General features: G+C 42.3%; 4 protein-coding genes, 1 long non-coding RNA gene and 1 other non-coding gene across 9 annotated transcripts; 3 read left to right on the top strand and 3 right to left on the bottom strand.

Moving 5' to 3' along the window:
• Nucleotides 1-33496: 33496 nt before the first annotated feature.
• Pop5 (POP5 homolog, ribonuclease P/MRP subunit) lies at nucleotides 33497-38971 on the top strand. The gene is made up of 5 exons (XM_003478466.5): nucleotides 33497-33609; nucleotides 33688-33830; nucleotides 35136-35285; nucleotides 35415-35498; nucleotides 35579-38971. Exons 1-5 carry the CDS (start codon nucleotides 33590-33592, stop codon nucleotides 35686-35688), a joined length of 507 nt encoding a protein of 168 aa, XP_003478514.1. The 5' UTR covers nucleotides 33497-33589; the 3' UTR covers nucleotides 35689-38971.
• On the bottom strand, nucleotides 37808-78884 carry Rnf10 (ring finger protein 10). Of its 3 annotated transcripts, none has more exons than XR_010039678.1 (17): nucleotides 78534-78884; nucleotides 62918-63114; nucleotides 56097-56296; nucleotides 55291-55381; nucleotides 53879-54063; nucleotides 53666-53802; nucleotides 49855-50015; nucleotides 48893-49018; nucleotides 48377-48650; nucleotides 48093-48226; nucleotides 46847-46964; nucleotides 46510-46611; nucleotides 45752-45907; nucleotides 43290-43390; nucleotides 39883-39964; nucleotides 39497-39811; nucleotides 37808-39080 (listed from the first exon to the last, which is right to left on the bottom strand). XR_010039678.1 is itself a non-coding variant. In XM_063225768.1 (17 exons), exons 1-17 carry the CDS (start codon nucleotides 78688-78690, stop codon nucleotides 39004-39006), a joined length of 2457 nt encoding a protein of 818 aa, XP_063081838.1. In that variant the 5' UTR covers nucleotides 78691-78884; the 3' UTR covers nucleotides 37808-39003. The 3 variants fall into 3 exon arrangements, 2 of the variants coding, with proteins under 2 accessions (XP_063081838.1, XP_003478507.2); XM_063225768.1 differs by having other exon boundaries at nucleotides 39653-39811; XM_003478459.5 differs by having other exon boundaries at nucleotides 39653-39811; nucleotides 39907-39964.
• A 3758-nt stretch (nucleotides 78885-82642) lies between these two features.
• Coq5 (coenzyme Q5, methyltransferase) lies at nucleotides 82643-105675 on the top strand. Of its 2 annotated transcripts, XM_003478444.5 has the most exons (7): nucleotides 82645-82879; nucleotides 89505-89654; nucleotides 93221-93442; nucleotides 99502-99608; nucleotides 101160-101248; nucleotides 102759-102870; nucleotides 102951-105675. In XM_003478444.5, the coding sequence occupies exons 1-7, from the start codon at nucleotides 82678-82680 to the stop codon at nucleotides 103050-103052; spliced, it is 984 nt and encodes a 327-aa protein (XP_003478492.2). In that variant the 5' UTR covers nucleotides 82645-82677; the 3' UTR covers nucleotides 103053-105675. The 2 variants fall into 2 exon arrangements, 1 of the variants encoding a protein (XP_003478492.2); XR_010039679.1 differs by lacking the exon at nucleotides 102951-105675 and having other exon boundaries at nucleotides 82643-82879; nucleotides 101160-101342; nucleotides 102759-102876.
• On the bottom strand, nucleotides 94768-94904 carry LOC111754027 (small nucleolar RNA SNORA2/SNORA34 family). The gene has a single exon (XR_002788762.2). It is a non-coding gene; the product is annotated as a small nucleolar RNA SNORA2/SNORA34 family (small nucleolar RNA).
• Nucleotides 105676-107277: 1602 nt separating the features above from the next.
• Dynll1 (dynein light chain LC8-type 1) lies at nucleotides 107278-110118 on the bottom strand. The gene is made up of 3 exons (XM_003478437.5): nucleotides 109934-110118; nucleotides 109590-109727; nucleotides 107278-107702 (listed from the first exon to the last, which is right to left on the bottom strand). Exons 2-3 carry the CDS (start codon nucleotides 109719-109721, stop codon nucleotides 107565-107567), a joined length of 270 nt encoding a protein of 89 aa, XP_003478485.1. The 5' UTR covers nucleotides 109722-109727; nucleotides 109934-110118; the 3' UTR covers nucleotides 107278-107564.
• A 4015-nt stretch (nucleotides 110119-114133) lies between these two features.
• On the top strand, nucleotides 114134-122162 carry LOC134470654 (uncharacterized). Its single transcript, XR_010039683.1, has 3 exons — nucleotides 114134-116413; nucleotides 118723-118993; nucleotides 121650-122162. It is a non-coding gene; the product is annotated as an uncharacterized LOC134470654 (long non-coding RNA).
• The last annotated feature ends 2783 nt before the right edge of the window (nucleotides 122163-124945 follow it).

The raw sequence follows: 124945 nt of genomic DNA, 5'->3' as shown, positions 1-124945 counted from the left end.
CTGAAAATAAACACATATTCATCATTCTCTTATTTTCTACTTCTGAAAATAAATTTTAAAAAAATAAGAAAAATTAGTATTGGCAGGTATGGAGTCCAAAATCCATTTTTGCAAATGAGAAAGCAAAGCAAAAATATTATTCAGTGTAGGACTATGAAGATTACACGATTCCCTAGCTTCAGTGGCTTCCCACTGCTCTTGGGATCAAATCCAAAATTCTCCACATGGGCCTGTTCCCTCCACCATCAGTTCTCCCGACCATGCAGGCGGCTTCTCACTTAAGGCCTTCACGCTCCCAAGGTTCTCCGGTTGGTCTGCAGCCTCTTCCTCGCCTCTCCAGATTAACTCAGCCGCATCCCGGCTTCCGTTCAGTTTACACTTCCCAGGGAATGTCTGTCTCTCCAGCTGGGCCCATGTCACTGTATCCTTAGTGCTGAGCATGAGAGAAGGGCTGGACCATCATGCGTTGCCTGACTAAAGAACCTGACTAAAGAGGGGTTTGCTGCCTGATGGTGGCCACCTCCGCTGTTTCCTTCGACCTGGGCAGGGAGGGGGACGAGGGGGCGCTGCACAACATGGGTTCAATCCGGTGAAGGTCAAAGGAACTCTCATTTGAAGCTCCAGAATGTCTTCACCACCTCTGGATCCCTGTCAAGTACACATGAGAGGCTCCAGGACTGCCAACTGCAACTCAGGTGTGAGCATAATCATAAGAGAGCGTACCTCGGCCTGACACCTGCAAACGTGGGCTGCACCAGGCCACTTGACTAGTAGCAGTTGCACATGCGCGGAATGATTACTTGTGGCAGCTGCGCAGTTCACCTGGGCCGGCTTGAGTGAAGGCAGCGATGACGTTATGGTAGCAGGGTGACAGCTGAGGTGGTCAGGATGGCGTGAGAGTGTGTTGAACACTGCCCAGTGCAGGCACTGTCCTGTATTATCCCACTAAATACAGTACTAAAAATTATATATATATATGTTTTATATATTTTTATATATGACTAGTAATGTATGTATTTATATAATAGTATATATACAAAAAGATTTATACAGTAGGGGCTAGTGTATCCATTTTATAGACAGGGAAACTGAGGCCCTGGAGTTTTAGAACTTATCCAAAAAAATAGGTAAGGATAGGTGCTGAAAGATGAATTCAAACTTCTGTGACTCTGAAATGCCCAAACATCTCATAAGCACTCCCTCATTCTTAAGAAGTAACCTTCCCTAAGTGTGGTAGCCAGTGGGAGGGAGTTCAGCGGGTCATCCTAGGACAGCCACCTGCTTAGGTTCATGGCGCGTCCATCTCACCTGGGGCCTCCATTTTGCCATCTATAAAATGCAGACAATGTTGTCTGCCTCCCGTTACTTATGGGGGAACTCTTCCAACATGCAGTGATGCCTACTAGATACCAGGGTCTGCATACAGTTCTGCACTGGGCCTAGCGTGCACCAAAACAGAAGAGATCGTGCAATGAACAGAAGTATAAGCATGCTAGGAAACTCCAAAGCCCTGTGAGGACTGTCCTACAACCCTGCATGGGGTTGGACCCATTTCCCATTCAGGACAGATGAGATCTAAAAATGAGCCTGGCACCCCACTGCAGCCTGCAGTTCTGCAGGCTTCCTCTGTTGGAAGGTGGGCAGCTCTGCCTGGGTTTCTCACAGCTGGCTCTGAGGGACATGCAGACAACCTGTTACAGGTATGAGGCTTCACCAGCAGGCTCTTCTTCTCCTGCACCTTCAGAACAGTGGGTGTTTCCATTAGGTAATCACGGAAAGGTCTGCCATGCCTTTGGAAATCTCTACAATTTGCTCTACTGAAAACAAAAAAAAGCAGAAAGACAGACCTGTGCTGACATTTTGCTGGAATGTCCCATCTCTGACGGGTTCCCTAACGCATATAGCGGCCCATTCACACAGATGCATCTGCTCAGAGCTCTAAGCAGTAGCAAGAGCGCTGCTGGCACATGCCTGCTTACGGGCTTGAAAACTTTGCCCAGAAAAGCCTAATCTAAGACACAAGTATCAAGCCAGGCTGTGGCCAGCTCTCCTTTCAGGCAGATTTTGCAGAAAGGAAATCTCAAGAGCCTGGATGAAGGGACAGGGCTTGGGACTGTCCAAACTGCAAAGTCACTGAGTTCCAACAACGTGAGGCCCAAAGAGATAAAGTTAGCTGTTCAAGGTCACACAGCAAGCCTATAAAAATCACCATGAATTCATGTAGCCAACAAGTATTTCCTGAATGCCTGGCACTATCCTAGACCTTAGGGATACAGCAGTGTTACACAGACAAACATTCCCATTCTCCTGGAGCTGGCATTCTAGTAGAATAAAGAGACAAATTAGTAGCGTACATAGTATGCTAGATGGAGATAAGTGCTTTGGAGAAAATAGAATATAAGGAGTATATCGCCTACGTGTGATTTTGTTAGACTGGTCAGAGACAGCGTCGCCGAGGAGCTGGTGTTTAAGCAATGACCTATGCTGGTGAGGGAAGAAAACACGACAGTATCTGGGGAGAGTGTGTCCGGGGGAGGAAGCAGTCACAACAAAGGCTGGAGGCAGCCAGGTACTTAGCAGTTCCAGGAGTAGGAAGGAGGCCCCTGAGTGAAGGAGGGCAGAGAAGGGGCAGAGGTCAGTGCCAGCCTGTAAATCCAGTATGTGGGGTGACTGGGGCAGGAGGATCACGAGTTCAAACCCCACCTTGGCAATTTAGAGACCTACCAAGGCCCTCAATTAAAAAATGGCCAGGTGTTGTGGTACACGCCTCTAATTCCAGCACTCGTGGGGCCGAGGCAGGAGGACCACTTCAAATTCAAAGCCAGCCTAGGCTACATTATTGAGTTCAAGACCAGTCTGAACTACATGGTAAAACCCTGTGTCAGAATAAATAAATAAATAAATATTTTTTTTCTGAGACAGGGTCTCACTATGTAGTTCGAGTTGGCCTTAAAGTCACTTTGTAGCCCAGGCTGATCTCGAACACACAAGGATCCTCCTGCATCCGCCTCCCGAATGCTGGCATTACAGGTGTGCGCCACCACACCTGGCTATAATAATAATAAAATTCAACAAGGCTGGGAGTGTAATTCAATGCAGAGGTCCAGAGTGCCATCAAGCCCTCATACTATCAAAGAAAAAAGGAAATTTGCTTCCTTTCATTCATTCACGAAGCCCTGTTAGGAGCCACGTATTCTGCTGATGACACGCTAGACACTCTTAGAGTAACCAGGGGACACTTTGGCATTTATTTTGTGCTCAATAGACAGCCCAGAGCCAAGAAAAAGCCACAATCGATCTTCCCCTCACCTGCTCCTACTCCTCTCCCAGCCCTGCAGCCCAGGGAGAACAGGCCCAGGTAGCTGCAGGGCTCTGTACTCAGAAGGCTGCTGAAACCTGCAGGTTATAAATAGCACCTTCTGTGGCAGGGAACCGAGCTGCTCTGTCCGAATGAGTCAGAGGCGCAGAGCCATGGCCCCCCAAACTGCACTGGTGCTCCTCCGCCCCACCAGCCCACCTGGGGCACCCTTTCTGACCTCTTAACCCAACCAAGCCAGACTGCTGCTTCTCACCACAGTCCTTTCTGGTCCCATCGCTCCCTCTTTCTAGATTCTACCTCTACCAGGAACCCCAGTAGTTCTAAGGGAGAGGATTCTCTCATATTTTAAAGCCCAAGATTGACAGTTGTGATTTTCGGCCCACCTGGATTTTAGGTCCAACTGTGCTACTTCTTGGGACCTTGCACAAGTCACTTTACTGATAGGAGCCCTATTTTCCTCATTCATAAAATAGAGGTGATAACAACAGCAGCACCTACTATGTGGAACTAAAATAAGCTGCTTAAGTTATGTATCCCAGGGCTCAGCATACAGTAAGTAGCTGCTCAGTTAACAGGAGGGATAGTCTCTGTCTTCAGGTACATCACAATCCAGAGAGAGGTGAGAATAAATAAGAAAACAGGTTTCATCTACTCCACTGTGATTTTATATTATCGTATTTTTATTTTATTTTGAGACAAGGTCTTGCTATGTCGCCCAGGCTGGCATTGAACTCACTATGTAGCCCAGGCTGGCCTCAAACTTGCGGGTCCTCCTGCCTCTCAGCGATCCTCCTGCTCTACTTTGTACCCTGCAGTTCCAGCTCTGGACATATAACACGGTAATTCCTAACTTCCAAACCAAGCAGGTTTCACACACAGCCCCCACCCCACATAGGAAGAAAGGGAGACTCGTTGAGGACCCTGTGCCGTGTCCAAGGCCATACTGTGCTAGAGGTTCACCAGAGGCTCGGGGCACCCCCAGCTCTGTGCCCACCCTGCACCTGATAGGCCACTGCGTGTGGGAGCCAAACATTAAAGAGGGGAGGGAGGCTGCTTCCCTCAGCGTTCTGTCCAGCTCTGTGCCACCTCATCCAAGTCTAGATTAGTTCTCCTTTGGGTGACACTGGGTAAAATTCTTACCACATAATAGACCTCCCAGAGGGCTGTCTGTTTTAACATGTGCATATGTTACACACATTATTTAAGGATGAAGGGGACAGAAACACTTCGGCTTTGTTGATCACCCTCCTTTGATATTATACTGCAGGGTGTGCCTGCTATGGTCTCTAATCCCCAGGTTCCCAACAGATCCCCTTAAAGTCCCTTCTTCTCTGACACTGGAAACCTTGTGAAACAGTAGAAAAGACAGACAGTTGGGGTCAGCTGAACTTGGGTGCCCTCCTGGCTCTATCATTTCCTAGCTGCTGTGTGACCTTGGGAAGTCACTTTACTTCTCTGAGCCTCCTTCACATGGCAAGTTAAGCAGTGCCTATCACGTACGAGACTCGGCTCTGGGTCCTGGTGCTACTGTGGTAGATGAGACAAAGTCTCTTGTCTTTATGTGGCTTTTGTTTTGGTGGGGAGAGCGGACAGACACAATAAACAAGGGAGCTAATAACTTCAGAAGTGATATGTCAGTGAAGAAAATGAAACAACAGAGTGTGACCATGACTATGGTTTGACAGGCTCTGTTTGCAATAAAGTCATCAGGGAGAAAGTGACATTTATCCTAAAGCCCCAGTGATGACAAAGGACTGGCTGTGAGGGGTGTGTGTGTGTGTGTGTGTGCAACGACCCAGAGCAGAGTAGGACTGGGTGTGTAGTAGGGGCAGCAGGGGGTTGGGGTCAGGGCCAGGAGATGAGGTCAGGGAGGCAGGCAGGGGCCAGGCGGATCACGGAGCAACAAACGATGAGCGTCCCCAGCACAGCTGTGAGAAGACGCGGACTTGGCAGGCAGTGGACACCCGATGTGCAGCAACCATGATGACTGTGTGCCTTCCCTGTCCTCCTCCTCCTCCCCGCAGGAACCTGCAGGCCTCCTCCTCTGCCCTCCACCGCCTGCATCCCTGGGCCCTTCCTGGATGGAGGGAAAGGACTCGGACCCCAGCAGAAAGCAGGAAGCACCCCAGTTCCGTCTCCTCCCCTCCCCTTCCTCCTCCAAGCCTCCCACCACGGCCCAGTGATTTTCCTGCCTCTCTCACAAGATGATTTTATTAAACATCTCGAAAAAATATTCTCTCACTCCCTCTCTCTTTATTTATAAAAATCAACTTAACACCCTGCTCCTTTGTTCTATTTGGAAACTGGAACAGCCTGATTTATATTTAGCCGAAATCCTGCTCCTTTCTCCACAGATTCCGGCGCAGCCCGATGAGCTGGAGGGGCTGTGAAGGAGGGGGAGACAGGGGCTAAAGAGTGGGGGCTCCCAAGACTGTGCCCCGACTTCCAGGTCACATCCGAGTCGGAGGAACCTGGAGGGATGGGAGCGAGGAGTCTGCACAACCGTCAGGCATCCCAGTCCGGGCTCTGCAGCTCACTCCCTGTCTGTCATCCTGCCACGCTCTGTCCCATACAGATGTCCCCAGAAGAGGAGTGGCAGACAGTCAAGCCCTCATCTGTGCCTTTCTTTTCCCCAGTACTAGGGATCGAACTCAGGGCCTTCACCCTGAGCTACAACCCCAGACCCCCTTTCTGGACACAGAGTCTCACCGAGTTACCCAGGTTGGGTTTGAATTTGTGATGCTCCGTCTCAGCCTTCTAGAGTGCTGAGATTTACACGTGGCTTTCAACCCTAGTCTGGAACCAGGCCCAGAGAGACAGCACAAGGGAAGCGTGAGGCACTGGTGTGGGGCTGGATGCAAATCCAGCCTTTCCTCTGCGCCTCACTAGCTGGATGCTTGAAGCGGGTATTTAACAAGCCCCCTGTATGTGCCCGACATCTGCATGCACTTGGTAAACGTGGCTGTTGTTATTCATCACTGTGCGCTGAAGGAAACCGGCAGACTTCTATAATTCAAGGTACCACGCAAAACTGCTTCCTTCCAGAAGGCCTCCCAGATTAAAACTCACCGGCTGACCTAACAGCCCTGGGCTACGCGAGGTGCCCTGAAGAACTCACAGGAACTCACAGTGATCGGAGATGGGCATATGGCCCTGAACACACTATGTAGCCCGGGCTGGCCATGAACTCAAAGTGATTCTCCTGCCTCAGCCTAGGATTATAGGTATGCTAGGATTACAGACATGTGCCATCACACCCAGTGTCTCTGTACTTTTCAGTCACACAGTGTAACTGTCACAGAGAATACTAAATTCCAGAGGAGACTTAAGTGCCTTTTGTTTATACCTGGAATCTAGGGGGAACAGCATAGGCTAGAATAGGGGAAACTAGAGATGTAGCTCAGTGGAACACCATGTGCACAAAGTACCCCCCCAAGAAATGTCTCTGGGTAAATAAATAATGGTATAATATATAGTGATGAATAGTATTCAGCCATGAAAATGAAGGAAGTTCTGACACATGCATGTTAAATATACCTGAACCTCAAAAGTGAAAGAGGCCATGAGGCATCCATAATAGGCAAATCCATAGAGACAGAGTGCAGATTAGAGGTGGCTAGGGGCTGGGAGGAGAGAGAAATGTGAGTAACTGCATCGTGAATGTAATTTCCTTTTGCAGTGATGAAGGTATTTCAGGAGTAGACAGCAGTGATGGCTGTAGGGTGGCACTGATCTGCTCACTTTTAAATGGCTAAAATGTATGTTATACGAGTCTTACCTCAAGTTTTTAAAGAGTGTGGGATTACTTCATGGTCCCATCAACTGATGTGAAAAGCAGTATTTGCTAAAATTAACATACAGTCAGAATTTCAAAATAAACCCAACAGTGTAAGAATGGAAGGGAATTTCTTCAGCCTGTTAAAGGCAGCTTCAAAATACCTACAGCTAACGTCTTTAACGCTGAAAGTCTAAACATTTAAACATTTTTCTCCCTAGGACTGAGAATAAGGGGAAAACATCTGCTGTCACCACTTCTAGGCAGCGCTGTCCTGAGGTCCTAGCCAGGAAGCCAGCAAGAAAGGAGAAGGAAAACAAGATAAATACAGAAAACACTAAGGAATTTATAATAGACAAAAATTATTAGAACTGATACTTTTAGTTAGCAGAAAAGATCCAAAGACAATGTATCATATTTACGCAGGCAATTAGTAGTTGGGGAATCAAATGTATGAACACTGATAGTATAAAAAACACAAAATACTTAGGCATACAGTTAGCAAAATGTGCAGGATATATGAACTGAAAACAACTGCAAAATCTTGCTGAGAGATATTTAAAACAGACCTAAACAGAGGAAGACATATGCCAGCTTTATATCTTAAATGTCAGTTCTGTAGATCAATAGCTTTAACATGGTCCTGATGAAAATTCTAGCAGGGTTTTTGGTGGAAATTGTCAAATAGAATCTAAATTGTATACAGAAATGCAAATAAATTAGGCAAGCCAAAACAGTTTTGAAAAGCAGAACATTAGAACATTTATGCTACTTGATTTTGAGGCTCATTCTAAATTTCCAGTAATCAAAACAACGCGGCATTAGCCTAAGGACAGACATGCAGATCAATGAAACAGAATAGAGTCCAAAAATAGATCTACATACATACAATCAGCTGATTTTGCCAAAGATGCCAAGGCGATTCAGTGAGAACAGGAAGCTGATAATGAAATATCTGAATGGACAAAAAACAATAAAGCATGATCCCTATTCATATCAGACGCAAAAAGTTAATTTCAGCTGGGTGTGCAGGTACATGCCTATAATCCCAGCACTTGGGAGGCTGAGGCTGGAAGGTCCTTATAAATTCAAGGGCACAAAAGATCCAAAAGTCAATATATCATAATTTATTTACACTAGCCATTAATAATTGGGGAATTAAATTATTAATAATTGGGCTATACAGTGAGTTCAAGACCCGCATGAATTACGTAAGTCAGGCCCTGTCTCAAAACAACAACAATGAAAGTTAACTTGACATGGACCAGAGATCTGAATGTAAAAACTTAACCCATAAAATTTCCAGGAAAAAACCTAAGAGAATGGATAGGTAAAATCTTCTTAGGATACCAAAAATAAACAAATAAAAAAAACCTGATAGGACTTCATTAAAATTTTAAAAGATTTATATCTAAAATATATAAAGAATTTCTGTGACTATGATAAGATTAATCCATAGGACACAGGTAAAATAACTGAATAAATATGTCACAGAAGAAGACATGCAAGTGGTCAAGTTATCAGGAAATACAAATTAAAACCACAATAAGACACTACTAAACCCAGGGCTAGTGATATAGCCTGAGATGGAGCACTGACCTAGGGTGTGTGAGGCCTGGCTTCAACCCCCAGCCCCAGTGCAAAACAAAAGATGCCACTACACCCAATCTAAATGATTAAAATTAACAAGAGCAACAATACAAAGTGTCGGTGAAGATATGGAGCAAACAGAGCTCTCACACACTGCTGGCAGGAGTGCAAAATGGCACAGTTACATCAGAAAAGTATGTTAATCTTTATAAAATTAAATATGCTTGGGTGGGTTGGGGATTTAGCTCAGTGGTACAAGTGCCTGCCTGGAAAAACATGAGGTTGTGAGTTTAATCCCTGGTACCAATAAATAAATAAATACATCTGTAATCCCAGCAGGAGGATTGTCCTCAAATTTGAGGCCACCCTAGCTAGATTACACAGTGAATTCAAGAGCAGCCTGAATTACATAGATCCTGTCTCAAAAAAACAAAATACTTAAATATACAATTACATAGGATCTTAGTGTTCTACCCGTAGCTATCTACCTGAAATATGTGAAAATCTATGCCCATATAAAAGGCTTAGACGTTAATTTCATAGCAGCTTTATTCATAGCAACATCAAAATGGAAATAACCCCTAAGTTACTCAACCAGAGCACTGGATAAATGGCTTGTGCTATATCAATGCAGAGGAATTTATTCAGCAATAACAGAGGATTGCCAGCATCCTAATTTTGTACTGCTGAAGAAGCTACTCACAAAAATGAACTATATGATTTATTTTATATGAAATTCTAGGACAGTCTAAACAATCTCAGTGATAGAAAGACCACCAGTAATTCCCTGGAATAAAGACAGGAAGATGCAGACAGTCATGGGGAGAAGACTGAGGAGGATCAAAATATTCTGTATCTAAAAAAAAAAAATTCTTGCAGCTGGGGATTTAGCTCAGCAGCATAAGTATCTGCCTTGCAAGCAGGCAGTCGTGAGTTTGATCCCTGGTACCGATAAAAAGGAAAAAGACAAAAAAAAATTCTGGACTTTTTTTTAATGGAACCCAGGACTTTGCACCTGCTAGGCAAGCATTCTACCAGCAGTTATACCCCTGGCCATATTTACTGGGTTTTTGTCATTTGTAAATTATATCCCAACAGTCTAAGTGGCTTCCTCCCCCTGCCCCTCTTTGGCACCCGGGAGCGAACTCACAACTGCTCACTTGCAAGGCAGATGCTTATGCCACAGAACTAAATACCCAGCTTCCCCCCACCCCCACCCCACGCCTTTTTTGTTTTTTGTCTTTTTGAGGCAGGGTCTCACTTTGCAGTTCAGACTGCCCTTGAGCTCACTTTGTAACCCAGACTGGTCTCAAACTTGCAATGATCCTCCTGCCTCAGCCTCCCAAGTGCTGGGATCCATTTTTTTAAAATATATAAAAATAAAGAAAAAATGATATCTCAACAAAATTGATATAAACAAGGCTTCATCTGGATTCAGTTTTTTACTTTGCCACTTACTAGCTGTGTAATCTTAGGTAAGATATTTTACTTTTTTCTGTCTGCTTCCTCATCTAGAAAGTGAGAAGAAGAGTAATACCTCCCTCAAAGGGCTTCGGGATTTTTAAATCTGTTTCCTCGTATTGGGTGCTCCTGTGTCGCCTCCTCCACAGTGAGCAGAGCTTGCCTGTGTAATTAGATGGATGGTGCGAGTGACAGTCCTTGGATTTTGAGACAAGGCCATCAAACGCACGGAGGCTTCTCTCTTGAGTCGCTCTCTCTGAGGGTGCAGGGGGTAAGTCAGCTACCTGGTCCCGAGCACACTGCAGCAGCCCTGGAGAGTGCTCTGCATGGCAAGGAACCGAGGCCTGCAACCAGCGGCCAACACCAGTGTGCGAGCCGGGGAGCTCGTTACAGCCGTGAGTGTCATCTGGCTTTTACATGACAGTCTGACTTCTGGACAGTTAGCAGCCACATAAGCCAGAACCAGCCAGCTAAGTTGCTGCCAATCCTGACCCACAGAAACCGACTAAGGTAGTGAGTTTTACTGCTTAAATCCACCACAGTGGTGAACACATGTAGTCCCAAGCACTCGGGAGGCTGGGGCAGGAGTATCACTTGAGCCCAGGAGTTCTAGGCCAGCCTGGGCAACTTAGGCAGACCCTGCCTCAAATAAAAATAAATAACTAAATAAATAGGGCTATATTGTAGGTGTGAACATGGTACATGTGAACAGCACCTGATAGAAATGAGCCTCCAGACTCAGTTTTTTGGTGCATATAATAAAACACTCAGATATCAAGAAATGTCAAAAAAAATCTCAACAAGGCTTTTTACTTTTGCAAGAGGGTACAGGCTTGCAGTAGCGGGTGCACAGGACAAAGGAGGGTTGTCCCTTTTATCCCTAACACAGGGAGAGCTGGCCTCTTTCCCATTGGCTAGGTGGAAGGTTCACAATTGATCCCAGTGGCTAACTCAGAGGTGCAAGGGGAATCTGAGGGGCTGCTGAGGGGAAAGGAGAGCAAAGCAGAGGAGGATGTGGAGAACAGAAAACCCTTGGCCCATGACATTGTCTTGGGTTTTTAGCTGTGTTTCCAGGATTGGAGCTGAGCGGGCATTTTCACTTGGTGTGTTCAGGAAGCACTTTCTAGGATGGGCTGCAGTCCAAGACAGTCCCACCTGTTTGATAGAAAAGACCGAACATACTGTTTCCCACACACCTGTGTAGCATGCATAGACTGCAAGTTTCCATCCCCAGTACTGCCCCTGCAAAAGAACCCTTATTACTTTACAAAAGAAAGCAGAAACTCAAGAGGAATGGGAAGATGATAACTCGGAAGCAAATGGGTGAGACTTCCAGGAAGATGAAGTGGTGAACAGCACAGAAGCAGCCTCTCTGGGATTTGGTGTCCAGATATGACCAACGCAACCCCACAATGAGACAGGAGAAGCTTCAGGTGGTAACAGGAACTGCCGCTTTACTTATGCGGGCTCTGGTTTATATATTCGGCCGTGACCAATCACAGGCTGCCACGAGGAAGCAGGGCGGGAATGGGACGCAGGCTCTGGCTACTATATCCAGCTGTGGCCAATCAGAGGTTGCCACAGAGTCCGCTCGGGGCGAATACGGAGTGAGCACGAGGTGCGCAGGGGGTGAGGGACGTGAGGCATTGCGGAAGCTGACGTGGTCTTATCGTCCAGGGCGGGGTGTGTTGAGCGCCTGCGCCGGACACAGATACTAGGCTACAGCAACAGGAAAAAGATAAGAAGGGGGAAAGTTGGGGGTGGAGGTTTAGCTCAGCGGCATAAGCGCCTGCCTTGCAAGCAGGCAGTCATGAGTTCAATCCCTGGTACAGATAAAAAGGAAAAAGATAAAAAATAAAAAATAAAAAAAAGAAGGGGGAAAGTGCGTCTCAGGAACCCAGCAAGATCTGAAGAGACCTCAATGCAGACAAAGAGACCTCAGTGCAGAAGAAAGAGGTGGCAAGCGGCGCTTTCTTCTCGAGTCCGGACACACTGCATGGGAGGGGCAGTTCAAACTTGCAGAGACACAGCAATGACTGGGGACCTCAGGGGCTTCCATGGAGAAACACATCGTGGAACACAGCACTGGCGCAGCAGACTGCAATGGCTGGTGAGTTATTTTGGTTCAGACCTCCCCCCAAAAAAAGAGGCGACTGGCCAAAAGCCATTCTGAACAGGGGCAGACTGAGCTTGGAACTGGCAGCAGCTGTGGGCTGGCGCTAACAGCTTCCAGTGACAGGCGAGTTCAAATCAGGAGATGGCCAAGGAGCTGAGTTCAGACAGGCAGGAGGCACTTGGAATACTGCATGCTGAACAAATCAGATTCCAGTCTCACAGCTAGAAATCAGCCTGAACTTCAGTGGAATTAAAGGTCCGGGTTCTGAGATATCTCACCACTCCACCATAAATCGAAAACTGCTTTGCTAGGATTAATCAATATGGAGGGGCTGGGGATTTAGCTCAGTGGCATAAGCGCCTGCCTTGCAAGCAGGCAGTTGTGAGTTCGATCCCTGGTACCGATAAAAAGGAAAAAGACAAAAAAAAAAAAATTAGTAAACAAATCAATATGGATCTGGGCTCTGCCTGTCCAACCTGTCTACCAGTGACAGCAAAGACGCATCCTAAAGTGAACTTTTTTTTTTGTTTTTTTCTCTTCCTGTCTTTGTTTTCTTTTGTTTTGTTTTTTCTTGATTATTTGTTCTTGTTTTTATATGAGTATGAACATTGTTTTTAAGGCTTTTGTTGTCATTCTGGTTTTTTTTTAATTTTATTTTGAAAGTGGTAAAATACAACAGAACAAGACAGAATAAAGCCAACTAAGATCATACAGTGAAATTGGTACAGAACTTCACAGCAGGTTACCGGGATAACAGTAATAGGTATCACAGTATATTTCGTTATTTTTATAATAGTTGTTCTTTCAATCACGCATATCAAAATAAAATGAAATACAGAACATTATAGAACTTATCAAAACAGAATATTGAATAGAGTAGTACCATTAATCAGAATAGAAAAACAGTAATAAAAATATTTGCCTTCAAAGAGATGGTAGAAGAAAATCCCCCTTATTTGCTATGGTCAACCTCCTGGGAGATGCTCAGATTTCTGGTTCCCATTTGCTAATGGGGGGACGGGAATGGGGGTAGGGGTAGTGGGATGTTTGACTCTAGGCCGTGCACCAGTAGGTTCACTATTGCTTAGGAGGGAGGCAGGCTGTTTGCTTGGTTTCCCAGGTCCGTAAGTTCCAACATGGCGTGGATCTCAGGAGCTGCTGCTGGTTCTCCCCCTGGAAGGGCCGCAGTCTGTCGTTCTGTTCTTATTTCTCTCCCCCACCGCTGCCAACCCCTTTTAAATTTTCTCTCCTGAGGGTAAAACTGCCATATCGAGGGCATATTTTCTGTATACAATTTTCTGGTCTGTTTTAGATTTTGTTACATAACCACAAATCTAGTTCATCTGATTAAAGGTACACGGTTTGCCATTTTCTATGCTATGCTTGATGCTACTGTTACTGCTGGTTGTACTGCTTTCGCCAAGATGATATAACTGTTCCAATCAGTTGTTCTTCCTGATAAACCAAGACTGAGACTGCGTAAGGGTCATGAACAATAAAAGAACCAGCGGGTAGGTCCAACATGCGGCGACTTCTCATTTCCAACAAACTGAAGAGGTAGGATCACACAGCAGACTGAAAGCTAAAAGCCAGCCACACCTGAAGACACTGCTGAGAAGCAGTCATTTCCTGAGGGTTCTAAATACTAGAGAAGAACCTACCTGCCACAAGCAATTTATAAGCATCAACCCAAGAATTAAACTTTTAAAAAAATAACATGAAAGAACGCCGTGATTCAAAATTTTGTTGTAGTTTTTCTTTCTTTTTAATCTATGAATAAAATGAATTTGAAAAAAGAAAAAAAAAAAAAGATACAACCCCAGACTTCCAGCTTACCAAAGGCAAACACAAGCACAACGAGGGGGAATAATCCACCTGGTCTTTCTGAAGAGGTGACAGCAGAAGTGACAAAGCACATGAATTCGTTTCTAGACAAAAAAGAAAATCAGATAACCGTAGAAATGGTGGCCATAATGAAAGCCATGCTTAGTGATTCTAGAGTAGATACAGACTAAAAAAACTAGAGGACCTTAGGAAAATGAAGGAAAACATGAGGACCCAACATAGGAAAGAAATGGAATCCACAAAATAGATTCAAACAGAGAACTAGGAGATTAAAAATTCCATTGAAAGTACACACAGCAGAATGAGCCAATGTGCTGCATACAAGACACATACTTAGTTCACAAACAAATTTGTAGGTGGAAAGTCAAAGATAGAAAACAATACTCCATGTGACAGGAACCCGGAAAAAAGGAGGGGTAGCTATTCTATTTGCAGACAAAGTACATTTCAAGCCAAGACTCATTAAGAGAGACAAAGAAGAGCACTATATCCTTGGAAAGGGAACAATCCAGGGGGAAAAGATAATGATCATAAGTATATATGCATCCTATACCCACCCAACTATATGAAATAAATATTAACAGACATGATAAATCAAATCAACACTAATACTATTGTAATTAGGGGGGGGGCTCAATAGCCCACTGTCACAAATAGATCAACTAGACCAAAAGAAGATCAACAAAGAAGAGCTGGAGATATTAGCTCAGCAGCACAGTGCCTGCCTGGCAAGGGCAAGGTCTTGAGTTTGATTCTCAATACAAAAAAAATAAATAAAATAAAAAAGGAAATATCAGAACTGAACCAAACTTTTGGACAAATGGACTTAGTAGATGTCTACAGAGTGTTCCACACAACACCAAAATATACATTCTTCTCAGCTGCACAAGGAAATTCTTCAAAATAGACCACATATTAGCTCATAGGACATGTTTAAGTAAATACAAAGGAACTGAAATTATCCCATGCATATTATCAGGCCACAGTGCAATGAAATTGGAAACCAATGGCAAAAGGAGCCACAAAAACATGGAAATTAAATAATAACTTTCTGAACAACAAATGGGTCATAGATGAAATTAAAGAAGAAATTAGGCAGTTTCTATAACTAAACAATAATGCTAATACAATGTACCAGAACTTAGGGAACAATGAAAACAGTCCTATGAGGGAAGTTTACATCAGTGAATTATTATGTTAAAAAAAAAAAAGAGTATACTCAAACAACCCCAGGTTGAACCTCAAGCTTCTGGAAAATCAAGCCCAAAATTTGTATGAGGCGGAACTTATAAAGATCAGAGCAGAAATTAATGCAATGGAGACTAAGAAAACAATACCAAGAATCAATGAATTGAAGAGTTGGTTCTTTGAAAGATTCAATAAAATACACAAATCCTTAGCCAAAAACATCAAAAAAAGGAAAGAAAAGACTCAAATCCATACAATTAGGAATGAAAGGATGAAATCACAACAGATCCTACCGATATCCAGAAGGTAAACAATATCTGTTTCCAGAATCTGTACTGTAGTACAAGCAAGCACAAGAGAAACTGTATTCTAATAAGATGGAAAAAGAAGAAATGGATAGATACGGAGATACATGTGAACTACCAAAGCTGAGTCAGGAGGATATAAAAATTCTAAATCAACCAATATCAGGAATGCAAATGAAGATGTAACTAAATACCTACCAAAAAGGAAAAGCCCAGGCCCTGATGGATTCAGTACTGAATTCTACAAGAAACTTAGACAAGACCTAAGGCTGCTACTTCCTCAAACTCTTTAATGAAACTGAAAGGGAAGCAATACTCCCAGATTCATTCCTAGAAGCAAACATTGCCACACTCTAACCCAAAAAGCAAGTGTATCACAATCTAACCCAAAAAGGGAACTACAGGCCAATCTCTTTAATAGATGCAAAAATCCTCAGTAAGTTATTGGCAAATGGAATGCAGCAAATTAGAAAAAGATTATACACTATGATGAAGTAGAATTTATCACAAGAATTCAAGGACTGTTCAGTATACACAAATCAATAAATGTAATGCACAGATGGTGTAACAGAGCCAAGGACAAAACCATATGACATCTTAATAGATGCAGAAAAAGTGTTTCTGTATCTATAGAAAATTGGAATAGATGGTCTTTATCTCAATCTGATAAAAGCCATCTATAACAAACAGCCAACATCATACTCAGTGGACAAAAACTGAAAGCTTTTCTCTAAGATCAGGAACAAGACAAGGATGTCCACTCTCACCACTCTTATTCAGTATAGCTCCACAAACATTCGCCAGAGCAATTAGACAAGAGAGAGAAATAAAAGGATAGGAAAGGAAGAAGTTAAATTATCATTATTTGCAGATGACATGGTACTCTACATAGAAGACCAATGAAAAACTCCAATGAAAGACTTGGGCCAGGGATTTAGCTCAGTGGCATAAGGGTCTTCCAGGCAAATGCAAGGTCATGAGTTCAATCCCCAGTACCAAAAAAAAAAAAAAAAAGACTTCTAGATTTAAAAACCAAATTCAGCAGCATAACTAGATACAAAGGCAACACTCAAAATTCAACACAGTTCTTGTACACAAACTCACTGAGAGAGAAATTAGGGGAAACAACATTTTTCACAATGACATCCAAAACAATGAAATATCTAGGAATCAATCTAGGAAGGAAGTAAAAGATCTTTACATTGAAAACTACAGTATTCTGGCCAGGTGTGGTGTGTACGCCTGTAATCTCAGCACTCGGGAAGTTGAGGCAGGAAGACTGCTGCAAGTCCAAGGTCAGCCTGGGATACTTGGGAGTTCAGGACCAACCTGAACTACACAGCCAGACCCTGTCTCAAAAAAAAAGAAAGAAGAGAGTATGAAAAAAAGAGAACTGCAGAACTCTGAAAAAGGAGATCAAGGAGGCTATCAGAAATTGGAAAGATATCCCTTATTCTTGGATAGAAAGAACCAATATCGTGAAAATAGCCATTTTTCCAAAATTGTTATATACATTTAATGCAATCTCAATCAAAATACCAATAGCAAATCCCGCAGAATTAGAGAAAACAATCCTAAAATTCATTTGGAAAGGCAAAAGAATAGCAAAAGTAATTCTGGAAAATAAGGACAAGGCAAAGGGCATCACAGTCCCTAACTGAAACTATACTACAAAACAACTTTAATAAAAACAGCATGGTACTGGGGGAAAACAATCACAGACCTGAGGATCAGTGGAAAATGTTAGAAGATGCAGAAACAACTCCAAACACATTCAGCCTCCTTATCTTTGACAAAGCAGCCAAGCACTTTCATGGCAAGAAAGAAAGCCTCTTTAATAAGTGGTGCTGGAAAAACTGGCTTTCAACATGCCAAAAATTAAAAACCAGATCCACCATTCACTAAACTGAAATTGAAATGAATCAAAGATCTAAATATTAAAACAGAAATACTGGGGAACCCACGCAGAACCCCTCCTATCTCTCAAGAGCTATTCCAATCTCCTCCCATTCCTTTTCCAATAAAATTTCCTAATCATAAAATAAAATAAAAATTAAAAAATAAAACAGAAACACTAAATCTGCTGGAAGATAGAATAGGCAGAACTGTTTTTGGCTTTGTTTTGCGTTTTTTGATCCTTTTGAGACAAGGTCTCACTATGCAGTTTAAGCTGGCCTTGAACTCACTTTGTAGCCCATGTTGGCTTCAGACATGCAGCAATCCTCCTGTCGTGGCCTCCTGAGTGCTGAGATTATAGCCGTGTACCACCACGTGCGGCCAAGAATAGGCAGAATCCTTGAAGACGTTGGTAGTAGGCAAAGACTTTGTGAACAAAATCTTAATCTTACAGGAAATATCACAAAGAATCAACAGCTGGGATCTCATCTTATTAAAAACCTTTTGCAAAAGACTGAAGAGGCAACCTACAGTGTGGAAAAAATTCTGCCAGTTGTTCCTCAGATGGAGGGCTAAAATTTAGAATATATAAAAAGTTCAAGGGCTGGGGATACAGTCCAGCAGTACAAGCACCTGCCTGGCAAGCACAAAGTCCTGAGTTCAATTCTCAGTACAAAAAAATATATTTTTTCAAAAAATCAGACCCCCTGAATTTAAAGACACAATCCAAAAATGGGCGTGTGAAATGAACAGCCACTTCTCAGATGAAGATATAGAAATGGCAAATAAATATATGAAAAAATGTTCAGCATCGCTGGTCATTTGAGAGACGCAAATTAAAACACTGAAATTCCATCTCACTCTAGAAAGAATGGCTATCATCAACAAATCAACCAATAACAAATGCTGGTGGGGTTGTGGGGAAAAAGGAGCCCTTCTCCACTGTTGGTGGGAGTGCAGACTGGTGCAACCACTGTGGAAATCAGTGTGGAGATTCCTCAAAAAACTAAAACCAGAGGTTCCGTCTGACCCAGCTATTCCCCTTCTTGCTATCTCCTGAAAGAATTAAAACCACCATACCACAGTGATATATGCACATCCATGTTTATAGAGGCACAGTTTGTAAAAGCTAAATCTTGGAAATAGTCCAAAAGCCCATCAACCAATGAAACAATAAAGAAGACATGGATTTTATACCATGGAGTACTACTGTGCCATAAAGAAGGGTACGCTAACCGGATGTACCTTGAGACCACACTCTCAAGTGAAATAAATGGGACACACAAGTGAAAGAAATGTTTAAATACTGCGTTGCTTTTCTGGTGTGAGAAACCAGCAGTGTAAATAAGGATCAAATTGTATAGTAGATATTGAGAAATGGGAAGAAAATGTTCAAATGAGGACAGAAACGGGAGGGGGAGGGACAAAGGAAGGAAGGGACAAGAAAAAAAAGCAATAGAAGGAAAAATGGAAACGACTTTTGTAAATGAGGAGACGAAGGGTTGAACAGAGGGTAAGGGAACGGAAAAAAAGAAGCAAGATATCTCATGTACAGGTACAAATTCCCTATGGTGCATGTTATTATTATGTATATCTAAAATGTTAACAATAAAACAGAAAACAAGAAGTAAATGGAGAGGCTGGAGATTTAGCTCAGCGGCATAAGCGCCTGCCTTACAAGCAGGCAGTCGTGAGTTCGATCCCCGGTACCGATAAAAAGGAAAAAAACAATAAAAAAAAAAAAAGAAGTAAATGGAAAATTGCCAAAGGCCAACCGGCAGTGGACAGTATGCTCTGCAAACAATAGGCACTAATAGATGCTTGTTGACTAACTGGTGGAGAGCTGGAAGGACTCAATTGTCCTGCCTCCTTCAAGGTCACAGGTGCTAGGACAGTGGAGCAGCACCTAAAACTACTTCAGCAGACTGATGATCAGTTTCTCTGTCCAGGTGAGAGTCAAACTTTCTGAAAGTTCTGCACTGCAAGGATACCCAGGAAGCAGCCCCCAACCTCAGTGAGAGACTCAGGAGTTATTTTTGAAAAGCAAGCCAGGACTGCAGGCGGCCCTGGCAGCGTGCAGAGCTGGAAGATGGGCGAGCCAGGAGCAGAGAGAGAACAGACAGCTACCGCAGATCCTACGCCGGTCCCCATGACGTCAGCCCCACGCACCGTGACATAATACACTGATGGGCTTGGGGGGCTGGCATCCTCGCCCCTGGGGAACTTGTATTATAAACTGCAGTAAAATACGCATAACATAAAATTTTATCCTTGGGAATTTTTAACCACTTCCATCCTGGGATGAATGACAGGGGACTGAGTTCTCACAGGAACAGGAGTTGGGAATATCAGCCAAAAATATTGGTGACCAAAAGGTGGGTGAGGTTTCTGCTCCAGTCCAGGAGAGTCGTGGAGCTGGAGGGAGGGTCACTGTTCTGAGACAGCGCTGGGGCCAAGAGTCAGGGAAGAATTGACCTTCTCCATCTCTAAAATAATAGGGGCAGGGGGGAGGGACCAGAGGAGCAGGTGTTTGGGCTCCAGCTATCAGCGAGAGCTGCAGGGGGCAGAAAGCCAGCCAGCAGCGTGAATGCGCCTAATGAAGCGTGTGCCCGGGCACAGAGAGGTGTTTGCCACTGGGCGGGGGCAGGGGGCCGTCATGGGAAGCCAGAGCCGGCCATCAAGACCCCAAAGTAACTCCCACTTCTGCGGGAGAGAGGAACTAATCACTAATCACGGTGGGAATAATCCGAAAATCCCTCAGAGAAAAGCTGCTAAAAAGGCCTCCAAACAGGGGAGAAAAATAAACAAAGATGTGACTGGAGGCTGCCAGGGGCTGCTGTCCTGGAAAATGGAGCCAACCTAAAAGGGAGATTTTCCTGGGGCTCGGGAGAGGGAGTGGGGCTGCAGGAGCTGGAGTCTGTTATGGGGGACTGTGTGGCTAAGCAGGGACTCTGAAGTCAGCCCACTGAGATTTGAATCCTTGATCGGCTTCTTGCTGAAAGTGGATCCCTGGTCAAGTCATTTTCCCACACTGAGCCTCAGGGTTCTTTCTAGAAAATGGATATGAAACGCAAACCTGCCCCCAAAGGGTAGTTGAATATCAGGGATCAGAGCAGGCAAACTTCTGGTGAATGTTACCAGCGGCACCCAGCTGGGCGGCGAGGCAGGCAGCAGGACCCAGCGCCTCATTACGCCCTCTCCAGACCCTGAATGGAGCCGCAGATCCAGGACCTGCTGCAAAAGGCCTATGTGGGGCCCAGCGGGGACAGTAGTTACCCTGGACTTCCTGTGAGACCTTGGCCAAGTCCTTTCCCCTCTCTGGCCCTCAGTTTCCCCAACTGCAAAGCAAGAGGTAAAAACAGGTGATTGTGGTCCTAGAGCTCTATATAGATTTGGCCTCCTGGTTCTTCCCCAGGTGATGGTGGAGGCACAGAGGAGAGGAGCAGAGGGACAACTGGACAGCAGCAGACAGGCTCCCCTTCGCTGGTCCTGGCCCATCCTCTGGGGAGGAGTTCCAGGCAGTGGGCAGAGCAAAAGCAAAGGTCAGGAGCTGAGAGCCACATGGCCTGCCGGGAGCGGCACCCAGAATAATCCTGTGACCTGCTTTACAAACTCACTGGGTAAGTCAGCCAGCCTTTACTACTGTGCGCCAGGCACTGTCCTCAGTGCCGAGGTTACAGCAGTGTACAAACACGCAAAGCCACCATCTTCATGGGACTCTTATTCTTGTTTTGAGACAAGGTATTGCTATGTCGTCTGGGCTAGTCTCACACTTGGGGTGATCCTCCTGCCTCAGCCTCCCAAGGGCTGGGATTACGTATGTGTGGGCTCTTATTCTATCTGGGGCAAATGGAAAAAGCAAGTAAACAACTAATAACCAGGATAATTTTAGAATGAGATAAGTGCTATATGCATAAACACAAATCTTTATAAAGCCATCACTGTGAGCCGGGCATTACTAACAAGTATTAAATAATTTAAGCCCTACTACGCCCAGGAGAAATGTACTATTATCATCACCCCTATTTTACAGCTGGGGGAACTGCGGCACAGAGAGTTGAAGCCTCTTGTCAGATGCCACACAGCTATGAAGCTGAGCATCATACTCGGGCCATCTGGCTGGTGGGAAGGGCATTAAGTAGGGCAATTTGTCCAGAGACCTCTAAAGAGTGACATTTGAGCTGAAACACAGTCCTAAGACGCAGTGAAGTCCAGGAGGCAGAAGGTTCCAGATGGAGAGAACATTGAGTGAAAGGCCCCGAGGCAGCTAGGGGCTTGACAGGTTGAAAGAAGAGCAGGTTAGTTTTAGCTGGAGCAGAGGACAGAGGAGACCAGCAGGGTGAGGCGCTTTCTCTGTCCTCTGAAGTTCCGGACTCTCCCTGCTGCTGGGAAGGATGCTCAGCAGTTCTGAAGGCCGGGGCTCAGGCAAAGCAGACTGCCGGGAACGGCCCCAGCTGGGCCGTCCACCTGCTGTTCGGCCTCCCCTGCAGGGCCCCAGTTGGCCACCTCTGTGTCTGCTGGGGCCAAGGAAGGGGCCCCCTCATCATCCTTGCGGGCCACAGGGCCTCAGCAGAGGCTGGACCCCTCCTCCCTCCTGTCTCCAGGCTCCCAGGTCCCAGCCCAGCGAGGGGATTTTGAGTCCCTACCTGGTCTCAGGGCTTCTGGAAAAGGTTCCACCTTCCTGCTCATATCGACTCGAATTAGATTCCAGATTCTATCAGTGTGACCTTAGGAATTTGGAGCTACCTCTCACAGCAGAACAGTGAAACTTAAATGTAACATGCCTGAGAAGAAGCTTTCGGAGGGTGGGACTGTCCTACATCTTTATCAGAGAGGTGGTATATAAACACAATGACCTATGTGCTTTAGATTTGTGAACTTTACTGGATACACATTATAGCGCAAATGTTTAAAATGTGCAAAGAACCTGACAGATGGTTAACACCACGTAAATGGTAGCCAGTGTTAGTATGAAATGTTCCATAAATATTTGTTGAGCAGGTTCTCATACTTTTGTTTGTTTTGTTTTTTGGTACTGGGGAGCAAACTCACGGCCTTGAGCTTGCCAGGCAGGCACTTATGCCGCTGAGCTAAATCTCTTCTTGTTCCATTTTGTACTTCACTGTTTATTTGATTCCTTATGTTCTTGGTGCCTGGATGCCTACAGGACCTCAAACTCGTCCTTAACTAAGCTGCTCCTCCCCTAGGCTTCCTGGCTGCCTGGTGCCTTGATTCAGAAATGCAGCTGTCACCCTGCCTGCCTTCTCTCCAAACCTGCACAGCTCACTTACTACTTCATACCAGACCTCCCAGAGAGGACTATTGCCAAATATGGCCCCTAGCGATCCCTGCCTAGGAGACTACGCTGACTCTCAGCAAGAGACAGAGTTTAACCATGTGCAAAAGAATCAAAGTGGACCCCTACGTCACTCCACACATAAACTAACAGATCACCACCCTAGATTGGAGAGCTAACAGTATAGAACAATTAGAAGAAAACACAGGGGAAAGTGTCATGATCTCTATGGATTCTTAGATTTGACATCAAAATTATTAGCAAAAAAGCCGTGAGCAACAAGAAATAAAAATAAATGCTGGGTTGCAGTTCAGTGGTAGAGTACCGGTTTCCAAGTAGTATGGACAAAGCCCTAGGCTTAATTCCCTGTATCACGAAAGAAGGAAGCAAGGAAGGAAGGGTCAATTGGACTAAAATAAAAGTGGGAAAAAAAGGACATTATGAAAAAGTGATAGTTTAAGTTACTTGGAAGGCTGAAGCAGGGGGATCTCTTGAGCCCAGGAGTTTCAAGTTAGTCTGCACAACATTGCAACATCTTTTTTTTAGCAAGCAAACATCTTTGTTAGCAAGCAAACAAAAAAAAATCCAAACAAACAAAAAAGAAAGTGAAAGATAACCTATAGAAAGGAAGAAATACTTGCACATCATGTTCTGATTGGCATTTTTTTCTTTTATTTATCTTTTATTAGTGCATGTTTGCAGTACATGATGTTTACCTTCCTTATGTGGAATTGGTACATAACACATCTTAATTTCTGTTTTCATCTCTTTTTCCTCTCCTCCCTCCCCTCTCCTCCTTCCTGATCAGCATTTAGTATTCAAAATAGAAAAGGATTCTTCACTTGATCTTAGCCAAAAGACCTAGAAGCAAACTACAAAGATTCCCACTCAACAACAAAAAAACAAACAATCCAACTTAAAAATAGGCAAAGTAATTAAAGAGATATTTCTCTTAAAAAATGAACAAATGGATATGGAAAGACATTCAACAGTGTTGGTCATAAAATAACTGCAAATCAAAACCATGGTAAGATCCATCTCATGCCCACTAGGATGCCCTAAGCTTATAAAAAGGGAGGAGGGAGGTAACAAACGTTGCAAGGATTAGAAAAATGAGAATTTTTGTTGTCTTTGCCAGTTAGGGCTGCTACAACAAAGTACCATAGACTGGGTGACTTAAAAACCACGTAAGGTTTTTTCTCACAGTTTGGGAGCCTTGAAGTCTGAGGTCAGAATGTCAGCATGGCCTGGTTCTGGTGAGGGCCATCTTTTAGGATGCAGACCGCCCACCTCTTCTCGTATCTTCAGATGGCCAGGAGAGAAAGAGAGCAACGGAGCTCTCTGGGACCCCTTTTATAAGGGCACTAATCCTGTTACTGAGGTTTCTACTCTTGTGACCTATTCATCTCCCGATGTCCTACCTCCTGACAGTGTTACCTGAGGGACTAAGATTTCAACACATGACCAGGGGTGGTGGCATGCACCTGTAATCCCAGCACTTGGGAGCCTGAGGCAGGAGGATCACCGCAGGTTTGAGGCCAGCCTGGGCCTCACAGTGAGTTCAAAGCCAACCTAAACTACATACCAAGGTCCTGTCTCAAGGAGAAAAAAAAAAGCTTTCACCATAAGAATTTTGGGAAGACACAAACATTCAGTCCATTGCACGCATACATTACCAGTGGGAGTGTAAAATGGTGCAGCCGCTGTGGAAAATAGTTTGGCAGTTCCTCAAAAAGTTAAACATAGAATTACCATATGACACAGTAATTCCATTCCTAAAAGATGTGAAAACAGGGACTCTAACAGAAATTTGTTCACCAATGTTCATAGCAGCACTATTCACAATAGCAAAATGTGAGAACAACTCAAATGTCCATCCAAGGCTGAATTGATAAACAAATTGTTGTGTGTGTGTGTGTGTGTGTGTGTGTATGTGTATATATATATATATATATATATATATATATATATACACAAAATGGAATACTATTCAGTCATAAAAAGTGAATGGTACGCTGATAACATCTTACCACTTGGATGCTATGTTAGGTAAAAGACGCCAGACACAAAGGTCACACGTCATGTGATTCCTTTTATATGAACTGTCCAGAATAGGTAAATCTACGGAGACAGAAAGCAGATTAGTAGTTGTGAGGGCTGAGGGAAGAGAATGGGGGATGATTCCCTTAAGACATGACTGCTTCTGCTTCTCAGAAACCACAAGAAGAGCCGGGTGGGAGTAAAGTGAGGTCTTCCTGCCAACTGCCCCAAAGAAGCACAGGATGCACTGGGCACTGAGGGTCAGGCCATGCGGGCGAGGCTACCCTGGACCTTCCAGCCTGCCCGGTGTCCCCTGCTGATAGCACAGTGTAGATTTGTCCTCCCGCCCTGCAGGATCATCAGAAATAACAGGCTGATGCTTTCAGCCATAAAGCAGCGGGGTGACTTGTTATGCAACAACACATAACCGAGTCTACCTCTGAAAACAAAGCCACTTACTCCCCTGCCCTCCGCCACTTCCCTCAAATCTCTCTCCTCCCTCCAGGGAAGCAGCTTCCTGTCACTAACCAGCTCCTGAGCTCCATCTTCCCCTACAGCTGGAGGGGACCTTCTCGCCCCATCTCCTCTCTCAGTCCTCCAGAGAGTCAGCAAGCTCTTTGCTGTGGACAGCAAGTCCCTGAATGACCTGTCCCTGCCATCTGCATGTCCCTAGCACCCCCCTACTATTCAGCTCCTGAACTCAGCTCTTCCCCTCCTCACAACATTCCCACCGCCTCTCCCCTGAGCCCTGTTTCCTCTTTGAGCCTCAGCTCTGACACCACAGCTCCACAAAGCCCTCCCTGAGACGCAGGCTGAGTGGGGTCCACCTGTGGGCACCCACTCACCCTGATCTTACGCCCAGCCCAGCACTGCTTCTGAACTGCTCCTGCCTTTTCTGACAGTCTGCCTCTCACCAAGGCACAGATTCCCTTCTATTTCAGCACAGGGAGAGCCTGGGTTCTCAGAGCTCAGCCAAGTAGATGCCCAGGGAAACCCAGGGAAGGGAGGAGGGCGTTCTGCGGTGCAGGCTGGGACCCTTCACAGCACATGCTCATACAGACTGCTGTCTGAGTGCAAAAGGGCTGCGGCTTCCCTGTCTTCCTCCTCCCCAAAAGGCCCTGGCCACTTGGAGACCTAGAACAGAGCTCAGAGAAACTGCTAGGGGCTGCAGTGACAAATGTCAAGCCAGGGGAGTGGCAGCTTCCTCCATGTGCCCAACACCTCATACCCAACCCTTAGACCAGTGACGGCGAACCCGCTAGAGCTTTCAGAGACAACAAACAGCTGGCTCTGGCACGCACGTTTGCCATCACCACCTAAGACCATAACAACGGAATCCATGCAGTGGTTACTTGCATGAATTATGCAGGCAGGCAGACCAGCTTTCAAGTCCTGCCTCTGCTAGCTCCCAGCTGTGGGACTCTGGAAGAGTGACTTTACCTCTCTGATCCTTTCTCCCATCATCTAGAAAACAGGGCATGATAATGGCTCCTCGTAGGTAGTCCTGAGGAATAAAAAAGATGAGGTGTGCAAAAAGCACTTAGCAGAGCTGCGGGCACATGGAAGGGCTTCCTGAAATGCTGGCAAGGTCTCTTCTTGATACCCTGTGAGTTATGCTCATCAAGGCCTAGCATTCTGCCCTGTACATGGTACAGTACATGGTCATCCAGAGCCTTAGGAATGCAGAAAATGAGGCCTCTGGTGAGAAAAAGAACGACAATCATACTAATACATAAGTAGGAACTCTTTCAATCCTTACGACCACTAGTTTTGTACCCACTTGATAGGTAAAGAAACTGAGGCCCAAGGGCATGCAAGACATAGTGGGTAGAGGCTGGCTCCAAAGCAGGCCATTTGAGTCCTTACACCTTTATCCACCACACTACACTGCCTCTCCAAGACCATGGTCCGTCTCTCCTGTCAGTTTGGTCTCTATTACATGACCTCAATTATATAAACCTCTCTGGACCACAGTCACCTGTCCCACTAGGAGCCAGGGCTGAAGGGCATTTCCTCCTGTCTAACAGTCCAGGCGTTGGCCACTGTCTGGCTGGTGACCTGCTGCCTGACCAGCCCAGCTAGAGCAACACCTTCCATGAGCTGGATCTTCACAGGAGGGTGACCGCACATGGATGCCACACTACTCTCCAACACTGGAGGAGGGGTCTAGCCTCTGCCTATTCCCAGCCCCCTTGAAAGGCCCTGAGGGAGGCTGAGGCAGCCACCCCCAGATGTCTATTCCTGTCCCTGGCCTAGCTCTGTGCTGGGGAAGCAACAGCTATTTTGAGGCCCTTCTCCCTCCAAGTGTGAACGGTGGGAAGGTGGTGGGAACATCCCGAACCCAGAGGCCGGCTGTCACACCCTTGCCCTGGATCTTGGCCACCCAGGCTTCTGTGGCTGTGCCTCAGTTTCCAGCTACGGTGATGTGATCAGTTTGGATAACACAGAGGAACTGATTCCAGCAGACTTCTGCTAACATCGTAAGTACAAGATGCTCAGGCCTGGCACACAGGGCAGAGCACCAGGACTGGAACGGCTGCAGCTGAACCAGTCTGCTGGAAGAAGGAGCTACTTGGAGTTTGCAATTGGGAAAGACATTATCAGGACAATGGTTTAAAAATACCTGACATTTCCTGAGTGCTCACAGTGAGACAGGCTCTGTTCTGAGCACTTGACACAGAGGTGAGTAATGCAATCCTCGAAAAAGGCAACTGAGGTTCAGAGAAGGGAAGTGACTTGCCCAAGGGCACGAAGCTGGCAAGTTGCTGTGTCCGGACTTGAACCCAAGTGAGCTGGCTCCAGAGTCCATGCTTAGCATCATTTTCTGCCCTTGAGACCTCCAGGCGTGAAAAGTGGGAAGAACAACGTGAATTAGGAGAATGAGCAGTGTCTTGAGAGTCAGTTAGTTGCCTGTCACAGCCTCAGCCCAGCCAGGCCACCTCAATGGGCTCCACTCCCTCGCCTGCAAAGTAGGGTGAATGGAAAGTCCCCACTTCCAGAGCTGAGATGAGCATCAGTAGTAACGTACTTTGGGGCTGTGGGCTCTGTAACTTCCTCTTGTAAGACTAACATACATCCATCTCTGCTCATCTGTCCAAGCTATTATAGGACAACTCCACAAGCTGTGTGGCCGAAACATTTTTGTTCACAGTTGTGAACGCTGGGATGGACAGAATTGAGATGCTGACAGGTTCACTGTGGAACGGGAGCCCACTTTGTGGCTCATCCATTTGTCTTTTCCACTCTCTTCTCCCACAGCGGGAAAAGGTAAGGGAGCTCACCGCGGCATCTCTTGGAAGGGCATTGACCCACTCGTGCTGGTTCCATTCCTTAGTCTCTCTCAAAGTCCCCACCTGACACCATCATGGTGGGGGTTAGGATTTCAACACAGGAATGTAGGGGACACAAACATTCAGTGCACAGCAATACGGTAAAATTAAATGGTACATTTTGCACCTTTAATTTCTCTCCCCAGAGGTAACACCATTAACAGTTTCTTGTGTCACCTTTTGGGAATTTTCCATGTAGATAAAAGCAGAGGAGCTATATAGGAGAGTGATTCCAAACGTAGACTCCCTGGTCTAAATCCACCTCTTTCCCATAAAACCTTCCAGCGATGTAAAGCTCAGGCAAATTACTTATTCTCCCTGTACTCCAGTTCTCCTGCCCGTAAAATGGGATTAATGAAATAACTTTTGGGTAACTGTGAGGATTAAATGAGTCAATCTGCACAAAATTATCTAGAACATTCTCTGGCACGTAGCTATCCAAAAATGATCCACCTACAGGGGATCCTTTCTAATAGACACTTGAGGAGGTCTTTTACCACCACAGTGCTGCAAGACATGTCCTTGTTCACTTGTCCTCTGGCACAAGTGCAAGAATCTCTGCGGGACAAATACCTGGTGGAGGAATTGGTGGGTCAAGCAAGAGTGCCCTTGGATTTAATTATATTTGGATGAACCAGCCTCACAGCTGGGGGCAGGGGGATGATATCCACAGAGGACTGTGGAGGAAAGGAATGAAGGGTTCCGTCCCTGAAGTTCAGAGGATGTGGTGGCTCCCCAGGTCCCTGACCAAGCAGATGGAGGTTTTAATTTTATCTAGATTGTCCCCATAAGAGTTTTTTTTTTTTTTTTTTTTTTGTCTTTTTCGTTTTTATCGGTACCAGGGATCGAACTCACGACTGCCTGCTTGTAAGGCAGGCGCTTATGCCACTGAGCTAAATCCCCAGCCCCCCCATAAGAGTTTTTACAAGGAATTGGTTGATAGGATTAGAGGAGCAGGGGCCTCTAATGAGCAGTGGCTGCTTTATAAAATGCTGAAACACACAATATTCCTTCGCCACCATCCTCTAGCGCAGCATCAGATACTCAAAAGGCCCCGTAGGATACACCCCGACCGGGTTCTGCTTCCTTAAACTCTTTCTGGGGCCTGGACATACCAGAACAACCAGGAGAAAACAGGGTGGTGAGAGGACAGATTTTCGGTAAGCCAGAGATTCGCCCACATTACTGTGCTCTTGAGGACATTCATTTCTGCGCCTCAGAGAATAACAGAACCTAAACTCACTGGGCTGTTGTGAAGACTGAAAGAAATCGAACTTTGAAAGTGCTTGGCGCAGTGCTTGGCACAAGATGAGCGCCTATAAATGGAGGTCCAGAAGCTAGGGTGAAGAATGAGCCAGCTAGCCTGGATTCAACCCCAGAAGGCCCAGGGAGCCAAACACCCATTTATAGCCTCCTGCCCCCCTAGTCTAAGGGGAGCAGCAACTGTGCCAACCATCACCCAGGGAATGCTCCAAATTCCAACCCCCGAAACACACACACATGTTGGGTTGTTTCCCAGTAAGGGCTAAGCCCTTGCGGGAGGTACTTGTCTGGCTTTGCATGAGACGCAAAAGGGCAAAGTGAGGGTGGGACCTCACGGATGGGAAGGAGCGAGTGGACCCAAAGGAAGTTTCCCAACCCCCAGCAACCTCCCTGCCATGTAGGATCTGGTTTAGGATCTACTCCAAGGAATCCCAGTATTGTAAGAAAAGCAATAATAGCATCTGCCCCTATCGATCCAGGCGGTAGACAATCGATGAAGGCCACAGCCCGGGATCAGACAAACAGGATGAGGTTCTCCGCCAGCATGAGTCATGCTGGGTGACTTCACCTCCGAGCCTCAGCCCCGTTTTTCCCCTGAAGCGGGGGTGGCGCTCTGCGGCGTGGCTGGGTACAAAACCGAGGGGAGCGACCCAGGCCACCGCCCCGCGGCTCTGGAGCAGGCGCAGGGCTCGGGGCTCGGGGCTCGGGAGCCGCCGCCTCCACGCCCCCGTGGGCGGATTCCCCGCGGCCTGCCGGCGGGACGGCTGATTGCAAACAGCCGCCGGCCTCATTAGGAGACGTGTAATTAGCTGCGGGGGAGCCCGAGCCGCCGAGGCTAGTCACTGCGCGGGGCGGCGACGCCCGCCGCCGCCGTCTGCACCTCGCGGGACCGGGCCCGGCGCAGGACCCGGAGCCGGACCCGCGTCCGCACCTCTTCCGGCGGGAGCCAGGCTTTCACCCGGAGCTGCGATTCTCATGGGCTCGCTGCGCCCGGCTGTGTCCACGGAACCCCGCTTCAACTGCCATCCTAATCATTCCTCGCAGAACTGTGTTGTCCTGCTGCACGGACCCGGACGCGGGGACCTAGAGACGGGAATTAATGTCCCCGATAGACAGTACCTGGCTAGCGAGTGACCGGCTGGATGGTGGTGGTCTCCAGCCGTAGGGGACGGGGAAAACGGACAGTGCGGGACCGGACACGCCTGGACCTCAACAAGGACTCGAGTTGCTTTGGGGTCCCCTTACTGGCTATGTGATTGGTCTGGCCCCAATTGCATCTGTAAAATGGTTACGCAGTTGGGATTTAGGAAATGAAGGCAGGGAAGGAGGGTTAGAGGCATTTTTAGGCGTTTTTAGGTGCTCGGAGGCTGGGTGGTAAGCTCTCCTCTCTGTATAGGCCCTTGGCGTCCCCTGCTGGCCAAGGAGGACGCTGGCGACAGTGTTTGTGGATAATAAGATGATTCTAGGGAGAAAGAACAGTAATTGGTCCCTTAGCAGGGTCACTGCGCCACCACTTTCCTCCTTTTCTTCCCTTTGGAAGATCAAAGAGAGTGAGCCATAGGGAAATTGAGAATTCATTCTAGATCTTGCACATAGTTGTGAACGCTGCCCCCTTTCCTGGGCTGCAAAGGGTCAGCCATTGGAGAGCCTTATACAATTCTCATCATGGGTAGGAATGAAGACTTAACTATAAGAACGTGCATCAAAGTAACAAGAAAATCTAGAAATAATTTAAAAGTCTGCATCAAGGAGATACTAACTTAATAGTGGCATATCCAAACAATGCAACACTGCACAGGTGACAACATCATAGCAGATAACTGACATGAAAATATAGTCAAACAGGAATGTCTTACAATTATGTTGTGCAAAATAAGCCAAAAACAAAAAACAGCACTCAGGAAGCTGAGGCAGGAGGATCACTGCAAGTTTAGACCACCCTGGGGTACAAAGTGAGCCCAAGGCCAGCCTGAATTGCATAGCGAGACTCTGTATCTCAAAAACAAAAAATTATGCTGTAAAATACTGATATAAAGTTCAAGAATAAGCAAAACTAATCTATTGTGATAAAAGTCAGACTAGTCTACTTCTAGTAAGGGTTTTGAACAGGAAGAGAGTTTGGGGCCCTTCTGCAGTTTTGAAATGCTCTCTGTATCTCAACCTGGATGGTGGTTACACAAACCCACACATTTGGAAAAATCCACTGAGTTTAAGATTATGCACTATTTATATATGTTCTTTCCCAATAAAATATTATTAGATATTTAAGTAAAAAAGGAAGAAAAAGAGAGTACTAAATAGTGTGATTCTCTAGTACTGTGTATGTGGGGCGGGGGGTGTAGTGGGGATTGGACCCAGGACCTTCACAATGAACTATACTCAAGCCTTTTGAATTTTTTAAAATTTTGAGATAGGATCTTACTTAGTCACTAAATTGCCCAATCTGGGCTTGAACTTGCAATCCTCCTGCTTCAGCCTGTGGATCACCATGTTTTGATCTTCTATTCCTTTTTAAATTAGAACATGTTTGCAGTACACAGTGATTACATCGTGGGGAATTGGTATAGCTTTACAACACATTTAACTCTTCACAACTATTTCCTTTCTCTCCCCCCCCCCATCCTCTAGTCTTGAAAAGGAAAACCATAATTTAACATATGGCACAGTTCTCAAACTGTTTTGTCTCACAACCCATTTAAACTCTGAAATTGAGGATTCCAAAACCACTTTTGTTTTTGTGGGTTATATCCATCAATATTTACCACAGACTTAAAACTGAGAAATGAGGGAACCGAGAGATGGAGGAAGTGAGGGTAGGAGGGAAGGGAAAGGAAAAAAGAATTAAGATGTGTTACGCATATATACCAACTCACCACGAGGAATGTGAGCACCATTTACTCCAAATATGTACCAATACAAATTTTTTTAAAAAATTAAAAACACCAAATATTTGAAATACAATATACTGGGCTAGGGATGTAGCTTAGTGGTACAGCACCTGCCTAATGTAAGTGCAAGGCCCTACGTTCAATCCCCAGCACCGCAAAAACAAACAAACCACATAATATACAACTACAAGTGGGCATGATGGCTTATGTCTGCTATGAAGAAGCCTGAGGCAGAAAGATGGCAAATTCAAGCTCAGAGTGGTAACTTAGTGAGATCCTGTCTCAAAATAAAAACCCAAAAGCCCTGGAGTTGTAGCTCAGAGGCTACAACTAGTCTAAGGGGAGAATGTCTCTAGGTTCAGTCTGTAGTATCCTCCCCACCCAAAATACAAAACAAAACCCCCACAGTTCCACTGGAATAACAGCAATGTCACATATCACACAGCCTCTGGAAAACTTTATTGCTCATTCTTAGAGAATTAAAATGGCAAACAATATCTTATCATTATAAATTAACTCTGAAGTGTAGGGATTCCCTAAACAGAGTCTTGGAAATATCCCTAGGCCACACTTTGAGAACCGCTGACATGGGGAAAAATGAAAGACGAAAACACACTTTATAGCAGGTGCTTTCTCTCAATGTTGGTATTATTTTTATTTGCTCTTTTGTGTTTTCTGCCAGAAAAAAAAAAAGATTGGCAAATGAATGACCACATATTGTTTGTGCATATAACAAAAACGTACCAATCACCCAGCTTCATAAGACTACTGAAAGGCCCAAGCAGTAACAGCATATTTGGTTATAAAGAAGAAAAAACGAGCTCTAACCTTATAAAAAGGGTGAGATTTCTCTTGAGTGTCAGTCCTTGGGCTTCAAATGCAGAGGTCTTGAGCTCAAAAGTTTTGCTATGTAGCTTGGAGAAAAAATACAAGTACGTACCTACATAACTCAAATGCAGCAGCAGCTTGCGGGTATTGTAAACTCCAGCACGGAGCAGAAACGCCCACCACCATCACAAGCCACTCCATAACCAAGCCCAGCCCCGACACAACTAAATTTAAGACTCTTGCAAGAACGCATGCGCCCTTAAAACTCAGAGGGAGGCGGAGCTTGGGAGAGACTGACGCAGGGTTCGTCCTCTCATTTTTCTAGCTCCGCCTCCATATTCTGCCTTCCTCTCTGAGTGGCTTCAAGGCTGTGGAGGCGAACTTCCCATTGGTCGGGAGCAGACACGCGCTGCGCATGTCAGGCCGACTGGCACTAAGGCAGCAGCAGCCATGGTGCGGTTCAAGCACAGGTAAGTTGCTTCCAGCCCCTCATCACCAGCAGTTATTCACGACCCCAGCTTGCGCTCAGCTTCCTCTGGCCCCCTCAGGTACCTTCTGTGTGAATTGATGTCGGACGACCCCCGCTGCCGTCTAACTCTGGACGACAGAGTACTGGGCAACCTCGTACGAGACACTATCGCCCGAGTGCACGGAACTTTCGGCGCCGCCGCCTGCTCGATCGGCTTCGCAGGTGCGAGAGCCCTGGGGAACCGGAGTGGATGACCTGTTTTGGAAGGGCAGGCACTGTAAGAGGGAGAAAGAAGGGGCCCAGGAGACTCCTAGAGCGGCCAAACCTGTGCACCATCTTCTGTGCTATAGTGGCGATTTTAGGCCCCCGGGACCCGAGCGAAGGTCTAAATTTGGGCAGAATTAAGAACAGGAGCCTGGGAGCCGGGGATTTAGCTCGGCGGCATAAGCGCCTGCCTGTTAAACACGAGGTCGTGACTTTGATTCCAGGTACATCCCCAGCACCCCTTCCCCCCAAAAAACATAGAAAAGGTTCTTTCACACCAGGGGTTTAGCTCAGCGATTAAAGCACTTGCCTGGTAAGCCTGAGGTGGTGAGTTCGAGCCCCAGTACCAAAAACAAAAAGGGCCCTAAGGCAGGACTTTGTTTGTTTTGGTACCGGATTTTGGACAAAAGTCTTCACTATACCTATTTGACGCCTGTATCGTGGGGATTACTATTGAATTTAATGGGATAATTGAGAGAATTCGTGTATATATTTAATAAGGTTTGTAATTTGACCGGTTACATCAACATCACATTTAAAAAAAAATACATGTTGCCAAAATTGCCCCGTAAAAAGGCCTTTGAGCCAGGGTTAGTGGCATATGCCTGTAATCCCAACCCAGGAGGCCGAGGCAGTAAGATCCTTGTGAGTTGGAGGCCAGCCTGGGCTCCATAATGGGTCCAAGGCCATCCTGAACTACACAGCAAGACCGTGTTTAAAAAAATGGCCTGAGAGTCATAAAGTACTGAATGCATGGTTGTGTATGTGTAAACGCTGATAAACTGAAACTGACAGCAACCAGCACCTTACACACTTTTAAATTAGTACTTTCTTTTACCTTAAGTTTAAGCCTGAATCCTGAAAAATTACATGAAGCAGGCATAACTCCCTCATGTCAGATGAGACTCGGCTTGCTATTAAGAACCTATAGGGCCCAGCTGCAACAAAACCACTAGTGTTTTAAAAATTTTTCCCTCTGCTGAATGAAGATTAATCTCCTCATTCACCTCGTTTAAAGATTATGAGTGTATTTAAGTCCAAAATTAACCCACCAGACCTGATTGATGTGTGAGGGACTGGCCCTCCACAACCATGGCTTGTCCCAAAATTTTTTTTCCCCCCCTTTAGAAGTCTTTTTACTGATGCATCCTCTGAAATGCCACTTAACTGCTGGAGCAGTCTGTCCCATACGCTGTTTCCCTGAGATTTTTAACGTGCTTATGTGACTCTGTTTTCCAAAATGAGTTTTTCATTTTGCTGCAGTTCGATACCTTAATGTCTATACTGGAATAGTGCTACTTCGATGCCGGAAAGAGTTCTACCAGCTTGTGTGGTCAGCTCTTCCTTTCATCACTTATTTGGAGAATAAAGGACACCGCTATCCTTGTTTTTTCAACACGTTGCACGTGGGAGGTAGGAGCAGCCTAGGTGGGTGGGTCTTCCTGCTAGCCCACTAAGAACAAGATACTTTTCCTCAGCTTCCAAAGTATTTTAGAGAGCTTTCACAAGCTACTGATCACCCCAAAAACTTTCCCATGCCAGGTACAATTAGAACATGTCAGAAGTTCCTGATTCAGTACAACCGGAGACAACTGTTGATCTTACTGCAGAACTGCACTGATGAAAGTAAGTGATGTTAGTCCACTGCCCACCGGTGATGGATGTCACTCCCAAACGTCTTTCATCTCTGCTCTGCCTTTCTCCAGGACAGCGAGAAGCTATCCAGAAATCTGTTACCAGAAGCTGTTTAGTAGAGGAGTCGTCTGGTGAGGAGCTTTCAGACGGTGGTGAGGAGGCCGCAGAGACAATGGAGTGAATTCTGCTTGTTGCCCGGGGTCCACACTAGTGGGACTGGGCATTCTAGGGGGCAGAAGCAGCACTTTTTTACTTCTCCAAACTGGAGGGCTCCCAACTAGAGGACCAATGGACTAGCTTGACACGGAAGACAAACTAGCTTCCTCTGTCTTCAATCCCCTGGGTAAATGGTAATGCAGACTCTATAAACTTTGTATCTGAATGCTTGGATGAAAGTAGGCTGAATAAATGTAGTTGGCTTCTATAACCTTCAACATCAAGTTAAAAAATGGCATTATGGTTTGTAACCCCAAAACCCAAAGTGCTCATACAAGGGGCTCTTGGGAGTATGAGTGATACTTTTTTTTTTTAATTAAAAAAAAAGATTAAGATAAAAGAGGACATAACAGGTCAGAACAGTTTGAGCAACATAGTGGTTCACCACAAGACAATCTGACATAACAGTAGCTACCACAGTGTCTCTTTGTTTGAAATAATATACCTTCATATACTATAGTATCAAACATAAAAAGACAGTGTAAAACCATTCAAGAGAATGAAAGTATTACACAGTATTCAGAATCAACTAACAGAAAACAACAAAGGTTACTGTATTATCTCCTTGTCTATAAAATATTTTGTTTATACTATCACATATAATCAGTCCACTTGTTTATAGCTAGACGGGGTATTAGGAGGTGAAGTGTGAGCCAGACAGGGATCACGAGTGAATTTGGGAAGTGTAATCTACTCACCTCCTTCTTTAATGTTTCAAGGCCATGCCTCCCTGCTTTGAAGCCAGCCTAATATGGACTGAAACCTCTACAAACTGAGCTAAAATAAACCTTTCCTCACAGTTGTGTCTCAGCAACAGGGCTTACAGAATTTATGCTTGTTCAGTTCTCTTTTTCCATCTACAATAGCCCTGGCCTTGGTGAGAAGACTGTGTGATGAACTTTAAATACTCAAGTTATCTCACTTCAGGCTTTGTATCTCCAACCTCCAACCTGGACTCTAAGCAAGACAAGTCATTTGTAGTATACCTATTAGTAAGAAATAGCAACTAAATTTTGGACATTATCTATTTGTAGTTTCAGGGTTTTGCTTTTGGGGGGAACTGAGGTTTTGAACACAGGACCCTCACACTGATACCTGCCCAGTCTAGACTCAAACTTGTGATCCTCCTGCCTCCCAGTGTTGGGATTACAGGTGTGTACCACCATGCCTGGACTAGTCTCAGCAAATTAAGTCCCCAAATTACAAACATCTGAGTTGTGAACTTTCATAGGTTTACTTTGCAAGACACACTTTGTCGGCTTATGAATCAGACTTCTTAACACCACCCAGAACACTACCTGTTCCTAAGTCAGGGACTTACCATATTGATCTGTAGGGCAGTAATGGCAACTTTTATAGCTTTCAATGATAAAAAACAGCTTACTGTGGCACATGTGCCATAGGTTTAGTATCACTGCTACAGGGCTTTATGCATACTTTTTTTTTTTTTTAAAATGGTCTTGCTATGTAAGTTCAGGCTGGCCTCAAACCTGCAATGATCTGAATGCTGGAATCACAAGTGTGTACCACCATTCCCAAAACATACTAAGTTCTTTTTTTAACTTACAACCTCACACTTGCCAGGCAGGATGAATCTCCAGCCCTCTTGTTAAATTTTTATACTTTTTTACCAGGATTTAACTGAGTAATTTTAGCTATCTCAGGCTGAGGCATGAAAATTGCAAATTTAAGGTCAGTCTGCATAATTTAGCAAGACTCTGTCTTAAAAGGGGCTAGGAATGGAACTCAAGTATGAGGCCTCAATCCCTAGTACCACCAAAAAAACTTTTTTGGCATCTCTAAGATTTGTTTTTCTGTAATGAAAATATGTCAAAATATTTTACTATCTGTAAAGACCTGTGATATTGTGCTCCTTATCTCAGAAATGGAACACTTTCTGGAGTTTCTGACCCAGACCTTCTGAAAAATGGAAAGTTAAAGCTCCACTCAGCTTTGGGCCTGACACCAAAGAAAACAGTTCATAGTAACAGAATTGCTCAAACTCACAGTAGCTGTTATTTAAACCTCAAGTTAAGAACTGATGTCTCTAACTGAATGAACTTTAAAAAACCAAGAAGTTCACATTATTTTTGCATGTAATTTATTGCAACTGTGCTTTTACATTCTATTACACCTAGAGGTCAATTTATTAAGCAGCAAAAGAATTGACATCGCTCAAACTCAGCTGAAACCAAGACATAAGAAAGCTGCTACAGACAAAAAAGAGGCACACCTCCAGGTGTGCTAGAATCCTGTTTCTACAACTCAGGCCACTATCACTTAAGCTTCATCTGAGTAAAGGGTAGCAGGTGTTAGTGATGGTTATAAATTTCCCTTACCAAAGCCAGGTTCAAGAGGCAAAACTCCTTTCACATGTGGTGGGGATTGAATCCAGACCTTCACAATGAGCTACATCCTGTCTTTTTTTTTAATAAATTTTTTTGGTCTTTTTTTTTGTCGGTACCGGGGATCGAACTCGTGACTGCCTGCTTGCAAGGCAGGCGCTTATGCCGCTGAGCTAAATCCCCAGCCCCCATCCTGTCTTTTTTGAGACAGACCTTCACTAAGTCACTAAACTGCCCCAGCTATGCTCAAATTTGCACTCCTCCTGTCTCAACCTCCCAGTGTTGGGATTATGGGTGTGTATCACCACACCCAGATCCAGATCCTATTTCTTAGTAAGAGAAATGGATAGGAAAGAATGACTGCAGTTTTGGGGGTTTTGGTCTTTTTTGAGACAGAGTCTATGTAGCCCAGGCTGGCCTCCAACTTGTAGCAATCCCCCTGCCTCAGCACCCCTACCACACCAGTGCCAGGATTATAGGCATGCACCACCCTGCCCAACTGACACAGCTATTGAAACAAACTGATGGGTGCACTAAGAGACCAGGCTGCCATAGTAGAGCAGTGCTAAGCCGCTAGTTTGGGCTGCTCCAATGGATGCTAAAGAGGCTCAAACTTACTTTGAATTGAGACAATTACTATAAATGACTGCCAGTATACTATCTGTAAAGACCAGTATAAAAGACCACGAATGGTCACAAACTAAAAATCTTGGCAGGAAAAGATCTGAGTGTCAATACTTTATTTTGGTGTAAAGACGGGAAGCTGGAAAATACACTGTATTTAAAATTGGCTTGGTTCCCCCTCACATTGTGGACACCCCCTCCCCCCGCCCAAGCTAATCTGTTCAAACTCAAAATACTTAAAAATTACAGCAGCAAAACAAAAGCATGGAAAAAAAGAAATCCAAATGAAAAGGTAGCCTGGGCCAGTAGTGTCACTTGGTATGCACGACTGAAGTGCTGAACAGGAGCTTCTGTTTCTGTTTTTTCCTTTTCTTTCCGCCTTTCTCTTCTAAAAGGAAACAGAAAGAGAGCTCACTTAGCTGATGGTGTTACCCCTTCTCCCCAGGTCTTTTCATTATTAAGAGTGTGCAGGCCCTGAAATTAGACTGCCTGGATTCAAATACCAGCTGTAGCATACACTGTATTGTCTTTGGGCAAGTTGCTTTACCTCCCTGCACTTCAGATTATACCTAGTTTGGTTCTGGGAAAATAAAATCAGTAATATGCTAGGCATATAAAGCACACCATAAACATATCATGCTTGTCTAATTGTCATGAATCACTATCCTAACAAAGATTCTAATGTACATGCAGGATCATCTTATTGAGGAAGAGAGCTCCTCAGTATTTCATTTCCAGGTTTCAAGAATTAATCTTGGATAGTAAATAGATCCTGTATGACCAGCATACCAAGTGGAACATTACCTGACACTCAAGTTTATGTTGAAGACTGAGGCCTAGAGACTCAGAGGGGAAACAGCCTGACCAATCCAGGTGTCCACTGGATGCAGGTGGCAATGATAGTACATGTGTGGCAAGTTTAAAAGCCCTACGCTGAGCACTCCAGTTCTCTGCCTTTACCAGAGAGGGGATCTGAAGTAGCTGGTGTGTCCAGTTTCATAAAGGCTGCTTCAATAGCCTGGCTGAAGGAATTCTGGAAACTGGGCACAGGAACACGATCAGAGTTATCACTCTCCCCATCACTGTCCACAGGGGCAGGAGGAACTAAGCTGTTCTCATCTGAAAAACAAACCAGTGTTGTAATCTAGAAACCACTCTTATAAGCTGTTAATAAAAGGAGCCAAACTTACCGTTCACTAGCAGGCCTGCCTCACCTTTTTTTAGAGCAGTTTTGGGCCACACATCTGCTTTTGCTTTTCCAACACGCAGCATCTGCCAAAGGGGGAAGAAGGGGTGAATTTAAGAGTCTTTCAACTTTTTTCCTAGATGCATATCTTGCTACTAACTGGTTAGGCTAGGGGCAGGTTATGGTTTGTGTCTAGATGTCCCCCCAGAGCCTCAGGCACTTTTAGATGGGGTTCAGGACCTGAAGCTAGAGTTTGACTGACTTGTAGTGGGGGTGAGTGCTATACCTGCCCTACAGTGGGTATCCTGCATACAATATAAGGACAGAAAGGCATGCCCTCTCTGCTCCCTGCTGCTTTTGCCGTTTTCTGCCACCATGAATTGTTGCTCCTCTGCCATGTGCTACTGCCTTGCAGCCAGTCAATTATGGAGTACTTCCACAAACTATGAGCTAAATAAACCTTTCCTTCTTTAACTTTAGATACTGGTATTGTGATCCAGTAATGAGAGAAAAGTAACTAAGGCAGGGCACAAAACCAAACACCACATTTGAAGATTTGCCAAGCACTTCTTACCGTGACAGTCATGTCCTCTATAGTAGTGCCTTTATTCATGAACACTTTTGTTTGTGAACAATTTGGTTTACAAACAGAAGTATTTGGCAAAACTTTTTGTAATCTCTGTGTCAAGTGACAAACATGACTGCAGCCATCTTTGCTAGAATCATGGAACTAATTAAATTTGTAAACCAAGGTATCACTGTACATAGCAATGAGTGGAAATGACAGTGCATCCCATAAGGTGGTAAAGCCTAAACTGATCTGTTCCTTAGGAAACAGATACAGACACTGCGCCTCAGGCTCTCAAGTTACCAACACTAACTTCAATAAAATTTCCTGCCTTTCTTCATAACCTCCCTAAAACCATCAACCTGTTGGAATAAATATGTGTAGTACCCTGAAATTTTTTTTTAACTTTTTTTTGGTACCGGAGATCAAACTCACAACTTTGTACCTGCCAGGCAGGCACTTAGGCTGCTGAGCTAACTCCCCAGCAGTACCCTACAATTTTAAAACAAACTATGTGAGTACTGAACTCCAGTAATTAAAAACTATATCCTGAAATAGCCCAATATCATACATTACACTCTTGTAGCCTTTGCTTTTCCAATAGCTCCCTAATCATTAGTTTCTAGATTCAGTCATAGGCCAGTAAAACCACAGTAATTCTGCCCTTGAACTATCTTGATCTATCCTGGCAAAAACCAGCTTTTCAGTTGTTGTAAGTTCCATCTGCCAAATATGCCATGCAACTCAGAGCAGGGTGCATTATACTCCTGAAAATTATTTTAAAAGAAAAAAAGGCTTCCCACAGGATTCAAGTAAAAATACTAAAGTGAGGTGTGCATGTTAATTCAAGATGAGTTGGGCTGACAGACATTGGTTTCACTGAATAACCTTCCTTCTAATGTAACCCCCATGGTACTTGAGAGTACAGGTACAAACAATATGACATCTGAATCATCTCTACAGTTCCTCTCACTCCCAAATCTGGAGCTAGGGAACAGTGACTCTTGTATGCTAGGCAAGCACATACCCAGCTTACTTTCCCCTTTTAAATTTTGGCAGGATTTCACTTAATTGTCCCAGCTGGCCTCAAATTTATGAGCCTTCTACCTCAACCTCCCAAGTAGCTGGGATCATAGGTGTGCACCACACCTGGCTTAAATCATCTTACTTTTAAGAGGTGATTATAGCATGTGACTTTTGCTCTACTCTTACCAAAAGTATTTTAAATGTTTAACTTGAACCCACTTGTGAGGAAAACAGTGAGACAGATCCAAACTGTACCACACTATGAAATCTTTCATAAAATGACAGGCCTGTATGCTTCAAAAATATCTACTTGAGAAAGGGGAGAGACCAGAGAACTGTTGTAAACCAAGGAAGCCGAACAGATGTGACAACTAAATAAGTAATTTGATTTTACGTATATTTTTTATATATATATACACACACATATATAAACTAAGTACACAGACAAATAAGGAAACAAAAATGTGTACTACATTGGATATTCTGGCAGCTGAATTTCTTAGGTGTAATTTTTGTTTTGTTCTGTGGTGCTGGGAAACTGGACCTGTGCCTCACTCATGCAGGGTATTATCCTCAGGCTAGAGAATGATTTCATTTGATATGTAGCTCCTAAGTACTCAGTAGTGCAGTGCCACTGTGTCTGAAACTTTGTATACAAAATAAAAGGCATATAGCAAACAGTACAAATTGGTGAATCCAGGTGAAATGTATGAATGTTCATAGTACTATTTTTTGAACTCTTTAAATTTGGAGTTTTTCAAAATAAAGCTGAAGGAAAAACCATGGCAATAAAATCTGATTTTAAAATTTAAGTATTTGGCATTACTCTTTTCAGTTCTGAAGTACAGTAATTAACTACCAGAACTGCCATCAAATTATTTCGTTTATTTTTCAGTCCTACCATTTTTATACATTATTATAAAATACATTATTAATGTATTTTATACATTTTATATATTTTTATAAAAGTTTGTTTTTCAGTCCTAACTACCATTTTTACATGAGAAAAATCCATGTCAACTACAGATAGTTCCCAACTTAGAATGGCTCAACTTTACAATAGTGCAAAAATGTATCCACCTTTTCTGTTTTTCAGTTTTGATATGTAGTCAATAAAATTACATGAGCAATCCAACATACTACAGTAAAATAGGTTTTGTGTTATAGATGATTCTGCCCAATTATATGCTAATTTAAATGTTCTGAGGATGTTTAAGGTGGGCTAGACTAAGTGATCATGTTCAGCGGGTTAGAAGTATTCAAGTACATTTTCAACTTAAGATGGGCTAATGGGCTTATCAGACCTAACTAAAGAACTTTTTTATCGGTACCAGGGATTGAACTCACGACCGCACACTTGCAAGGCAGGCGCTTATGCCACTGAGCTAAATCCCCAACCCCTAACGAACTTTTAAGGCAATTATTCCAAACTAATCCTACAGAAGACTGACTTCTTACAGAGGCAATTCTCAAGCTATCCATCCACCTTCCTCAGAAGTCTAAAGGCATAAATGCTGAATGTATGTTTGTTATTTGGAGAGACTAATATAGTGGTCTAATATTAAGTCTCACTAGCTTAATGTTTTCCCCACCTCACTCCCTAAGGATGCTGCTTAGGCTGGTTATACATAACCAAGACAACCCTTCTCTTCCTGAACGAGAAACCTGAATGAGAGCTCCCAGAACCTGGGACCAGTTAAAACTAATGTATTCCTAGCTCCTACAACAGTGCCTAATTTACAAGAATATAGTGTAAAAATAAGCAGGTGAGTTTATGCTAAAATATCTTTGGGCTGCTTCACAAGCAAAGTATTTACCTGGGCAAAGGAAGGGAAGGGAGAGTCTTCTTCCAGACTCCCCACGCAGAATGAGGGACTGCCCTGACTGGCAGTGGGTGACAGAGGGGTCAGCAGAAAGTCTGAAAGGAAACCAGAGACCTGATTATATGAATAAAGTTCCAAAGAGCTTCTGTCCTTTTAATAAGAAAGATGAACCCTAAATCAGGTCTGGATAATTGCCAATATTCTTACTCCACCGTAAACCTTAATCCAACCAATTCTGCCATGAATATCACTTTTTTAAAAATATCACCTTTTAACATCAGTGTTCCATGAAGAAAGAAAAAACAACTTCATAGTTATAGTAGCACAAAGAGTCACAGTGGAAGCTAGTCTCACAACAAATGTAAAGCTTTTCTTATGAAATGCTACACTTTCAGGGCTGGGGATTTAGCTCAGCGGCATAAGCGCCTGACTTGCAAGCACATGGTCGTGAGTTCAATCCCCCATACCAGTTAAAAAAAGAAAGAAATGCTACACTTTCCATCATGGAAAGTAAATACTGTTACGGGGACTTGTTTCATACAGCTGGAAAAGCTCCAAGGAAAAGATAAAAATCATGTCAGCTTTTACGTTCCAGCCAGCAGATGTGTATGATCAAGGAGTATTCAATTAGGGTTTAAGAAACACAAAAACTAATGCAGCATAAAGATTCTTCCTAGGTTTAACACTCCTCTTTACATTTTCTCATCTAGAGTTGAACACTGCTCACAGATCAGTCTATGCACTGCTCTGGGCATCACTGAACAAGAGCGGGCTGGTCTTCTGGTCTTCTACCAGTAACAGACCCCTCCATACACATCTGGGGCTGTTTAGTGTTATTCCTAGGACCACCCAGTTGCTCCTGCCTAAATACATTAAAAGTCCATACTTTCAGAAAAGCTAGTATGGGGGGAAAATGGCCTTTATACCACAAGTAATATTATCTGATGATCTACCACATTTTTTCATACAGCAGCTCCCTTCTAAGTGTAAGAGCACTGTGGTTGTATAGTACTCAAGAACTAGAGTCTAGACGCAGTTCCTGCCACTAATTCCTACCTTAGTCTCCTGTTCCCAATCTGTGAAATCACAGGCATATGATCACGAGGTCGCCAAGCGTGTTAAATATTCTGATCTCTGACACATTCTTAAAAATGCCTGACAAACTCAGTCTTTTCTTTTGAGACAAGATCTCGCTAAATTGCTTAGGTTGATCTTAACTCACATTTCCCCCACATCTACCTCTCTAGTAAGCTGAGATTACAGGAGTGAGTGCATGATCACACTCACCTTGAGAAGTCTGAAGTATCAAAATATGTCAGATGGTCAGAAAACAGCTCTCTAGAATCATAGCGAATAATGCTGTGGTTTTTTCCTTTTGCCGTACTAGGGGTTGGACCCAGGACCTTCTCACTGAGCTACATCCCAGGTTCTTTTTTATTTTGAGACAGAATCTGGCTAAGTCACAAGCTGCCCAGCCTAGGCTCCAATTTAGGATTCTTCTGCCCCAGCCTCCCAGAATTCATACAACACCATACCCGGCTTAGCTAGTGTTTCATTTCATGACATTATAATGCATGTATCACTATAATACATTTTCTCTATAAAAGTATAAAACATACAAATATAGAAATACATAAATGTGTGTGTGTATACACACACACACACACACACACATACATACATACATACATACACGTATACATACATATACTTTTTTTTTTTAAAGGGGAAGCAAAAGCGCCAAGGTTCTTTGAACAACCTGTCTGGTATTCTATACACTTATATAAACCCACAACAAAAAGTATTGTTTTGTAGTCCCCCACTCACAATGATTTTTTTTTCCTACAACTTCCTTTTTATCTTTCCACTAGTTCACAGAGTGATTTCCCTCTTCAATAAATGTAAATTATTCCATAGCATCAATACTAATGTAGCCATTTCCTTACTAGTAAGTTGTGTAGGTCATTTCTTTTTTGCTACTATAAATACTACCACGATAAAGAGACACATACAAAGACACTCAAGTATGCAGGGGAAATATCACAAGTCTAAAAACTAGGAATAAGACAGCTGAGCACAAGGAAGAATGTAGGTTTCCTATATTCCTAATGAGCTATCCTGAAGTTTTGAGAAGCTGACTGGGTGTAAGAAATCAGCACAGGGGCCGGGGATTTAGCTCAGTGGCACAAGCATGTGCCTGGCAAGCATGAGGTGTTAAGTTAGATCCCTAGTACCTCCCCACCACCCCCAACAAAAAAAAAAAAAAAGAGAAATCAGCACAACCAATGTGAGAAGGAACTCAAACAACAAGAATTTGATGCAGCTTAGAACTACCCAGAGTAAGATTATTTGCCACAAAATCATACTACGTCCAACAGGTCAGAGTTGTAATGTAGACACTGAGGTTTTACTTTAGGTATTTCAATGGCTGAATTCATTAAACCTCAACTATTTACCTGCATGAGAACCTGGACTTCTGCTAAGAGTAGAAAGGGAGAGGGACCCATGGCCCTCAGTGCTGGTAGGACCCAAAGCAGAATCAGAAGAGCAGGTATATGAATTGAAGGCAGGAAACTGCTGTAGATTCTCCAGGGGAATGTGGACTTCTGGATCTGCAAAAAAAAGGACAGTAATGGCAAGCCATTTATACAATTCCTCAAATTTTTTCCAAAAGCTGAGGACAATCAATATGTACATACTCGAGAACCTAGAAGATGCAAACAGAAGCTTTACACCCAAATTTGTAATAACTGTCATTCTGCAATGTATCTTTAATGAACACGTGCCAAGTGGCTACACAGTGTTGGAAGCTCACATATGTACTTACAGCTAAGCTCTTTCCCTAGCAAGGATGCACACACTCCAGGGACTATGTTCGATCCACAGAGTGAACAGATTGAACACAATAGGGAATGACCGACTGCCCTGGGCACTTTTAGCAGCGCTCCCATTCCCTTCCCTGAACAGATTTTTGTCACTGACTATGCCAGGACGAAGTCCATCTTCTTCTTTTCTATGTATTATTGCATACTTTGAACCCATATGAACTCCTTAAACTCTCAATCAAGAGAGTGCCTTTTGAGGCACTCCCATGACTCACAGTAGAAAACAAATGGCAAAACTAAGCATGAAGCAGTCTGGCTCCTATACCTGGACATGAAGGCTCCATACAGTGACTCACAGCAGGCTCATAGATGACAGTTAATGAACTTACACTTGCCCTGTTTCTTGTTCTCCTCCATCTCAATCCTGCGTTCTCGGCGGCGTTCCTCCCGAGCCTTCTTCTGGCGCTGACGCTTCCGCTTCTCAATGTCATCTGTGGGTTGGTCAAGCTGTGAGAAAGCAGACCCCGACCACCTACCTGGCCAGTAAATCTTCCCATCTCATAGTAGCTAAGGCCACACTCTTGGGTCTGCCTGGACCAGACAAATGGAGAGTTTTGGGAGGTATGGACTCACAATACATACTATTCCTTCCATCTCTTCTCATACCAGGTTTCCCCAAGTGTCTTTGAATTCCACTGTAAAGAGTACTGAAACAGGCTTTCTCACCTGAAAACATCTCTAGGGTTTCCTTAGAGACCACAGGAGGCTGCAGAGCCAGTTCACAGAGGCTGAACTCACAGGTGAGTGGCAAATGAGAGAGATACCTGTGACGCTGTCGAACATCCTACATTGGAAAAGAGACCATACACAACTAAGGCAAGGCCTAATTCTTGAGCACAGGGTCCCAACCCAGATTTCCAACAGTGTACATACATTCAGACACGCCTGGGATTTAAAATTCACTGCAACCGAGGGGAGAGAACAGGGAAGATGTCAGGGGAGGGACAAAGAGAAGGGAACAAAGGAAGGGAACCACTGACAACCATTAAAAATCAGGTTTCTCCACTGAAACAAGTTTGGCCTGAAACAGTAAAAAAAAAAAAAAAAAAAAAAAGCTCATCAATTCAAGTTTACATTTCTTTTCTATACTTTTTCTGAGTATGTTTGATGGAAAGTCCATAGTACTCAGTGAGGCTTACAGCACACTTGTGAATATAGGGATAATCCCCAAAGGCCCAGAGTTCTCATGTGTAAATTATCAGACCATAATTCAGATAACTGCTATGCTAAAAATGTACTTCAAGCCTATGTAGCCTAGCTTAAAGCGTCATAGGACTTCAGACTTTTTGGAAACTTAAAGATAAGGAGAAAGAAAAACAAAATAAGCTTTGTCATGATTGAAAGGAGAGGATACCTATCTCTCCAAAACTATAAGAATAAAAATAACATGCAGGGGGGTAGTAGAAACCGATTTACAAGAACTCTGACACAGAAAAGAAAACCATGTAACTGTTCTAAAAATTCACAGCATCATCACCAACAAAAGCAGACTTAAAAATAGACAAGAGTACCAGGCACAGTAGTACACTGTATAATCCCAGTACTCTGGGAGGCCAACGCAGAAGAATCACAGATTCAAGCCCAGCTAGCTTGGGCAACTTTAGCTAGACTGTCTAAAAAGAGAAATTAAAAAAATAAATAAAAGTCTGGAGAAATAACTCATTGCAAAGGTGTTGAGTTCAATTCCCAGTACCAAAGAAATAATAAATTTTTTAAAAAATAGAGTTAGAGATATAGCTCAGAGGTAGAACACTTGCCAAGCACATTATCATGTGCAAGGCTCTGAGTTTGAGCTCTGATATCATATACACAAATATTCACAGGATTATGGATTTATGTTGGCTAGACCTACCCTGTGGAGATTAGGTTAATGCTGCTCCCTAATCATCCTCTTTTAAAGGCAGATCCTTACCTCAGACATGGAGTACCCAGCAATCTCTACCACGGTTGCTGAGATCTTCTCTGGACTCTGCTCCAGGCTGCCATACTCTCGCACAAGGCAGCGCACGTTGATGGGGTGCAGGAACATGTGCTGCCCGTCCTCCGCTGAAGACAAAGGCTCTATCACACAACAGTCTCAGGCAGCCCTCAGCATGGCTAGGCCTGCCTCTCCCTGCCCATGCTGAAAGGTACTACGACCCTCCCCGTCAGATCGAGCATTGTGGGAACCCAGCCCTCCTTCTCAGGGGCCCTCACCTTGGTAAAAGTAGTAACAAGGTGAGCTGCTCAGGTGTGTGAAGCCAGGTTTAGTGACAGGTTCCTGCTGGCTGGTCTCAATACAAATGGTCCCCTCACCAAGATTGTCATCTGCTAACTCCGAGTCATCACAGGTCTCTGACAAACCCTCTGGCTCCGGTTCAGACACTACTTCCTCTTCCTCTACTAGAGGGAGAGCAAGAGGGCGAGGAGAGTCCACAGAACAAACTTCCACAGTTTCTTCATCAAAGGCAGACAGATATTCTAGCACACCCTGCTGGAACAAACTTAAGGTCAAAAGACAGTATACATCCTGTTTTCCAAAACTGATGTGGCAAAAGCTCCTCTGAGGTTTGAGTTCTTACGTACATGGATTTAACAGCTCAAGAAATAGGAGACACACAGGAAATAGTCAAACTCCTCTCTTCTCCCAAGAGAGTTCAGATCTCATAAAGGTGCCTACTAGCTCAATGCTGTGGAATGGCAGCAATCTAATCTGTAATGGGGCACACTGACCTTCCTGGGTCGAAAAACAGGCTCTTTCGCCAAGGGAGCCATCAGCACCAGTTGTTCCAGAGCAGATACGACACCGGGGACCTCTTTCCTGCTTTCAGCCAATCCTGATAGAGCCTCTTCCCGTGTCTAAAGCCACCAGAGAGAACACTTTGAAAAAGTTAAGTGCCAAAGACTGAAACAAGGAGACTTGATGGAAAAGGTTTAGTTAGTATTTAAAAGCCTTGCTCTTTGGCCTGAGAATGGAAGACCGGTTCCTTAAAGTGCTTGAGAAAGAAAAAAAAAAACCAATCCCTACTCTGTGGGAAACCAGAAGCAAAAACATCTGATACTCACAAAGGATAGTACTTTGTTTAGATTGGGGGGGGGGGGGGTTTGCTGGGGATTGAACTCATGACTTCAAACTTGCCAAGCAGGCACTTATACCACTGAGCTAAACCCAGCCCTCTTTGCTTAGAATTTTTGACCTTAACAATATTACAAAAAATACTTTGAACAAAAATCCAAGATCATGAAATTAGCCTTCTAGCCAAGTGTGGTGGCACACATCTATAATCCCAGCACTCAGGAGGCTGAGGCAGGAGGACTGTCACCAATGGAGACCAGGTGTAACCACATACAGCTCTGTCTCAAAAAAAAAAAAAAAAAAAAAAATCAAAAACAAAAAAATACTTACCTTGTTTAATTAAAAAGGTATCTAACCTAAGAAAACTTCATTGCCACAACTACTCAAACCATTCTTATCTTTTCCTTTCTGCTCTAGAAAGAGTCTGATTAAACCTAAAGCAGCCCTTCCCTCCCATCACCATACAAACCCAACAGGAGACTGATTATTTTCCAGCCATTCCAGGCATATAAGCTTCAATGAAAGGTTCAAGTAAATGCCCCTTGTATCCCTTTTCCCCAACACAGAGTTGAAAAATTCAGCACCTCTCATTTTGAGTTCCTAACATATCTTCTCTCACCTTGAGCTCCTGGATAGCTGCCTCAATAAAGCAGGACTCAGGAGTGTGCTTCTCCTCTGCCAGTTGCCGCTCCAGGGCAACTTTCTCTTCCAGAACAACACGATGCAGCACCTGCTCCTTAGAGGCCAGCAGCAACTTAGAGTACTGGCTGTGTTGTTCATCTACAAGAAAATCAGCAGATGAAACAAATGCAACAACACTCAAAGCCTGTGATGGTATGGCTAAAAAAAACTTTCTCACGCACAGCCTTTTTTTCTAGTGAAAATCAGATATACAGTCAGGCATGGTGGTAAACACCTATAATCCCAGCACTTGGGAGGCTGAGGCAGGAGGATCGTTGCCAGTTTGAGACCAGCCTGAGCTACAAAGTGAGCTCAAGGCCAGTCCGGACTGCATAAGCGAAATCCTGACTCAAAAAGACAAAAAAAAAAAAGCAAGAAAGGGGTATGTGCTCTAACTTCTTAGATAATAATAGCCTTAAAAGGTTTATAACCCAATACAAGCAGTCTAAATAAAGTCAAATATTTAATTATATAACATTTGTTAATTACAATACTTATGTAATATCAGAAAAGTTGAAACTAATCAATTATGTCTAAAACTAGATGGTTACATAATGGTATATTTAATTTTTATTTTTTTCTGAGATAGGGTCTCATCACATAGTTCAGGCCAGCCTCGAATCTGCAGTGAACCTTCTGCCTTAGGCTTCTAAGTGCTAGGATTACGGGCATGTTCCACCAAAGCCAGTCACAACAGTATATTTATTAAAGAGAATTTTGTGGGCTGTTATCAGTTCTGTCATACCTAGTGACAGAATACCTATACTGTACCAAATACCTATACTGTATATAAAAAAAAAAAATCAGATATCAGACTAACAAAATTAATCCCAATCTCAGAAAAATGTATATATATAAAGTCTACAGTTAACATTTTGGGCACCTCTGGTTTTGTGAAAGGCTCATGGATGGTTTATTTCCTTTACTTCCTTCCCTCATATTTTGTTATTATTATTTTTTTAAACAAAGTTTAAAACAACATTACCTTGAGACCGCCTTAAAATTCTCTAAACATTTTTCAACCTTATCCTGTACTGACAAAGAGGTGACCACTTATAAATTTGAATACATATCCTTCAAATCTTTTTCTACACTTATATGCATATAATTATATAAAAATTTTCATTAATGATAAAATGTTTATCTTTTTCTACAGCTTACTGTCTTAAAAAGGGGGGGGGGCTTTTGGAGATAGGGTCTCCCTGTATAGTCCAGGCTGGCCTCCAACTCACAGCGATACTCCTACCTCAGCCTCTTAAGTGCTGGGACTAGAGATATGTCAGCATATCCGGCATCTTCAAAAAATTCATAATATAGTGATCTATTCCATCCTTACCTTCTATCTCACATTCCACAAAATGATAGAATAACTCCTTTGGAGAACATTTAGGTAGCTTATTCCCAATTTCTCATCAATATACTATAACAACCAAAAAATCCTTACACATGTCACTTGATATAAATTATTTCCTTATAATTTCCATATAAATGTTAACTATTCAGATCATGGTTTTTATTTTTCAGTTTTTGAGACAGGATCTCATTAAGTAGCTCAGTATAGCTTTGAACTCATGGTAATTCTCCTGCCTGGGCTTCTCAAGTGCTGGAATTACAGGTATGCATCACCATGCCAGGCTACTACACAGATCTTTAAATACTACCAAAATGCAAAAAACTGTATATATTTACTCCCACCAAGATTGAGAGCACCTAGCTACTTTCTCAAATTTTGACAAAACCCAGTGTTAGTTATTTTTTTTTTATTGGAAAGTGCCAACCTGATGCACATTTTGACCTACATAACATTTAATCAAGCTAAATCTCTTTACATATAAAGAAGTTACTCTGATTTTTTTAAATATGGAAATGTTATGTCACATGCTTAGCTCATTCTTCTACTAGGTTGCTAACTAACTTTACATTGTTGTGGCTTGACATAACTGACGTCATCTTGAGCCTTGCATTTACTAGTGCTCTGTGTTTGACTCAGAAAAGTGGAAAATTACTCAGGGTATAAGTCCCATGAGAAAAGCAGAATGAGCTGTACCTACAGGAGAAAAATTAACCTGCTCAACAAAGAAGCAGGATACAGGTATCAACTGAAAATTAATGAAAGATTCGAGCTAAACTGTTTCCAACAGGATGTCTTTTGTGATTCTCTGTTTTAAAAACTCTAACTTTTCAGTGTAGTGCCACTTGTTTGGACCCTGAACCAGGGGGGTCTATTTACAAGTGGTCCTGAGTCGGGTAATTAAATTCCAAATTTATCAATTTAGCTGCTTGGATTCCTATATTGTTGTTCACAAACCTATCTCAACATATGGAACACCTCTATGTTCTAGATGTTAATTATTCATTTTAAATGTATAAATCTTCCTCTAGTTTACATGTGTCAACTTTAAGGACTTTTGTCAGGTAAGTTTCATTTTTGTAAAATCAAAGTTATCAATCTCAATCTTCCCTTTTATAGTATCTATAGCCCTAGCCTGGTTAAAACATCCATGTTATGGTTTCTGTCTAGACACTCCTCCCCCACAAAGCCTCAGGCAGTCATAGGTGGAGCTTTTTCAGAAGTGGCTACATCTAGAGTATGTGATGCTGGGAGTAAGGGTATGTTCTTATCAAACCAGTTCACTAATTGGTTTGATGCTATCCTAATCCCAATAGCCTAGATAGAGTACAAATAGGGCAGAAAAGGGCTGCTGAGGTCCCTTGTTTCCTTTGCTACCTTCTGCCTAGCATGAACTATTTCTCCTCTGCAATGCTTGTCTGCCACAACACCCTGTCTTAGAGCCAGCCAGCTCTGGACTGAAATCTCTACAACTGTAAGCCAGGTTAAACCTTTCCTCTCTTAACTTTGGGCATCAGGCATTTTGTCTCAGCAAGGAGAAAAGTAACCAAGACACCACTCATACCAGACCATTTAAAGCCTCATCTCTAAAAATGGACTGGAGATATATCTCAGGGTGAAGGTCCCGAATTCAAATCCCAGTATTGCAACTATATTTTCTTTTAAACATTTGAAAGATTTGAATTTTTTACCTTTAGTTCAAGCTACCATGAAGTAATGTTTATGAATGAAATGAGATACTGTTTCCAGCAAAAACCATCAATTGTTTCAGTATCATTTGAGAAATTTCTTTTCCTCAAAGACTAAATATCACTTTGATTAAATGCTCAACACCACATGGAAAATGGGAATCTAACAGCTCACACTTTCCCTACTGTAAGCACTTATTAACACTTCATATCCTGATGGCCTGTAACTGTCTCTTCTATTAGACTGCTGTGCCCTTTATGATAGGTAGCAAGGCTGGCTGACTGTGTAATCCCCAAGACTGGACACGATGCAAGACAATGTTCAACAAAACCTGGTAAAATGAAAAAATTAAGGTACACAGATTAAGTATAACTGAACCGAACCTGAAACCAGGAGTTAAAACACTCTGTAAACTTCATTCTTTGTTTTGTTTTGTTTTTGGTCTTTTTCCTTTTTATCGGTACCAGGGATCGAACTCATGACTGCCTGCTTGCAAGGCAGGTGCTTATGCCGCTGAGCTAAATCCCCAGCCCCTGTAAACTTCATTCTAACCCAATGGAATCTTAACTAACTTGATCACACTAGAACTTAGCTAGAATACACTAGAATTCAGCCTTGTCCAAAGGCTAAATTTGACACTACAGAGATATATTCAATAGACTAACAGCTGTATTCAGGATTATCTGTCCCAAAATTTAACTGAACTTACCTCCCAGATGAATAGGATGGTCTACATTCATCCACTTGGATTTGGGCAAGGCCACCAATACTCCTTTCTCTCTCTTCATCAGCTGCATCGTAATGGTATCACCGACGACATACTGGCGTGACTCTGTGGCAACAACACTGTAACACAGACACTTAGATGAAGCAAATCAAGATCACAGACTGGGGTCTAACCTAGTAGCTGTCTCTGTCTCACCTCTTGAGATCCTTCTTATGCACAGAACTGTAACAGATGGGACATTTACTCCAGGTCTTCTCACTCAATGAAAGATAATGCAGGATGCATGCCCAGCAGAAAATGTGTCCACAACGGGTTATCTTGGCTGCAGTAGGTGGATAGAGGCATATTGGGCAAGATGGCACTTCATGGCTACAGATACGCTGCAACAAAATGGCATCACAGTTTCACAATCAACTAGAGGTAGTCAAAGTTAAAAGTCTCTTCTCCTCTCTCATTCCCACATGCTCTTCTATTTCTATAAAACTATTTAACACACATGTAAGAATGACAGCACTTCACACAAGTTCTTAAGGAAACCATGATAATGGTTTAATAAAATAAAGCAAATTTTTTTTTTTTGTCTTTTTCCTGTTTATCGGTACTGGGGATTGAACTCATGACTGCCTGCTTGCAAGGCAGGCACTTATGCCTGCTGAGCTAAATCCCCAGCCCCAATAAAGCAAATACGTTAACAAGTGTTTGGGGGGTTCTACATTAAAGGAAAAAAATGATAGAAATCCTACGAACCCACTTACAAAAAACATTTCACATGTACATATAAAGGCATAAAAAGGTGTTCAAAAGTAACCTACCAATGATTTTTGACAAAGTTAAAAACTTTTACTTTATGTATAACTGTTTTCCAACCGATGCATATAAAACTTAAGTTATATAGGCTTTCTATGTCATTATTAGGGGACTTCATAAATTTTTACAATAATGGCAATCCAAGCTTTGGGACCCAAAAATTCCTACTAGGAAGTATAAAAAGGAAAAAAGAGGAGAGAAGTATAAAAGAGAAAGGGATGGTATCATTTTGAAAATTATTCTTCATCAGATACCCTTTTGGGATCAGCAAAGAGATTCTAAATGGAGTTCATGACTTCAGTAGAAAACAAATACAGCAGTAACTTTGATACTGGTTACTAAAAGGATTGCTTGGGGCTGGAAATTTAGCTCAGCAGCATAAGCACCTGCCTTGCAAGCATGTGGTCGTGAGTTCGATCCCCAGTACCAATTTTAAAAAAAGGGGGGTGGAGGTTTGCCAGTGGAGCAATATCCACATAACTGAATCCTCCTAGTTAAGATAGTGATGGTCCCTCAGAGTCCCTGGCTACCACTTCCCAGGAGAGGGCGCTGGTAGTTATGACTTCGTACACAAACTCAAACCAGATGCTTCCATCTCTTCCCTGCAGAAAAGTGCCAATTAGTTACACAAAACGAACTCCAGGAGGAAACAGGGACTGACCTCTGGGAAATGTCTACCATAGTAAGGCTAGACAGAAAAAGGAATTGGCAGTAACACGGCCAACAGCTGCTCTGTCACCATCATCTTTTTTTAGTTTTATCTCTCACCAACAACTTCAAAGTTGGGTTGAGCTACTCACCACTTGTTCCACAAAGTCCCAGTTGACTAAGGTATCAGGATCAGCAAAATGAGCTGTGTAGTCTTGGTCTTCGGACACCACAAATTGGCAGCTACAAATAATGAGAAAAAAGGAAAAGAGCAGACTGTCAGAATCACATTAGCCCTCAGCAGAAATTCATCTCTTCACTTAGAATTTAAAAACAGGCCATAACAGCCATGATTTGTAAAGTACTACACTAAAACTTCAGCCCCTGTTCTGAGCCTGGCTCTGGAAGGGTTCCAGACTCAGAGGGAAGCAGTCCAAATCCATGAACTGTTTCTTCTGTTTCCAAGCCCAGCCAAGTTCCCAATTGGTCTCCCTTGAACTAAAATTAACTGAGACTATGGTTCCCTCAACCAACAAGATTTCCTCTCACCACCCTAGAGCCCCAGAACATGGCTAGTCTTCAAAGCTGTAAAAAACTGTTCTCAAAGAGCTGAGGTCAGTTTATGTAAGGTACATAATGCTTGCTTCAGTGCAGATCCAAGGTCAAATTGTACAACTCATACTACACAAAAGGAAACAAAAGGGAAGCCAAGTATGGTGGAGCACACCTGTAGTACCAGCTACAATGGGAAGCTGAGGCAAGTGGGTCACAAATTCAAACCTAGCCTCAGCAACTTAGCAAGACCTTGTCTCAAGCTAAAATTAAACAGAACAAAACACAACCGACTGGGAATGGAGTTCAATACATTCCTGTAGCGGTTTACAGAGAACCTCATGGCATCTTACCTACCCAGAGAGTAGTTTCAATTTCACTTCCCCCACAGTAGCAAAAGACTCACTTGGCTTGTAGAAAGAGTTCCTTGTTAAAAGGCTTATGTCCCCACTTGTTCCTTTTTCCCCAGCTGCCATGTCCACTGCCTTCAAAGTGACCTGCTTGGCCACGTGGTTCAAAAGTGAAATTCAACAAGTGGTTCAGGTTGATCTTCTTAGGACCAGAGAACTGGGCAGGGCTAAACTCTGCCCGTTGAGCCTCTGCTACCTACAGAGAATGAAAACATTTTAGAATAGGACAACACTTAGCAATTTTCAGCAAAACCAGCACAAACCCTCCTCTGAAATGGCTCAAATATTAACTAAAAACATAGTCTTAAGGTGAACAATCTTTCTAGGATAGGATAATACAAAAGCCTATCCAACAACACCTTATGGGAGTAAAGAGGGGAAAACAGCTTCTATCATCCCTTTAAAGTCTGTTCTGCTAAATGACAAATAATGATTAAATGACAATGCCTAACAGAAACTGCCTTAGCTATTGTAAAGCACAAAAGATGTACTCACTATTAGGATTAATAATTTCTCTATATGCCCGTAGGAATTCTGGTACATTTTTACTTTTTATTTTTTCCGCTAGTGCCAGGCATCAAAGCAGAGGCCCTATGAATCCTAAGCAAGCACTGGGCCTGTTAGCTAAACATCCTAGTCCTACATCTTTTTTTTTCTTTTTCATTTTTATCGGTACCAGGGATTGAACTCACGACTGCACACTTGCAAGGCAGGCGCTTATGCCACTGAGCTAAATCCCCAGCCCCCTCTTCATTTTTGATAGCTACTTATTTTTTGGCAAACTAAGTCTGAAGTGGCCTGAAAGTGGCAAGTGCTAACTACCATAGGTTTATGGATCCTGCTACAGACCTCCCATCTCAGACATACAGGTAAGTAAAACTGATAATCAGAAATATGCAGGCAGGCTGGTTTATGTCCAGAAATAAACCCAAATCAGCAATGCAGAAAAAGTTTAGAAAGTACAAAGAAACTATGAGAAATAGCACTGCATACAAAGAACAGACGTCCGTGTGTATTTCAATTTTCAACAAGAGTCAGCTTGATCACTTCTCAGTCTCAGTTTCCCATTTAAGTTTATACACACTCCATAGTATCACTAAATGCTGGAACGCTATCACTTTGAATGACCACATCAATGGCGTAACATGGGCACACCATATTTTAATGTTCTATGATAAGGACTGGTTGTAGTTTTTCTTCTGTTAAAAGATAATGTCTCTCTTTCTCTCTGTGTGCTTCCCACCACCACAGGTATCATGAGGTGCTTCTCCTCTACCATGCTACCTTGCGTTGGAGCCAGCTAACTATGAACTGAAACCTTTACAAACTAAGCTAAAATAAACTCCTAAAAAAAAAAAAAATGTTGGGCTGGGGATTTAGCTCAGCGGCATAAGAATCTGCCTTGCAAGCAGGCAGTCGTGAGTTCAATCCCCGGTACCGATAAAAAAAAAAAAAATATGTTATGAAGTCAGGTATGGTGGTACACACTTGCAGGCCCAGCACTCAGGAAGCTGAGGCAGGTTGCTATGTGTGTGAGGTCAGCCGGGGCTACATAGTGAGTTCAAGGCCAACCTAAACTACACAGCAAAACCCCATCTCAAAACAAAAACACACAAAGACCATTGCTCTGATAAACATTTGTGGCTAGAACTTTATGTACAATACTTAGGGACATGCTTTTTTTCTTTTTGAGACAGGGTCTTCCGCAGTTCAGGCTGACTTTGAACCTGTTTTAGTCCTTCTACCTCACCTTCCCAAGTGCTGCAAGGAATGCGCTACCATGTTTGGCTGCAATTCTTTTCTTTTTTTTTTCCTTCCTTTCCCTCTTTACCCCTGGCTCCTTTCTTGTGGTGCTAGAGATCAAACCCAGAGTCTCACACACATTTTATCTAGGTGCTTTACAATAAGCTACTCCCACAGCCTCTAATTATAAACCTCAGTTCAGGAGCACTTTTGTTTGCCAACAATTTGGTTCACAAACAGAAGTGTTTGGCAAAATTTTGATTCCGTTTGCAAACTCTGCATCAGGTGACAAATGTGATTGTGGTCATCTTTCCCACATGAACTTGAACATGGCTATCTTTTCTAGAATCATGGAACAAATTAAGTTTGTGAACTGAGGTACTATTGTATTTCTTTTGAAAGTACAGAAGAAATTACTAGGCCAGAGTAAATGCAAATATAAGGGGTTTTGGCTGCGTGGTCAAATCTGGAGAATTTCTTAAATACCACTTGCAAATGTTGTTAAAAAAAAATCTAAGGAGTAGTGGGCATGGTGGTGCAGGCCTATTATCCCAGCACTCTGGAAGCTGAGGCAGGAGAATTGAGGATCTGTGAATTTGACGTCAGCATGGGCTACATAATGAATTTAAGACCAGCTTGAATTACAGAGCCAGACAGGGTCTCAAAACCCAACAAAAAATAAGCACAATTAAGAGGAGGAGGGAGTGAAAGTATAAAAAGGGATACAGTGTGTATGTGTTGGGCCCAGTGACATACACTTGTATTCGCAGCTCCCTGGCAAGCTGAGGCAGGATTGCCAAATTCAAGACCAGCCAGGTCAACTTAGTATGACCTTGACTTAAAATTAAAAGGAGAGAGGTACAGTTCAGGGATTCATGGGTTCAATTCCCAGTACAGCAGGAATAAAGAAAAGGCAGGTGGATATAGGGAAAGGTGCCTTCTATTGAGGCAATAAATATGCTGAGACATTCTGTGTATACAGAATCATGGTACAAAATAAATACAACCCATGGCACAACATATAGATAAACAACTTCCTTTTTTTACTCTTAAAAATAGATGTTGAGCTTGTTCCACATCACTTATGTAAGTCACCACAGGAAGCCCAAGACTTCCAGGTCATCCCTTTTCTCTCATACTCCAGAAAACAGTGGTGGCAAACCTTTATACATGTGCCATAGCAAGCTGTTTGTATTATTGAAAGCATGTCCTTGTATGGCTCTCATCTCCTCTAATCAGCTTTCTCTAACTTGTATCTCAAACTTGGTTCCAAGAGCTATCCTCAATCAATAAAACTCCCCACATTTGTCAAGCTTTTGTTTCCACTTATCCTAACTGGCCACTGTCACTGTAATGTCATATACGTACATACATACATACATACATTTATTTATTTATTTTGTCTTTCTGAGAGAGGGTCTCACTCACTACGCAGTTCAGGCTGGCCTTGGGCTCACTTTGTAGCCCAGGCTGGTCTTGAACTCGCAATGGTCTTCCCAAGTGCTGGGACCACAGGCGTGTGCCACCATGCCCAGTTGTAACATCACCTATTATAATTCCTGGCTCTCTTTCCAATACAATGATCCTTTACTAACTTGATCCTCCTTTTGGTGGGATGCAGAGAGGAAGTACTTGGGGCTGAAACCTTTATGTTGAGCTACATTTCGAGATCATTTTTACTTATTGAGATCATTTAGGATCTCAGTAAGTTATCCAGACTGGACTGAAGCTTGCAATCCTCCTGCCTCAAATTCTCAGATTGCTAGGATTTCAGGTGTGTGCTATTACACCCAGCACCCATCTTAATTTTTAGCATCAAATTAGGAGATTTTTAGTAAGCAACATTTAGTATCCAATCAGAAATTCTGCTCTCAGGTTAAGTCTAAATTCCAACAATTCTTTATCCACATCTAGCATCTCCAAACTAGTGATCCAATCCCTCTACTCCCATCCCCATCCCAATTTACTTTTCTTATTTGGCTTAGATCCTGTGGTCCACTACTTTGTCTTTTATCTGCTATTTCACCTTATAGTTTTGTTTTGTTCTGGTACTAGGAATTGAACTCAGAATCTCACACTTGCCAAGCAGGTGCCATGCTGCTGAGCTATATCTCCGACCCTATATTTACATTGTGAAACCTTCCCCTCCACAGCAGCCTCAAGAGCAGTGAAAAACAGCTAACTGACATGTCCACATAACCAGTATCACTAATGCGGTCCCCTCTGGCTGCCCAGGAGCCACACTGAAACCCTACCATACTTCCATGGTCCATGCATTCCCTTTTTTCCCCAGACAACTTCTTCATTCCTTAAGCTCCCAAGCCACTCTTCTCAATTCACTTCAAATATTTAATTGGAAAAAAATATGCGCAATCAGAAAAGAACTCCAACAACCCCGCCACCAAGCCCTCCCTTGGTTACTTTGGATGAGGATGAACTGGCAAGACGAACTCCTTCACTAGACTGCAACATCCATCTTTTCCCCTCTGCCCTGCATCACCTTCTCCCTGTCACCACAACCACAATACTAGCAGACACCATGCCGTGTCTTTCCTAATCATAATCCCTCTTGAGTGCATGGTCCCATCAAGCTGTTGGTACACCTCTCTAACCCTTCAGAATAAAGTCACTAAGAAAGTATGGTTTCTTTTTCCCTTTCTCCCATTCTCTCTTTAATCAATGCCCATCAGTTTTTTGCCATCACTTCAAAAAAGTTAACTCAGCACCAATGATCTATCTTCACATTCTTGAATCCAAAGGTCAGTGTTTGGTCCTATTCTTTTTTTGGTTTTTTGAGACAAGGTCTCATTATGTAGATCAGACTGGCCTTGCACTCACTGTGTCTATAGCCCAAAGTGGGCTTGAAGTTGTGATCCTGTAGCCTCAACCTCCCAGAAGGCTGGGATTACAGGTATGTGCCACCATACCTGGCTATTTCCAGGTCTCAGTACAGCAATCACAGTGCCAAGTAGGTGAGAATACTTGCAGGGCTAGTGCAAGGTTCTTCAGAAGGCTGTACAGTATATGCTTTGAATCAGCATCCACTATATGGTAGTGTTTCTCCCATAGCCTAGAAATCCACTGGGTAAAAGTGGCAATGGTACTTGCAAAGTGGGTCTAGAAATCCACTGGGTAAAAGTGGCAATGGTACTTGCAAAAATTCTGCTTCCTGTTCCTGCAACTTTATGCTCAAATAGCCTAGGAGTCTTAGTTCCAGAAGGAGGAAGAGTAGTACCAGAAAACACAATAATGATCCTACTGAACTGAAAGCTTAAGACTTTCCCCTCTAATTATTTTGGGCTTCTCATGACTGAGTAAAATAGCTAAAAAGGGAATTACAATGTTGACAGGGATGACTGATCCAGACTACTAAGGGAAAACTGGATTATTACTCCACAAGACAGGAAAGGAAGACTGTATTTGAAGTGTAAGAGATCCCTTAGAGTGCTAGCTAACACTGTCAGGCCTTGTTATTAAGGTCTGGATAACTATAACAACCTAATCTAGGGAGGATGACAAATGGTGCAAAACTTTCAGGAATGAAAGTATACATCACAACATCAGGTGAAACACCAAGAGCTGGGCTGCGGATTTAGCTCAGCAGCATAGCACCTATCTGGCAAGCACAAGGTTGTGAATTCAAGCCCCAGTACCAAAAAAAAGAACCAAGAGCTGCTGAGGTGCTTGCTAGTTTTTGTCTTCATTTTCTACCTCTCCTTCAATGATAGGAGCCTACGAGCTTTACTTCAAAGATACCTAAACACTGCAACCTTGAACTCCTTGCACTTCTATGCCTTCTAACATTCTTTCTCTACAGTATTCCCTTGCTTCATCATGTCAAATCCATCTCCACAGACAAGCATCCCTTAGCCACTTTCTAAAACTACTTCTGCCAGGGATTTAGCTCAGGGGCATAAGCATCTGCCTGGCAAATGTGAGGTTGTGGGTTCAATCCCTGGTACAAAAAAAAAAAAAAAAAAAAAAAAAAAAAAACCTACTTCTGGCTGCCCATTGTGGCACACACCTATAATCCAGCACTCAGGAAGCTGAGGCAAGAGGACTGCTGCAAATTCAATGTCACCCTAGGACACACAGTGAGTTCAAGGCCCCCTTGCATATTCAGTGAGGCCTTGTCTCAAAGAACAGCAAAAGAAAAATTTCATTTCTGGGTTTGACTCAGTAAGAGATCATTTGTGTAGCATATTAGCATATTTGAGGTCCTGGATTCAATCCCCAGCACCACAAAAACAAACACAAGGCAAATTTAAAAATGTACTCCTTACTCTTTATCCCTTTTCCTCCCTCCATGTATATTTTAAATTTTTTAAACCAATAAGCATTTATCATCAAATTTACTATATAGTGATTTATTGTCTCTCCAAACTAAAATGTAAGCTCCTGAAGGACCAAAACAATGTTCTATTTAATGCCATATTCCAAACTACTAAATGATATTTAGTGAGCAAATTTTTACATGATTGCATCCATTTAAGTCTTATTCTACAATAGTTATATAACTCTGGACCATTAACAAAACAGGATAGCTTGCCTTGCAAGTGTGAAGTCATGAGTTGATTCCCAGTACCAAAAAAATAAAAAAGCAAGATAATTTCACCTGTCTCTTATTGGTAGGCATGTAAGTTGTTTCCAAAATTTTGTAGCTATAAACACACTTATACATGAAAAATCCTTACATACTTACAGAAATACATCTAAGAAAGTCCAGGTAAGATATCTGTGACTAAGGATATAAGCATTTTATATTTTGCTAGAGTCTAAGGCGTATTAACATCATTTTGACTTAAAATATGCCAAATGGTACCTAAAAGTTCTATACAAGATACCCACTGTTGCCATAATTTTTCACAACCAGCAACAAGAGTATCTTCTTCAAGCAGACGAAAAAAGCAAGCAAAGTTCTAGACCTAGTTAATCCTCTACTACTTAAGACTGATTTTATGACCTATTCTTCCACTTGTTGTTTGCCCTCCCCCAGGTACTAATAAATACAAAAGAGGGAAAAAAATCAAATCTTGTACATATGTTCTCATATGAACATTTTTAAATTTCATACCTCATCTCGTCTTCCACCATTAAAAGAAGAGCTAAAGAGTTTGCTGCTGCCGCCACCCCTTTGAGGAGGCATCTTATTAAAAGTTTTGCTTTTCTGTGCATTGGAGCGACGGGACTGGTTGCTAAAATTTTCATTTTTGGGGTAGGAAGGTTCACGCTTGCGATTATAACGCTTTGATCCATTTGAGTTCTTTCCATCTGAAAACAAGAAACACAAAAGAATTAAGATACTTTGTGTATATATGTGTGTATGTATATGTGTACATATAAAATATACATTTGACCCAATTTCTCTCCCACCTATTTGCAAAACTAGGAAAATGGGCCTTTCACCACCTCTGAGAAATAAAGAGTTTAGGCCACAACAATAGCGCTTTGAGTAAAACAATCCATAGTAAAGTGATTCCTTATTTTGTTTTAAATGTTGCCTTAGAGGCTGGGTATTGCGTTGCACAATTGCAATCCCAGTATTAAGGAAGCTAAGGCAAGAAAATTGCTGCAAATTCTAAGCCAGCCTGGGCTACAAAGTGAGTGCTAGGCCACTCTGAACTACATAATAAGAACATTGTGTCTCTAAATAATGCCTTAGAGGTCTGAAAGGTCCCTCTCAAGGAAAATACAATAGATAAAACCACCCAGACTCTCAGTTCACAGAGTATCTTTTTTTTTTTTTTTTTTTAACAGAGTATAAGCACTGCTCTTGCAAAAGTTCATTCAGATAAAGTAACAGGAAAGGAAATAGCCATTCTATATTAGGAAAAAGTATTTTAGCTGAATCTAAGGCAGAAAACTTTTTTTTTTTAATTACTATAGAAGAGCCAGATTCTGTACTGCAAGGGGCTGGACCAAGCAGCCCAACTGTGTAACTGTGTGTGTGTCTGTGTGTGTGTGTGTGTGTGTGTGTGTGTATAAAAATAATGATGTATTGTCAGGTGTGGTGGCTCGAGCCTGTAATCCCAGTACTCGGGAGGCTGAGGCAGGAGGATCGTTGTGACTTCGAGACCAGCCTGGGCTACAAAGAGTGAGCTCAAGGCCAGCCTGAACTGCATAGCGAGACCCTGTCTCAAAAAGGACAAAAAAAAAAAAAAGATTTATTATGTACATAATATATGCATATGTAGTCAAAATGCATGTTCTACAGGCTAAGTTGAGAAGCTGATAAATTGACAGAAAAAAACAGCTTCAGGGAACATTAGATCACTAAGAGTTACATTCTTCTAAAAAGTATGTTTTAAACTTAAAAAAAAAAGTCTTAAAGAGCAGTTGAATGGAGGGAAAGGCAACGGGAAAAAAGAAGCAAGGTAAATCCCACACAGGAATAAATTCCCTATAATGAATGTTACTATTATGTATAGCTAAAATGTACCCAAAAAAAGGTCTTAGCCAGGCATGGTAAAACACATTGAAATCTCCAGACTAGGAAAGAATGAGTTGGAAGATCACAAGTTTCCAGTTCCAACTGGGGAACTTGGCAAAGAACTTGTCTCAAAACAAAAAATAAAAAGCACTGGAGATGTAGCTCCATGGCACAGCAACCTCGAGTCGGTCTCTAGCACTGCCGAAAAAAAAAATTCTGCTTATTTCTTCAACTACAAATAAGAATACACGTTCAGTTTTTTGAGGTTTTTGTGCGTGTGTGTGTGTGTGTGTGTGTGTGAGAGTGCTGGGGATTGAACTCATGTCTCATGCTTACAGGCAGGTACTTATGCCACTGAGCTAAATCCCCAGCAATATTCAGTTTTCTGTTTTTTTGTTTTTTTATCAGTACTGGGGATCGAACTCTTGACTGCATGCTTGCAAGGCAGGCGTTTATGCCACTGAGCTAAATCCCCAGCCCCATATTCAGTTTTGAAATTATGAAAGAATTAGATTGCCACTAGGTAGAAACACCCCAATCAATAGTGTTCAATTTCCTTTTTGTACACTTGTCAGATAACTTCTACAAAATATACTATATTCCTGGATGTGGTAGCACATGCCTATAATCCAGCACCCCAGAAAACTGAGACAAAAAGACCACAAGTCTGAGCCCAGCCTGGGCAATTTAGTAAGACTCTGGCTCAAAAAAAAAAAAAAAGAAAGAAAGAAAGAAAGAAAAGAGTTGGTAATGTAACAGTGCAAAGGCCAAGTTCAAGCCCCAGTATTACCAAAAAGAAAAAAACATTACTGCATACTGCCTTTTGTTATATTCATAAGCATTGTCATACATTTCCAAGTCTTCCAAAGCATAATTACTGGTTGTACTATTGTCTATCATACATTATAACATAATATAACTATAATTCTCTATTGTCACATTTACTTATTTATATTTTTGGTATTGGGGATCAAACTCATCATTCTGCATGGCTAAGCTAAATCCCCGGCCCTACTGTTGCATATTTAAATAGCCAATTTTTTTCTAGTTTAATGAGAATGCCAAGTTTTATACAGAGACCTAGTATATCAAAATTATCAAAATGAATTAGCTCAGCAGCTCACTTTTACACATCCTCAAGTTACTTCCTAGAACTATTACACCTATTTTTTAAACTTTTTTGAGTAATGGTCTAAATTGGTCTCAAACACAATCTTCCAGTCTCAGTCTCTAAAAATCCTAGGATTATTTGTGCATACCACCATGCCATGTATGACATTCTCATTTATAATACATTCTCTCTCCCTCTCTATGCTCTTCCAGGATAAACTGAGCCAGGTGTGGCAGCACATGCCTGTAATCTCAGCACTCTGCAAGGCAGAGGCAGGTGGATTATAAATTCAAACCCAGTCTGATCAATTTACAGACGCTGTCTCAAAACTTTAGAAAGGACTGGAAATGTAGCTCAGTGGAAAGGCTCTGGATTTAATCCTCAGTGCCAAAAATCACTTTGAAAGAAAGAAAAAAGACAAGACGAGAGAGAAAGAAAAGACAAGAAAAGGGAGAAGGATAGAGATCAAGATCTACTTCATGCTATTGCTATTACTGAGTTAAATGTCAATAAACTTAAAAGGCCAAAATGGTTTTGAATTTTAAATCTAAATTTCTCTGAGAACTAGAAACAAATGCTTTTGAGTCTGTTGACCATTTGTTGACTATTTTTTTTATGAAGAGCCTGTTTGTATTCTTGCCCTTTTTCCAACTGAACTGCATAATTTTTTGGTCCCAAATTGAACAAAGAATTCTGACTAGCACACTCAGCAAATGCCAAAATTTATCAGTTAAAAAAAAAAAAAATGCAGCAGGGTACAGTCAGTGGTGAATGCTTTACTTCCAGCACTTGGAAGGCGGGGGCAGGAGAACTGCTGCCAGTTCAAGGCTAGGCTGGGCTACATCACACTGAGTTCGAGGCCAGCCTGAACTATATACCAAGACCCTGCCTCAAACAAAATAAATCACAACAAAATGGCAAAAAAAAGCGCAAAATAAAAATCTAAGAACTATACAGCCACATAAAAGGTTCCCAATTTATTTCATGTCTTTCATAATATCAAAATCTGATCAAGTCAGTCTGTACATTAATTTAATGGCTTAAAAGCAAAACTTTTAACACTTGGGAGGCTGAAGCAGGAGGACTGCTGCATGCTCAAGGCCAGTCTGGGCTATAAAGCAACACTCTTATATTTAAAAACAAGTAAGGGCTAGCAATATAGTTCAGCGGCACAGTGCCTGCCCAGCAAGCACAAGTTCCTAAATTCGATTCCCAGTACCAAAAAACAAGTAAAATAAATACAAACAAAAAAGAACAAAGAGCAAAAATTTAGGAGAACTTGCTTTTTTCTTTCTTTTTTTTTCCTTTTTAAAAGATGGTTATCCAGGTTAGTCCTGAATTGCTAGGCTCAAGCAATCCTGCCTCAGCTTTCCAAGCTGCTGAGACTGAAGGTCTACAACACTGCACTCGGCTTCAGGCGGGGAACTTTTCATGAAGTAATTCATTAGGTTTATCTCAAACTTTGGTTTTAGTTTTATGAGATGAGATCTTCCTATGGCCTTATCTCTCCCTGACCCTCCTTTTTTTTTTCTAGGTAAGGAGGAATAAAACCCAGCACCCTGGAAAACTGAGACAAAAGGACCACAAAAAGTTTGAGCACTGCCTGGGCAATTTAGTAAGACTTTGGCTCCAAAAAAGAAAAAGAGTTGGTACTGTAACAGTGGAAAGGCCAAGTTTAAGCCCCAGTATTACCAAAAAGAAAAAACATTACTGCATACTGCCTTTTGTTATATTCATAAGCATTTTCATATATTCCCAAGTCTTCCAAAGTATAATTCTAGTTACACAGACTTAAATAGTTCAGGTTGAAATTCAACTGATTAAGTAGCCTAGGTTGGCCTCTGTCACCGTTTATGTCGATGGCCCCCAGGCCTAATGTGATTACATATGCATTTGTAATTGATTAATTGTATAGCACTTGGATTGGGGTGTGAGTGCTACAGGGCCTAGGGGTGGAGCCATGTAATGCAATGGCAGGAAGAATTGCTCTTTTTCCTGTTTCCTTCTTGCTGTTTGCAGCCACCATAAACTGCAGCCCAGCCATGCCACCCTGCCTTGGAGCCAAGTAAATATAGACTAAAAACTCCAAAAACTGTAAGAAATAAACCTTTCCTTTCCCAACTTGAGCTTCAGGTATTTTGTCTCAGCCAAAAGTAAAAAGTAAGTAAGACAAAATTTGGTACCAGGAGTGCGATCCTTTGCTGTGACTATACCTGACCATGTTTTTCGAGGCTTTGGAAATGGCTTGTGGGCAGAGTTTAAAAAGGTTGGGACATATCACCTGGATGCAAAGAGCTGGAGCAGCTTAGACTATTCTGTAGCAGAGATTCTGGTCAGAGCTCAGGAGACCAGAAGGCTAATAGCCTGATGCTAAAGACCAAGTTTGAGAGGTTTCTGCTGAGGAAGACTGCATTGGTTGTTGGGCTCCACATGACGGGTGTTATGGTTTTGCAGAAAGTTTGTCTGCCTTTTGCTCATGCCCAGAGACTTTGCCTGAGACTGACACAAAGGGCAATGGACTGATTAATCTGGAAAAAGAAATTTCAAAGCAGTCAAATGTTGAGGCTGTGACATGACTATTGTTGGGGGATTTTAGCCAGCTTTGTTACAAATCAAGAGCAAAGAGCCCAGCAGGATAATTTACAACTCTGTAAATTTGGCCAGAAGGAAAATTCCAGGAAAGCTGTGGATTATAAAGACAGGGTTGAGACTTTGATTGCTGAGAAAAAACAGAGATAAAAAAGATGGCCCCAGGGCATACTAGGAAGCATGGGGTCCCTACCCTTTGCAGCCTCAAAACTGCGAAAGTAAAATAATTTGCTCAAGAAAAAGCTATAGAGCACCATGCTCCAGAATGATGACGCAGGCCACATGAAGTTACAGAATGGCAGCAACATAGAAAAGCTTTTCTTCACAATCAGGTTCACAGAGCCCAACAATCCAGGCAATCGAACCCTACATCCAAGAGAGAAAAAAGCCTGGCTACCGCTCCAGCTGGCAGCAAACCTTGGAGGCATCCATATGGTGCTGATTTTAGGTGCAAGGAAAACGCACAAATTCTGAGAGTAAGATGGCTTCCACCTCGACTGCAAAGGGCTTAGAAGGCCAAGCAGTGTGCCCCTGAGAGGGCAGTTTGTAAAGATGTAAGGGTAAAGCCAAAGGTGCAACGGAGACCACAAAAGTTTAGAAAAGCCAGGAACATAGATTATTCAAGGAAAGCTGCAAAAAGCAAGCAGAGAGGATTTAAGAAAAAAGCTGCTTGAGGCTGGGGATTTAGCTCAGTGGCATAAGCACCTGCTTCGTAAGCACATGGTCATGAGTTCAATCCCTGGTACCGATTAAAAAAACAGAAAGAAAGAAAGAAAAGAAAAGAAAAGAGCTGCTGGAGCTAAAATCCCTAAAAGTGCCATGGGGATGGAATCATCTAAGCCTTTTGGAATTTACAACCAGATTACTTCAAATGTTGAGCATAAAACTCTAGGACTTAAAGTTATTCCCACTGGATGTTGGAATTGCTTTGTTTCCAATGCTTTGTATTCTCCTGTTTGTAACTTTTGGAATGGTACTGTTTATCTTGTGCCTTGGCATTTTAAAAATGTTTAATCTTGTTTCATTCGTACAAGGGGTTACAGTTAAAGAGTTTGCATAGATCTTAGAGGAGACTTCTGACTTAGACTTTTCAGCAATGCTGAAACTGTTAGGACTTTGGCAATTCTTGGAGATGGACTAAATGTCTTTTGTATAAAGGATGTACATGAGTACTGGGGGCCAGGGGTGGAATGTCACACTTTATGTCAGTGGCTCTCAGGCCTCATGTGATTACATTATGCATCTGTGACTGGTTCATTGTATAGTGCTTAGATTGGGGGTGTGAGTGCTACACTGGCTTAGGGGTAGAGCCTGGATGTAATACAATGGCAGGAAAAAGGTGTGTCTTGCTCTTTTGCCTATTTCCTCCTTGCTGTTTGCAGCCACCATAAACTACAGCCCAGCCATGCCACCCAGCCTTGGAGCCAACTAAATATAGACTAAAAACTCCAAAAACTGTCAGAAATAAACCTTTCCTTTCCCAACTTGGGCTTCAGGTATTTTGTCTCAGCAACGAGTAAAAGGTAACTAAGACAGCCTCATACTTACTGCAATCTTTCTGTCTCAGTCTCCCAAGTGCTACAATTACAGACATATACCATAATGCCCAACTTAAAGGCAATGTCTCAAAATAAAATAGGACCGCAGGTGTAGCTCACTGTTAAGGCCTTCAGTTCAATTTCCAATAGCCCACATGTACACATACATATATAAAAAATATTTATCCATATACATACATATACATTTAAGATGGGTATGGTGGTACACACATGCAATCCCAACACTCAGGAGGCTGATGCAGGAGGATCAAGAGTTTGAGGTAACCCTGTGCTATATTGGGAGATGCTGTTAAGAGGGATAGAATATACATACACACACACACACATCCAGAAACACAACAATCTGTTTATAAGTTACCTTGGGGAGTGGAACTACTTATTTCACTTCAGGGTTTTTAACTTGGCAGCTCAGAGGAATCACCCAGATAAGCTTTCAAGGGATTCCTGTGTTCAGTCCTCATCCTCTAAAACTCTGCCTTAAATACTCAACATTATTACTGTATTCTGATATCTGAGGAACTTTTTTGCAGTACTGGGTATTGCACCCTGGGCATTCATGCTGAATTTTATCTCCAGCCTCTTTTGGAGACTTGCCAAGTCACTCAGGTTGGACTTTAATTTGCAATCTCTCTGTCTCACTCTCTTAGAGTGCTTAGATTACAGAACTGTACCACCATGCCTGTCTATATGAGTAACTTATAAAAGTAAGGACTTAGAACCAGGTATACTGCCATACAACATCGTTATCCCAGGGCCTAGGAGGCTGAGGCAGAAGGATCACCCCAAATTCAAGTCCAGCCTGGGTGACTTAGCAAGACCCTGTTTCAAAACACAAACACTAAATACTTAGAAGAAATTATCTCTAAAAAAGTAAGATCATTAGCTCAGTTTACCATACTCCAAATAAATTCAAGGAAAAAGAAATGTGACTTAAAAAACTAGACTCCAAATTTTTAAAACAATCACCTCAAAGAATGAGACACACATCACTCTCTCCAAACCCAACAAATACCACCTGAGAGTGAAGCTAATAGTCACATGAAATGGCAGCGGCATAAGTAAAACAGATCACAGAAACATAGGTTGGCTCAATTCACTCCTACCAGTGACCCTTAAATCAGTTAGGGGAGATGACCAGAGTTTAAAATTACAATTTGAAGCTGGCTGGATGGTGTATGCCACCAGCCCTTTCAAGGCTGAGTTAAGAGAATGGCAAATTCAAGGCCAACGTGCTCAACTTAGCAAGAAAGTGTTTCAAAATAAAAAATAAAAAAAACTGGAGCATAGCTCAGTGGGAAGGTCCAGACTTTAATTCCCAATACCACAAAAATAATGTCAGAATTTTGTGTGGCACAGTGATGAGAACACTTACCTACCATGCTCCTTAGTTCAACTCTCTGCACAGTCAAAAAATTGAAAAAAAGAATTTAAAAACTAAACTTTTTATCTATTTCTTCAGTTAGCATCAAACATGGCACCAGTGGTAGCAGTTAGTAAGCAAAGCTTTAGGTCTTATACAAATTTTGCCACACCCTCAACCCACAGAATTAGATAATGAAAAGATTTCAAGCCAGGTGTAGTGGTACATGCCTGTAATCCCAGCACTCAGGAGGCTGAGGCAGGAGGACTATTGCAAATTCGAGACCAGCCTGGAATACAAAGTGAGCCCAAGGCCAGCTTGAATGCACAGTGAGACCTTGCCTCAAAAAGGAAAAAAAAAATTTCAAATAGAGGCTGAGGTTGCAGCTCAGTAGTGAAGCACTTGGCAAGTACATGCTAGAGCTGGGAGGATTGCAATTTTGAGTACACCCTGGCAACTCAGCAACTCATGGAGATTATGTCTCATAATTAAAAAATGAAGAGAGACTAGGTACATAGCTCAGTGTGAAGGCTTTGGGTTCAAGTCCAAGTACAAACAAAAAAAAGAGGAACCATGCTGGAGATGTAGCTCAGTGGAATAGTATGTTCATCTAGTATGCAAGAGGCCCAGGGTTTGATCCCCAGCACCACAAAAATTTTAAAGCTTTCAGAAAACAAAAGGAAAAGACTTCTTGAAAGAGGTACCCCATGGTCTGCAGAGATCTAGATAAAACCAGATTCCATATTGCACAGGCTTAAGAAAATAAACTGACATTCAACAAGAAGGCTGTTTTCATTTCTTAATTTTTTACCACATTGCCAAAGAAACACTTTCGCAATGCTTACAAAACTGTTGTCTGACTGACAGTAACTGCTGCTCATTTCCAAGACATCTAGATCATGGCAAATGACCATATTAAGAATTCATGATTTTAGCTACTAAAATCCACTTGTCTTCCTCTTCCTATCTTCCACTTACTTACACTTTAAGAGTATGAGGTCAGACTTCTCCAATAAAAAGCTGGCTCTTATCTCTAACCCCAGGCAACAGGCAGCTGAAGATTGAAGATACTGTCCTTCCTGGGATCCAGAGACAAAGTTCAGAGTACTATTTTTGAGGATGTTTGAAGACAACTTGCCAGGATATACATGTAAATAACTTGGGAGCAGAACAGGACATTGGTCCCCAATCCTGGCTGTACACTGGTCACTTTTAAATTATGAGATGCCCAGGACCCAATGACCAAACCCAGACTTAGAAAGAATTGCCAAAAGAAGGTCTCCTTGCATCCTTTATTTTCAAAAAATCCTTAGTCAGAGCTAAGAAATGCCAAAAAGTACTGTCAAAATATATTCCAAAATAGATAAGGCCATTAGGCAAACAGCTGAAATCCAGAACCCAGGATTTTTCGGAGTCAAACATTAAGAGACTCCAGCTGGATGTTGTAGCATAAGCAAGTAATCCCAGCACTCTAAAGGCTGAGGCATGAGGTTGACTGAGGCCTGTCTGGACTACATAGTGAGTTCAAGCCCAGCCTGCACTGCAGAGAAAGACCTGTCTAAAAAGAGAGAGAGAGAGAAAGAGAGAGACTTCTTATTCCAGTTGTCTAAGTTGCTGCCCATTTCCCAAATGGAAAGGTCTCTCCGAAGTAATAGAAGCTAGCATAGTGAGTGGAACACACCTGTAATTTCCACACTTAGAAGGATAAAGCAGAGCCTGGACTACATAGTAAGTTCAAGCCCAGTCCCTTAACTGCAAGGCAAGACCCTGTCTCAAATAAAACAAACGAAGTAGTAGCAGGCATATCTAACCACTTTCTCATGACCACATTAACAGCTACACGTTTTACATAGATAAATACTTGGCACATCAACATTTCCAGCTCTAGTTCTGACAGGTGGCACAGCCTAGAGGTCAGAGCACCAGCCAGGAAGTTTCTGCTGCTGATTCATGCTGTAATCACAATCAAGTTGCTTACCCATCATCCAGAGTGATTGATAAGCATTTGCAGGAGGGGTAACATATGGCCTTACTACAGAATCAACTGACAACATATCAAATCCAGCTGAAATTAGTAATTCTGAATGAAAGGAAGAGAGAGGTGGTATCAGGAACCACTTATGTTCCAGTTAAGTTATCTGCTTGCTAAGTGAGCTTACTTTACAAAGTATTCTTATAAATGTTGCCTAAGATTCCATAACTATGTAGACAAATCTCTAAGCTTTGATTTTCTTGTCCATAAAATAGGGCTCATACTTTACCTTCTTTCCTCATAGAATGAGGATTATGAGAGAAAATCTGTATAAAACACCTACCACAGTAGCTGACCTGAAGCTGTTATGGTTTAAAAACCTATACAAAAACCTGAATCATTCTGGTAGAAAGCACTCGTTAGACGTTCAACATGTTAAGCCATACAGTAAGCCCAATAACTTCAGTCAACAGACCCTGAAATTCTTCTAGCTTCTCTAAGTGGTTTTACAAAACGCTTCCAATCATGTCTTCCAAAACCATTAAAACTGTCAGGCCTGTTTAGAGGTCAGAAGCATTCTAGGCAGATTACCTAGTAACCTAGCTTCTGATACCATAATAACAGGAAGACAGTGCTTCACACCAGCCTCCTCAAAATAACAGCTTCCTAATACCCGACCTTCCCTTAACCTCCATGACAGTACCATCTGTCCAGGGGATGGGGCAAGAGTCTAGTTCTTGGCCAGAGTCCACTGTTTGCCTAGAAACTGCCAACCCTCTCACATGCCTCCTTATTTTCTCTGCTTTTTCTGTCTCTACCCCCTAAACCACCACTCTTCTATACTACTGTCCCAGGAAAATCACTATTGAACTATTCTAAAAAGTATCTTAGTCCTACTGGAATAAAGCTGTAAGAATATCCTACAAAAGGAACATTCTGTAAATGTCTGAAGGAATTAACCAAGGCAAAGAAAGAGGTGTACCACTCTGGCCAGAAACATCAAGAAAATCCCAGTAATTCAACTATAACCATTTCCCATGTACAAATGAACAAACTTAAAAAAAAAAAAAAAAAGCTAGCCACAGGAACAAATACTTATTAATCATGTTGGTAGGAAATAAGTGACTATATAATGTAGTTTATAGAAACCAGACACCTCACATGAGGTGTCCTTTTTCTAATGGACAGGGGAGAAGGTATTAAATATTTGAATACTAAATAACTTGTTCCTTTGCCTTGACAAAAGACAGGCGGTTTTTCATCTCTTCTTAACTCAGTACTGACATTTAAAAGGTCCTTTCAACAATTTCTAGCAAAATTAAGTAAATCAAGTGTTGCATTGTTTTGTTTTTGAATATGCAGAACCTCAGCCTACTATTAGTGGCACCATCTCCAAGTCACTAATCAGGCTCCTGAACTCCTGAATACCTGTTGTACTAGCACCGGACTAGGCAGCAATTTTTTTTCCATTTCCACTGCTTTTTGGTTTTGGGTTTTTTGAGACAGGGTCTCACCACATAGGCTAGGCTGGCCTCAAAACTTGTGGCAATCCTCCTGCATCATTCTCCCAAGAACTGTGCTGTTTTTTTAAAACAGGGTCCTGCTATGCTGCATCCTCTGGCCTCAGCCTTCTAAGTCACTATGATTTACAGGTGCTGATCACCTGCCTTGCTGAAATAGTTTTTCTTTTTCTGAGACTGAGTCTCACTATGTTATCCAGGTTCAAACGATCCTCTCACTTTAACCTCCTGAGTGAGTTGACAGGTAAGTACCATACTGGCTGCAATATTCATAAGGTAGCATTTCCTATCCTTCAGTTCAACTTTAAAAGTTAGTCAATATCTAGCATTTCACCATCTTTTAATCCTACCTGTTCTGCCTTTTGTTTCTAAATATAAGCTGCTCCTAAATGCAAACAGTGAATCATGATTGGTAAAGTATTTGGCTACAAGCAACTCCCTTTCTTGCCGAGAATATACTATAGAAGCCAAAAAGTAGGCACTGGCATGGGCTAACACAGCCAGGCTATCTAGCAAACATATTGAACAAAAACTAATGCCACTTGAGGGCCATACTATGTATTCTGTGAAACCTAAAAAGTTTTCAAATAAGTGTTTTATTTAGTGATTCTCAAGTACTTTAAAAGTCAGAATTGAACAATTAAGTGAATATTCACGCTATGTAACTAAAACGTTGACCCTGATAATGAATCACTTTGGTTAAACTACAACAGAATTCTGTATTTTGTTGAGCAGTCACATGGTTCCACTCATCAACATACTCAATATCATGAGCACAATAAAATGCCTGAAGCACTTAAGTATTTGTGTTTTTTTGTTTGGGTCATCACAAGGTTTCACCTATTAACTAAGGAAGAAACTTAAGGCATTTATTGCAGCTGACATGAATGCAAATCACTGGTTTAAAGAAACGCCCTAAACCAGGTGTGGTGATACATGCCTGTAATCCTAGCATTCCCGAGGCTGAGGCAGGAGGACCACAGTGAATTCAAGGTCAGCCTGCACTACACACACAGTGAGACCCCGACTCAAAAAAAAAAAAGGCCCCAGAGTCTGGTACAGTAGTTCACACCTGTAACCCCAGCATTTGGGAGTCTGAGGCAGAAGGGTTGTCCCAAGTTTGAGCTTGGACTAGTGAATTCAAGATCAACCTGGACTACACAGCAACACTCTGGCTTGAAAAAAAAATTTTAAAGAAAAAAGGGCACTAGAAAAACTAGTAAAGAATTGAGTTGGAAAAACAAATCCTTAAAACTGTACCAGAGGAAAAAGTGCAAAGTTATATTAAAAAATACTCAGACCACTCTAATACAATGCACAACGTAAGTGGCTACCTATACAGGGAACTATGGTAAAATCACACATTTGCAAAACCTCAAATTAGTCTACACAATACAGTACTTCCGGACCTGGCCAAAAAGTTCCCATTAATCTGTTTAAGTATTTATTCACTTACTTATTTAGCAGCACTGGGAGGTAAACTCAGGACCTCTACACTGAGTTACAACCCCAGTTTTTCTTTCAAGACCAGGCTAGACTGGAACTTGAGAACCTCTTGCTTCAGCCTCCCACAGTGCTAGGATTATAGACTAGGAATGTATCTCTACAATGGGCTTCTGCTTTAGCTTTATCATGGAGACAACTGGTCTCCACCTGAGTTCCAGAAGCACTCTCCATAACTCCGCAGGCACACCAGATAAGCAAGATTCTCTGTCATACCCAGCAGATAAAGTCAGTCAACTTGGCAGTTTTTCTTTGTTTTGCAATACTGGGAACTGAACCAAAGAGCACTCTACTAGTGAGGTATGATTTTTGAGACAGACTCTCAATAAATTACCCAGCCTGACCTCAAACTTGTGATCCTCCTACCTCAGTCTTCCAAGTATCTAGCTGAGACTATCCTTATAATCATAAATTTTAAACTGAATCTCCTACATTTATAATTACAAATATTTCCCCCTTTGTCACAAATCCCCACTTTCATTGAAACACCTATTACTGCTAATATAATGAAAATACTCATCAACAAATATAAAGTCAAGAACACAAAAATAAAATGCCTGAAATACTTCAGTGTTTGGGAGGTTGTTTTGTTTGGGTTGTCACGAGCTTTCACCTACTGTTCACTAAGGAAGAAACACATGGCATTTATTATAGTAAACATGAATGCATATCACTAGTCCCCCCTCCCCCCAAAAAAAGAAAGAAAAAGGAAGACCCTAAGCCAGGTGTGGTGCTGCACACCTGTAATCCCAGTGTTGCAGGCAGCCGAGTTAGTTAGAAATATTATAGGCAGTGAGACAGGGCTAGGTCCTCAAAGGAGCCAATGCAGATACCTTACAACTATGGGGAGACAGACACCTCTCGCTGTGGGCCAGGCTTCAAGACATAGGATCAAACAAATGCATCCACATTCTAAAGACTGATATTCTAATTAGTTTCCTATCATCCTAAGGAAGTCTGGAGTCACAATCCCATCCCCCAAGGGGAAAGGTCACAGCTCTAACACTTGCTTCCCCTTTGTCCCTATTTAATCAATTTTACCTGAACTACTCATCTCATTGGCTAACTATAGTTATGTCCCATTTTTATGCCCATGTGCTTTGAGTTCCCCTTCTTCCCCCACCTTGGACCCGTCTCACCTCATGGTTTTTGCTCTATAAAAGTCCTTAAAAAGACAGAGTCCTGGGGCCTGGGGATTTAGCTCAGCGGCATAAGCACCTGCCTTGCAAGCAGGCGGTCGTGAGTTCGATCCCCGGTACCGATAAAAATGAAAAAGACAAAAAAAAAAATTAAAAAAAAAAAAAAAAAAAAAAGACAGAGTCCTTGGCAACCCACTCGGGACCCCTTCTGTCTCTCTTCAGACAGAAGCTTTCTTTCTCTCAATGAATATATTCTACTCTTAACCTCTGTTGTTCCTAAAATTCATTTTTCGATTTTAGAGAACACAAACTCACGGACATAGGTGGGCGTTTCATTCCCCTATACCACCAGCACTCAGGAGGTTGAGGCAAATCAGTATACACACTTTAAAATAAGCTGAATGCTGGACTCCAACTATGCCGACTCCCAATACCTGACCATCTCAGCTTATTTCTTGAGGAAAAATCCCGCCTTGCTAGACAGGTTAATAATTCAAATAGTGATTACAAAGGTAATGGTAGCCCCTCAACAAGTAAGTTATTATCGTTATGTTCATAACTTAATATTAAAAATTAAGTTATGACTACATGACTACAGATGTGACAAACTTCCCTGTTACAGAACAACACTACAGCCTAACAACAACAACAAAAAAAAGTTATAATGCTTGTGATGCATGTTTGTCAGGTACACCTTTAAGTTCTTTGTTTACTCACCTAATGCTCTACTAGTTCCACCTTTACAAGTAAGGAAACTCATTTAAGGCCTAGGCCTAAAAATACTTAATCAAAAATCTTCATTTTTTTGTGCGATTTTTTTTTAGGTTTTTTTTTTGGGGGGGGGGCAGTCCAGCTTGGCCTTTAAACTGGGATCCTCCTACCTTAGCTTCCAGACTGCTGAGATCACAAGCATATGCCACCAAGCCTGGCTCAAAAATCTGACTTTTATAATCAAGTTTTGTTTCTGTTTGCATGTGTTTGCTGGGCTAGGGATGAAACCTAGAGCCTTAGGCAAGCTAAGCAAGTGCTGTTACCTCTGAGCTATATTCCTACCCATCTACTTTTTGAACAATGCTATTCAAACACAATCCTCTTTCAACTGAAGAATCGATCAGGGTCAGGTTATTAAATATGAGGCTTGAATTTCAAAAGCCATTGGGTCTCACCTTCTCTTGTTTAAACGAGCACTATCCAATGCTAATTCAAAAGCAAAGGACAGAACAAACTTAGTGGTTTTAGAGTGTGGACTGATGAGTCAGACAAACAAGGTATTAATTGAGGAACTACCTATGTGCTCTTACCCTTTTGGAGTATTAGTTTCCAAATCGCAAAATAGGGATAAGAGCCAACTTCGCCAGCTGTTTTGAGTATCAATGCAAGGATCCTAGTAAATCACGTTACACCTAACAGAAACGAAGTGACAGGAACTATAACTGAAAGCGTAGTTTGTCCTTGGGTGACCCAAAAGGAGAGAGCAGTCGTCCCACTACCATGAACCCTCTCTTACCGCTCTTGGGTTTAGACTCGCCGGCGGGCCCCGCCGAGGCGGAGCGGGGCGGCTGTTGCCCCTTGCTGCTGCCCGAAGAGGCGGAAGAGTTGTTGGAGCCGCTGTTTTTGTCCATGTCGGAGGCGGTGGCGGCAGCGTTGGGGGAGCTCTGCGGCATCAACGGGGGCCTCGGCGGCGACGGCGGTCGGAGCGGAGCGGGCGCGGCGGGGACCCAGGCTCATGGCGTTCAGGGCCGGCGGGGGTCGGCGGCGGCAGCGGTTCTCGGCCTTCATGGCGACATTTTCCCTTGATTCCTTCCTTGGCTTCTCAAACTGAGACGAGAAGCGGCAGGCGGGGCTTTTAAGCCCAGCAAAGGCGATGACCCAGAAGGAAGAGGAGGCCGGGGCTCGAAGGTCCGGGCCGGGCCTGGCGGGGCGAAGGCTATAGGGAAAGGGAAATAGAAGAAAGGTGCGCGAGCCCCGCCGGCCGGCCGGACACGCTCTCCCGCCGCGGGGCAGGAGAGAGGGCTGGTTGTCTTGGTGTCGGGGACTGGTGTCTCCGACACAGCGATGGACACTCGCCTCTAGGCCGAGGCCGAGGTGCTCCCGGAATGGCGACGAGTCGCCAAACAGCATCTCGAAGAACCCGGATGGAGTATATATAGTGGAGATGTAAGCGTGAAGTACTATGGGAAATGTAGTGTTATCTTAACATCCGGGTCCAACGATTCTCTCCCCGCCCCCATCGTCTTACCGAGGAGGCTTATGGGATCGCGGGACCTGTAGTTTCAGTGAAGTCCAAATTTTTGTTCTTTGTACGTTAATAATGTAGGTAATAATAACAGTGCTGCAGCTGAATGTAGGTAATAATAACAGTGCTGCCGCTGAATGTGGAATTCCTTTAGGGCTTATGTTTATATGTGGTTCTTATTGTAGCATGTTAAGCAAGTGCTGTGCAACAGAGCTACACCCGCTGTGTGTCAGTGGACCTTTAACAATCATTTAGGATGAATGAATGAATAAGTCTCTAATCGTGCCCTTCCTGGCTCCTTATTATTCATCACATAATGCATGAGACATTAATCTGTATATATCAATAAATCACTTTCTTAGAATTAACAGTTCAAACAGCTGAATATGGAATACCTTATAAGAATTAACAGTTCAAACAGCTGAATATGGAATACCTTATAAGGAATAAGAAGATAGATGCAAATATTGTATTTTAAATTTGCAAATATTGTATTTTAAATTTTTTAAAATTTCTTTTAAACAGCCTCCCACCAGTTCTTGTTTCATTTTACAGTTACACCCACATACCACACATACGCACGCACATCAGACTTATATACACACACAAATCAGACTTAAGAGAACTTAGTCTGAAAGCCTAATTTGATATCCAGAAGTAAGAGTCCCAAATCTTGATGTCTATGTTTACAAATAACTAGATTTAAAGGACACACTAAAATTCCTTAATGAAACTTTCTTCCTTTCTTTAATTTTTTCTGAGACAGGGTCTCACAATGTGGTTCAGCTTGGCCTTGAACTCACCAGCACAGGCTGGCCTCGAACTCAGCAATCCTCTTGCCTCAGCCTCCCAAGTGTTGGGATTGCAGGCATGAACCACCACACCCATCTTGAACCCTTATACCTTTAACAAAGACATGAAAATTCTAAGTATATGGATGAATCATTTTTTCTTATATTATCCATAAAAACAAAAGACAGAAAGAGAAATCCCAGTGTAGTAGGTGTCCATCTGTCAGGATATATATATATATATATATATAGTGGGGAGTGTCAGGATGTATTAAACTAGGAAAAAGCTTTTCATTTGAAAATAGTTTCTTAGTATTCTTAGACCTTTTTCCTTGTGAAATATTTATAGAAAATATATGGAGGTTTTTGTTTTGTTTTTTGTCTATTTGAGACAGGGTCTCACTATGCAGTTCAGGCTGGCCTTGAGCTCACTTTGTAGCCCAGGCAGGTCTCAAACTCGAAAGGATCCTCCCACCTCAGCCTGCCAAGAGCTGGGATTACAGGTGTGAGACACCATGCGGGCTGAAAATATACGTTTTAAAAAGGAACAAAAGCAGAAACATATAGCAATTCAATCAAACTGAACAACCTCTATCCTGTTTTGCACAAGATGATGGTCTACATTATCCTTTCTTTGATTTGTTTTTGTCTTTTTGAGACAGGGTTTCGCTATGCAGTTCAGGTTGAACTTGAACTCACTTTGTACACAGGCTGGCCTCAAACTCAGTGATCTTCCTGCTTCAGTATCCTTTCCCTTAAAAAAAGATGTGAAAATTTGAGATTGAAGTAAAACAATCATAGTGAGCCAGATGGATTTATAAATGTAGCTTTGTGTCATCAGAGGTCAAAGTGTGAGTGGTGTTTGGTTGAAGCTTACTAAATGGATACATCTTTCATTCCCATTTATGAACTCCCTAGGTTCATAAAATGAAGACCAAAGATTCATCTTTCCTATGTTTATTTTTCAGAGCAGCCTGCCATACATTTCTCAGAAATGGTCTGCAAATCCTTTGCAATACCATCACAAAAATTTGTTCAAATAAATATTCAAAAAACCACACACACACAAAAAAAAAAAAAAAACTAAAAAGATTTCATACCCTGTACGTTCAAGGCTTTGGCTCTATCCTCAATACCATAAGGAGATTTCAAAAAAGAAAGAAAGAAGGGCTGGAGATTTAGCTCAGCAGTACCTGCCTGACAAGTGCAAGGTCATGAATTTGATCCTTGGTACAGAAAGAAAGAAAGCAAACAGGGAAATGAAAAAAATAAGATTTCAGGGACATGGGATATGTACTACATATATACCATATGCACATGTACCAGATGTACTGATTCAAAATCTCTGGTACTATTATAGACAGCTGAGTAAGGTAGAAATATTATAAGCAATCAGACATGGTTAGGTCCTTGAAGGAGTCAGTGCAAAAGATAAGAATATATTACAACTGTGGCTGGAGGCACATCCATTGAAGGCCAGGGCTCAAGATAAAAACAGAATGACCATGCTTTTCTGAGGCATAAGCAATATATTATAATTGGTATCATCTGGTCCAATAAAGTCTACATAGACATCAATAATCCAGGTGATGCTCCTACTTCTTTCCACGTACACTTGCTTCCTCATTGGATAAACATTAGCTAATCGACTTTACTTAACATCTTACTGGTTGATCATAGTTTTGTCCCATGTTGTACCCACTTTATGATTTTGCTCTATAAAAATCCCTCTAGAAAGTGAAGTCCATGGCAAACCACGTGGGCCCCTTTCTGTCTCTCAAGAGCTGTCTCTTCCTCAATAAAATTTACCACTGTTAACCTCTGTTGTTCCTTAAAACTCGTTCTTCAGTTTTGGGGAACACAAACTCGGCATATCAGACATTTAACAGGTTGAAAGTTTTAGTATTTCCCTCCTTTCATTTAGAGGTTCTATATCAATACCAGATATATTCATTAAAAATCTCTAGTAGTCAGGAACCAGGAATCTTCATTTTACTCCTCACTGCATCCTGGAACTGAGCATTCAACTTATGGCCTCATGTTTGCTAGGTAGGAATCTGCATTTTAAAGATCAAACATTTGAGTGGCCTGCCACATGATATTATGCTCAGTACTGGAGCAGCTGAGAAGGAAGGATGGTGAGCTCCAGTCAGCCTGAGATAAACAGCAAATTCCCAGTTAACCAGGCTACACACCAAGACCGTGTCTAAAAAATAAAATTAAAAAACAGGTGTGTTTTACACTCACCAAAATTTGGAATAGACCTTGTGACACTGGCCTTTTAACTACACCATCCCTGAGGATTTTTCCCTTTCCGCAACCGAAAACGAGAATTACTTGCCAGTTGATACTTGCACTATTGGCTGGCAGGATTGAGACATGTCTGCTGAGAGGTGATTGGGAACTCGCCTTGCGCTCTCTTCATTCTTGGTGAATTCTGAATTTGATTTTGGAAGAGAGATAGGAAGAGTTTTTGGGTTCAAGGACTAGGTTCCAGATACCAAAGAACTCCGTAATATAAGCGTTTAGGGCGCGTTCGACTAATATTGTCTCCAGCCGACCGCCGTCGTCAGTCTAATGACGCAACAGGATGTTTTCCGGATCCCTAATACCTGACTGTCAAGATGGCGGCCCCCAGGAGCTATGTTCTATGGAGCTACTGCGGCCGTGGGTGGTCGCGGTTGGTGCGAACCTGCGGGCCCCGAGGGCTTCATAGCTCCTTGCCTGCGGGCTCATTGGGTGTGCGGTTCTTGTCTCAAGAGAAGCATGCAACGCAAACGCACTTCGGATTTGAGACTGTGTCGGAGGAGGAAAAGGGGGGCAAAGGTGAAAGGGGCTAGAGGGCGGATAAAGGGATCTGTCAATCTGTGAACTAATTTTTTCTGCTCTACTAAGGGCAAATTTAATGTCCTGTTAGCTTCAGTGCTGTTATCTGTAGTTCTAACTTCCAAGGAATCCTCCCTCCCCCGTGTCTGGCAAAGTTTTGCGACCTGTCTTATCCTCGCAACCGCGAACTGAACCCACGGCCTTCCCACTGAGCTATATAATTCCCCACCTTTTTAAATTTTTACTTCCTGACAGGGTCTCTCTTAAGCCACGAAGTTGCCCTGGCAGTGCAGGAACTTGAGATCCTCTGGCTTCAGGAGTGGACCACCACGCCTGGCTACGCCCCCTTTTTAAACAGAGTGCTTGTCATTCAGTCCCATCATATGACTGTTTATGATGTGTCATGCACCATGTGGACATTTTTTCCAGTTCTCATTTCAACTTTCCGATGATGGGTATTGTTATCCCGATGTTAATACTTGAAGAAACTGAGCTTAAAGGTTAAGCACCAACTTGCCAAATTTAACATAGGAAGTTGCCAAACCAGTATTCCAACCCAATTTGATCTGACTTCAAAATACACGTTTATAGCCTCTTGCTGAAAAGGGGGGCCACTTTACAAACAAGGAGGGAAACTCTTGGTGCCTTAGTTTCCCAATTTGCCAAATAGGAATAGTTCTTGTATTATTTAGAGTTGTTGTATTACTTCCATGTATTATAGCACCTTCAACAGTGCCTGTTGCTTAGTAACACACAATTAAAATTAGAAATTATTGAACAGTTTCTTTGTGTGAGCCCTGCCACAGGCATAGAAAAGGAAAGTGTTTGTAAACTTTACCATTTATAATGAGCAAAGTATACCCATTTTACACAAATGCAGAGGTTCCTTCACTAGTTTTCACAATAACCAGGAAATAATAACAGTGTAATTTCCCATCCTCTTAAAGACTACATTGTGTAATCAGTGCGAAAATTGCAACTGGTCCATAACCTTTAAAAATTATTGAGCCTGAAGTTGGATGTGGTGGTACACACTTGTAATGCTAGCATGTGGGAGACTGAATCAGGAGATAATTACAGATCCAAGGCCAATTTGGGCTCCATAGCCAGATATAGTCTCAAAAATATAAAAAAAAAAATTATTGAGCCTGCTGGCTGGATGTACTTCAGTGGTAGAACACTTACCTACTACCTGTGAGGCCCTGGTTGTATTTCCAGTACTAAAATAAGTAAATAAATACATGTGTTTTTAAAAATATGTGGTAAATTGGGCACAGTAGCACATGTCTGTAATCTCAGCACTTGGGAGAATAAGGCAGGAGGATTGCCAAAAATTTGAGGCCACCCTGGGATACATAACGAGTTCAAGGCCAGACTAAACTGCATACCCAGACCTTGTCTCAAAAAAACAAAAAAAGACAAATGTATATATATATATATATATATATATATGCTAATATTTAGCACACTATAACTTAAAATTAATTTAATATAATTTAAAAGTTTAATGAAAATGTGAAATACTGAAAAGAAAATTGGTTTATTCCTTTTTTTGAGACAGGGTCTTACTATATAATCTACGATAACCTCAAACTCATAGCGATCCTCCTCCCTCAGCCTCTCAGATTGATTTCTTTCTAAAAAATTTATTTTCTTTTTTTGTTTGATTTTTTTTTTTAAAACTGAGAATGGGACTCCCAAGCAGGTGCATATGCTACTGAGCTATATTCCTGGCCCTTTTTTCTAAAAAATTTATCAAGTGTAGTTTGAATAATATTTGCTATCTTTATCTAATAGAATTTACAATAAGAAAAAAGATATACAATAAGGAATAAAATTTTCTGAGTCTTCTCAAATTGCCATAATTGCTTTCTAAAAGTTTGTAAACCTTTAATATTTTATCTTTTGCTCTCTCAATATGAAATTACCAGGCTTAGTGACACGTGCCTATAATCCCAGTACTTTGGGAGGATGAGCACTAGGATCAAACATTTGAGCCTAGCTTGGGCGACTTAGTGAGGCCTTACCTCAAACTAAAAAATAAAAAGGTCTGGAGATGTAGCTCAGTGTGAATCCCCTCGATTCACTCCCTAATACTGAAATTAATTAATTAACTTTTTTGTTATATGCATATTCCAATTTTTTTATTTTAAAAAGCAAAGCAGAAGAAAAGGAAAGAAATGATACAGAATTTCAAAAACAATAGTAGGAAATGAACATTAGTTAATATATTGCATATTGTTATCTTAGACCTAGTTCAAGTTACAAGATCTAGGCACAAAGAATGATTAATCGAACAGTGACAGCATAAACTGTTCTTTTCGGTGAACTACAGAGGTTGGTAGTATAAGCTGTCTATCTTGCATACATATATACACACACAGTTATATATGTATAGCTACATACATATAATCTTCCTTTCTTTTCTCCTTTCCCATCCCAATTGTTCTTTCCTTTTGAGCACTTTCTTTCACTTTCATTATTACAGTATGTATTGTACATTTTGAATCTTGCCACTCTTTCAGTTTTTTATTTTTTATTTTATACTAGGGAGACAGTATGGTATTTATAAATATGAGTTTTATTTATTTCACTTATGAGTATGGTCTGAAGTTGCCTCCATTCACCTATAAAAGCCTCAAGATTATCCTTTTTTATAGCTGAGTAACATTCTGTGTAAAAAAAATACCATATCTTTTTTATCCATTCTGTGGTTGATGGACATTTGGGTTGTTTCCAAGATTTAGCTGTTACAAATTGTGCTGCTGTAAACATGGGTTGTGGCATGACATTTTCAACTTTTCTGGGAAAATGCCCAAAAGAGGAATAGCTGGATTGAATGAGACTTCCATTCCTAGTTTTCTGAGAACCCTCCACACTGATTTCTACAGTGGTTACACAAGTCTACACTCCCAGAAACAGTGGAGAAGTATTCCTTTTTCCCCACTGCCCTGCCAACATTTGTTACCAGTTTTCTGATGAGGCAGGTGCTTATGCCACTGAACTAAATCCTCAGCCCTATTGGTTGATTTCTTTTTTTTTTTTTTTAATCAGTACTGGGAATCGAACTGACAACCACATGCTTGCAAGGCAGGCCCTTATGCTGCTGAGCTAAATCTCCAGACCCTTGGTTGATTTCTCAATGCCAGCCATTCTTTCTGGAGTGAGATGGAATCTCAGTGTTGTTTTAATTTGCATTTCTCTGTTGACCAGTGATATTAAACATGTCTTCGTGTATTTATTTTCCATTTGTGTTTCTTCATCTGAGAAGTGCATGTTCATTTCAGATGTCCATTTTTAATTCTTTTTTTTTTTTTGGGGGGGGGGTCTTTTTCCTTTTTATCAGTACCGGGGATCAAACTCACGACTGCCTGCTTGCAAGGCAGGCGCTTATGCCGCTGAGCTAAATCCTCAGCCCCAAGATGCCCATTTTTGGATTGGGTTAACTAACTAATTAAAAGTACTGGAAATGTTGCTCAGTGTGAAAACCCTAGGTTCAATTCAATCTCCAGCACTGAAAAAAAAAATCACATTAAATACACTTACACCAAGATACTGAAGATTGAATCTAGGACTTCACACATGTTAGACAAGTCCGGTACTATATCCCTAGTTGTTGGTTTTTGGTTTGGGGATGTTTTGTTTTGGAGATAGGGTCTCACTGTGTAATTTAGACTGACCTCAAACTCACTGTAGACCTCCTGCCTCACACTCCTGATTGCTGGAGTTGCAGATGTGTGCCACCATGGCTGGCCCCAGTTCTTTTTATTTTCAGACAAGTTCTGGATAAATTACCGAGGCTAAGCTTGAATTTATGATCTGTCTGCCTCAGCCTCCTGAGTAGCTGAGATTACAGGCATGTACCATCATGTCCAACTTAATGTGAATCTTTTTGCTGACATTACTTCTTGGGGCATCTGGACCTTTCTGTCATATCCACGTTCCTCATTTATGCCCAGAAATTCACTCTCTCATGAAGTTCCCTGGCTGTATGTATCTCTGCTCTCCAGTAGAGGCAATGTCAGTGTTTCCAGTTCCATTTCTCCTACAGTTCCACCGACACTCAATTCCAATTTCATCTCCACCATTAACACTTTTCATTTCTTTGCTGAACATTCATTTTTATTGCCCAGTTTCCTGTCGTTTGTGCAGTTGTGCCACATGGATTTCACTGAAGGCAACAAAGCCACGTTAGATGTTTTGCTGTCTGTATGTAAAGGTAATAACATTCAATGACAAGTCACCTACATTCTGTGAGAGAAGGGATGGTACTGGTCACTGATCAAGATGCTTGTCTGTTAGTGATTCATGGCCTGAAGAACCGCTGATAAAGTTTGTACTTCATGTAGTTACAGCTATCATTCTATTGTAGTGTTTGGGGTACTGATGTTAATTTAAGCCACAGTAATTGAAATTTATGCATATTGGAATCTTCAGAGCAAGAACAGTTATACTCAGTAGCTTGAACCTTTGTGTCCCTCAGTTATCTCAAAAGATGTTCCAAAGAAAACAACCAGCTGGAGACTCAGGAGAAGAGAATAAACCATTCAAGATTCAGCTGAAAGCTAGATATGGTAATAACTGTAATACCAGCGACTTGGGAAGCTGGGACAGAAGAATCCAGTTTGAGGTCAGCCTAAGCAATTTAGCAAGACTATGTTTCAAAAAAGGGTAGATACCATGTAGCTTAGTGGTAGAGTGCTTGCCCAGTGTGCAGAAGACCCTGAGTTTAATTCTCAGTGCCACAAAATAATAATAATTAATAATAATAATTTAGTTAAAGGAGTACTCTGCAGTCTGGTTGAGCAAAGGATAATGTTTTGCATTGTGTGCAGCACATTTTGGGGAATTCACACATCTCCCCTTCATTTTCTAATTGAACCTCATGGTCAGGCATGTGACACAGGCCTGTAGTCCCCACATTTGGGAGACAGAGACAGAACAATCACTGAATTTGAGACCAGCCTGGGCTACATAGTGAGTTGAAAACCAACTAGGCACGGTGGTACACACCTATAATCCTAGCATTTGGGGAGGTGAGGCAGGAGAACTTGCCACAAATTTGAGACAAGTCTGGACTACACAGCATGACCCTGCTTCAAAAAGAAAGTCAGACAGAAAGAAAATGTAGCTTTAGACAGTTTATATGGGTTTTTTTGAGAGGGGAGAGAAGGATTGTTTTTTGTTTTTTGTTTTTTTGGTTTTTTTTTTTTTGAGACGAGGTCTCACTATCTACTTCAGGCTGTCCTTAAACTCAGTACTTTCCCTGCCTCAGCCTCTTGGGTGCTGGGATTACAAATATGAGCTACCGGGGCTGGAGATTTAGCTCAGCGGTATAAGCGCCTGCCTTGCAAGCAGGCAGTCGTGAGTTCGATCCCCGGTACCAATAAAAAGGAAAAAAGCCAAAAAAAAAAAAAAAAAAAAAAAATGAGCTACCAAACCTGGCTAAAATGTACCTTTAGAGGGAAGATTTTTCTTTCTTTTTTTTCTGGAGTGGGGTTGGTTTTTTTTTTTGGGGGGGGGACTAGGGATCAAACTCAGGACTTTGCATTTACCAGGCAAGCACTTGAACCACTGAGTTAAATCCCCAGCTGAGGAAAGAGGAAAGATGTTCTTATGAGTCATGTCTCACAGTAGCAGATTTTCCAGATATACCAAATATCCTTTTTTACCCCCCTTTTGTTGTACTAGGAATTGCACCACATTCTGTTTTGATCTCTTAGAGGAGATTCCACAGTGTAACTTGGACCTGATTCACTACTTGTCATCAACCAAATTGTTCCTGAGATTCTACATGATGCAGAGATGAGACAAGGGATCTTCCTATCCATATTAGTCATGTGTCTTTCTCATGGTTTTGATGTCTTTTATTATAATAACCATCAGAAAAATTCCAGTTCCTGGGCTGGACAGGTAGCCCAATGGTAGAACTCTTGTCTACCATGTCCAAAACTCTAGGTTCAATCTCTAGTACTAGGAAAATAAAAAGAAAACAGAAAAGAAATCCACCACCATCACCACACACACACACACACACTATATCCACTAAGAAACAGAAGTATATGTTCCCTTCCGATCCTTTTACTTTGGCCTCTGAGATCACAGGTATGCATTATCACATGGGGCCTAGGTACATAACCTTATTTCAAAATAGTTTTAGCTGGGCATTATGGCACATACCTGTAAGCCCACACTGGAGAGGCTGAGTCAGGAGGATCACAATGAGTTCAAGACCCGCGTAGACTACATAGCAAGACCCTGTCTCAAAAAAAAAAAAAAACACTATAAAAGAAGAAAAAAAGAATTTGATGTCCTCTTGCCTCAGCTGCCCAAAATGTTGGGACTACAAACATATGTACCCTGTTCTTCCTCTATCATCATCATCATTATTATTATCATTATCACTATTATTATTTATCTTTTGAGACAGGATTTCTCTGTGAAGTTCAAACTGACCTTGAACACACTGTAACCCAGACTGACATCAAACAGTAATCCTCCTGCCTTAGCCAAAGTGGTGAGATTACAGGCATACACCACTACCTGAGGCCTGTTCCTCTTTTTAATTTAGGTTTTCTCAAATTAGTCTTGCTAATAGCACAATTGTGTGTCTCTCACATGTCAGTCTATCAGGTATTTGAAAGTGTGGCCAAGAAATACGATGTGATGAACGACATGATGAGCCTGGGCATCCATCGAGTTTGGAAAGATATGCTGCTATGGAAGATGAACCCGTTGCCTGGGACTCAACTGCTTGATGTTGCTGGAGGCACAGGTAATGTCAAATTTGATGTCCTTAGGTACCCTTGAGCATCTTTAAGAGTGTTTATCTCTTGCTGTAACAAGCTACTTCATCTATCATTAGGCTGAAGATATAATTTCTGAGACAGCATGCAAAATTATCAATCAAAAGCAACTTTGAGGGGCTGGAGGTTTAGCTCAGCGGCATAAGCGCCTGCCTTGCAAGCAGGCAGTCGGGAGTTCGATCCCCGGTACCGATAAAAAGGAAAAAGAAAAAAAGCAACTTTGAGGGGTAGGGATGTGGCTCACTGTTAGAGCATTTACCCAACATACACAAGGCCCTGGGTTCAGTCTCCAGCACCATAATATAGAGAAACCAATAAAACAGCCAGATTTTTGTCCACCTCTTTTCTTTTTTCTTGTTTGTTTGTTTTTGTTTTGAGATGGGGTCTAGTTGATCTTGAACTTTCTATGTAACCCACACTGGCCTCAAATCCACAATCTTCCTGCTTCAACTGCCAAAGTGCTGGGATTACAGGCATGTACCATCATGCCTGGCTTGCCTCCCTTTTTTCTAAAATAGATAGGATTATGAAGCAAAAGGATCAATTGTTTACTTCAGTGACTTTTTTTTTCCTGGTGATGGTAGTCATGGTGATGGCACGAGCCCTAGAGATTGAACCCAGTACTTCACACTTGCTAGGCAGTCACTTTTTATCACTGAGCTACCTCCCATCTGTTTCATCTTGTATTGAACCTGTAACCCACTTTCCTTGTCTGATTAGACGAGAACCCTTTTACTACATTATATAAGCTTTTTAGGCTAACTTTTTCACCTAATCTGCTATCACATCAGGTATCAAAGGTTCAATTGTTTATGTATAGTCTTTTGTTAGTTGTTCCAAACTAGGCATTTGGAGAGAAAAATGTCACAGGTTTCTAAAATGAATGTTGAAGCAGAGGGAAAGGAGAAGAATTAAGGTATCTTATATACATGTACCATCTCCGCATGCTAAATGTAATCAGTATGCACTGCAAACATGTACTAACAAAATTTAAAATGTTTTAAAATACATGGTGAAAACAGGCATAATCCCAACAGTTGGGAGGCTGAGGCAGGAGGATTGCCACAGATTTCAAGCCTAGCCTGGGCTACACAGTGAGTTCAAGGCCTGCCTGAAATAATGGTAAGACCTTATCTCAAAAAACTAAAAAAAAAAAAAAAAAAAAAAAAAATTTAAGTCCCTTTGGCTCAATGTTCTGCCCTCCAAACCCCCAAGGTGGCATCATTAACCCATGGCTCATCTGGGTATCTATACCCTCAGGGCACTGGACTGTGATATCCTGGTCCCAAGACACCAGATAGGTACCATTCTTTGAAACTGAGGAGGGCAGCCTTGTTCCCTGGGCCTGCAGTGGGAGCAGCAACCCTGTCAATCTTCAAATAACCTTCAGGTCATTCCCTCATCTTGAAAGATGGCTTGCATTCACAGCCACACAACTATTTTCTGCTGCTTGTAAAGTCTCAGCAGTTTTTATTTATTCTGTATTCTCTGGTTCTTTCACTCACATCTAGCAGTGTCTCCACTAGAATAATCTCTTTTCTATTCCTAACTACCTCTGTAGTTGATGATTACTTACACTAACTAGCCTTTTATCAAATGGATGTTCAGCTACACTCTTAAATGTTCTCTTCAGAATAAGCTTCCTGCTTTCTGCAATACACATAGAGAATGTTTCAAGTCTTTAAGTTCTGGTTCCCTTTTGCTGAATAATTTTTTAGCTTTTATCATATTTTACTCTAAGCAGCTGCACTACCTATCTTCAAATGTAAGCAGTCTGATGTCCAAAGGCAGTAAGAGCCAGCTGCTCTGGAGATGAAATTTTATAGAATTTACTGAAACCATGTGGCTCGCATATTTGACAAGGGACTTCCCTGTCTCTGTGCTCTACAGCAAAGCTGTGTGATCAGCAGACACTGTCCCAAGTACCGCAGGCTGTGTCCTTGCAGCACTGACATCCCAGATGCCATCTCTGTGGCCATTGTACTCTTTCACAGGCTGCCAGACAACCCACACTGTGGTGGCCTTCCAGCTAGACACGATCTTGCTGGTGGAAGCCTTGTAAGTGGTCTTTAGTTCTGACAAAGCTGACTGGCACCATTACTAGCTTTTGCCCAGAGTTGGCCTTTACTCACTTCTGCCCATCAATCATTTGTTCTTCAGCAGCAGCAAAGCATTCATTAAGAGTATCTATTTCTCTACACAATTCTAAATTTTCAGTGTAAAGGTTTTCAAATTCTGTATTTAACTAAACAGTTCCAGAAGTGTGGCAAACTGAAGGAGGCAGTTTGGAGTCTTGGCCTTCTAACATTTCTCTTGGTAGGCCTGTCCTTCCCTGTTCTGAGCTGTTAGTTCTTCATCTGAAAAACTGTGTGATTTACATTTTTGTTTTGCTTTTTTAAGCAGTTGAACAACTTCTGCCTTCTGTGGGCATTACTTCTAGAAGGTAGTGTCCTGGTTACTGCTGCAGTAAGCTGTCACAGTTACCACACTCACTCACTAAAGTCAGCCTAGATCGCACTGAGCCAGTAGGTCCCCGTGGTACAACACTCAGGATGTAGCAGCAGACATGCAGGATACTGACCAGTGTCACACTGCTGTGGCCCTGTGACCCCAAACTGGCGCATCTCCACTTCCAACATTTCCAGGAAAAAAAATTTGTGTTTATATTTGGAGAAGAAGATATAGAAGGAAGAATGTGATTTTAATGTCTTATTCTATATGTTTGGTATTGAGTCTTCCTTTTTTTTTTATTTTTGGTGGTTCTGGGGAGTATTGAGTCTTTTATAGTCAGAATCTATCCTAGCATTAGTTGGGTAATTTTTTTCCACATGCTGGGGATTCACTATGTAATGAACTATACCCAAGCCCTTTTTTAAATTTTTCAAGACCAGGAATGGCTAAATTACCCAGACTGGGCTCAAATTTGTGATCTTCTTGCCTCAGCCCTCTGAAATGCTGAGATTATGAGACTAACCTATTATCCCCAGCTGTTTAGCAATGTCTTATAAAAGATTTTAAAGAATCTTAGGAATCACATAACAAAGCCGTTGGAAAAAAAAAAAAAAAGAATCTTAGGAGTATTGGGCATGTTGGCGCATGCCTGTGATCCTAGCACTTGGGAGACTGAGGCAGGATTGTCCTCAAGCCTGGACTACAAAGCAAGACCTGTCTCAAAAAAAAAAAAAAAAAGGAAGTTGATTAAAGAAAAGATTATTAAAGAAGTTTAAACTTCTGTTATCTTTCATTTAAAAAATTTAATTAATGGGGTTTAGCTCAGTAGCACAAGTGCCTGCTTGGCAAATGTGAGGTCCTGAGTTCGACCCCCAGTATAAAAAATAATATATTTATTTTTCAGGACCTGCAGTTGAGCACAGGGCCTTGAACACACTAGGCAGGCACTCTGAGCTACCCTCCAGCCCAAATTTCCATTTCTATACTCATCCACTCCTACACCTTGTTGCTTCTTTTGGGTTTAGGAAATGCTGTTTTTTCAGTTTTTTGGGGTTTTGCATCTTTCTTCTGTTGGCATCCACAGGTGACATTGCATTCCGGTTCCTTAATTACATTCAGGCACAGCATCAGAGAAAGCAGAAGAGGCAGTTAAGGGCCCAACAAAATTTATCCTGGGACGAAATTGCCAAAAAGTATCAGGATGAAGAAGATCCCTTGGGTGGTTCCCATGTCATGATCTGTGACATCAACAGGGAGATGTTAAAGGTGGGACAGAAGAAAGCCTCTGACCAAGGACACAAGGCTGGTGAGTCCTGTGGGTAGACACAGAGGAAACACTTACATGTTTATAATATGAGGTACAGTACATAAAATGTTGAAATGCTTTATATTACAGCTTTTAGACATGTATAGCTAAAGGGAAAGTAAAGAGGGAAAGGGGAAGAAGTAAAAAGAATTAAAGTATGTATATATGCCAACTGCCTGCAATGGCTATAATCATTATGCACTGCAAACATGTACTAACAAAAATTTAAAAATTTTTTAAAAAGAAATTCATAGTTAAGCAGGAGTTGAAGATCATTTATATGGGTGAGTACTGCTTTGGTGTTTTCAGGATTTTTTTGTTCATTTGTTTGGTATTTGGTTTTTGGTTTCCTGAGACAGGGTCTCACTCCAGTTCAGGGTGGCCTTGAACTCACTGTGTAGACCAGACTGACCTTAAACTTGAGGCAGTCCTCAGCTTCCCAGGTATACACCACCATATCCAACTTATGTGCTATTACATACATTATTTCAGCAGCCTTTGAGCTAGAGGAATAGCCCACTGTGACTGAGAAGACACTCAAAACTCAAAGAGAGAGCCAGGATTTAGCTCAGTGGCATAACTGCCTGCCTGGCAAGCACAAGATCATGAGTTAGATCCCTGGTAGCAAAAAAACAAAACACAAAGAGGTTAAAGCTCTTACTGAAGTTATATATCTTCAAGCATCAGATCCCAAATTAGAGCTGAATCTTTGAATCTTAACTCTTGAACCCTGAGATGGAAGTTTGTTTTTGGAGGTATATTTTTATTTTAATGAGAATAAAACAAAACAAAACATAACAAAACAATGGGAATGATACTGGATTTCAACAGGACAGTAGGAAATCAACCATAGTTACTGTAATGCACATTGTTATCCTCTAAATAGATGCTCAGACCACCAGACATAGGCACGCAAAGTCAAACAACACAAGCACTAAGCTGTTTCTTTACTTCAGTTACTTACCATCATCTCAGAAATTTCAGGTACATGGCTTCTAATTTCTATGTCTACGTCTCCTAGACTTCTGGGTGGGCTCGAGGTCTGAGATTACACCTTGCTCCTTCATCTTGACATTTTCCTGTGTTTCTCCAAATCAGCTGGTTGCTGAATCCTGGGTGTTTCTTGCCATGGCTGCCTATCCTGTGGAGCAGGGGATTTGACTAGGCTCCTGGGTTCATCTCATCTGAGGTTCCTGGGATGGTAGAGAGGTGCAGGGCAGTTGCTGATCAATGTTGCCCTGATGGCAGGGGAACCCCGGGACATAGCTTCCTCCCCTCCTGGTGGAAAGTGGGCTCACCAGGCAGTGTGGTTGTGGGCTTATGGTGGGGAAATCTTTCTGATAAATTGACCATTACATTTCTAAAGTTCTGAAATAGCCAGCTGACCCCAGAAACATACCACTTTAGGTTTCTGCTTGAAACCAGCAACTTCAGAAAACTCCCGGCCTTAATTCAGGGCCATGAGATGGAAGTTACGCTTTAAATTCCCAGCACTTCTTGGATAACTGCAGCTCATGTCATTCCTATTCTTGTGCCATCCCACTCTCCTGTTCACTCTGGGCTGGCTGTACAGATCTGTAAAGTGTGGCCATAGGGCACACTTAGCAGCTTCCAACAGTTAGCATTTCAGTCTCTGCCTCAGCTTTGAAGCAAGGCCATGATCTCTCTTGGCAGCCTACAGATGATGACTTGAGCACCGTAAAGCTTCTAGGGCCTAGACATTTCGCAAGAAGGACTCTCTGTGTTTGCTTGTCATACTTGGAGTTGAACCCAGGGTGTTCACGCTGAGCTATAGCCTCAGTTCTATTTATTTATTTGTTTGTTTTATTTCAGAGATAGGGCTTTGCTAAGTCACTAAACTGCGCACGCTGGGCTTGAAGTTGTGATCCTCCTGCTTCAGTCTCCTATCAGCTGTGAGCTATCTATCATGTCTGGCTTCTAGGCAGGACTCTATTTTTTGTGGTACAGGAGATTAAACACTGAAACGTCACAAAGGGCTACATCTTCAGCCCATTCTATTTTGTTTCATTTTGTTTTGTTTTTTGAGATAGGGTTTTGCTGTGTAGTTCAGGTTGGCCTTTAACTCAAGATGGTCCTCCTGCCTCAGCTTTCCAGATGCTAGGATTATAGGCATGCGCAAACAAGTCCAGCTGTCTTCAATTTTGTCAAGTTGGTTGAAGACCCTGGAAACTGCACCTTGTTGACCAGCTCGCAGGGCTTCTGTGCTGCCCTCTTCTAAACTGGCTAGGTACTAAGACAGCCTTAAGGGGCTGGAGATTTAGCTCAGCGGCACAAGCACCTGTCTTGCAAGCAGGCAGTCGTGAGTTTGATCCCCTGTACCCATAAAAAGGAAAAAGACAAAAAAAAAAAAAAAAAAAGACAGCCTTAGTGAGGGACAAGGGTATGCAACAAAAAAAAGAAAGTCCTGGAGCCTGGGACATAGCTCAGCAGCACAGCACCTGCCTGGCAAGCATGAGGTCATAAGTTCAATTCCAGGTACCAAAAAACAAATTTATATATATATATATTAGCCAGACATGGTGGCACATGCCTATAATCCTAGCACTCGGGAAGCTGAGACAAGAGGATTGCTGCAAGTTTGAAATGAGCCTGGGCTATAAAGTGAGTTCAAGGCCAGTCCAAATTGCATAACAAAACCTTGTGTCAAAGAGACAGAAAGAAAAAAAGAAAGAAAAGCAAGTCTCTGAGATTGACATTTCTTTCCTCTCCCTACCCACTGTGAGTGCCTAGGGTTGTTTTAGCCCAATTCTTCCTCCTCCTCCTCCTCCTGCCCCCAGAAAGAGCTGCCTAGACGAACTGCAGCCCACTTGCTCTCCAGGATGAAGGATTCCTTTGTTAGCCATCAATACAAATCAGATGGCAGACAGTCATCAGTGCTTTTAGACAAAGCCACTGTGTTTCTTATTCCTACTGACAAATGTGTTTCCCTTTTCTCTGGTGCTCAGCCATAAAGAACAGAGAACACATGTTGAAATGATAGATAAAATTCCATTTCTGGAATCATATCTTCCATTACAAAGCTCTCCTTCAGACTTTCCTAAAATTGTCAAGGCTGGCTGGCTGGCTTGCTTGCTTGCTTGCTTTCTTTCTTTGTTTTTGGTACTGAGAATTGAACTCAGGTCCTTGTGCTTGCCAGGCAGGTGCTGTGCTGCTGAGCTACATCTCTGGCCCTGTCAAGGCATTATGAAGCACTGCATACTGTAGTACAAATACAGTTTTCTTTCCTTTTTGCTTTATCCCTCCTTAGTAATGCCTTTGCAAAATTTACAAGTCAAAGCTGAGTGTGGTGGTGCATACCTGAAATCCCCGTCCTTTATATAGGAGGCTGAAGCAGGAAGATCACAAGTTTAAGCTCAGCCTGAGCAACTTAGCAACTTAATAAGACCCTGACTGAGAGCTGGGAATGTAGCTCAGTGAGAAGGCCCTGGGTTCAATCCCTAATACTGTAAGCAGATGAAAGCAAGTTGAAATTTAAGAGGATGGCTTGGTTTTTTGCTGCTTGGGATGAAACCCAGAGCCTTACACATCCTAGGCAAGCACTGTACCACTGAGCCAGCCCTGATTTGTATTTTATCATACTATTTTCTGTCTATGGCTTTTAATTAACATCTAGATAGTTAACATATCTTCTATAATCATAATATAGAAATCTCTATGAACAAAAGCCAACAAATTTTCTGGTGAAGAGTGCTACAAATGAAGTCATCCAGAATTTTAGATACAGCATCTGCACAACCAGGGCAGTATCAGTGACTACAAATAACCACAGCCAATGCAGTCCTTGGTTTCTTCTTTTAGTGCCTGATTAACCATCTGGTGCTGCTGGACAGTTCTCTTTAAATTCTTCTTATTCGATTTTAATTTTATTCATGGCTCTGCAGCCTCCTGAAATGTCAGTGACCTTGATAGCCATAGCTAGAGAAAGCTTTTCTCTGAAATCCTGAGTCACTTTGAGCTCCCTCGACATCTGGGAAATGAATGGAGGTGATGGACATAGTAGCAAAGAGGAAGGCCTCAGTTCCAGCAGAACAGAAGCAACCTTGTACCCTTGCACCCACGCTATGCACTGCCTGCCTGACCAGTGTACCCCACAGCCTGAGGTTGCCATTTTTTTTGTTTGTTTGTTTTCTTTGAGACAGGATCTGCTTTTCTGGTTTAGGCTGGACTTGATCAAAGTACATAGGCTAGGCTGGCCTTGAACTTGCTTATGTAGCCCAGGCTGGCCTCAAACTCACAGAGATCCTTCTGCCTTAACTTCCCAAGTGCTGGGACCACAGGCATGTGCCACTACACCTGGCACTAGTTTGTATTTTGAGAGATTATTTTTATTTGCCTTTCACTAAAAACCATTCTCTGACCACCTCTTACAGAGAAATTAACTTTGACATGCCCAATCTTCTTTCTTGCTTCATTTCTGCTTTCATTAGCCTTTATCCATTTATAAACCCAACCTTCTAGGCTGGGGATGTAGCTCAATGGTAGAGCACTTGCCTACTATTCATAAGATCCTGGATTCCATTGCCAACAGCCTTAAAAAAGGGGCGGGGGAGAAAGAAAGAAGAACTTCCTATGCTTGGTCTATCAAAACACCTATTTTGCCAAGAATGGTGGCCCATGGGTATAATTGCAGTGCTCTGAGAGGCTGAGGCAGGAGTATCTCAAGTTTGACCCAGCCTGGGCAACTTAGTGATTTAGCCAGAACTTGTTTCCAAATTTAAAAATAAGAATTTTTAAAAAGGCATGGGATCTGAGTGTGGTGACTGTAATCCCAGCCATTGGAAGGCTGAATGAAGCAGGATTGTTACGAGTTGGAGGCCAGCCTGGGCAGCTACATAGTGAATTCAACAACAGCCTGAATTATAAAGCAAGACCCTGTTTAAAAAAAAAAAAAAAAAAAAAAAAAAAGATCTGGGTGTGTGTCTCAGTACAGGCCGTGGGATCAATCTACAGTATCATGAGAAATAAAATAAAATAAAATACAAAATTAGTATAACAGGCAGTGCAACCACAAGACCTGTATTCTTAATTACAACGCTCCACACAAAACACTTAGTTAGATTAAAAAAAAAGTCATGCTTGGAGATGGGACTGGTTATATAGCTTAGTGGTAAAGTACCTGCCTACCATGCCTAAGACACTGGATTTGAACCTCAGGATCCAAATAAAAATTGCAACCAGGCATAGTAGTGCACACCTGTAATTCTAGCACTTGGGAGGCTGAAGCATGAGGATCATTTTGAGTTCAAGACCAACTGAGCTACGGAGTGAGTTCAAGACCAGCCTGAGCCTCAAAGTGAGCTCAAAGCCAGCCTGAACTGCATAGTGAGACTCTGTCTCAAAAAGAGACAAAAAGTAAAAATTTTTTAAAAAGTTGCATAAGGGTGAGATTGTACTGTGAGATTGGAAGAAAGGCTGAGAAGGATAAACTTCAAGGATACTAGGTTCAGGCTCTCAGGATTAGAGGATACTATGAAGATAGTCACCAGCAAGTGAGTAGAAAAGGCAGGTGTATGTTTTCTGGCACCAAATAGGTGTCACAACAAAAAGCAATTTTTCAACAGCAGGTTGGTGCTTATCTGCTCACTTCATTTCTGACACTATTCAGATTTTATAACACCTTCGACAGGTTTAAGGGTTCAGTCCTACAAAACTGCTTCCACTTCAGATGCCAGCCATAAATTGGGGGCTGTGGCTACTGACATTTCTGCCTGCCCAACTACAAATTCTTTTTTGTTCAGTAATCTGCTGGGTGTAGTCAGGAAGGATGGCACACACCTGTAATTTGAGCACTTGCGACTCAGGGAACTGAAACAGGAGGATCTCTTAGTGCAAAGCCACTTGGGTTACAATACTGAGTTCAAGATCAACCTAAATTACCTAGTGAAACGCTGCTTCAATAATAATAATAATAATAATAATAATAGAATAGCTAGAACAGAAATAATAGTAGTGTTAGTAGCAAGAGTAATAATAATAATTTGCTGCATGTGGGGAAGATAGTTACCTAAACTGAAACTCAAAACTGATTTCTCTTTCAGGACTTACATGGGTGCTGGGAGATGCTGAAGAACTACCCTTTGATGATCATAAGTTTGATATTTACACCATTGCCTTCGGGATCCGAAATGTCATACACATTGATCAGGTATGAGTGGGTACATCCTCAGTCTGTATGACTTTCAGGACACCAGTTCTCTTGGAGTTGGTCCAGAGCAAATGGGGAGAGGAGGGATTCTTTCCTGAGCCCGGCACTTAGTAGGTTGACTATTTTAAGCTTGCGGGCTTCTTTTAAATTGCCAGTTTTCTTAGTTACAAAACTGAAAAGGACCAAAATCACAGAGCAGCTCCCAATGGAAGTCCTGGTTGCCTGGTTGGCATTTACATATTTGGGATGACTAGTCTTGTCTTGACATTTCATCTGCTTTTTCTCACTTGGAAAGCTATCAGTTTACAGATCAAAGGTTAGAGACTGACACAGAAAAAGCCACTCACATGCTATTTTGGCAGAAGATAGATCATGGTTCATCCGATTCATCTACAAAAAGAAGAGAATGTTTATTTTTTTAAATCTTGCTCAGCTTGGGCTGAGGATTTAGCTCAGGGGCATTAAGTGCCTGCTTGGCAAACATGAGGTCATGAGTTCCATCCCCGGTACCAAAAAACAAAGAAACAACAAAAATCTTGCTCAGCTTTTTTCTTTTTTGTACTAGGAATTGAACTCAGGACCTTTTGCTTGTCAGGCAGGTACTTATGCTGCTGAGCTATATCCCTGGCCTTTTTTTGGTACCAGGGATCGAACTCACAACCTTGCACTTGCAAGGCAGGTGCTTATGCCAATGAGCCAAATCCCCAACCCTGCTGGCCTTTTTTGGGGGGTTGAGGGGTGGCTTTTTGATTCAGTTCTTCTTTATTTCTACATTACCATTCTGTTCAAAAATTCGAAAATTAAGCTGAGCATGGTGATAACTGCCTCTGATCCCAGCATTTGGGAGATTAAGGCAGGATCACTGTGAGCTCAGAGCCAACGTGGGCAGCATAGTGAGTTCAAAGCCAGCATAGACTACATAGCAAAATGCTGTCTCAGTAAAACAACAAAAAAATTTGAAAATTATATGCAAGGCAACAGATTTTACATCTGTAACGTGGTCTCCAATTGTCTGGCTTTTCTGCTTTGGGTGGAACATTCTTTAAGGTGCTTGCTATAGCAATATAATATAAATTATGTAAATGTTATGTAATACATGTTAAATATATTATTTAACAAACTCTCATCAACAGTTAAAGATTCCTCTAATCTTGTGCTTTCAAATACTAATTATCCATATATGTGCCACTTCCACAGTAGAAGCATTTCCATAAAATAGAATCTTTAGTCAGGCACTGGCTGAGTCAGGCCCATGCCTGTAAATCCTAGTACTCAGGAGGCTAAGGGTAAAAGGATCACTGTGAGTTCAAGGCCAGCCTGGGTTACATAGTGAAACCTTGTCTCAATCCCTGCCCGAATAGTTATGGGCTACAGAATGCCTATAACATTTATATAAGCTTATTTCTGCTGTGACAGCTTCCCAACTGAGATTAAACAAGGAATTTGTGCGAAATCATGTTTACAATGCCACTGTAGCTAATGCTGTCTCAACCTTGTGGAACTGCGTGAGGTCTGCTGAGGAATGTTTCCTGATATCCTTGTCTCTTTCAGGCACTCCAAGAAGCTCATCGGGTCTTGAAGCCAGGAGGACGGTTTTTGTGCCTGGAGTTTAGCCGAGTAAACAATCCCCTCATATCCAGGTTGGCATTGATGATGAGGCTATATCTTCACTAACTAGCGATGTGAGTCAGTTCAGCGTCACTGAGGCCTTGAAGGACATTGCTTCCCAAAGAGGTCAGTTAGTTCTGAATGACAGTACTTAGGCTAGAAGTAATCAGTAATCAGAGGTCCAATTCAACAACATTGTGTATTTTATTTACTCATACAGTATTTTTTTTTTTGGTCTTTTTTGTTTTTATCGGTAGCAGGGATCAAACTCACGACTGCCTGCTTGCAAGGCAGGCACTCACCCCAGCCCCTTCTCATACAGTATTTTAAGAAACCAACTTAAAAGGGCCCGAGGGTTTAGCTCCGCAGCACAAGTGCCTGCCTGGCAAACATGAGGTCATGAGTTTGATCCCCTTTACCACAAAAAAAAAAAAAAAACAATTTAAAGGATCAAGGACATAGCTCAGGGGTAGAGTGCTTGCCTACCTTGCACTTGTTCATTCCCCACTAAGGAAGGGAGAAAGAGGAGAGACCGGAATAAAGGAATGGAAAAGAAATTGATTTTTTTCTTTTTTTAATGGTAGCAAGGTTTTACCAAAGGTAGGAAAAGAAACCGGCTCTATAGAGCAATTTTGGGTCAAATAAAAGGAAAAGATATATACCATACAGCATGAGGGCAGGCCACCATGCAAGAGAGAATACAGTGGCCAAAGGCATTGATTCAAAATCAGAAAATTTTATGTAAAATCTGGATTTCCAGCCAGGTATGGTGATGGATGCCTATAATCCCAGCACTCAGGAGACTGAGGCAGGAAGAGTGCCACAAGTTCAAGTCCAGCCTGAATTACAGAGCAAGATCCTGTGGTAAAAACAAACAAGGGGTCCAGGATATGGTTTAGGCATAAGCACCTACCTGGCAAATGCAAGGTCCTGAGTTCGGTTCCCAAAAACAAACAAAAAATTAAATAAAATAAAATCTGGATATCCAGCTTAATTTGAGAAGTCAGATACATAGCAATGCTGAGTAGGCCCATATTCTCATGTGCAGTTGTCAGAGTCAAGTAGTAGCTGCCTGTTCTTTATTTTTCTGGTACTTCCTAACAGTACTCGTCACCAGCCATCTTGGTTTTACAACTAGCTGCTTCCCTTACTCCAGATAGTTGCTTGACTCCTTACAGGCATTTGTTTGTGACTCTGAGCTTAGACTAGCCTTGAACTCATGACAGTCTTCCTGCCTCAGCCTCAACATCCTGGGTGCTAGGATTACAGGCATGCACCACCATGCCCAGCTCTCTTGCTTCATGTTGAGGAAAGAGTTTAGAGGGTTTTTGTTTTTTGTTTTTTTTTTTTTGTCTTTTTCCTTTTTACCAGTACCAGGGATCGAACTCACGACTGCCTACTTGCAAGGCAGGTGCTTATGCCGCTGAGCTAAATCCCTAGCCCCTAATTTTAGAGTTTTTTGTTTGTTTGTTTTTCTTTTTAGGGAATGAACTCAGAGCATGTTCTAATCTTAATCTTTTGCCTTTCTTGTTGTTTGCTTAGGCTTTATGATCTATATAGCTTCCAGGTCATTCCTGTCCTAGGAGAGGTCATTGCAGGAGACTGGAAGTCCTATCAATACCTTGTAGAGAGTATCCGGAAGTTCCCATCTCAGGTACAGTATTTCTATAGCTTGACAGAGACCTTAAAGTTGAAATCCAGATAATCCTTATTGTGTCTTTCATTGTGTTTTAGGAAGAGTTCAAGGAGATGATAGAAGATGCAGGTTTTCAGAAGGTGACTTATGAAAGTCTTACTTCAGGCATTGTGGCCATTCATTCAGGCTTCAAACTTTAGCTCCTTTTCCTATCCTGGAGAGAGATCCAGTAATACACTGTTGACATCCTGGAACCCAAGGATAACCTGGCTGATGAGACAGCAGCTCCTATTAAGGATATGAACCATGGGCTCATGTTCTGAAGCACCCAAAGGGGAAGAAACACATCTATGTCTTTTTTTTTTTAAATAACTTTCATTAGAAGCTGCTTAGATCTTTTCTCAGAGGTATTTGGTCTGTTATTTTGTTTTTCTTCAACTCCTTTGGCTATGCACTTTGGGGTTGGGTGAGAGCAGTACTAAGCCCTAACACACAGTTTCCAAGTACAGTATATTTTTGCTAATGGCGCTGCCTTCCAGAGGGGTAATGGATCATTTGAACCCAGTGATGACTTACTGTGTTTGAGTCAAACTTTCACCATGCTCTAGGACCTGAAAACCAAGGTCTAAGTCAGAGGGCTAACAACACTAGAATTATGGGCCAGGGTATAGCTCAGAGCGTGTGCTTAGAATACAAGAGATCCTGGGTTTAATCTTCAGCATGCACACACATCCTGGAAGTGTATGGTGGATCAGTAAATGAATTTACAAATTGGATAGTATTTGTCAATGTTTGCTTGCTTGCTTTTTCTTTTTTTGTACCAGGAATCGAACTCATGACCTCACGCTTACCAGGCAGGCACTGTGCCGCTGAGTTGTGTTCCCGGCCCAATCATTGCTTTCTTACATGGATTAAAGGAAAAAAAATTTTTTTCATGGTGCTGTAACTCAAACCCAGCTCCTCTCTTTAGCCCTGTACCACTCACGAACTACATCCCTAGCCTGAAAGTACATTATTTCATCATGCTTTTAGTGCTCTTTGATCAAATTCAGTATTTTCTCTTCACTGGCAGTCATAAAAACACTCTACTAAATCCTTGTTTATAAAATACAGGCAAACTCCTGCTTTCATACCAAGAAAGAAATAAAGAGCGGAGGCAGGAGAAAAGAAAGAGAACTATTTATATAACTGAATTCTTCCAGCAATCAGGAATGAATCTGAGGGAGCTCATTGTCTTTTGTTTGTTTGTTTTGTGATACTGGGTATTGATCCCAGAACCTTTGCACTGAGCTCTATCCCCAGCTCTTTATTTTTGAGATAGGGTCTTGCAAAATCTCTTAAGTTACCCAGGTTTATCTCAAATTTGATGATCCTCATGCCTCTGCCTCCCAGAGACCCTGAATTATAGGTGTGCACCACTACACATGGCTTTTCTCTCACTTTTTTTTGTAGAGACAATCTTACTACGTTGCCCAGGCTAAAAAATAAAAAATAAATCGCCCAGGGTGGGCTCAAACTTGGAATCCTCCTGCCTCAGCGCCCTGTTACAATCCACTGTTTGATGTTAAAGGAGGCTATATGCCAGGCATAATGACAGACACCTGTAAATTCCAGCATTTGGGAGGCTGAGGCAGGAAGATCATTGCAAGTCTGAGGCCAGTCTAAAATATACAGTGAGACTGTGTCTCAAACAAAAACAAAAATAACTGTAGTTTTTGAATATGAAACTTAATGGACCTTGCTAAAAAATCAGTGTGTGTTAGGGCTGGGGATTTAGCTCAGCGGCATAAGCGCCTGCCCTGTAAGCAGGCAGTCGTGAGTTCGATCCCTGGTACCTATAAAAACGAAAAAGACCAAAAAAAAAAAAAAAAACCAAAAAAAACCAGTATGTGATTTGGCTAGCAGTTTAATTGTGGATAACTTAGCTCAAGGATTTTTAAAAGGGATTCAGAAAGAAAAAAAAAAAAAAGATTCAGATATGCTGATTACTGGCCCAGCACAGAAAGGATCATTTATGTATCTTTATTAGATCTTATCACTGAATAGTTTCCAGATATAGCTAGCTGTATACAACAGTCTCATAAACAGTTTAAGGGCATTTGAGAATAGAAAAACTTTTAGATTACATTTTGTTTTCAACCAGCTGGAGCCTGTTGGCTTTTGAAGCTAATAGGAAAGAACAGACACTGGAAGGAATTTCATAAGCCATCAACAAAGTCTTATCACCATAGCAATGTGGTTTTCTCACATCTGAATCAAAAAATTAAAGTTACAAGCTGTCAACTTCCTAACAGTAGATATGGATCAAATCAAATCAGATTAGTACCTCTAATGTTCAGCTGTAATGTCTTGAATCACCTTTGGGTCTCTTGCTGGAAAAGATCATCAGTTTGGAACAGGGCTAACTGGAAAAGAGAGAGCTTTGGTGGCCAAATTCCTCTTTGGGCTTTTTACATAAATACAAATCTAAACCACCTCAGTGGCATCATTTTTGCAGAAATAATGAGAAAAAAACCTGTTGGACTAAGGATGTGGTGGCACATGTTTGTAATTCCAACACTCAGGACACTGAGCTACGAGGATCACCATGAGTTCAAGTTCGGCATGAACTACATAACAAGACCTTTTGTTTTTTTAAGCCCTATTGTTTTAACTGCCACAAAATAAATTTTTAGCTAAGTGTGATGGTTCACACCTGTAATCCCAGCACTCTTTGGGAGGCTGAGGCCGGAGGATTATTGTGAGCTTCAAGGCCAGCATAAACTTTTTGAGACTGTCTTAAAAAAACAAATAAATAAATAAATTTGTACTCCTACCTTGAAACTCTCCCAGTTCTGATGTAGTACTTCTCTAATATAGCCCAAGTTCCAGGCCGGCTATCATGGCACACACCTATAATTGCACCACTTGGGAGGCTGAGGTACAAGGATGGCCATTGAAGATCAGCTCGGGCTACACAGTAAGTTCAAGGCTTGACTAATGTCGAGACCCTGTCTCTAAATAAAATCCTCAATTTCTGGTAAAGAAACAAATTTTCAGGTATGTTCTTATCCTGACCTTACTGCTAATGCTCATCAGTGCAAATCCTTACCTCTTGTGCAGCAATAGCCAGGCTACTGAGAAATCTCCATCTAAAACAAAAAGCTTTACCTCATGTGACAATAATGTAGAGAAACTGGGCCTGGGGATTTAGCTTAGCAGCATAAGCACCTGCCTTGCAAGCAGGCGGTCGTGATTTCGATCCCTAGTGCCGATAAAAAAAATAATAATAATAATGTAGAGAAACTAAGGTTCTTGGATTTTCCTAAGATAAACAGGTTACGTGAGCGAGCCTGTGGCATGTATTTTTTGTCTACAAAAACTAAGCCTCAACCAGGTACAATGGCATGAGTTGTATATACCTACCTATATGCCAGCTACTAAGGAGGCCAGCCTGGGTAACTTAGGAAGACCAGTTCAAAACAAGTTTATTTTTAAAAGGCTGGGAACTGGGCATAGTGGTACATACCTGTAATCCCAACACTTAGGAGGCTGAGGCAAAAGGACCTGCACAAGTTCAAGGCCAGTCGAAACTACATAGCAATCCTGTCTGAAAAACCAAAATAATAAAAGATTGGGGATGTAGCTTAATGGTAGAACTCATGAGCCCCTTCACTCAATCCCCAGTACTGAAGAAAAAACCCCAATAATTTAAGTAATCTCATTCTTGCTTTTGTTCCTAAAACTACGTTTGTTTTGTTTTATTTACCAGGGATCTAACTCACAACCTCATACTTACCAGGCAGGCGTGTACGCCGCTGAGCTAAATCTCTAGCCCCTAAAACTGTAGTCTTGATAGCAGGAAACCTTTGATGGTTAATTTATTTTGGTCCTCCATGAAAAAGCTTCAATTCACACTTTGTAAACTTTGAATTTGGGAGACATTATGTAAATGTGGAGATATGCCCCTCAGATTTTTATTTTCCTTGTTTAAATCACTCCAAGCCAGGATAGGTGGCACACAGCTATAAATCGAGTACTCCAGGATCTCATTTGCATCTAGCCTGGGCAAGTTAGTGATGTAGTGAGACCGGCTCAAAAAAAAAGACCTAGGATGTTCCTCAGTGGTTAAGACCCTGGGTTCAGTGCTCAGTATGGCAAAAAATAAAAACCCCTTTCATCTTTTTTAAAGATGGTCTTGTTATGTAGTTCAGGCTAACTTCAAATTTAAAATGTTCCTTCTGCTTTAGCCTGTCAAGTGCTGAAGTACAGACACATGTTTGTTAGGTTGACATGTTTTGCTGGCAAGGTGAGATGTAAGACTATAGTACCAAAATGGCCATTGCCACAGAAAGCAACTGAGAATTTATCCCCACCAACCTGCTTACATGATGAACTCATAGAACACCTCCTACTCTGTAATTTGAAAAAATTATAGTCCACACATACACATTGCCAACAGATTTATTTTTTAAAGGAATGGATTAAAAGAAAAAACACATGGGGCACAGAAGTATGGAATAGAAAATAAATACAAATGTAGGCTGCTTTGCTAACTGTTTTATAACCACAACAAACTAGTACAGAGAATGCCCTGTACACAACACAAAATAGGTTCAAAGATTGAGGTGTTCCCTTAGCAAGGCTGAAGATTTTCAGTCTCTGTATTTGGAATTTATGCTGCAGTCCTTGGTTTTGGATGGATCACTGGGTGTGTGGCACAGTCCATGCTTTTAACCAGATTTGAACAGAAGAATGGCCACCTGGCCCAAGTAGAAGTAGATGAAGTGTTTGGTTTCGTGTGTCACATAACTACCGAAGTTCCTCCCCACAATGCAGTGCCAAGTGGGGTTGTACTTCTTGTCAAACTCCTGGGAAAGAAGAGAAAACTAGATTTTAGTGCTTAAGTTAGGAGACTTCACTTTCTGGATTAAGCCAGAACACTAACAGGAGGAACAGAGGAACACTGGCATCTGCAAATTCTTTGAATGAAAGAATGTTCTCCAGCTCAAAGTCTCCCACCACACAGTACACTGATGCAAATATATTGGCAGTCTGCTAAGATGAGAACGGGGGCTGAAGAGGGAGGTCAGCCTTCAAAGACATGGTGCTTTGTTAGAATGGTAATTTCACCTTCCTGCTTTCTGTATCTTAATTCACTGATTGTAGATGACATCAAAAGTTGTCGTTTATTATCTTCTGGGTAAGTAGAACCAAACAATCCTCCTACATTTACCATGCACCCAAACACTAAGACAATGTAAAACTTAGTCCATGCCTCATCCTGAAGAATTTAACTGCACTCCTGTAAACATTTCCAAAAGGATAGCTTCAGCTGGGCATAGTGTACATGCTTGTAATCCCAAGCACTCTGGAAGGCTGCAAAAATGTAAGTTCAAACATTGTCAGGGCTAGACCCTGTTTCAAAATAAAAATCAGGCTAGGGCTGGGCTCCATGGTGCATGCCTGTAATCCCAGCACTGGAGAAGCTGAAGCAGGAGAAAGTGAGTTGCAGGTCACAAGTGAGTTCAAGAGCAGCTTGAACTGCACAGCAAAATCCTATCTCAAAAAGACAAAAGAAAAAAAAAAATAAATAAAGCGGCTTGAGGATGTAACACAGTGCAGCAATCCTGAGTTAAATTCCCAATACTGGGGAAGGGAAGGCCTTTAGCATCTAAACAATCAAAATTTAGATTTAGGCTGTAGGTAACAGCTTAATGCTCTGTAAAACAAAAAATTAGATTTAAGAGACAAGACACCTCCCTATACTGTTAAGTAGCAGAATCTGACAGCTAACTGGCCAAATTTTATCCCTAATTTAAACACCCCTTCTGTCCACACCAGTGGTGCTACCCTACTCAAAAGTCAGCAATTTTTAGGAATATCTCTTTCCTCTTTCTGCACCTCAGGGAACACTGGAACTCAAAGATCTGTGCTAGCGGGTCGGGGGTTTAGCTCTGCGGCACAAGGGCCAGCCTGGCTAGCACAAGGTTGAGTTTGATCCCCGGTCCCCAAAAGTCTTCCCTCGTGTACAACTGGCAGGGCTAAAGATTATCTCTCTAAAATTCTTACAATTCCTCGTGGTTAGTCACACAAAATTTGGCTACTCTTAGCTCCAATATTACATAGTGCAAAAACTTTTCCATCTATCAAAGAGTGTTCTTACAAGCTAGATGTACATACTGCTGCGTATGTATAGATTTGTCTCATCTTAAATGTTAACATTCTCCACTGTAACCCTCCCACGCCTTAGGCTGCCAGCTTCGTTTCCTTGAGAAGTTGGCTATTCAGTCAAGCATTCTACAAACTGCTATTTACCAAGCCCCCACCCCATCACCAACCACCACTACCCTTGACTTTCCCTTAACTACAGACCAGCTAGCTCCCCACCCGGAGGCTGGCGAGATTTCCCTCTGCGCCGGCTGGTAACTCCCACGCAGCTCCCCCCTCAGGAACACCCAGATGGATCTTCGTCGCAGGAATCCTACAGGAGGGGAAACTGCGCACAGCTCCCTGATCTTGGAAACCGTTGCTAGGTGGCGCTTTCCCCCGTGGAGCAGTGTAATTAACAAAAAAAAAAAAAAAAAAACTTCGGCCGCCAAGGGTCTGGTGTTCCCCAGAGGAGCGCAAATTTATTCGCGTCCTTTCTGGAAAGGTCTACGCCCCGTGCCGCCCTCGTGTCCCCAGAATCTCTGCTGTGCGCCTCCGAGATGCAGAACTGGGAGAAGGAATTAAGTTGTGGATTGTGCTGTCCTCACCTTCTTGATGTGGGCCGCAATGTCCTTTTCTATGTTATATTTCTCCAGCGCCTGAGTAGCGCACTCCACCGAATCCTGTTGCATCTCCTCTGACATGTCCGCATTTTTGATCACCGCCTTTCGGTCGCACATGGTCACCTAGGGGGCGAGGCCGAGCTATGGGTTAGGGGCTGGAGTGTGAGCCTCGCCTCCAAGACGCAGTCTCCCCACCCCTGGCCCAAGCCACCTTGGACGACGCCCCCACCCCCGCCTCTCAGGAAAACACAGGTCCTGCTGACAGTACAGTGGGAGAATTTCAGTGAACTGGGGCAAAGCCAGATAGGGAAGACCCCCAAGTCTCTCACCGTGGAGCAAGGGCTGGCTGACTGCAACGGTCTCCTACAGAAGGTGCAGGCACCCCTCGGAACGGAAAGGAGATGCGGTAACTATCGAAGCCGTGGCGCATCTAAGTAGCCACACGCCAGCCGCCGCCGCCTAGTGCTTAGGCCCCGCCCAGTGTCCTTAGGCCCCGCCCACGCAGCACGTTCCTATTGGCTTACCTCAGACATAAGGATCTTCCTATTGGTCCACGGACTCAATGGTTCCCTCAGGATTTTTCTCCTGCATTTTGTTGCAGACCACAATGCACTGCTCACGGCGTCGGTTGCCCTGGCAATGGGCTGCTAGAGGTGAGGCCCACAAGCGCAGAAGGTGGAGCCGGTGGTGGGTCACAAGGACCACTCAGCTGTCCAGAGAGGTGCGAGGGAGCTTCTGTCTAAGTTTAGGAAAGTGATTCCAAATCTCTTGAATTGACCCAGAGTGTGTTCTCAAACGGCAGTCTCTAGAAGTTGGGTGTCGACCCTTCCCTGTACGTACCTCCCACCCCAGGTCAGAAGTATTTCCAAGTTTTGACTGAAACTAGTCAATGAAAGATATTTCTGAAACGAAGGCAGCTCCTAGGGCAAGCCACTAGTGCAGTCAGTCGCACTAGAGGTGTCCTGGCCCAGTCTCTCTCTCTTCTCTTTTCTTCTTTTTCCCCTCCCCTCCCCTCGCCTCCCCTTATTCTCTCTCTCTCTCTCTCTCTCTCTCTCTCTCTCTCTCTAAGCTTGAGACAGGGTCTCCCTAGATTGCTCAGACTGGCCTCCAATTCGCGATTTTTCTGTCTCCATTTCCAGAGTAGCTAGCGTTACAGATGCGCCACAGGACACGAGCAGAAATTCATTTTTAAAACTAGGGGCTCCTAGCTGGTCCTCCTCCGAAATATTTGTGCGGGGTGGGCAACCTCAAGATTAAAGGCGAGTTTCAAGAAGGAAGGTTTTTCTTCTGAGTAGAGTTTTATCCCCAAGAATCAGCTCTGTCCGGCAAGACAGAACTTCTTTAAGGGGAAGTGGACGATTTGGAGGAATTTGGGACTGCTGAACCCCAGTTGTGAGTCCAGGGTGGGGCTCTCTTTTCTCAAGTGAGAGTCCTTCCCCTGTGGGAAATTTCTTGATTAGGTGGGGGGAGGGAAGCAAGCTATATTGCCCGGGTTTGTCTGCAGCTCCTGAGCTCTAATCCCGCTCAGCCTCCTCCACGTTTACAGGCGCGCCTAGGGAGGAGGTACCCTAATGGACAAGAAGGGGGTCCTGCAGGGGCTCGGCTGCATAGTGAGTTTAAAGCCTGACTGAACTACATAATGAGCCCCTGTGTTAAAAATTTAAGAAAAAAAAGGAAAGAAAATCTGAAATGTCGCCATTAGTTTAGAGAGACATCATTGCTATTTTTAAATGGTTAAGAAAAGAGCAAAGTCTTCAACTGGGAATTTAACTGTAGTAGAGCTCTTATCTACCGTGTATAGGCACTGGGTTAGATCCCAGCAACCCAAAAAACAAAACAAAGAAACAAACCATAGAAAAGCAAGATCTCAGGGTGAAAGTCAGATTTGGATTTAAATCCTAGGTTGTTTATTGTTTTTTTTTTTTTTAATTGAAAATCAGAGATCTTGCACTTGTCAGGCAGACGATTATGCCACTGAGCTATATCCCGGACCCAAATCCCAGCACTTTTGAACTTTAACTTTTTGGTTTTTGTTTTGTTCTGTTGTTGCTTGAATCTGTTGTTGCTTGAACCTTAGTTTTTTAAATTTTCTTTTGTTGTTTGTTTTCGCAGTACTGGGGACTGAACTTGGGGTGTGTTGACGTACATCCTCATTTATTTATTTATTTATTTAGACAGTGTCCTGAACTGTCCAGCCAGGACTCAAATTTGAATCTCCTAACTAATCGGTGTTACAGGCATGCACCATCATATCCAGCTAAACCTTAGTTTTTTTAATTTGTAAAGGGAGACTCAAGTGTAAAATGAAACCATTTCATAGGCATGTTAGAAGTATTAAATGAACTGAGCATACTTTTAAATTTTTAGTGCAACATATGGCACATAGTAAATGCTTAATGCATTTTTAAATACATGTACAACTTTTCATTTTTATCTCTTAGTCATTGCATTCCAAAGTCATTAGAAGGAGCTGGGGATATAACTCAGTGGTGCAGTACTGTCTGGGAAGCACTAGGTCCTAAGTTCAATTCCCCGTGCCCACCAAAGTCATTAGGAGATAGGTAAATATGCTGAATAAAATGTGCACAGCTTTTATAGCCCAGCCTCCACCTCCTTTCTTTCCCTAGAGGTGACAACATTTAAAGGTTTGCAATGTGTTCTCCAAGTTCCTTCCTTCATGACTATGTGTGTACTATGTATTCCTTTTTTTTTTTTTTTTAATTGGTACTGGAGATTGAACTCATGCTTGCCAGGCAGGTGCTTATGCCACTGAGCTAAGTCCCCAGCCCCTTTATTTTTATTAATCATGTATTTATTTTTATTAATTATGTATTTGTTTATAGTACGTGTTTGCAGCTTAAAATGATTATGCAATGGAGTACTATTGTGCCATAAAGAATAAACTTTAGATATTTGTAGGTAAATGGATGCCCCTTGAGGCCATATGTTAAGTGAAATAAATCAGACACAAGTTTAAATAGTGCCTGGCCTCTCTTATATGAGAAACCCAAAATATAAATAAAGAGCTAAAGAAACTATAGATAATAGCATTTTTTAAATGGGAAAGGGAGCCAAGCATGGAAGCTCATGCCTGGAATCCCAACACTCAGGAGGCTGAGGCAGGAGAATTCCTGCTGCAAGTTTGAGGCCAGCCTGAACTACACAGCAAGATCCTGCCTCAATAAAGAAAAAAAAAATTTTCTCATCTGGGCACGATGATAAGGCCAGTAATTCCACCTCTGAGGGGGACTGAGGCAGGAGAATATTGGAAGTTACAGTCCCATCTGGGAAACTTAGCAAAACTCTTATCTCAAAAAATAAAAAGCGCCAGGGGCCAGGTAGATAGCTTAGTGGCAGAGTATCACTGCATTCCATCTCTAGTGCCAAAAAAGACAGAAGTAGGGGAGAGAGTGTGTGATTGTCACAAGGACATGCTGTTAATAAGTGAACAAATTGGGCCTGTGAGATCTGAAAATTCATTCTCTGAACCTTTACTGAGGTACTACTTTCATACATTGAGCTGAGTAGACAGCTTGCCTTTTTCTTATTTATAACTGTGAAGAAAAGGAATCCAAAATGGCAATGTGTGTACCATTGTTGTCCCCTGACATGTTTGAAATTTTGTTTTAGTTTTTCCTTGTTTTTCCCTCTTTCTCCTTAAAATAAAATGGATTTAGGGGCTGGGGATTTAGCTCAGCGGCATAAGTGCCTGCCTTGCAAGCAGGTAGTCGTGAGTTTGATCCCTGGTACCAATAAAAAGAAAAAAGACAAAAAATAAATAAAATAAAATAAAATGGATTTGGAAAAAATGGAATTATGTGAAGGATTTCTTATAGATATTAGGATTTTGTTTAATAAATAAGCATTTATTAATCATAGAGTTTTCTCCATTTATAGCACCTGTCTTTCCCTGACATCTGTTTTGGTCAGCTTGCTCTTGGCTGAAGTGTTTCCTTGAAATGTAAAAGAAGGGTGCTAGCAGGAGCCAGTGCATTTCTGGCCTTTGTTTATCCCCCAAACACCCTTTATGTGGTACTGTGTCTCGGGACCAAGAGCTTTTCTACCTTCTCATCCCTTCAACACTCATTTCTGCAGAATCAATGCATTGTCTTCTGGGTGTTCCGCTTGTTGAGAAAGAAGTACTGTGTGTTTGCCAGGTTTTTGTCCCGCTGTTTGTTGTATGGTGCTGGGGAGTGAGCCCAGGACTTCATGCGTGCTAGGCAAGCACTCTACCATCAAGCTGCATCCCCCACTTCCTGTGAAACATTCGGATGCTTGAAATTTTTTATTTTATTATTTTTTTTGGTACAGGGATCGAACTCAGTACCTTGCACTTCCCAGGCAGGTGCTTATGCCACTGAGCTAAATCCCCAGCCCATACCTGAAATTTGTACCTAGAATCAGTTACAGTCCCACTTTCAAGGAACTTCTAGTCAACAATAAACTAATCTTTCTAGTACCATAGGTTTGGGTGTTTGGAAGGACTTCAGAAATAAAGGGAATGGCTGGTCTGGATACAGTGGTGTTTACAACTAACCAATAAGTTACAGATTTCCTTCTTTCTTTCTTTATTTTTCTTTTTTTTTTACAGGGGATCAAACTTACAGCCTCACACTTTCCAGGCAGGCACTTGTTGCTGCTGAGCTAAACAGATTTCTTTATTCCTTCTCCAGTCCTACTGTTTCATTTGACCAATCTTTAAAAAAAAAAAAACATGAAGCCGGGTATAATGGCACATACCTGTAATCCCAGCACTCAAAAGGCTTAGACAGGTGGATTGCTTTGAGTTTGAGGCCAGTCTGGGTTACATAGTGAGTTCAAGGCAAGTCTGAACTACACAGAAAGACCCTATCTCAAAAAAGAGAGAAAAGAAAGAAAGAGAGAAAAAGAAGGAAAGAAAGAAAGAAAGAAGGAAGGAAAGAAAGAAAGAAAGAAAGAAAGAAAGAAAGAAAGAAAGAAAGAAAGAAAGAAAAAACAGGTACACATCAGGTAGTAATAATAGATGTAAGCTGGTATGGTGGCATGGGCCTATAGAGTCAGCTACTTTGGAGGCTGAGACAGGAGAGTCATGAGTTTGAGGGCAGCCTGGGCACCTTAGAGAGACTCTGTCTCAAAAAACAAACAAACACACAAACATTACCTTATCATTGCTATACATGGAAATCCAGTTTCAATTGCCATGAACAGACAATAACTCTAAAATATGATTAAATGATGAAGTAGAAAAGATATTGTCCTCAGCTGGGCATGGTGTCTCACGCCTGTAATCCCAGCACTCGGGAGGCTGAGGTGGGAGGATCATTGTGAGTTCGAGACCAGTCTGGGCTATAAAGTGAGCTCAAGGCCAGCCTGAACTGCATAGCGAGACCCCATCTCAAAAAGGACAAAAAAAAAATTGTCCTCATCTTGAATATGTATCTCACACCTGGAAAACACTTGCATAGAAGGAGATTATTTGTATGTGTGCATGTTCACCTATGTGTGTGGTACTGGGCATTAAAGCCCAGGATGTAATTTCATTTGTTTTGTTTTGTTTTGGAGCTTAAACCCAAGGACACTCTACCACTAAGCTAATGTCCCTGAAGACTTAAGCAATCCTGGCCCTAAATATATGTCGGATAAATGAGAGGCTGAATGTGAGAAAGGATGGTTACTTTGTTTCTTTTTTTCCAATTTATGGTACTAGAAATTGAATTTTTTTTTTTTTTTTTTTTTTTTTTTTTTTGTACCAGGAATCAAACTCAGGACTAGGCAGGTGCTGTGCAGTTGAGCTACATCCCCGGCCCCTGGTAATTGAATTTAAGACCTTTGCATTGAGCTACATCCCCAGTCCTTTTCGTTTGTGTGTTTGTTTTTGTTTTTTAAATAGAGTCTTATGCAGTTCAGGCTGTACTTGAACTTACTATGTAGTACAGGACAGCCTCAAATTCACTGGGATCCTCCTGTCTCAGCTTCCTGAGTGCTGGGATTACAGGTGTGCACCATCATGCCAGCCCCAGCCCCAAGTTAATATCACTTCCTCAGCGCTGAATACTCTAAGTTGCCCCTGAATCAGTCTTTGACTCTTCTGATCTCCTACAGAAATGAATTCCTTTCTAGTTTAGCCATCAGACTCCCAAGGCTCCCAGAAAGCCCTACAGAGTTGCTGTTCACAAGCAGGCTGCTTGTAGGGCATGCAGCTTTCACTCCCCTAAACAGACTGAAAAGGCACTTGCCTGCCGCACCTCCATTCCCAGCCTTGTAAAGCAGTCACTTTTCAAGCTTTCTGGAGTTTTCACTCCTTTCTAAGACCGTGAGTTCTTGGCCAACCTAGCAGCTCCAGTCCTCCCAATCTGAAAGGAAGTATGAAGTGACCCTGTGGCTCCAGAGTTAATGTAGGGATCCTGCCCAGAGGACGGGCTTCATGGGAGAGAGTGCAGGGCCTACTTCTAAAGCCAGAAAGAAGACGCTTCCTCCATAAGGAGAAAGCTGGCGCTAGCTTGGGGCCAGCAGGAGAGCTGAGCTTTGGGGCCAAGGACTGTTCTGAAGTGTGGGAAGAAGTGGAGAGCAGGACCAGACAGACTGAGACAGCTCTGTGAAGAACCTGCCCTCTGATGATAACCAAGCCTTGCCTGAGTAGCCTGGCACTCTGCTGTCCATGGTGGCAGCTGATAAAGTCAGGCACCTCCAGAGAGTTTCCATAGAACCTTCTGCTCCTGGTCAGTGGACAGATCAACCCCAGAGCCAAGGAGAAACGAGCAAACTTTGAAACCTGACTTCCTTGGGTGTACATCCCAGCTCTCCCTCCTAAGTGATGTGACCTTAGCCAGGTGAGTCCCTGTTTCTGAGCACCAGTTTCCGCATCTATAAAAGGGGTGATGATGGCCCTTATTTCTCAAGGGCAATTTGGAGACTGAGATGGGTCATGTAACTGCCAATTGTCATCGGCATTAACCAGGATTTCATTTCTTTTTTCTCTTTCTTCCCATCTTCCCCTTCCTTCCTTCCTTCCTTCCTTTCTTCCTTCCTTCCTTCCTTCCTTCCTTTCTTCCTTCCTTCCTTCCTTCCTCCCTTTCTTCCTGCCTGCCTGCCTGCCTTCCTTTGTGTGCAGGGATGGGGGCAGAATTGAACCAGGGCCTCCTCACACATGCTAGGCAAGCTCTCTACCACTGAAATACATTCCCAGCCCTTTAAAAAATATTTTATATTTTTTTGTACTGAGAATTGAACTCAAGGCCTTTACACTGATCTAAATCTTCAGCCCTTTAAAAAAAATTTTTTTAAACAGCCCAGAAGGAAGCAATGTGAGCACAGAAATGGCGGTGGGCTGGTGGGAGACAAAGCACTGTTACTACTCCCTGGAAGCTGAAAAAGTCAGGAATGGATTCTCCCCTAGAGTTTTGTTTTGTTTGTGGGTGGTTGTTTTGGTGTCTTTGTTTGTTTTTGTCTTGTGGTACAAAGGGTCAAATCCAGAGCCTTTGTGCTGAGCTACATCCCCAGACATTTTTTGTTTTTTATTTTGAGACACAGTCATGCTAAATTACCCAGCCAGGACTCAAACCTGAGATACTCCTGCCTCAGCCTTCCAAGTACTGAGATTATAAACCTACATCACCACACACCCTGTTTCCCTAGAGCTTTTGGAGATAGCATGGTCCTGCTGACCATGCCTGTGCTATGCAGTGCAGGCTGATTGGGAACTCGCTTATGTAGCCCAGGCTGATCTTGAGCTCACGGTGATTCTCCAGCCTCAGCAGGAAGGTGTACTATTATTATTATTATTATTATTAGTCTCTTTGAGACAAGGTCTCTCCCTGAAGTTCAGGCTGGCCTTGAACTCACTTTGTAGCTCAGGATGGCCTCAAACTCAAAGTGATCTTCCTCCCTCAGCTTCCTGGGTGCTGGGATTACAGGCATGCATCGCCATGTCCAGCGCTCCAGGGTGTACTATTATCTTGGTTTTGCCTCTTTTACTGGCCCAAGCTTGTTCTGCAGAGCCAGTTTCTTCCCTCACTCTTCCCCTTTACTTTTTTGGGGGGGAGGGGGACCATGAATTGAACTCAGGACCTCATGCTTGCCAGGCAGGTGCTGTGCCACTGAGCTAAATCCCCAGCCCTTCCTTTTACTTTTTCAAATAAACTTTGTCACTGTTTTTTGCTGATTTCATTCAGTTCTTTGTATGAGGGGAGAAGAACCTGGAATCCAATTCCAAGAGGAGAGGTGAGCCACCTAGAACTCAGTAATGTTCATTTGGCAAGCCACTTTCAGAAGGAGCTACCTAATAATAGTTTCACATTACAAACAAAAACAAAAACTACCCCATCCACCAAGATTTTGTTCTTCTGTCTCCATCGGTTTTATCATGTTGTATCTTATTGGATTTTATTATATGTGATAGTATAAACAAAATTTTTATAGACAAAGAGATAATATAGTAACCACTGTTCATTTTCTGTTAGTTGGTTCTGAATACCCTGTAATATTTTCATCCTCTTGAATGGTTTTACACTATCTTGTTATGTTTGATACTATAGTACATAAAGGCATACTCAAATATTTCAAGGAAAGAGACACTATGGTAACTACTGTTATGTCGGCTTATCTTGTGGTGAAACATTATGTTGCTTAAATTGTTCTGTTCTGACCTGTGTTATGTCCTCTTTTATCTTTTTTTTTTTTTTTTTTTTTTTGTCTTTTTCCTTTTTATTGGTACTGGGGATCGAACTCACGACTGCCTACTTGCAAGGCAGGCGCTTATGCCGTTGAGCTAAATCCCCAGTCCCCTGTCCTCTTTTATCTTAATCTTTAAAAAAAAACATTTTTTCAGATTATAAAACTCTCAAAATAAAAGATAAAGCGGGACTGAGAGGTAGTTTAGAAGTACAGTTCCCCTCACACACCCTGTTTCTCCCCAGTCCAAGAAAAAAAGAGCAATCCACAAAGTTCCTTCTTCCTGGGACTCTTTCCACCAGGATACAAATAATAAATGAAAAAGTCACATCCTGATAAGTGCAACAGATAAAGCACAATAAAAGAATCAATGGCAACAGGCAAGAAGTCTTGTTTTTATTTATCTGCCTGTTTATTTTTATTTTTTGGTACCAGGAATCAAACTTATGACCTCACGCTTGCCCTGCAGGTGCTGTGCTGCTGAGCTGTATCCGTGGCCCACATCTTGTTTTAAATAGAATTTTCCAGAAGGCCTCTCTGAAAAGGTGCTGTTTGAGCCAAGGCCTCATGACCTGGGTCCTGGAGAAGCTAAAAAGAGAGAGAAGCTAATTAGAGGCGACTGTACCTGTCCAGGTTGGATTGGACCGGGATGGTAGTAACTGAAATGAAACAAGAGATGAAAGATTGTGAAGGTGAAGTGGGCAGACTTGCTGGTGAATTGCTGCAGAATACCAGAAAATGTGAGTAGTCAAATATGGCTCCAGACATTTGGCCTGAACAAGGAGAATAGATTGAGATGAGGAGGCTGGCAGAGGAAACAAAAGGTTTTATTTTGGCATTGAGATACCTCTTAGACATTCCAAGTAGAGGTGTCAAATGTGCAGTTGGATATATGAGTTCTGGGAAGAGGTCCAGGGTAGACCTATAATTTGGGGAGTCATCAGCTTGCAGATGACATTCAGAGCCGTGGGATAGGATGAGATCACACCACCAGGGGAGGAGTTACTGTAGACAGAGAGGTAATGCTTATTCAGCTTGCAACACTCTCTGAGCATTTTCTGTGAACCAGACCCTGAGTGAGGTGCAAAATGCATATGTACTCCGCTTAGTACCTGCCCCCAAAAAGCACCATTAGTTATTGAATTTTCCTGGCTAAATTCTTGGGCCATTTAGAGGATAAGCCTTGCTGGGCATGGTGGTACATATCTGTAATCACAGCACCCAGAAGGGTGAGACAGGAGGATTTCTGGGCGTTCAAGGCCAGCCTAGGCTAAGTAGCGCATTCAAGGCCAGCCTGGACTTTAGAGTGAGACCCTGTCTCAAAAAAAAAGTAGAAGATGGACCTTGAGCATTTGTACTCCATCCCTTAGTCACTTATTCATTTTTTGGTAATAGACAATTAGCAAACACCTACTTACAAGATCTCATCTAGGCACTTGGGACTTGTCAGACATGGTTCCTATCCTTGTGAGGAGGCATTTTGTGTGTGGAGGACAGACCCACTGAACACAGCATGTGGTTACCATGGGACCAAGGTGATGAAGTAGAGGACAGGATGGAGTGGCCTGTGCCAGCCCAAAGCGCAGGGAAGGCTCTTCTAGGAAGCCACGCTTGAGTAGCAATCAGAGTGGAGAACTAGGTCGAGGAGAAGGGCGGGGAGGTTAGGATGGGAGGATGACATGTTCCAAGGCCTGAAGCCGGAAGGAGGTGACAGCTGAAAAGGCTGCCTTGGCTACAGAGAAGCTGTGGGGCGAGTGTGGGAGAGAGGAGGCAGGAAGGGTGCAAATGGTGAACCTGGTCAGTGGACTCCACCTTAAGCCGCTGGTGGTCCTGGAAGGCTGTAAATGGGGCTCATCTAGAGGCCACTGAAGAGAGTGGGGCAGGAGGCCAGGAAGGCAGTCAGGAGGTAAGGCAGGAGGTTCCTGCTTCAGTGTCTCAACTCTTCCATTTCATGTTTTTTGGTTGCCATTTGTTTTGTTTGTTTGTTTGTTTGTTTGTTTTGAGGCAGGGTCTCGCTATGTAGTGGAGGCTGGCCTTGAACTTATTTATGTAGCCCAGGCTGGCCTCAAATTCCTCCTGACTCAGCTTCTGGAGTGCTAGGATTATAGGCATGCGCCACCATGCCCAGCCATTACTCCACTTTAAAGATCTGTTTGCAAAGCGCAGTGCTCTGCGGGTAGGGAAAGGGGATGCAGAACAGTTGTGCTCTCCCTGAACAAGCTGAGAGGCAAGTACTCCCACGTGTGTCCTCTGCAGATAACAAACCCGAGCTTCACACTGCATCTCAAATGTTTCTTCTAGGAGTTGCTTGCCTGCTACAAGTACCAAAGACGCAGGATCATTTTATTAGCAGGGGTGCTGGGTGGTTCTGGCCAGAGCCTCTGACCATGTTTCATTCCAGTTCATATGGATCGGCCTCTAGATTTCTGGGCCCTTTACCACCAGGCCATAATATAAAATACTATAACAGTGCAGCCAGGGGGCCATTCTCAGACTCGATGTCAGGATTACTCCACATATGAAGTATTCTTTTAACAGTAGCAAAGTTTTATTATAGATAGGAAAAGAAACAGGCTCTACAGAGTGAGTTTGTACTAACGAAAAATAGAAAAAGAAATAGAAGGTACAGCATGAGGGCAGGTCACTATGCAAGAGAGAACACAGTGGCCCATATGTGGAATATTTACAGAGATTTTAATCAATCAATTACAGGAATTTTTTCTGATACCATTTTTTATTAAAGATTACAAAAATAATAAATGCAAATACAGAAGAATGTAAAAATATAGACTTATGGAGATAACTACTACTAGTATTTTATATTAATTACATCTAAACTTTTTTCTACGCTTATGTGCATATGTGTGTATGTGTGTGTGTTACACACAGTGGTACCTGTGTGGTACTTCTGTTCAAGAATAATTTTATTGGAGCTGGGGATTTAGCTCAGCGGCATAAGCACCTTCCTTGTAAGTGTGTGGTCGTGAGTTCGATCCTTGGTACTGATAAAAACGAAAAAGACAAAAAAAAAAAAAGAATGATTTTATTTGTGAACAGTTTGGTTCACAAACAAAGAAAGTATTTGACAAAGTTTTGTTTTTGTTTGCAAACTCTACATAAGGTGACAAACATGACTGCAGCCATCTTTCCACACAAACACAAGCATGGTCAATTTTTCAAAATCTTGGAGCAAATTAGGTTCATGAACCCAGGTACCACTGTATACATCTGCATACACATACACAAGCATATATATCCATAGTCCTGTGACACCTAGCACACTGTACACACTGGATTTTTTCCTTACTGGGGATTTACCTCAGTAAGGAACTCCTCAAGGAGTTCCGAGGTATATCCCCATCTATCATCCCTTTTTATTTTCTCTTTTTTTTTTAGTTTGAGACAGGTTATGTACACTGGCCTCAAACTCATGATCCTCCTGCCTCATCTTCCTAAGAAGCTGGGATAACAGACATGCACCACCATACCTGGTTTGTTTATTTTTCCCTTCCTTTCATTGCTTCCTGAGACTGAATCCTGGGCTTGGCTCATACTAAGTACTGGCTTTGCCACTACTTTGCCCAGCCCCATACTAACTGATTTGTTATCTGCTTTCTAAAGTTCTTCATAAGCTTTCTACACTATAATTACTAACAACCCCCCCCCCCCAGGATGGAGTCTGTGTTGCCTAAGCTGACTTGGAGCTTGTGAGATCAAGCAGTTCTCCTGTGTCAGCTTCCCGCGTAGCTGAGACTGCAGACATATGCCAAGTCGTGCTTGCCAGGCAGGCACTGTGCTGCTAAGCTATATCCTCAGCCCTAGGTACTTCATTCTTTTAATGAATTTACATGTGTTCTCACCACCCTTTGTACCTGCCCACCCACATTCATATGCACCCTCTCCTCTAGGTCCTAGGCATAAACTGTACAGGCTCCTGTCTAAAGCCACGAGTGCTGAATCTATCTCCTGTCACTCACATTTGTCAATATCTGTCCTTCCTTTCCTGAATCATCTATTTTCCTGGCCTACTGAATTATTCCCTTTAGCACACAAACCTGCTGGAATATTGTGTATGACCAAAAAAAGGGTTTTGAAGCTGGGAGTGTTGGTACATGCCTATAGTCCCATCAGTGTGGGAGGCTGAGGCAGAAGGATAGCAAGTTGAAGTCCAGACAGGGTAACTTAGCAATACCCTGTCTCAAAATTTTAGAAAGGGATAGGAGATAGGGCTGGTTCAGACAGAAGGCCCTGGGTTAAATCCTCAGGTCTCCCCCTACCAACCCAGCCGCAAAAAAAATAAAAATAAAAATAAAACTGGGTGTGGCTCAGTGGCAGATTACTCAGATTACTTATCTAGTGTGCCCAAAGACCTAGGCTTGATCCCTAGCCCTGCCAAAAAAAAAAAAAAAAAAAAAAATATATATATATATATATATATATATATATATATATGCTTTCCTTCCCTCCACCATCGCTCTCTAGCTGCTACCTTAGTTCTGCTTTCTTCCACAAGTTGTTCATATTGTCTCGTATCAGTCTCCTAATGCAGTGCACCAAAACATACTGGCTGGCTCACGGTGCTCTTCACCGATGGACTTGGCACAACTCTGCTCTTCCTTTCTGAACGCACTGAGAGGACTCCAGTGGCTTTGAGTACCCGGTACTCACTGTGTTCCCCTCTCCCTGGATGTTCCTCAGTCTGCTGCTTTTTCCTGATCCCTCAAGGAAAGTGTGTCTAGAGCCTTCCCCCTGGGGCCACGTCTCTATTTAAACCCTTTCCTTTTGTGGTGCCCATTCTCCCAGCTTAGCTATCATATCTATGCACGCAACTCCTACATTTGTATTTCCACCTTGTACTTTGAATGCCCATCCCGTTTTTCTGAGTCCTATCTGAAAAACCCTGGGATGTCTAATTGTACCTAACACACCCTGGAGAGACCTGTTTCAGTGCTAAACCTGCCGATCTTGTAGTCTTTCTCATCTCTGTAAATAGCAACTTCATTCTTCCATGTACTCAGGAAAGAAATCTAGACATCTTTCTTGACTCTTGTATACACCCCTTATGTCTCACATCTGTTAAATAAAAATTATAGTAGGCTGACTGTTTTTGGGCTTAGCTTCTGTGCAATGCCCCAGATTAAAAATCAAAACATAGAGCTGGGGGCGGGAGTAGCTCAGTGGTAGAGCGCTTGCTTGCCTAGCGTGCATGAAATCCTGGGTTCTGTTCCCAGCAGTATGCAAAAAAGGAAAAAACCCACATTATGAAAAGTATCCTGGGGTGAGGCACTTGCCTGTAATTCTAGCACATGGGAGACAGAGGCAGGAGGATCACTCTGAGTTTTAGGTCAGCCTCGGCTACGAAGTGAACTCAAGGCCAGTCTGAACTATAAAGTGAAACTCTGTCTCAAAAAAGAAAGAAAGAAAAGTACCCTGAAGCAACATAACATCTATTGTTTTGTCTCCCTAACCTTTGCCTAACAAGGAAAGTATCTTTGAAATGACCATTCTTTGAAAAAAAATTATTAGTATATGTTTGTAGTATACAATGATTACGTTAATCATGAGAGTTGTCACATCTACATAACACATCTTCTCTTCCCACTTTGGTTTGTTTTGAGATAGGGTCTCACTGTGTCATTCAAGCTGGCCTCAAACTCACAGTGATTCTCCTGCCTCAGCCTCCTGAATTTTAGGATCACAGGTGTGTACTAGCACAATCGATGCATATAACACATCTTTTCTTTTTACTTCTCCTTTGCCTCTTGGTACCATACCCATCTCTTCATCTTTCTATTTTGCAAAAGATCTACCTCCTTGTTTCCTGGTACCTATTTTTTATTTTACTTTATTTATATTTTTTATCTTATCATATATATATATATATATATATATATATATATATATTTTTTTTTTTTTTTCTTTTTCTTTTGGTATGGGGAATCAAACTCAGGACTTTGTGCCTGCCAGGCAGGCACTGTGCTGCTGACCTATATCCCAGCTTCCTGATTTTCTCATATAATAGAAACCATGTAATATTTAAGCTTGCATGTCTCATCTATTTCACTTAACATTATTGTCTCAGTGAAATGACCACGCCTGTAATCCCAGAACTGGGGAGGCTGAGGTGGGAGGATTCTTGCAAGTTCAAGACCAGCCTGGGCTACAAAATGAGCTCAAGGCCAGCCTGAACTGCAATAGCGAGATCCTGTCTCAAAAAAGGCCAAAAAAAAAAAAAAAAAAATTAAACCAAACTGTAATTTTTTTCCTCTGACAAAATGAATAAATGGAAAATGATATCAAATTTCTGAATGAGAAGACCAAATATTGGAAAAATGAAACACTTTGCCATCTAAGTTTATAGATATAACACTTTTCAAAATACTAAAGAGGCTGCCATACAGAACCAGATAAGGTGATTCTAAAATGTGTCTAGAAACACTGATAAGACAATACGCCCTCCAAGGCTATTAGAGGAGCTTTGGGGGACAAGGTTTTTCAGAGGCACAAATTGGGAGGAAAGCTCTAGATTCTGTCACACTGATCTGTGTACCACCAAGTCAGTCATCTAAAGACAGGATAGCTTGGCCAGGCAGACTGGGGAGGCAGAGGTGGGAGAAACAGTTTCTAGGGACCTGGAAGAAGAAACATGCAGACTTCTAGTGCAGTGGGACCTAGAGAAGCAGGCTGAGGCG

Source organism: Cavia porcellus, unplaced genomic scaffold (genome assembly GCF_034190915.1).
Source record: "Cavia porcellus strain 051 isolate PalLab524CR breed Dunkin Hartley unplaced genomic scaffold, mCavPor4.1 scaffold_16, whole genome shotgun sequence".
Lineage (NCBI taxonomy): Eukaryota > Metazoa > Chordata > Mammalia > Rodentia > Caviidae > Cavia > Cavia porcellus.
Note: the sequence above shows the minus strand (reverse complement) of the source record. Positions and strands in the feature narration are given on the sequence as shown.

Excerpts from the sequence above, each read along its gene's own strand:
- Coq5 (XM_003478444.5), top strand. The coding sequence starts at position 82,678 with ATGGCGGCCCCCAGGAGCTATGTTCTATGGAGCTACTGCGGCCGTGGG. Across the intron at positions 82,880-89,504 it reads GGAGGAAAAGGGGGGCAAAG|TCTATCAGGTATTTGAAAGT; the intron begins GTGAAAGGGGCT and ends CTCACATGTCAG. Across the intron at positions 93,443-99,501 it reads TGACCAAGGACACAAGGCTG|GACTTACATGGGTGCTGGGA; the intron begins GTGAGTCCTGTG and ends TTTCTCTTTCAG.
- Dynll1 (XM_003478437.5), bottom strand. The coding sequence starts at position 109,721 with ATGTGCGACCGAAAGGCGGTGATCAAAAATGCGGACATGTCAGAGGAG. Across the intron at positions 107,703-109,589 it reads TTGCGGCCCACATCAAGAAG|GAGTTTGACAAGAAGTACAA; the intron begins GTGAGGACAGCA and ends CTTCTTTCCCAG.
- Rnf10 (XM_063225768.1), bottom strand. The coding sequence starts at position 78,690 with ATGCCGCAGAGCTCCCCCAACGCTGCCGCCACCGCCTCCGACATGGAC. Across the intron at positions 63,115-78,533 it reads CGAGTCTAAACCCAAGAGCG|ATGGAAAGAACTCAAATGGA; the intron begins GTAAGAGAGGGT and ends TCTTGTTTTCAG. Across the intron at positions 54,064-55,290 it reads GGGACTTTGTGGAACAAGTG|CGTATCTGTAGCCATGAAGT; the intron begins GTGAGTAGCTCA and ends ATTTTGTTGCAG.
- Pop5 (XM_003478466.5), top strand. The coding sequence starts at position 33,590 with ATGGTGCGGTTCAAGCACAG. Across the intron at positions 33,610-33,687 it reads ATGGTGCGGTTCAAGCACAG|GTACCTTCTGTGTGAATTGA; the intron begins GTAAGTTGCTTC and ends TGGCCCCCTCAG. Across the intron at positions 35,499-35,578 it reads GCAGAACTGCACTGATGAAA|GACAGCGAGAAGCTATCCAG; the intron begins GTAAGTGATGTT and ends GCCTTTCTCCAG.